Source organism: Terrapene carolina, unplaced genomic scaffold (assembly GCF_002925995.2).
Source record: "Terrapene carolina triunguis isolate 2854851 unplaced genomic scaffold, T_m_triunguis-2.0 Scaffold58, whole genome shotgun sequence".
NCBI lineage: Eukaryota > Metazoa > Chordata > Testudines > Emydidae > Terrapene > Terrapene triunguis.
The window spans coordinates 36,257,181-36,401,359 of NW_020664409.1; positions in this window are offsets into that span (position 1 = coordinate 36,257,181).

A 144,179-nucleotide genomic window follows, 5' to 3' on the forward strand; every position below is an offset into this window, starting at 1 on the left:
CCTTTCTTCTTGGACAAGGATCTGGCCAGGTTGATTCATGTATTTGTCACATTAGTCTATTGTGATTCTCTCTCTCTGGGACTGACGGAGGAAGCAACACAAACACCTGCTGAAGATGATTCTATTACTGCTCACAAATAGATCTTCTAGAATAAATTAGAGATCATTCATGCAAGACTGCTTCCACTGACTGCCTGAACTATGGCATGTATTAATAGACTCGTGCTCACAAAATCTGGTTCAAAGTTGGATTTTAGGCTACATCTAATACTGTGCCCCAGTGCAGGCTATGGGGTGTGTGAACTGCAGCATGCACCAAAGTGAAGTGCCGTAACTCCCCCAGGTGGATGCTGGTAGTGCAAACTGAAAGGTCCCTTGTTTGTGTTAATAAAGCCCTCTTCAAACAGGACTACATTCATGCGAACTAGGTCCCTTTTAGTTCAAACCAGCAGCACCCACCTGGGGGAGTTACAGCACAGCCATTCACATCCCCCTAGTCCAAACTGCAGGGCTGTGTAGACGAGTGAGGCTTTTGCAAGAGCCTTGAGTTTGACTAGTGTTTTCCTATCATTGTTTCAGCAGGCTCCCCCCAGTAGATGTCACTAGCGCTACATGGTATTTTTAAACCTTGCAGATCCACTGGTCTTTCAACAGACAACACCTGCACAATGCCATGTAATATAATGAGACTGATATAATTATGCCAAAAAACCCACCAGATCCTTTACATTTTGTTTTATATTTAGTCTGGTGAAGAAAAAAATGAGTGGGGGACACATTATCCTGGTAAAGAAAGGAAGCATTTAATCATACAGGCAATCATATCCTGATATGGAACTTCTTCATGTGTTCTCCAGTGTGGAAGCTGCCTCGAATTCTGCATTTGAACCCCAAGGCCACCTCTGAGCATTGGGTTTTGAGCCATATGCGGCTGAATACAGAAGTCTGGAATTTGAGCTTGGAAAAACTATATTCTTTTCCTCTTATAACAAGTGTATTTCTCCCAGAGTAGATTTTGCAGGGCAACTCCTTAGGGAGCGAAATCAATAGAGTTACACCAGCTAACACTAGATGAGGATCTGGACTTGTGTGCGTGATTTGCCATTGTGAAGGGATACTCACAGCTACGCATTGGGGGATTGATCCTGCAAGAAGCTGAGCAGCTCCTGAGAAGTACAGAACCATTCTGAACTCCACTAATTTCACTCAGAAGGCCCTTGGGGTTAGGAAAGAACTATATTTAGACATTGAAGATAGGTCTCCACTTGAAGCCAGCTGGGTAATTTTCAGCACGTGGAGACATACCTGCGCTAGCTCTGATGGAGCTAGGGTGCTAAAAATAGAGTGTAGCCATGGGGGCACGAGCAGCAGGAGGGGCTAACTGCCCCCAAGTAGGTGCATAATCAGTGTGGCTAGCCCCTCCTGCTGCTTGTGCCACTGTGGCTGCACTTTATTTTTAGTGCACTAGTGTGGGTATGTCTTCTTGAGCTAGAAATTACACTCCCCAGCATCAAGTGTAGCCATATCCTAATATTGACAAAGAAGCCCTGCAGATACAGTCACCCCCAAATGCTGATTTGGCTTCTGAAATTTGCAAGTAGATTCAAAGCTCCAACAAATGGAAACAAAATATGTCAGCTAAAATATCATAATTACGCTACAGGGGCCAAATTCATCCCTGGAATAATGCCATTGAAATCATGGGATGAATGTGGTCTTTTATGTTTAATCAAATGTCTGCATTATATTTTACCCCTTATTTCCGGTGTATTCAGATCAACACATTTTTTTCAATCTGTTCTACTGTTGCTATTTCAGATAAATTTATTGCATTGCTTTTATAGTTTCACTTTTACATGCACAGTTCTTCCTTTCAATTTTCTACAAATGACTAATTCAAACTGGTTGATCAGATTACACATTAGCTAATCTTATTCTGATTATGCCACAAATGTCCAGTGTCAAATTCTGATTGGGCAACTGTATTTTTGGTCATGTCACAGCAGACTCTAAAAGCACCATCCACATTCTAGTATGATAGCACCAGAGTTAAGCACCAGCTCAGCTCTTTACAAACAGACCTATTTACCTCCCTACCTACATGTTACCCCAAAACCTTAGTATCTTAGACCCAGTTCCTCTAAGTTACTTGTGTGCCTAAATCCCACTAATTTAGTATGGCTGTACTTCCCTTGTCTACAGCCAGGAAGAGGTGAGCAAAAGTGCGATCTCAATACTGTACCCTGGCTTGAAACCTGCCTAGGAAGGATCCAGGATATTGGCAGCTAACTGGGTTAATTGGAAACTGATTTTTCTTTACTAGCTTCTCAACTGACTTGCTTCAAAAAGGGAGATTAGAAACTGGAGTGGCTTATGAGATCACTGGGCTCAAAAGATGGTTTCTTTGGTTTTCAATACATTGGATATGTAAATAAGATGTCCAGAGAAAAAACAGGTAATAAAACCTCCCATCAGTTATTGTTGTACAGTAATGCAGCTTTACAAACGTAGAAGGCTATGCACTTCCCCACCAAGAATGGAGTGGCTTAACGTCTATAGTGGTTTTTTAATTCTAGCCTGGTTCTGTTTATCTCATACAATTAGAGACAGGAAAGGTCCATCTAGGGCATCTCCATTCTCTTTGCTCCCCGGTCACTAGTGCAGGAGTTACTCTGCCCTATGGCAAGTGTTAAATCCAGTCTTGGCTGGAATACATCCAATGATAGTGCCTTGATGACTTCCCTTGGGGGATTATGGTATTGCTCAGCTGATGTTCTGTTAGGATTCCTTTGACCTCTGATTGTCTTTATTCTTGGCTTCAGGCCATTAGCCTTTGTCTTGTCCTCTTTGACCATGATGAATAATTCTTCCTTTTCCATAACAGCTCCCGGTTTAGATTTATTTAAGTGAAAGGCACCCTTCCAAGATGCCTGAGGAGCTGTGGTGAGCCTTCTGGCCAGACAAACAGCCCACAAAGAGAAGGGCTGCATTTCAAACTGTCCCCTTGCCCATTGTCATTATCAGTGCTTTGCAGGCAGTCTGGCCACTTAACATCCAACTTAGCTTTTCTAATAGTTGAAAACTACTGAGTGGCCATGAAGTGATTTTGAAAGCAGTAACCAAGCCCAAGGGAGGAAGGAGAGAGATCTGAAGCAGGTCACATGAAATAAAGTCCATGGTGCAGTTTGAATCCACTGTGTATTAAGGAACTTTGCATCCCAGGCCTTCAGGTATTCTAAAGCTGAATCATTGTTGTATGTAAAACTAGGATTGAGAGCAGGTTTTGCCTAATTTACAACTCTCTTGAGCCTCACGAGTTCAAAGTTGAGTGGTGGACTCATTTATTTTTTTCAGTATCACATCCATTCTAGGTTTATCAAAACAGGTGTTTCCTTATTGGCTGAAAACTCACATTTACTTCCTGGTTCAGAGTGTAAACTAAGGCACTTCCTCCTCTTTAATGCTTTGGGAATAATGCCTGAACTGCTATCTCATGAGGTTTTTCAGGCCATAAACTGTCCACTGGCTGGCTGGGAGCAACTGTGTTCAAGTGGTGTTAAGGGAGAGGGAAGACAAAAAAATAGAAAACCTTTGTCTAAACAGAGCCAGCTCCTTAGCCCTGTCCTACCACCTTTGCACTGCTGCAGTGGCATAAAGCAGCCAGAAGCCTGTCAGATTCTCCCAGCTAAGGAGTCCCCTGGTAGTGGGGAACACTCAGGTAGGTTAGAGGTGGCGTAGCTCAGCTGGCTCTAGGCCACCTCCTCCCACTCCAGTAGAGGGGGCTTTCCCACAACAAAGGTGGGTGGAGCGCCTGTGGGGATATATCTACATTGAAACTGGAGTGTAATTCCCAGCTCAGTTAGACATAGCCACACTAGCTCTGATGGAGTTAGTGAGCTAAAAATAGAGTGTAGCCACAGGTGCATGAGTGGTTAGCTGCCTGAGTACAGTCCTGTCCCAGACCATGGATACATACTCACGGCAACTAGCCCCACCTGCTGCTCATGCCACTGCAGCTACACTTCTATTTTTAACATGCTAGCTCTACTAGAGCTAGCACAGGTATGTCTTCTTGAGCTGGAATTTACACCTTCCAGCTCTAGCACACACATACCACAGTGATTTCCTTGGGCCTGTGGGTAGCCATGCATAACCTAGAGCCATCATGAGGCTGCTTTAAGTTATATTGAGGGCCAGGATGGCCCCAGGGTCAGGAAGCTGCAAAGGTAACGTAAAGCCACCTTTGCTTTTCTCCCTCTCACAGCTATGCTGAGTGTAAGTTTAAGGAATCTTAAAGTGCAGTGGGATTCCTCTAGTATAAATATATCTACAGCCTCCTTTTATGGTGTAAATCATTTGTAAGCAATGGAAGTGTGTGCTAACCCAGTATATATGGAATGTACATAACTTTGGAACTAAAATGACTGACATCCCTCGAGTTTGCCCATTCACATGGAAGTTGGCTGCCTCCATGAAGTCATGTCAAATCCATCCACTCTCATAACAGTATTGCTTATATCAGCATCTCGTTAATAAAATTCAGATTTGACTTTTATTTACATATCTTGTTTCACTAAATATTTTGGGAATTTCCTTAATTCATTCTGAGATCTTAGGTGAGCATAAGAATTTAAGGTTCTTTAAGGATTTAAAGCAATAGAAGATCATGAACTGTTATAAGCCCTTAATGCAATTTAGTAGCAGTCTTGCTGGCCACTAATATGCTATCTTAAAGATTTATGGCACACATAAGCTATTTAGGTTGCCTCAGATCTAAACTGGTTCACAGCATCTCCAGTGTCCTAAATTGATTTATCCTCAAAATGAACTAAGAAATGAGAAAGGCTGTAGTCCATGTTTGCCAAAATTTGATTTTTGTTTAAAAATATATATATGTAGGGATGTTTTAATCAATGTTAATCAAACTAGGACCCTGATCTCAGAATCTCATCCCTGGAAGCAGCTCCTACCTGTGTTTTTCTGGAGCCTTCCCTCCCGACTTCAACGGGATTCTGCATAGAAGCAAGAATCTGCCCACAGGGATTGGACTGCAGGATCAGGGTTCTGGCTTGTATTTTCTTCCTCAGCGAGGAAGCCAACTTGGAAGCCAAACTTTAGCAATGCTTGAGGTTGGTGATCACAAAAATTTCAGTTAGATCATATGGAAAGAGAGCAGTTTCCCCCTCACATGCATAATTTAAATACAATTGAAGTAATTTTGAGCCACTAGTCCTCAAAAAAGAAATCATCTTTGGGCTGGGACTAAGACTGGACAATATAAAGGAATTTGTCGGAGAAAGTTAAGAGCAACTGAAGTGGACACTAGAATTCAACATAGCACACTACTGTGACTAATGTAAGAATACCATGTAAAGGGAATTTAGAGGGGGAAAAACATTGTCCAAATGGAGACCCAAATTGGAGATGTTCTGTAGGCTCATGAGCAATGGGACACTGATTGCTGTGCAGTTATAAGCACGAAAACTTGTCCCTGAAACATCAGATGATACCGTACGTTATGTGTATAATGGATGGGACAGATAGGCTCAATTCTGCAAACACGCATGTGAATAGGCTCATTGAATTCAATGGATCCTCTCATGTGGATATGCTTAAGCATGTGAGTCAGTGTTTGCAGGAATAGGATCCAAAGTTGATGTAAAAAAAATTTTTCTCACACAAACATAAGATATCTTTCATCTGTACAGACACTAATGCTAAGTTTTCACATTTGCAGTTGAATGCACATAAATCCCTAATTTCATGGTTAGGCAGTAACCTTTCAAATACCAGCTCTATAATTTCTAGGCAGCGGTCTTCCAACTACTTCTAAAGTTGATTCAGATGTGAGTCAACTAGAGCTTTTAATTTTTAAGGTATCATAAAATATCAAAAGCCTAAAGTGCATATTTATATGTGTGTGCACGTGTATACTGTGTTACATCCTCTCTCCCACTCCTCTGTCTACTATAGTTCAGTTAACTGAGCCAATGAATAGTAACTAAAGGGCACAGAGCTTATTTCCACAACGCATTATTACTGTCCTAACTATGGTTGGCATTTTACTCGTCAATGACAGTGAGATGATTTAGGCAGGGGAATAGTATCCCTAGGGAAATGGTGGGAACCCCATCCCTTGTGACTTCTACAACTCAACTGGAAAAAATCCTCCAAAATATATGAGTGGGACCAGATACTCTCATTGTCCTTTTCCATCTTTACATTCTTTCAGTGATTATAAGGTTTATTCTGCTAAAAAGTAAAGTGGAATGCTAATTAAAGAAAAGGTTCTTGTAAGATCACTTTTTATTTAAATTCATTAAATCAACATCTTGTTTTTCCTGTTGCTTGATTGTCAGTTCTGACATAATGGTCGTTACCTGGTAACTGGACATTAAAAAGGGGATTTATTTGTATTACAAAACAAAATCCACACAAAAATAATATCACTATCTCTGGGTTTCCTTGTGTGTCCTGTTCTCTCCATTTCCGTCAAACAGATTGTAAACACTTCAGGGCTGAGATTTCCTTCATTTAGAGTCTCACACAGTGCCAAGAACATCTATGTATTCTGAGGAGTTTTCAGTAGCACGCATCCCTATAGTATCTAAGCATTAACAATGTCAGTGTTTAATAAACAATAATAACAATGGATTAGTCCTATAGATCCTGTAATTACAAAGAAAAAAAGCATACAATTCCCCTCAATTAAATTAATAAACATTCAATTATCCCTTTGCCTAAAATCCCATCTCTATGGATATGCTGTCCCTCCACACAGAAAACAATCCCAGGAATTTACCTTATTGCTCCAACATTCCTTTATTATTGAGCCTCTTTAGGTATAATAATTATACATGTATGTAATGTATAATAGTTCTTTGTACCTTCCATCCCAGGAATCCAAAGAACATTAGCTAATATAGTCAAACAACACCCTATGATGTTGGTAAATATTGTTATCCTCAGTTGACAGCTGGGGAAACCGAGGCAAGGAGGGATTTAAGGCTGACTCCTACTCCCATTGCTTTAGATGAGAACTGAATCAGACCCTATGTAACTTGTCCCAGTCACATAGGAAGTCTGTGGCAAATCCAGGAATGCCAGCCACGCTTCCTGCATCCCACTCCTGGGTCTTTGCCACTAGGCTATTTTTCCTTTCACAATATTGTTCATTTAGTCACATTACTATTATTTTCATGATAATATTTGTTGATATGAAAATCTAGGACTTTTTGAATATGAATGATGTAATAACTGAAACTACTCATGACATAGCAGAATTACACTGGGTTGTGGGGAACCTTGATTGTTCTTGCTATTTCATAACATTAATAGCGATGCTAGTTTTGTGTTATATCAGGGTTTTTGGTTTTCTTTTTTAAATTTACCTATTTGAATAGTTTGAGTGGAAAGTGAACTCAGGGCATGTACTTTGTGTAAAACCATAGCAACCATCTTCTGAGAGAAGCCCTGGTTGGTGTAGTTAGTGGTAGAACTACCTGCAAAGTTCAGTTGATCCTTCTAAACTTCAAGGGGAAAATCAGTTGTCTGAGAAAAATAAAGAGGATAAGTACGTTCAGCACAAGAAGAGATCTTATCGGCTCCCTGTATGGTTTAGAAGGATTAGTGAAGCTGAACATATTGTATGAGAGTCTAAGACAAGATTTTCAGTACTCAGTGCTGGCTTTGTTTATTACTTTGATTAGCCATCACACAGTTTAGGGACATGGGGAGATCTTTGGAGAGAAATGATTTCCTAAGGAGTAGCCAGGAAAGCACAACTTTCTTAACAGAAAGAACCTACCAACCGGACTATTTTATAAGCAAATGTGCCAGATCAAGGTAGTCCAGACAACTGCACTTGGACACTACCTGGGGATAATTAAAGTTGCAAAATGGAGAAGCAGTTGAAATATATGCCAGAAAAGTTAGCATTGTATCTTGTTTATCCACATAGTAGAAAGAACCGACAATCACATTAGGCTAGGTTGTATCTATGTGCAGCAAGGCAATGCTGCAGCACCCAAGGGTAAACAAACATAGATGCATAATCCCTCCCTGAGCTTACTGGTGCTCACCCAGGGGTACACTAGACATGCCTCTTCGCCATCCCTCCACCCACATTAGGATTTATGCAGGGCGTGGCCCACCTGTTCCCCTGATCACAAGGTCTGTAATTAGAACAGGAGTACTTGTGGCACCTTAGAGACTAACAAATTTATTAGAGCATAAGCTTTCGTGGGCTACAACCCACTCCCACGAAAGCTTATGCTCTAATAAATTTGTTAGTCTCTAAGGTGCCACAAGTACTCCTGTTCTTTTTGCGGATACAGACTAACACGGCTGCTACTCTGAAAAAGGTCTGTAATTGTAGCTAACCATATACATGGGCTGTGGAAGATGGGGGAGTCTCCTTGAGTCCTGTGCATGGGCCATTCACAGTCTGGCCCATCCTGTAGAGTAGATCAATTGTTCTCAACCTTTTTTAAAGGATGTAATACTTCCTAAGACAGAGACCCTGATCTGATTCAACCCTCTTTTCAATTTGGTTCCTAATTTATTATTTGGAATTAAATTGCAAAAACATATATGTGCTAGACACTGTTTTATGTTCCACTGGTGGAGAAGTCATCAAAAAGCTCCATCAGGCTTAAAATTTGGCCTATTAAGGGAGTGATTTGGTTGAAATAAAATGTGATGTTTAGCTTCAAGAAGAAATTGGAGGGGGAAAAATTAGATTTAGCTACATGGAACTTAACAATCAGTTGGGTAAATGCTAACAAGTTGCTTCATCAAATGTTAAAACTCTCTGTTGAAACAGTATTAGCACAGCGGGGATTGTGAAGAGCCGGGGTAAATAATGACTCAGAGCAAATAGGCCACAGCAGGAACAAGGGCTCTTTCACCTTATTGTGTTCACTAACTGCCCTCATATATGTACAGCATTAAGTCTAGCATCATCATCATTACCTCTGCTCTTTCTAACACTTCCTGTGGCAAGAATGAGTAGAAAAAAGTGGTCTGAGTCATGCTTTGTGTAGCCTGATTTGGGGTAGGTTAGTAGTGTTGATTTAATTTATCCACTTAATTTTATTTTTCTTTAATTAATTAATAATTTTATTAATTTTAATTGTTTTAATAATTATTATGAATATTAATTAGTATGGGTATTTGGCTCGCCAATTTGTTTAATCAGAAGATAGAGTTCGTCCTGAATCAGGCTTCACAGAGTTTATAAAAGGAAATTCGGGGTTGTGACAGGAAGTTTACACAGAAACAGATGTAGTCATTAAGACTTTTTATTAAAATCAATGAAGATAGTAAGTAAATGGTAAAACAGTTAGAATTACAGACTTACACTTGTATCACAGTTCTTTGAGAATATAAGGCTATACACTGCAAAATGGATTAATACTCACACCCTGTTCTTGATAATAATCTGGTGTTGGCAACACCGTGGGCGTTTTTCACACTTCTAGTAAAGGAAGCTACTGCAAAGTGACTTGCTTTCTAAATTAACTCTATATGCCTTATCTAAATAAAATGTAAATGAGATTAAATCCCTTTTTAACTTACAGTCTTGAAAAGAATGAAGAACGACCTATCAATAGTTAATAGTCATGTGGAAGATGAGTAGTATCGATACGTAGTTGAAAGGTGGAGGCAATGAAGAGTAGACAGGAGTAGGTAGATGGGTAGATTGCCTGTCTAATGGCAAGCTGCTTGCCTTTTTATAAGGTATTTAATCGGAAATCCTCCCTCTTATGCCCATATTTCATTCTTCCCCCATGGAAATGTTAGGGTACACTTACCCATAGGCTAGTATGCATGTGCGTATGGATGACAGGTATGTACGCACTTGTGGTAAATACGTTAGAATGTGGGCAAAACCCCTCATTTTCCACCCCATTTTACTATTGGTTTAGGTAAAGGTCTTTAGACATCTGCGTGGGTGTTTTGCCTAATTTTACTTTTTCCTGGGAAGTGTCTCAAAAAGTTGTTAACTACGCATTAGCTTTAACATACAGAGTTTAACCTGTAGGTAGGTCTTTTGCATTACAGCTAAACTTACTTTTAATATAAAATCTATAAATCTAATACATCAAATACTCATTTTATAAGAAAGATATATTTATACAGACAAGCAGATTAATCCTTAGGGCTACATTTGTAATATATTATTATGTTTGATTAGTACTGCAGTAGTGCTCAGACATCCCAATCAGGATCTGGGGCCATTATGCTAGGCAACGTACTAACACATAGGAAGACATGGTTCCTGCCTGAAGGCACTGACAATCTAAGAAGATAAGGAACAAATCAAATATTACTATTATTCATATTGCAGTAAGCCTAGGAGTCCCAGTCTTGGACCAGGCCCCTGTGGTGCTAGGTGCTGTACAAACACAGAGCAAAAAAGTTTACAACACTGACGTTTTAAATACTGACATGGCATACTTTGTGAAAATAATGAATAAAAGAAAACACCTCAGTTGTTCCTGACTCCCCTTCAAACTATCTCATCTTGTAGGTATCATGGAAGAGCTGTGTTTTGTGGCAAGATTAGAAAGAGGACCGGATAGTGGCTCAGATCTATCTTATATATCTGTCTTAGGCTTTTATAGTGCCACCCTTCACCATAGTACCTAAATGTTTTCCATGTAAAATCAACTGCAATAATAAGTTCCTAAGGGACTCAGGGAATCTCTGGCACTTCTCTGAATGTGGGAGTGCACTTGCATTTAACCCTATGCCATGCTCTGTTTCGATGGACTAATCACTCACTGAAGCAGCAAATAAACAACATACTTCTTCAGCTCAAGAGTCTGTCTGTGCACCTGTGCGTTCTGGGTAGTGGGGAAAAGAACACTGGGGTAGTAGGCTGAATAAGATAATAACTCAGTAAATTTCCACTACATGCATCCGACGAAGTGGGTATTCACCCACGAAAGCTCATGCTCCAATACGTCTGTTAGTCTATAAGGTGCCACAGGACTCTTCACTGCTAACTCAGTGAGAAAATTTTCTCCACCAAATGTGCCACCTAGACTCCAAGACCCAGTGAAAAGGGGACTCCAATCACACTCATGTTAATAACTACTGCAGTGAGAGGGGAATAACTCAGATTTCCCCCAGTTAATTCAAAATCTGAATGTCTCTCAAATCTCCCCACACTATCTGCAGCACACATGGTAATGGAGATGTTTGGTTTTGGGTATAAATTAGCACATTATCTCTACAGAAGGAGCCCAAATGATGATTGTTCACTAGCTGGAGAACTGCTGGCTTCTGGGAAGGTGGAAATTCAATGTCAAAAGGCTCAATTTTCCAGGTGAACAACAGGAGCCATGCCCATATGAAACAAAGCTGGTGAAAATCTGAGGTGTAGCAGATATTTGTGCCCAAGGTTACAGAGTAGAGGAAGTAAGCCGGAGATAGAAGCTGATGGAGGAGATCAAAGTTGGCACTTGTAGAGTAAACTGATGAGAGAAAAGGGTGGTATATAGGGAAGTAAGAGGTGCTTGGAAGTTTGACAGGCTGTGGGAGATAGAAAGGGTTATGAGAAACAGCTATGGGAATTTAGAACTAGAAGAGCGGTGGTCATGACAGACGATCCTGAGCTGGCTGAAAAGAGATGAAAGAGGATGACTATGAGCAGATTTTTGAGCCTGTAAGAAAAAAGACAGCATCTCTATATTTTGATCATGGGCCATATATAGACTTGCTCAGACTAGTATGAATCTGGATAACCTGTGCTTCAAAATCACAAGCAATCCTGTTAGCACAATAATCTAAGTTCCTTGCACAAATCTCCAAAGTTGAGGGGGGCACCGCAGGTCTATGAGGAATTACAGGACTGTCAGCGTGATGAGTGGGGGGAATTATGGGATGGTGGACATGACGAGGGATTTGGCAATGAAGCTTCAGTAGAATTCCATCACATTTCCCTCCCTCCACACTTTGATCCCTGACAATAATCATCAGCATCAGTGCAGAGCCAAAACCAGGGAAGGGGGCAGTAATGAATAAAGGAACTACTATTTACCACACCAATATCGCTAGCCCCCCTCCCCCCCTTTGCTGTTTCTTCATCTCCCTTATTTCCTCAGATCAGGTTTGCCCTCTTCTTCCTGCCTTTTCCCACCTCCCATCTTCTTTGTTCTCACCACCCACTTTTTTTCTTTCAGCAAAAGAACTTATTTCCTTTAAAGCTGACACACTCCACATTACTCTACTGCTAGCCTGTTGTGCTGTTCCACAGCATCTGCACTGTCCCGGTAGGATTTATTGTCAGCAATTGACAGGAGATGCTGCTTCTGATGGTGCACATGAAAAGGCAGGCAAAGCTGGAGAGAGGTTGTTAGAAAACTGCAGTTCCTTTCTCCTGGTGGGAGGACATTTCTCCTCAGTGCCTGTGTGACAACATGGCTCTGTCACTTATAGCATGTACTTCAATGTTGGTACCACAATGGTTTCCCCCTGCTCTGCAGTCTTTGGCTCTTCTTCTGTCCACAGCTGTCCTTCTGGGCTGATGATGCATTGGCATAACTTTGGCATACACCTGTCATGCTGACAGCTACAGAACTGTTGCAGGAACATTGCAATCACAGTGTTGACACTGACTGAGGGACCTAATTGTAATTGTAGCTGTTGTGCACTTATCAGTAGCTGCTTCTTCATGGCTTTTGTTCAGTCAAGCATGGGCAGAAAAGAAGTCAGTACCTACTAAGTCAAACTTATTAGAAGTCTATTACTATACAGGCAAAACTGGTACTGTTGTGAGCCATATTCTACGCTGCTTCTGAATGACTCATGGAATAGCTGACATCTTCCTCCTCCTCTCCTTCTGTTGTTCACCAGGCCACTCACAATCACACTGCAGCAGCAGGATGCTGCTGACTAAGACACAGAATGTATATTTCTCCATAGATCAGCTGGGGGAGACAGCAACTGTAACTCCAAAAGCAGCAGCAGCAAAAAGCAATTTTAGTTCTCTCTTCATGAGATCAATGGAATGTATTGCATTGAATTTTTTCTACACATTCATCTTTAAAAGTTTCCACTTGAAATGTTTAAAAAAATGCCACGTGTGCAGAATCTCCTGAGTTATCAGTAGCCCGCTAAGAGTTTTCCATACTCAGTGCAACCCTAATTGCTTATGCTTTAGTAGGATCCTATATCCCACTTACTGTTAGCAACGGAAGACGACTGACTATGAGAAATCTCTTTCCAGGCTTTCTGAAAGGGATAAGTCTAGGAAGGAATAGGATTCTCATAGTATTAGGTTTTAACCTCTACTGTAGGAGGTCTAGCCAAGTGGCTTGTGACACTTGTAATGCTTGCTTCTCAATTAGTTATTCATTTTTTTTCAGCCAGTGGATAACTCTGGATGTCCCTATGGCCACTGGAAAAGCAAGGAGTAAAGATACTAGTGACCCCAATAAACTTGCTAATTTCCTTTCCTGTCAGGAGTTAAGACATCACCTCTTGACACTTGTTTATTATGGATTCTCTTTGTGCCCATTTAATTTTTGTGTGTGTGTTAATGTTAGAGCTATGACATCCAGAGGAAAGCCCAGAAAGTTTAAACTGAGAAACTGGATTATTATGTATTTACCACAATCCTCAAGAGCTTTAACAAGTGTACTGTGGCTCAGATATGTAGCCTTGGGTGCCCTTGCAGCAGTGAAATTGTCCTTTAAGTAGATAAGCCTTTTTACTCTCAGATTTTAGGAAAAGGCCAAAGCAGAGGCCAAGGACCATAACCTTCCATTGGCAAAATATTCCCTTTTCTGGGGAATCCTAGCAATTTTTGGTAAATGGTAAGTTAGGGCTGATTTAGGCCTATTCTACACTAGAAAAGCTTTGCTGGCATAGAAATACTGGCAAACTCTCTTAGTATAGATAGATACAGTTTACAGTGGCAAAAGAATGTTTTTGCCAGTATAGCTTATACCAGTTCCCTGAATAAACTAAGCATTTTTATGCTGGTGTAACTGCATCTACACTAAGGCTTTTGCTGGTAAAACATGTATTTAAAAACTCCCCTACCCTTCTAACTGACATTGCTATACTGGCAAAAATGTCTCTTGTACACTAGGCCTCAGGTCTGTTTTTCCAGGAACTCCTCCTTTTCACAGTCGTTAATGTCTTTTAATCCATGCACAGGGAAAGACTGGGCCTTCAGGGAAAAAAAGAAAAGAAAAAGAGGTTTCTATGTTGCTGACTCTCATGATTTTTTTGTGAGTCTCACAATATTTAGTGTTTTCCTTAAAACCCAGCTCCTGGAATTACCTGATAATATGAGAATCTTGGCTTTCATTTTTTTTAAAAAGTAATTTTATAGCCCTTGTGATTGTGGAGAAAAGCTTGAAAATGTGACCTGACTGTAATCTTAAGGCTCAGAAAACACAAGGCAAAGAAAAAGAACTCAACATTTATTCTTTTTTTAAAAAAACTCACCTGATGGGGCAGCGGGGACATGATTTTGGAGCACTTGGGGTTGGAAAGACTGAGGTTTGGGGCTTACAATGAGACCATACCTCCTCAAAAGATGTGGTTGATCCATCCCCTTGAAATATTTTCAATTGGTACTACTTCGAAAGCTTCTCATTCTTGGCCTTACTCGATTAAACTAAATCTATATATGAGAAATTCAGTACTGTATTATATCGAGGTTTTCCAGTTAAAAAGAGAGGCCCAACTTTTCAGAATTGACTAGTGATTTTGATTTGTCACATACTTATTAGTATTTTAGCTGTTGTCTTTACACAAGAAAGGTAAAGCAGGAGATGCACTTTCCCCTGGGAAACTCCTGTTACATGAAATGCACATTTTGACTTGTCCTAACTGACCACTGGGTGTCACTGTTGTTCCACAGAACTATAGCTGTAAATTACATTAGACACGCAGAGTTTTATTATAGCAACCCATGGCCTATGTGCAGTATAGCATTAGCATCCTTTACAGGATGCTGTTGCATTAAGTAGGTCTGACAAGTCATGCACATGAAAAAGCTCCATGTAGATGTTGTGAGTGTCATATTTTACAAGAGTGGGTGAGGTAATATCTTTTATTGGACCAATTTCTGTTGGTGAGAGAGACAAGCTTTTAAGCCACACCGAGCTCTTCTTCAGGTTTGGGAAAGGATTTCCCAGCATTACAGCAAAATACAAGGTGGAACAGATTGCTTAGCATAAGCAGTTAGCACATATTGTAAGGGACCATTCAAGGTAGAGTGGCCTAACACCCTTTGCAGTCACAGGACTGAAAGAGGAGTTAGTGGGTTACAGATTGTTGTAATAAGCCATAAATCCAGTGTCTCTGTTCAGTCCATGATTTTTGGCATCTAGCAGAGTAATGAATTTAAGCTCCCAGGCTCATCTTTTGAAAGTGTTGTGCACGTTTCTTTTGAGGATGAGGACTGATCGATCACTCTATGTCTGACCTCTTTGTGAAAAGTGTTCACCCACAGGTGACAGGGTGTTTTTGTCTTTTATCATTTTCCTGTGAGAGTTCATTTGAGAGCATAGTGATTGTCTGGTTTCACGCACATAGTACACTGGGTAAGTTACACCACATGTTGTGATAGGCATGTGTAGGATCCATGGATCTTGAAAGGTGTGTTGTGTTGATCATTGTAGCAGTGGGTATATGTCTGCAGGTTTTGCATCAGTTGCTCTCGCAGGGTCTGGGTGGTGTGTCCTAGTCTGTGGGAAACTTACTTCTGATGATGAGCTTGGAGAGGCTGGGGGATTGGTTGAAGGCCAGAAGGGGGGGGGGGTGTTCAGGAAAGATTTCTTTCATGATGGGGTCCCTGTTGAGTATGGGTTGTAGTTAGATGATACCCCCTATGGATTCCAGTGTGGAGAGACAGATAACAATAGGGGTGTGCGGTCAGAAGGTGTTTTATTTCTGTATTGAAGCAGGATCTCTCAGGGTATTTGGGTGGTCCATTCCATGATACAAATCTACTTCTCTGGTGGAGCGTCCTTGTTTGGTGAAGGCCGTTCTGTGTGTGTTAAGGTGTATATCCCAGACTTTCTTCTCAGAGCATATTCTGTGGTATCCAAGTGCCTGGCTGTAGATAACAGATTTCTTGGTGTTTGGGGTGGATACTGGATCTCTGATGGTATTCTGTTGTTTAACAGTGCATTTAAAAGAGTGATTAATCGCAATGAATTTTTTTAATCGTGATTAACTTTTTTGAGTTAATCGTGTGGGTTAACTGTGATTAATCGACAGCCCTACTTATAACCTTGACAAACTTTAAATGTTTGGGTTGAATTTTTCCATCCTGGATGTCTGCTTTAGGCTGAATATTTTTTTTTAATTTCAGTTCCGCCATTTTCTAGAATAAGGCTAGGAGAAAATAAAGGTTCTTAAAAACGTCCAGTGACGGGGATTTCACAACCTCCCTTGGAAGCCTATTCCAGAGTTTAACTCATTAACAACACTGGAAACAAACAATAACTTCAGGTGGGTTACAGTAGGGAAAGGAAGACAAAGTTATGCCCGGGTATGGGAAGGTAAGTTTGTGCTGGGAATTGGTTCAGCTGAGCCATGCAGGTATTTGGCATCCAACCTGTGCATTTTAAACAGACAAAAATAGCTCAGGATCTAGGGACCAGACCTTTGGCCCAGACTGAGTCCCAGCTGTGGCACTCTAAGGGCATGTAATGCTTCACTAAAGGGACAGCTGGGTAATCTTACTATGTAGCCAACTTCGCATCACTTAATCCCTCCCTGCAGGGTGCTGAGGGTGAAAAGGGACTCTGCCCATAGCACAATGAGCTCCAGTAATGCTGGACCAGTGGAGAGGGTCATCAGCTGATGAAAGTTCAAGCAGCCCAGTGGCTACTCGAACTTACTCTGGGCCCCAACCAGCCCCAGGATGGAGGAAGCAGAAAGATGGCTTAGACCCATCTTGGTCTCTTTTACCACCACCCCCATCACCTGTGCTTCACATGCGTTTTGTGCAGAGGAGGATCAATTTCTAACTCTGAGAATCCCATACAATGTTTTCAGGCTTTAGGACTGTGTAGCGTTAGTGAAAGATTTTTCACTTCTAGTTACCAATATGTTTTTATGCTAACACTATAGGGACTGCAAGATTTGGCCTCACGTGGATTTTCATGCCCTTCACAATGCATGAAAGGGGTGTCTGTTGCATACCCACTAAACTTAATTATCCAGTTGATGCAGAAACTTCCAAAAGTGTTGCCTAGCAAAAAGAGGATAGTTAAAATACTGACAAACATTTTTATAAAAGCAGAACTAAAACATGACTCTTCAATAAAATCACAGAATTATTCCACATCTGAAAAAACAAACAAACATTGATCAAAATAATGTCAGCTTGTCTAGGAAAGTGGCTAAAAGTTATCCTAGTCTCAGGAGATAGTCATTCTACCTTTTGTATATAGTCCTACACTCCCCTTTTCTCCTGCACTATGGCTCTGATTCACCAAGGTACTTAAAAACTTGGTTAATTTTAAGCAAACTGAATTAAATTCCTCTGAGTTCTTGCAAAAGAGAAGAGACTTCCCCTGCATGTCAGTAACACTTTGAAGTGACCTTGATTGTACTTGTATGGTAGCTATATTAAGGAGGGAAAAAAGAGGGCCATGGTAGTGTGAGAAGTCAAAAATAGGACTAAATGGATGAAACTAGCTAAAACATAATTAATTTCTGATATCACAAATTAATTTTTACAATATTAATATTTAGAATGCTGGCTGGCACCTTCAGGGGTGCTAGGGGGAGCACTTGGAGGAGTGGATCTTGTCTGGCTGGCTCCTGGTGCCATCTGCACAAGAAGCAAGTCTGGGTGAAAGTAGGCTGATTGCACATTGGCAAGACAGCTCTGGAGCTGCATAGGCAGCAGCTTATAAAAAGGTACAGCAAGTGCCACTCCTCCGAGTGCTCCCCCAAGCACCCCTGAAGGTACCATGATTTTCACAAGCTTGATGTCTCCAGGCACTGCTGCTCAAATGCAGGGCCGGCTTTGGCTTTTTTGCCGCCCCAGGCAAAAAAGCCTCCCAGCGGGGAGCACGGCAGGGGAGGGCGGTGAGCCCGGCTGCGGCCCCGCTCTCCCCGACCGGCCGGCGCACCGGGGGGAGGGCGGCGAGCCCGGCCACGGCCCTGCTCTCCCCGGGTGAGTGCCACCCCCCTCCAGGTGCCGCCCCAAGCACATGCTTGGTAGGCTGGTGCCTGGAGCCGGCCCTGCTCAAATGACACCAGCTACTCCCTGCAACATACAGGAGGTCAGACTGTTAATCTAATGGTTCTTTCTGACCTTATAGTCTATGAATCCACTCCCTTCCCAGTGTACCAGTGTCTCTGGGCCAATGACTTTTCCACTGTGGATAAATACTTAAATAGTCACTGGGAGAGAGACAGAGAGAGAGAAAATGACTCTGTAGCCCAGTGGTTAGGGCACCCACCACTGAGGCTGAAACGTAGGCACCTAGGGAACTTTTACTCTGAAAACTTAGAGAGTGAGTGAAATTAGGTGCCTATGGGGTCTAGTGGGAGTTTTGTGGATGGCAGTGGAGCCAAAACTGGGACTTAGGTGCCTAAACTTGAGATTCAGGTGCCTAAATATCTTTGTGGATCTGGGTCTGGGTCTCATTTCCCCACATATAAAGTTTTCCTCTCCCTTGTCTATTTAGAATGTAAACTCTTTGGGAATGTGTCTTACTCTGCTTTACAGTGGTTAGTCCACTGCGGTCCCTTTCTTGGTTGGGGCCTCTAGATGGGACTGTAATAACAATAATAATAATAATAAACAATGAAAGGCTAGAAAAAATTACTCTCTCTTTTTAAATACAAGTCTAAGGGCCATATGTTCAAAACAGTCTCCAAATTTACATGCTCAAAATTGTGCATCTTTTTAAATCCACAAAAACTCAAATTTAACCACACATGTGACATTTGTAATACCTAACTGGATTGTGCAAGTGACATTCGAGTGCAGAACATATGATTTTTTTCACCGAAAATCTTGGACCTGCAGAATTGGGCAGGCATGGTTAAGAGCCCCAATTGAGAGGACTTTGAAAATTTAACCCTAAATACTGTCAAGATTAAATTGAGACACTAATTAGCAAGTGTGAAGAAATGCAAAATAAAGGCTGATCTTATCCCCTCAGCTCTGCCCTCCCCTTTTTTAAAAGTCAATATGTCTGAACAAAAAAATCACGGCCCCCGCAAGCCACAGGCTCAGTAACTTTGCATTTTCTTGCATCCCGTTGCTCATTTCCCCCCACCCTCCTCTATTCATGGTATATTTTGATTGCACATTATTTGGGACAGGGACCTTGTCTTCTTCCTGTCTGTATAGATGTTCACAGTAGCACAATGTTAGTGCCAGGTGCACAATATGCTTTCCTTAATTCATACCACCGCAAATCCAAAAGTACAAAAAACTTATTTACATGTAAAAATATACACCTCAGTATTTACCTGACAGCCCAATTACTTAAACATTGGGTTAAAATAGTCACTGTTAGGCAAGGACCTTCCATGCCAAACCTCAGCCCTCAGTGCATTAAAATGGCTGAGTGCAGATGCTAACATAACCTTAACTGTAGTGCATGAACACACCACTGTAATAATTCATTTAGAATGATGACACCTGAGACCTAATTTAAAAGTCCTGGATGAATACTGTTCTCACATTCAAACCCCAAGGCTGCTGCAAACATACCTAAGAAATCCTAAGAACTATAGTGAGCCTAATTGAATTGGACTTAAATGGACCATTGAGGTGGCCTCACAGAGCTCCGGGGAATTTATATTGTCTATACTGTATCAGAATCACAGCTTGAACTGAATAACTGGTTACATTCAATCATGTTACTGTAACTCAAGCTTGAGGTAAAGGGAAAACCTTTTGCTGTCAGCAAGGCTGTATGGAAAACAATTTCAAATCACTTTAAACCCAGTTGGCAACTGCTTTGCTAATTATGGAGTCCATTGGGAAAGGTACGCGCTAGGGCTCAGGACTAAATGATTTATGTCAAGCGCCCATGTCCCCTGAGGCACATGCAAGAGCCTGCAGAGGAGGTGCTTGTGGCTAATTATTTCTCTGAAGAATACTTGAGCAAGGTAATTTGTGCTTGCAGATGAGTTGCACTGCACACTGAATAGAAGACAAGCAAAGCAGAGACTTTAGTGATATAGCTTACAGACAGATAAAAGAGAAATGAATGGGCTCATCAATCCTCAATCTCGCATACAAAAATATAACGAGCAAACTCTCGACATTGCGCTGAAAGGAGAACTCTAGAGGCATGTAAAACAGATTCTGATCACAACGTCTAATTACAGAGAGGAGTGTATCTTTTAAGGGTGTGACAAAGGCTCCCTCTCCCTCAGAGATACTGGTGTAAATCCAGTCACTTCAGGGTAGTAACAGTGATGTAAATCCCAAGTAAATGAAGCAGATAGTAGCAAAATATGTTTCTGGATTCCATGTAGACACTCCTGTTTGTGTATCCCCTCCACACACTTTTGCTGTATTTGCTCCTGTTTTCTGAAATCTCTTCCCAGGTTTATTTCTGAGACCCTGTTATAATCGATGAAGCCACAGAGCTTCTGGAACATACATTTGTTTTAAGAATGGCAAGCTACAAACAAGGAAGTGTAACTTCCATTGCTTTTAGTACAACCTCTACCTACCCCTCCACTTTGAATTACTCTTTGGAAAGGGAAGAGCTACTTTCTAATTGGATATGTTTGTAGGGTAAATCTCATTAAAGTCATTCATGAGGGGTAGTCTGACTTCCCTCCTGATGCAAACTTCCCCAAAAATTCAAGGCTGTTCAGATCTAAGGGTTTGGTCAATCCTATTAGCAAGAGGGGCCAATTTCTAACCTGTCTCACAGCTTGGGTGTGTTAGGGGCAAGGGTTTTTGTTTGGGTCCAGCTGTAATTGAAACACTTGTTGGAAGCCTGTATTGGCAGAACACTGGGGCCTGGATTCTCAGCTTGTGTAAATCTATATAGTGCCATTGAAATCCATAGAGCTATTCTAATTTACACCAGCTGAGGATATGACTCTCTGTGACTTCAGGAGTAGTAAGAGTGAACATTTGAGACACATTTATAATTGTTATTTCTGGTAAGGATTTAGCACAGACACTGCCTGCAAAATCAGATCTGACCCTGAAGCATTCAGGCACAATTGCACACCACTCAGACATTATTAGAGGTCGTATAAGCAGTCAGGGCTGCAAAGCAGTCAGGAAAGTTCCACTCAAATATCCCCAGCTCATAAAACAACACAGACAACTCAAACACACATAGCCAAACCCAAGGAGTGCCTAGAAGAGCAGGTTATTCACAAACAACAGTTATGACTTCACAGGGAGGAGGAGTGTGCAGCCAGGAACACAAAATGCAGAAAAAGTCATCAGATGGGTCATTCTGCAACAACCTGGAACAAAAAGGATTACAGCAGCATTCATATTTTCCTCTCAGCCGGTTCAATCATTCATGACAATAATATGGCTGAAGTATGAGGCTAGGGGATGACTGTTACCTCATGGTAAACTGATCAGCTTTGAAACAGAAACAAAACCAAACATATCCATTTGTCCATGACATCCAGGCATTTATACCGTATTCATGCAACAATCGTTATAACTCATTTAAACTGGAATCCGTTAATGTTAACCTGGTTAGCTCAGAAGGAAAACTGGACTGCAAAGGGCAATTGACTGCTGAGAGAATACACAGTGTAGAGGTAATAGGAGAAGGAATGACTCTTTAGCAAGTCTGTCCTGGACTTCCAGAGCACAGAAATTGGGAACAGTAGCAGGAACTACAAAAGACTAATGGAGTCTTGCAATAAAAGGCTCTGTAGTCCCATAGATCAGTGGTTCTCAACCAGGGTTCCGGGGCCCCCTGGGGGGACAATGAGCAGGTTTCAGGGGGGCTGCCAGGCAGGGCTAGCATTAGACTTGCTGAGGCCCAGGGTAGAAAGTTGAAGCCCCACTGCATGTGGCTGAAGCCCGAGGCCCTGAGTAAAGTAGCTTTGTAGATGCCCCTGTAGCATGGGGCCCCAGGTAACTACCCTGCCTTCTGCCCCCTAAAACCGGCCTTGGCTTTTATGTGAAGAAAAGCCGTTATTGTGGCACAAGTGGGCCGTGGAGTTTTTATAGCATGGGGGGTGGAAGCTCAGAAAGAAAAAGGTTGAAAACTCCTGCTATAGATACTTACTGTGGAGGGAGGCAATACATCCTCATTTATGGCATGAGGCAGCTTCTATTTGTAGACTCCACCCCTAGGACTTCCCTTAAGAGAGGACACGTCTGAAGAGCCTGGTTTAAAGGCAGCTAGCTGGAATATGCTCACTGAGCAAAGTAGGACAAGGAGCATGCAGACTCAGCAGGTCAGTGGAAAAAGGTTTTTTCTCATTTTTATTTGTCATTGTGCTGATCCCCCTCCTCACTGATTCTTTTTAGGTATGCCCATCATCAGGCATTACATCAGAAACAAATCCCTGTCACAGCAGCTCTAGGCTAATTCTTCCCACTCTCTTCTGTTGAGAAAACCCCTGTTCTCTGTCACAGCCCACATCCTCCTCCTTTTTCTTCCAAAAAAAGGAAAAACAGAAAACTTCTTCAATGCTTTCCACCTCCCTGCCCCCATAAAAGAAATATATACCTGTATTTTGCAGATCTCTTAAGTATTTCTTTTGATTTTTTTTATTCTTCCCAATCCCTTTTTATCCTCTTTCCCATTGCATGTCCACATCTTGCTGATCACAGGGGTCAAACAGATTGGAAACACATGTGCCAGCAAAGTGAATTGACCTTTGACCTCTAGCTATTCCTCCATGGGAACATTTAATTTTTTCTGATCAAAAGTATTTTTTTTTTAAAGTGGAATGCTCTTTCCCTGGGGCAAATTGCAAGGAAGAACATCAGATGGGTTTTTATTTTACTACTTTGTAGAAAAGTATATTCATCATTTTCGCTTTACATCTGGAATTTTTTAAACACAAGCCTGGGATTTTCTCTTTATCTGCAGCACTAATTTTGGCTCCTGTGCAAAAGCAAAATAAAATAAAATAAAATAAAATGAGCCAAGTGTTGAGCTTGATTGAACTGGTATTAAACACAAAGCTTGACCAATGATTGGGAGGCAGAAAAGTTTTCAACATCCCAGGTCCACCTACTACTACTTCTGTTGGGAAATTAAATGGACCATATAATTCTCCCCTCAAAATGTTACAGGTATGGATCACATGACCCCGTCTAAAAAAAATTGTTTGTAAAGCACTTTGGGATCCATATGGTAAAGTTGATGTGAGCTTTGCATTATTATTGCTATTAATAAAACTGCAGCTATAGTTCTTTACCTTAAACTGGAGTTTCTGCATATTAACTGAAGGCTCCCAGTGCCCGGTGATACAACCCAACAGTTTTAGATTCTGATCATTCTGGAGGTCTCACCCATGAGGTTTCTAAGCAGGTCCCTAGACCTTTTGGAGACATTTTCTTAACTTCCATCATGTCTACTCATGCATATTCCTCATACACGTGGTTGGCCTAATTGTTGTTATAATATCAAAAGAACTGAAAATATATCTGTCACAGGCTGGCTGGTCCTTTAAGGCAAGGTGGGCTCAGCTTTGTCTGTAACCTACTAGCTAGCCCCCATCTGATGGCAACCATAATAATTACTGACCCCAGCTGTGAAAGGGTCAGGGAAAGACCATATAAACAGAGTGGCGCACTTACTGGAAAAGACACAGGCGGGGTTGGAGGTATTTCATAGGAAGGGCCTGGAAGATGAAGATGAAGAGGAGGGGGGGCAGAGATAAGCCATCCAAAGATCATGGAAGCTGCCAGAGTCCCTGGGGAGGGGAGACACTGTTGGTTGGAAGCAGTGTAAAAGAAGCTTTGCAGGGGTCAGGAGAAGGGAGTGAGAACTTGAGTAGAGCCTGAGGGGGCAGAAGAATAATTAATCTAAGTGTTTATTTTTGACTTCTAGTTAGACCTGGAAGGGGGCTAAACTGAAGAGGTGACCTGTCTGGAGGGCCAGGCTGGCAAAGGCTCAGACAGAGACAGGCCATTGCAGGGGCAAGGACATAGTCAGTAGGGGGTGCAAGAGGTAAAGCTCCCCGCAATGCCAGTCCAGGCATGGGGGTGTGTGCTAGAGGGGAGGAGGTGCTATATCAATATCCAAAACTTTACAAATGGTCATGTTTGGCTTATGGGATCTTTGTTGTTAGCTACATCACCATTCAGATCATGCCATCTCTGAGTTTAGTTAGAAGACTGAATTCAACAAAACATGACAACCTAACATGGGAGAGCCAGACTGTATGTCAGAACCTGATAAGCCAACATCACAGATGGTATCTGCATGGGCATCGCCATTCATCTTGTATGGCCCACCCATTCTTCTTAAGATACACACTGCTGGAAAGAACACTGTTCCCTCTGAAGCCTGATATTATGAATCCCTTTATATCTGGGTCTTGGTTCTACTTTTTCACTTTGCTTCCTGCTAATATATGCTGTCAGCACAAATGACTATTCATAAAAAAATTAATTCTGGAAGTGTTAATCATTGTTTGTCAGAAGTTAATCCAGCTCCTTATTTTTCCATTTAAAAAGTTTCAGTCATCCAATCAGGAAGCAGAAATAATACCATGTGACTTAGGTGACCAGTCACACAGCATGAATAACAAATACCTACTAGTCATAGTGAACAGTTGAGCAGCACATACACTGGTATTTTTGCACATGAGCTATTTGGCAAATCCTTATGAATAACCAGTACATTGGTAGGAATCAGAATGAGTTGACTAACAATTCACAAACAGACAAAAAAGGGCTAAATTAGTGAATTACTCGTTCTCCATGAGTAATTTGACCAGTTTTAAATGATGGGGATCAAAGGGGGCAGTGAGCAGCCTCTCTATATGCATGCTTATGTCAAAAAAATAATCACAGAATACCTATCTCTTTGCCATATTAACATATGCTCCACCCCTTGGAGATAGGGGTTTTGTACAGGTGTGTGAGGAGCACAATTTAGGGCATAGAATCATAGAATATTAGGGTTGGAAGAGACCTCAGGAGGTCGTTTAGTCCAATCCCCTGCTCAAAGCAGGACCAACACCAACTAAATCATCCCAGCCAGGGATTTGTCAAGCCAAGCCTTAAAAACCTCTAAGGATGGAGATTCCACCACCTCCCTAGGTAACCCATTCCAGTGCTACCAGAAATTTTTTTTTTGGCATCTGTCAGCACTGCCCAATGTGTATAGATGTTTTTTAGTGAAAACTGCTTCAGGTCTGACTTGTTCATCAATCACTAATTTTTACAGTACACAAACTGGAGGACTTTGCAGCTCTTTCATGAATGCAGTCAGGTTTCAACAACAATGTGTCAATTAGATCCTCTGCACCGGAGCTAGTTAAATACAGTAAAAATGGGGTTCATGGACATTTATGTGAATGCCAAATAACTGTCCAGGTCAGCTATGTTTGTGTCCCTTTTTTTATTCCTATTTGCTAACATTCCAACAAATAGGTTTTTGTCCCCATTGTTTCTGCTTAGGGTGTTATATTACTGCCCATTCCCGTAGTATCTGAGTGTCTTCCATTAGACAAACTGCTCCAGCTTTTTTTCTGCTTTTTTCTATCTTTCCAGAAGATGGTAGTATTGAAATAACATATGCTGAGGGTATGTGTACACTACAATTAAAAACTCGTGGCTGGCCCATGCTAAAATCTCAAACTTTTAGGGTTCACAAACATTTGCATAAATGAACACACCAGTTGTGCAAGTACTTGTGGGCAACACATCACATGACATGTAACAGAGGAACTAACACACCATGTTGATTTGTGAAAATGTCCACAAGCCAAATTCTGTATTTCTCAACTAGCTCTACCATAAACTTCCCTGAAATCTTTCTAGGCCCTTCCTTTGTGGAGTTAGCATGCTCAGAAAAAGGAAACTTGCTATATTTTCTCCTGGGCCTTATACTGCTGCCCATTACCATAGTATCTGAGTGCCTTCCACGTACCATCAATAGCAACAGTAAAGTCCTTAGTACGTTTCATGGAGTCTCTAATACCGCTCCCTTCTTGGAGTCAAAACTTTGCTTGAGGTAGGATTTTTTGTTTTGACATTTTTTTAAAGATTTATTTAGCTGGTAGGGTTTAGCGGTAAAAGAGGTGTCGGTGTCGGGAGCATATTTTTTATGGTGGAAAGGCAAAGAAGGTTTTTCAGAATTTCCTAATGATGGTCAGAATCTGGATACATCAAATCCGTCTTCAAGAAGTCCACTGTGCAGCCAAATGCCCTTGACGAAGAATGTTTTGTACTGTCAGTGTGACTGCATTCCACAGATTTAGGGGTTATGTGCCTTTATTATTTAGGGGCTTATACCCACTTACCATTTGGGCAGCTGGTGGGCTATGATCACTACTTATCATGCTGTTATCATCCCATTGTTACCTGCTGCTCTTCCATCTGTTTGTTATATCTACCTGTTGGTTTTCATTTTATATTTAGACTGCAAGCTCTTTGAGGCACGAACAATCTCTTTGTGATGTGTTTGCTGTGTCTGGCACAATGGGGCCCTGATCCCCAGTTGGAGCTGCTCGGCACTACCACAATACAAATAATAAATAATACGTGACTCTTTTGCTCTTCCCTGTGTTACAGATTGGATGGGAGTATAGGGCCCCCAAGTGTTCCAGACAATAGGATTATGCAGGCACCTTTTTGCTAGAGAACTTTAAAACTACCATACAGTGAAAAATTAGAGGATCTACTGGGAATCAGATTATAATCTATAAACATAATCTAAATCATGACATGGAGACACTGATTAGATATGACCTAACTGGACAAATAATCAATATTGGATTTATTTCAGCTTTCTGTTTACAAAATGGATTGGTGACAATGGATAACTTCCTCTGGGAATACACAGTGGAAAAGATACCAGTGAGCAACTACATAGGCCACTTGAGGTCACTATTGCTTAAAAATGTACAATGCAATAGGAAGACTATAGCAGGGAGGGAGTTTTACAAAAGAAGAATCTTATAAAAGGTTTAGAGATGGCATCTGGCCCTCTCATTTAAACAGAATGAGAAGAATACACTGTTTAGGGATGCACACAACTTCTGCTTCCATGCAGTTAACGCCGCTGGCTAGTGGGTAGCACTGTTGCTTTTTGTACTCACAGTTGAAAGTGAAATAATTCAAAAACACAGCACTACAGAAACTATACATTTGCCCCACATCTCTCATAGCCCTGTGAAAGGTCTAACTGAATTACACAAAGAGAGGGTCAGATCCTGCAGCCCATGCTCACACGATTAATCCCATTATTTTAATGTAAGGCAAGTAGGATTAGGCCCAGAAACGGGGCTAGAAAACAGATTAAGTTATGTCCATATAACATGAGGTTATCTCATTATTCAGGTGACTTTAGGGAACATAGCACTAGATTTCTATATTAAAAGGTTAGGATCTCACCTGCGTAAATAATGAAAGGAATGTTTATATTTGGTTACTGCAGAGATCTCACCATTCAGAGATCTTGTCAGTGGCAGTTGAACAGGTAAATAATTTATCAAAGTCCATGGTGAATAAATATATAATACTCCTACCCACATAACTTCATCCAAGTCCCATGGAGCCCTGCAATGAGTTTCTTCTCCTTTGGAGCGGTCTGAGATTACTAAATAATTCAGTACCTTCTCTCTTGGCTGTGATAGGATGTATAGCTTTTAACTACCTCAAAGAGCTTTTTGTTCCTTATGAAGCTAAGATGGTCACTCTTGTGACTCTGTCTTCTGGAAATCTGGACGTTTAACCTTATCTAAAGGTGGGTGGGGACTGTGATGCATGAAATGCCAATGTCTATCAAAATGCAAGTCTCTCCTATTAAAATGATTTAAAAACACAGGCTATTTTGATGTCTCTCACCCATGTTCTTCCATTTACTGGGAGTTCTGTGAATCTTCCATTGTGTGACTGGAGTTAGAATTATTTTGTGGCTACTTTAGTGAATATGTTTTGTTTTCTGGGTAGCCTTTGTCTTCGTCTTTTAGGTTTAATATTAAATCACTTTGCACTGACTCCTGGCCCTCTTCCCTGTGCAGCCCTGACAGTTCTATCTAAGGAAGTTATAAGACCTCCTTTAGCATAATATCTGAGCACCTCAGTCTAATATCTTTTTCCTCTCTTCACCCTGGTGAGGTCAGAATGTGCTAGTGTCTTCGTTTTACTGATGGGAAACTGAGGCAGAGGATATGTCCACATTGTAATTAAACACCTGCAGCTGGCCCATGTCCGCTGACACGGGCTTGTGGCGCTTGGGCTGTGGGGCTGTTTCATTGCTATCTAGACTTCTGGACTTGGGCTGGAGTCCGAGCTCTGGGACCGCAGGGTCCTAGAGTCCCTGAACCCGGAAGCCTACACAGCAATGAAATAGCCCCACAGCCTGATCCCCATGAGCCCAAGTCAGTTGGTACGGGCCAGCTGCGGGTTTTTCTTTGCTGTGTAGACATACCCTATCCATAAGCCAGTGGCTCTCAAGCTTTCCAGAACTACTGTACCTCTTTCAGGAGTCTGATTTGTCTTAGTATCCCATGTTTCACCTCACTTTAAAAACTACTTGCTTACAAAATCAGACATAAAAATACAAAAGTGTCACAGCCACACTATTACTGAAACATTGCTGACTTTCTCATTTTACCATATAATTATAAAATAAATCAATTGGAATATAAATATTGTACTTACCTTTCAGTGTATAGTATATAGAGCAGTATAAACAAGTCATTTTCTTTATGAAATGTTAGTTTGTACTGACTTCACTAGTGCTTTTTATGTAGCCTGTTGTAAAACTAGGCAAATTTCCAGATGAGTTGATGTATCCACTGTAAGACCTCTGTGCACCCCCCAGGGGTACACATATCCCTGATTGAGAACCACTGCCCTAGGCAGTCAAGAATGGGGAGGATAAAGAATCCCCCGACCCTCCAAACTCCATCTGGGAGGCGGAGGAGGCAGAAGATACTAAGTATGATTGAAGGGGGCTGTTAAGGGATCTGCTCTTGCCCCTCTCACTTTCCTTATGGAAAACCCCATAGAGGTTACTACAGCCCCTAGTGCTCCCTCTGCAGACTGCAAGGAGAGCGAATAAGCTCCTCACTCCCTTGAGCAGCTTTATGCCTTTCTGCCCTTTTAATGAGCAGTGGTGGACCTGTTACAAGTGGAGGAGCTGGTTTATGTGTCCCCTACTTGTGCTTAACAGGCTGACATTTAGCCGTTAGTAAGTATTTCAGCTAGGAAGGTTTATCATTGAACTGGGTGCCAGTGTGCCATAGAATCTGCAGGATGTTTAAAAAATGACTCACTACAACCATGTTTTAACACTAAATCTGGCCCTTTGATTGCAAACCAAGCACTATGTCTTCATATGCCTATGTACAGTAGCCCAGATCCTGATTGGTGCATCTGACTGCTATCGTAATGTAAATCATAAGGACAAGATTGATCCACCCTTACTCATGGTGAGTAGTACCTTACTCTGAAAGCAATCCTATTGCTTTCAATGGAACTGCTCTTGGAGAGTGATACTGTTCAACCCATGTAAGGGTAGTATAATCTGACTATCTCATAAGAATAGTGTGAGTTTCTAATAAAAATATGGCAGGCAATGCAGACAGGCATGAAAAACCCAGTTATGGAATAGTGCTGTACATGTTATAGAGACTATCGCTTCTTTAGAATTTTTAAACCACCCTATTGAATTGTGTAGCATTTTTGATTAAATTCTGCAGATTTAAAAATTCCATAGGAAGGATCGCACTATATTAAACGTAACTGTAGGGTTTTATAGAGTCATTTCTATAGACTCCCTCTTTCATTTTTCTTTTCCATAAGGAAAGTCATAAAACTCAAATTAATGTTACTGATACTCAAGATCAGGCCCTGAGACTTGGCTATGTCGAGACTTGGAGCTGGGGATGTGAGTTTAAATGTACTAGCGCTAGCTCGCATTGAGCTAGCGCACTAAAAGTAGCAATGTAGTTGGGGTAGCCAGGGCATGGGCTAGCCGCCTCAACCTCCTGGGTATGTACTTGGCATGCCTAGTCTGTGCCACTGCCCATGCTATGTCTGCTACACTACCATTTTTAGCATGCTAGCTCAAGGAGAGCTAGGGCAAGTGTGTCTATGTGAGCTGGGAATCACACCCCCAGCTCCAAGTGTGGATGTAGCCTAGTCCTCTCTTACTCATGCTGAGTAAATTGGCCTTCAGTTTGCTCAGTCCTTATTCAGGCAAACTGTAGTAAAGACCCGAGGATATAGCAGTAGAGTTAGTGAGAGACAACTAGAATAAACTTTAATGATCTATAGTCGTGTCTTCAACTTCTCTCCTGGTCTGATATAATTTAAATCAATACTAAGAAACCCTTTTTAGCATTTCTCAAACCAGCTTATCATTTTACCATTAACTTAGGCATTCCTGTGTGGTCACCCATTTCAGCACCATTTTTGGTGACCCTAGAATAAATGGTCAGTGATAAACAGGGATAATAGGTTACAAAACAGGGGTGGCAAGAAGGGGGTATTAATAAGGTAAGATTTTTAATTAATTTTTCAAGTTAATTAAAATGTCCAAAAGCACAATAAAACTGCAGAAAATCTGGCAAGGGAATGGCAGCCTGTCTGATTAATGCAAGTCAGCTGTCTTCTGAGGGTAATAGTAATAATGATGAGATTATGGATATGGAAGAACCTGCTAAAGAGATATGAGATGCATGTGGAATACAAACTGTGTCCTAGTTACTATTTTATGGTGCACAATGGATCTTATTAAGGAGGAGTAGCAGTAAGAATTACCACTGAATTGCTCAATAAAAAGTATTGTGTAATTAACAGTGCTGCACCAGCAGCTGGAGTGCTACCTCCCATTGATATTCCAGAGCCTCCATTTACTTTCAGTTTTTAACTAAAGTATGTGGGCTTCAACTGCTTTTGCAGACAGCTATGCCACATTTCCTTGTTAATGATAACACTCGAGAAAAGGGAGATAAGTACTGTAGCCCCTCACATGGAATATAGAGCTCAGGAGATACTTTAAAAGGCCTACACAAGTGAGAATGATACTTAACATCTTAGTAATTATAATAATAATAAAAATAAAAATAACATCAACAATAATTGTAGGAGATAATACTTCCTTTCTTATATCCTTTGTCTGCCTTGTCTATTTGGGCCCTGGTTTAGCAAGCACCTGCTTAACTCTAAGCAGGTGAGTAGTCCCATTGAGTCAATGGGAATGGTCACATGCCTACAAACCTTGCTGATTAGGGGACATTGAAGGTAAGTTCTTCAAGGCAAAGACTCTCTTACTGTGTGTGTGTGTGTGTGTGTGTGTAGTGCCTGGCACAATGGGGTCCCCATCTTGGTTAGTGTTTTTGGGCACTACCATAATGTACATACGTGATATTATAGTATCCAGCTAGAAACAGAAGGGCTGAAATAATGCAAGAAAGGGTGCTCCTATAGTATTTCTGGCCTGACTGGAAGTAGGAAGGACTGGAAATCTCACAAAAAGCCAGTTATAATAATTCCAGCCCAGTTTTGCAGACCAAAGAGCTTTGGGCAGTTCAGTTATGTTTCAGAGAGGCATCCAGACTGTTGGAGGATGGTTTAAACCAAACGTTCAAATCCTTTGAGGGTCATCCTTCACTGCTTACGAGAGTGAGTCAAAGGTTCGATGTAAATCCGTACTCCTCAATATTTAGATCCAGAGCTTTGGTTCAACCCATTATATGGATAAGGGCAGAACAAAATTCAGATTTGAACTTTGTCACAGTTTTTGAGTGTATGGAGCCAGAGTTTTAGTTGGGGCCTGCTGGTAATGAATTCCTTGCTTTTATTAGCTTATTTTCTGTGCTCCTGGCTAGGTTATACTACGTCCCAAGTTCATTTTATTCAAGTTTCTTTGAGTCAAGAGTGACATTCTTAATTCCAACTTCACTGTTTACCCGGGCTGCTCTTAAAACTGAAAATAGTACCTTGAGGATTTTAGTCTCGGTGAAATAATAAAATAAAGGCATTCTGTCTTGAATTTTGAGTAGGCTGCAACAGCATACACATGAGAAATCCCTACTGGAGATTGCCTTGTTTTATTAAAAGGGGTGGGGATGATGGCCAGGAAAAATGTGAAGCCTGTTGATGTAAAACAGAACCAGTTTATAGGGGGCTCACTGCAGATTGAAGGTTTATAAGGTGCTCTTTCAATAAGCATGCAGCGTATTAAAAATATCATAAAACCATAGCTTCCAGCCATGCGCTTCAGAAAATGCTAAGTGGCAAAAAGAGAAAAAGGTGAAAATTAAAGAGAGGTGGAGGAAGCTGATACCCAAAGCAGAGGCACACTTGGGACTGGGGTTCTGTTTCAGGCCCAGTGACATTGCCAAAATACATAGTAATCAATTTGCAATGCTCATCGCCCTAATGGCAAAATTACCCATAAAATACCATGACTGGGGAACCTCAAAGTGTTTGGTATTTGTGACTGGCTTGCGTAAGGATCAAACAGCTCAGCTGCTTTTATGAACCTAAAGAGGCCCCACAGCCACCCCAAAGAGACCCTGGCTCTCCTCTGCTTTTTTGTTTTCTGGGGAGGCAGGGTCTCTTTGGGGTGGTTGTGGGGCCTATGTGGGTTCACAGAGGCACCTGAGCTGTTTGATGCTTATCCATACAGTTACCTCTTTGCTACCATATCATCAGAAGATACTTTGGGGGAGGCAATGACAGGACCATCCCCCTCTGGTGTCGTATGGGGGGGAGGGTGTCATTTCTCCTCTCCTGAGCTTGCCCATGTCTCCCTGATCTCTCTGAATTTCTTCTGCCTGTCCCTCTGATTCTCTTCTCTTCCCTTTGCTATCCCCTTATCTCTCTTCCTCTCCTCAGTGAGGTGTCTCTGCCCCTCACTCATTCCTCTCCTTCCCCTTCTGTCTCTCTTCAAGCTCCCCTAATACGTAAGGGGATGGGATGCCACCCTAGTGCTCTTTCATGACCCGGGCTGATGGAGAGCTGCTGTTCCTGACCTGCAGCTCAGTGCTCCACATCCAGCTCCTCCATCACATTGAGCACCTCCTGTCCAAGACAGCAGAACAGGAGAGGCATAGAGAGAAGTGCACTGAGCTTACATTTACACGGCAATTAAAAACGCTAAAGGAAAATGCATCCAGCCAGACTTTGCCTGAGGAAGCCTAGAGAGCAAGGGGCAATACATTGGGGGAGGGGCGGAAGAATGGGAGCATCTAGGTGGATTACCTCAAAGGTCATTCCCTTCCCCCCTTCCCTCTCTAGTTCCTCTTATGAATGGTCCTTGCTCTTACAGCAAACAGACCCATTCTAGGAATGCGCTAGAATTCTGAGTACAGGATGGGGAACTGGGAGCAACTCTTGCCATTGACTTCCTCTGTGATCTTGACAAGTCACTCAGCCTCTCTGACCTCTGTTTCCCCATCTTCAGTAAGGGTTGTGAGAAAAACTAATTTTTTGTCTATAAAACGATATGGGGTAGCTTGTGCTTTTTGACTCCGCTCTGAGTAAGGGACAGTGCATAAGCAGCAGCACCACCCCAAAAATAGCCCCAGGAGGCACAATATTCTCCTGCCTCCCCCTTGCTTGGGTAGTGGGGAGGGTAGTGACCTATACCAGAAGCAAATACAGCACTCTACCTCAGTCCAGCTGTGCAGGCTGGTGCACTGGTCAAAGCCCAGGCTCCACCCATCCCCCATCCCATCCATCTCAGTCCACAGCTACCTACTAATGGGGCTGGTGTATGGCTCCGTGTCCAGGTAGCCTGTGCAGGGGGTAGTTCTAGTCAGTCAAGCCAGTACACAGGTGCTGGAACTAGAGGTGCTGCAGCACCCCCAGCTTGAAGTGGATTCCATCATACACAGGGTTTACAGTTTGGTTCAATGGCTCTCAGCACCCCCACTGTACAAATTGTTCCAGCACCCCTGAGCCGGTATGTGATAAATATTATTAACAACTCACCCCATGGATGCTGTCATGGTGTAAACAAAATGTTACGGAAATCAGAACTGGAGTATTTTTTGAAAAGACACTAAAAATCTATTTTTTAAGCCTCTCCTCTCATCCTGAGCCCACAATACTGTGAGTCAAATTCTGTCAGTCTTGCTGACACTGAGTAGTATCATACTCCATGAACACTGCCATTAAAGAAAAAGTTTGAGTGGTAGCCGTGTTAGTCTGTATCAGCAAAAACAATGAGTACTTGTGGCACCTTAGAGACTAACACATTTATTTGGGCATAAGCTTTCGTGGGCTAAAATCTGATGAAGTGGGTTATAGCCCACGAAATCTTATGCCCAAATAAATGTGTTAGTCTCTAAGGTGCCACAAGTACTCCTCGTTGTTTTTATTAAAGAAAAAGGGACTGCTCGCAGCATCAGGTCTCCCTGTGTATGAGGAAGGGTGGTCCTGTGTTTGCAAACCATGGCAAGACACTGAACTTCCTAGTTGTCCTCCCAATTCAGGTCGTTAGATAGCTAACCGCCGTCACTTGCAACCACAAGCTATAGCAAGCACAAAACAGGAGGCCATTAACAAAATAGTCCCTAAACTTAAAATGGGGTGGTATAAATCATTCATGCAACAGATTGCATTTATTTGTTACTTTTATTCATAGTACAAAAATCTGTTAGATGCACCTTGTGGAATTCCCAGATTTAAAAAAGTCTCTCTTAGACATGGGTTTTGTTCCAAAATGCAGTATTTTCTTGTTAAATTCTAGACACATCTTTGGGAAGATTTTGGGACACTGCTGTCTAGTTCTCCTTCATAGCTCTGGGATTTCTATCCAATCATAGCAATCCATTACCAGTTCTGAGCTCAAGCTGCCCCTGACTCTTCTGCTCCCAGTGGCAGTCTGTGGCCCATCTCCTCTCTGGTGGATCAGCAGCACACCCCCATGCTGCTAGAAGATACTGCTGCAGTATAGCACAGCATGAGGAGGGGAAAGTGACCTGGAGTCTACTGCTGGGACTACAAATAGAGGACAAAAGGTCATAGTTAAAAAGTTAAGTGGGGCAATCCTTAGAAAACAGAGTCACCTCTGAAAAGTGGGACATCTGGTGACATTAGCTGAAATTCCACAAAAGCTCCCTATGGCCTTTTCAGAAATGCAGCAGATTTTTTATAAAGAAAATAAAGTGCATTAGATTTTGGTGTTGATTTATCTCAATATTTTGATGTACGGTGTTGCTTAGACAGCAAATTATCTTAACTTGAAGGCTTCTTTGCTGGAAGAGGAGGGATGGATGGCGATGGACTTATTTTATTTACAAAGAAATGGCTTTGTCCTGCTTTCTTTATTTCATTATTTATTGAGTAAGATAATAGCTCATGGTACTTACACAGAGCCAGCTGTTTGCAGGATGCCAAGAGCAGGTGGTCTGGGAGGCCTCTGATGAATTGCAAAAGACACTTACCAGCTGCTATCACTGTGTGAAATGAGCAAACCTGCAAAATCTTTATTTTCAATTGGATTGTACTTTTAAGTAAGCAAGGGAGACAGCCAGTATAACTACAGACCATGACCAACAACCCACATAAACAGTGTGCAAACACAAGTGATTAATGTACCAGTATTTCAAAACATTTAAAACTAACGAGTCAGATTTAACAGTGTACAAGAGAGAAAGGGGTGCGGGAAGAGGATTGGAGGGGCAGGGGGGCTAAATGGGAAGAGGGATAAGGCAAGAGGGAACTATTTGATGGGCCTTAATGGCCTTTATTTGGTTCCTAACAATTCCCATGTCTTCATTCCATCAGCCATCCAAACTAGTAAACAACTATGCTGGTCTTTGAACTTTTTTTTTTTTGTATTTATGTAGGGCACTCTTGTGTGCTACATCACCAGGGTGCAATCCTTTGGTGCTCACCACATCCTCAAATGGTCACTGATGAGATGCACGGATAATGGGTTACAAAGACAGACATTAATAAGGTAAGATAAGAGAGGGGAGGTTTATTAATTTTTCAAGTAAAGTTAGGATGCCCAAGGGCACAGTAAAACTGTAAAGAATCTAGTGAGGGATGAGAGAGGCCTAGCTGATTAATGCAAGTCAGCTGTCCTCAGAGGGTGATAGCAATAATGATGAGATTATGGAAGAACCTGCTGAAGACAAATGAGATGCATGTGGAATAAAAACTAAGTGTCCTAGTTACTCTTTTGGAGTGCACGATGGATTTTATTAAGGAGGAACAGCAATATAAATTACTGCTGACTGAGATGCCAAAGCAAGGAGCTGAGTTTGCTTTGCTAGAGCTTCACCTGAAATCTAGCATGGAAGCGGGCTCCTGTCCTGAAAACAGTCCAAAATACATCGTAAAGTTAAACTGGGACATCCTGACTTCTCATAAAGAGAACGACATCTCCCATTTCTCTCCATTTTCCCTTTTCTTCCCCTCGCTTATATTTGCACTTGAATTCCATTTCCTCCTTTGCTTTTTTATGGTTAACTCAGGGCTCCCCAATTCCTCCTGTGAGTCTCACCAGAGCTTGAAATGACTCTTCTCAAGGCAGCATAAGCTCTTAGTAGATGAGTCGAGGTACTGTTCCCAGGGGAAGAAATTCTTCTGCCTTTCTCCTCTTTCTTTTCCTGCCCCCCTTCTCTCATCTCAGTTTCCTGTCTTCCATTTCCTTCTCCTTCCTTCAAGCTTTTCTCTCTTCCCTCTCCATATTGTCTTGTTTATCCTCCTCTTCCTGCTGTTTTTCTCCCATCTTCCGAACTTTCTCTGTTCAATCCCTGCTACCACCTTCTATCTCTTCATTCTCATTGTCTTTCTTCTCCCCATTTTGCTTTAGTCTCTCCCTTCTCCTTGATACCGCTCACTCATTTCAGTAACCCTCTCAGCCCGAGAGGAAAACGTGCTCTCTGCTGTTGCATGTTCCTACGATTCACACCCTTCGTATTGACTGACCCTCCCTTCCCAGCCATGCCAGCCACCACTACTATCTCACAGCACCTTCTGTGTCTATGATAACGGGAGATAAAAGTCACAGCTGAGACACAATTAGTATCAATGTGGTGCATGTCTGGGAGTCGATCAGCATGCAGAAACCTTAGTGGGATAGCATGTCCTTTGCTGCTGCTAAAATATGAGATTAACTTTCCAAAGCAGGAGATGGCCTCCAGGACACCAGAAAGTCTGTGCTGAATTGCTCAATAAAAAATAAAGTGTAATTAACAGCATGGTAGCAGCTGGAATAATACAGTCCCTCATATTGATTTTCCATGTCCTATTTACTTTGAGTTTATTAACTGTCCACAGTGACAGGAAATCAAAGAATTATAACATTTTCTGCTCATGCTACTGTGCTAAATCAGCATTTCCATAAGAAATTCTGGGTTTAATGAGTTTATACAATGCAATCATAAACTTTCACTTCAGGATTAAATTTGGCATTCAAAAGTCTCAGCCAGAGTGCAACCCCCCCCCTCATATTTTAATAAATCAATGTGAGCATTATAAGATCATATACCATCCCCCCACTCCCTGAGCCTTACTGATTTTCAAGACACTTTCATCCCACCTGAACTATCCTCAGATTTGGTTAGTAAGTTTGTGGTATGATTGTCAAATCACTTTTGTTTTGATAAATTAGATCATCTGAATTTTTTCCCCCACAAAAGGCCCTTATGCAATGACTCAAAAAGCTTCAAAAAGCTTTTTCCACCCATGTTCTAAATCTGCAATCTCTGCATTATTAAAATGGTGTAAATACATATTTATGCAACAGACAATAATGGCTTCATTTTAACAGCTCCCCATATATATATTTACATGACAGACCATAATGTTCTATCATGTCAATCCCCATAAACCTCATTTGTGACACACATGCAGCCTTCACTCTGAATTTCCTGACCTTTGTGTCGTCTGCTACCGAAACATAGGAGTTTTGTGTGTGTGTGAGTGTGAGAGAGAGAACCTCTTGTTAAGGATATTAACACTTCTAGTAAAAAATAGGAAGATACATTATAGAGACAAAACACATTTTCTAAGGGAAAAAACCCAAAGAAAACAATAACAGCCCTAAACCACTGTGTGAATATTGTGTCTCTGATTCCCAATAGCAGATGTTTCGGGTGTTGGAACTCCCATCAGAACAGCTGCAGAAATGTAGAATCACATCTGGGTTTGTGACACGGCTGCATCATTACCCACTGACAGCAAAACAGCCAGATGCTTCCAATTCATTTTAGGGACTGAACTTAAAGTTTGAGCCTCCGAACATCCCCACTTTACAACCAGCTACTTATCATTTACTGCAGCAGTTCATGAAAATGTAGCAGAGGTGGTCATTGCAAGTCAGGAGCTTCCCCTGCTCCTGCGCTGCAAGGGAGTTGCAGCTGCAGTTCCTCATGATCCATTCTGCTGCTTGGCTGATAAATAGGCACTGCAGCAGAGTTGGACTGGGAAGAAAAGGGATGCTAGGACAGAATGGTCTGTGCAGCGGTGGCTCATGCTGTGCTTACTCACTACTCAGAGAGATGAATTCAGTGGGATGGGGATGGTCTTTCCTCCCTCAGATAAGGGCACTGGAAACACTGCTGCGGTCACTTCTTGTGATGATTCTCTGGTGGACCCAGCTGTTTCAGTACCCTCTTCCCATTGGCTGCCCCTTGTGATTGGCTTTAGCATGTTCCTACATAATGCATTATGGGGTTTCTCAGATCGTACCTCGTAATGCATAACATGGTGGTGTACTAAATTCAAACACAAGAGACAACAGAGAGCAGCCAGCCAACCCCCAACTCTCCAATTTCTGCGTCTCCTGGGTCGACTCTTCGCCAGCAATCGACCCCCTCCTCAGATTGATCTGTCGATCTAAATTCTCTTCGGCCCTAGGTTTCCTGCCAGCAGGTGGCAGGAATGGATCTATGCTTGATCTTCCACTGCTTGTAAGGAATTTGGGGGGTTTGACTGTGGCCCTGTGGTCCAGGCCTGGACTCTGGAACACTTACTCAGAAGACATTATCACCTATCTATGGCTTTGTTTTCTTTGTCTGTGGTGCCTAAACTGTGAATTATCAGGCTTCCCCCCATTTACCACTCCCCTCCCCACACCAAAAAGCAGGATCTCTAAGATATGAAGGCTCCTGGTACCAGGTGACTCCTTTTTTAAAGAGAAGTGAAGATCTACTACACTCACATTTCAAGACTGGCTGATGCTCAGCAACATTTAGCCTTTCTGGCCCAGTGAGACACCAAACAGTAGCGTGTTATTTTTGTCTCAGTGTGGTTATAGAGCAGGCAAAGAAAACTATGTACTGCAGTATGACAAGGAAAGCAGATATGGCCTCAAGTGACAATATTAGATTTTGTACGGTTCAAAGTAAAAGTATGTTCAGCTATACGGCCTGCGCTCTGGCGATTAGGACAATTCAGACATGAATTTACATTGGAGTTTGAAGGTATTCAGAGCATATGTGAAGGTGAGAGCATAGTGTACAATATTAGCCTTGCTAGACCATGCTTCATAATATAATCCTCAGTCCAAACACAAAGATAACGGAGTGTGATAAGCTGCAAGATTTCTTTTGAAATAATGATCAAAACCCATTTGAATCAATGGCATTTGCTTTACTGTACAGCCACGACGTTAGGTCAGAGGTAGTGTGCTAAACAATCAAAACGGACTATCTAGAAAAAATAAAATCACTGAGCAAATATTTATTATAATTTCTTCGTCTGACACTAACAGGGCTGACACATTCCCCACAATTGGCAGGTCATATTCGGTCAGTGATAATTGCCAGCCAGCAGCAGATTGAGAGAAAGATCAGCTCACGTAAGATAAGTCCTAAAATACACTGAGAATCACAAGATGTGTTACAAATGGTAAATGGGGTCACTATTTTGTTTAGCCAACCTTAGAGATGATCCGATGAATTCTCCTTTCAAAGTGCACGCATAATTGTCAGTGAGGTTAATGGCACTCATGCCCTTGTATAAGGAGAACATCCAAGGAGAGAATCTTATCATGTTGGATCATTTTTCATAGGAATCAGTGCCAGTCTTTGGCTTTTCTAATGTATTTCTACAGTTGTGAATCTACAAATCAAAACATCCCTCTCTTCATTGTCTATACAGTCTGATGTAGTTTTGGATTGTAAAACCAAGTTTAAATTATAAGTGGAGCAATAAGGTTTGGATAAACTTGTTTGTGTGAATTGCTCCACCAAATTAATCCGCTGAACCACAAGTGGTTCTTCCACCACCATCTGAGACGCAGCAAACCATCTGAATGGGAAAACTTTTGAAACCAAAATTGGTGATATGGTGAAATCAACCCATAGTGCAGAGAACCACTACAGTAGTTTCTCCACAGTATGTGAGTTGTGTGGAGACTCTGCAAGCAGAGCAGCTGCACAGGGACCCTATGCCCCTTATGTACTGTGGAAAGTGTTTCCATGCCAGCTCCACATAATCCAGTGTAAAAGTTCACAAGGGGTGGGCTGGAGCAGTACAAGGGCCAGAGCTGCAAATCCACCTTTATACATATCCAGTGGTCCCAGCGTATTGTATAACTGGTGCAGAGGGGATATGGCCACTATTCCGCCTGTATTTTGCAGGGTAGCTCACTACACCAGGCCCCTTTTGGGTCTTAGTTAACCCTTCCTTTAATAGCTTTACTCACTATGAACATAGATTTGAGGAATTCCAAAACCTCTTTGAAGACTGTGGGTGTGAATGATCTTGATGCAGTAGAACCTTTTGAGATTCAAGCCCCGTGCAGCAGAGAAAGGGAAGTGATTTGTTCATAGTTGCTTGAACCCATTATTCTAGGAACAATACTCCGATCCTCAAATGCAGAAGAACTATTTTTTAAAATTGGAAGGGGTTGGGGAGTGGAAGCCACAAAAATGAAGGGTTCATGAGTACCTTTCAAATAAATCATAGAGCATAAACTCCCAACAGCCCAAGGCTATTGTTGAAGTGGTAACAATGGATAGAGCAGACCTTGTTTAAAAATACCCACAGCGTTCTTATGAATTCATCTAGGGATGAAAATCTCTTCCTTGCTTGCACGATTCATTTATGTCATCATCAGCTTGGGTGGAAGTGAAATGGCAATGTAGAGCACGTAACAAAAACCAAGTGTAAGTGTCATTTTACTGCTTCCCAAAAGGACGAGGATTTTCCAAGAAATAAGTTTCTATTGATGATTGAGAAAATATGCAGGATTCTTCTCCCCCTCGATAAAATGTTATTCAAAACTTGAGCATAATGAAGAGGAACATGTTAAAATAGCACCTATGTGCAACAGATTAAGCTACTTGAGAATAGAGGACATAAGAAAAATCAATAGCTTTGTATAAGCATGAGGTCTGTAATCATACCGCAGACATACCCCAGAGACTATGTGGACTTTAACTATATTTGTATTAATAAAGCCTTCTAAGAACTGAATGTAATAATAATGAATTTATAAAGTGCACAGTATCCCCCACTCTCCTGCTGAGGCAGTCGGGGTGCTGAACAACATAAAATATGACTATAATAAAAATCTCTCATTAAAATGAAGAGAAAAAAGAAATAAGGGAAGTTAATAAATATGGAGACCACAGTGGCGACACAGCAGGAGGAGAAAAGATTTGCAACAGAGCATGAGTAAGCAAAATGATAGGCTGAGACTGAACCTATCTCTGCTGTCACCAAAACTGCTACTGACTTCAGTGGGGAGCAGAGATAGGGCAGTGCTGAGGGCTTTGGAAAATCCCACCTGTAGTACTCTTCGAAGGTGGGGAAGAATGGACTGTGATGGATATTAAGGGGAGAGCAAGTTCCACACTCTAGGTCCCACTAGAACAAGGGCATGATTGCCAGATACCCTGAGGCTCAGGGTGAAACCTGTAAATGGTGGGCAGTGTCAGAACTCAAGTAGTCCTTAACATGAACTTCAGGAGGAGAGTTTGAATGCATCCAGGACCAACTCCACTTAACAAAGCAGGTGGAATGTTTTGTTAGAAAAAGTTATTGTTTCTTGACCTGTTTTACCATGCAGGGCTTTGAACAATAACAGTGCCTATCACAGTGGGGCCCTGATTTCCACTAGACCTTATGTGCTAGCACAATATAAGAAATAATAGTTAATAACAAAAGCAGTCTGTCACTCTATACGCAGGCAATGCAGAGAACACAGAGTGGGCTTAATATGATTGTGGAAGCTCAAGCCAGTGAGTACGTGCACTGTTGCATTCTGAATAAACAGTGAGCAACGGAGAAGTCACGCTTTGAGGCCTGAGAAAAGGGAATTACAATAACTGAGCCCCGTGCATGTTGCTTCTGCAAAGTCAGTGCAGAATAAAGAGCACAGCCTGTGTAAATGGAGCAAAACCTTTCCTCCAACATACGTTTTTATTTGGAATGGCAAGTGACCCCAAGTTTCTTAACATTATTCAACACCTTGAGATGTGTCCCCACAATACCTGGAGACAAGAAGGAAGATGGTGCTCACCTCATAACCAGCACAACTAGGATAGTTCATTCCCTCTCAGGTGCTGGGTTGAAAGAGTGAGTCTACGTTTTCAAGGGGGAGGAACACCTCCTCTCTTGCTGTTTTTTCCCCCTCCTCACATCTTCCTTGTGGCTCTCTCTAGCCTGCGTTTGTGGTTCTCAGGTGTTGGTGTGCATGCTGTCTTGCATGTATGTTCCTGGAATCTTTATCTCATGCTGTCCCCTGCCACCATGCCTGTTTCCTCAGTGCCTGATCTAGCAGAGAACCGTACTGTAAATCCTGTTTCAGATAGACCTTGGTAAACTGAACAAAGCGCCAATCAGATCACTTCCTTAGCAGACCTAGGAGCATCTTAAACAGTACTCTCACACTGCCGGGCAGTGGCTCTGGTTGAGGGGAAATGTCAGCACATACTGACCCAATTCAAACCCTGGACCTTTAAGGGAAAAATTGAGGAAATGTGGTTTGATTCCTAAGATATACTTCATGGCATTTTGAAGGGTAACAGATGAAGTGGTACAACCAACCATTTTTTGCTAGTATTTAAAAGGGTAGCATACTTCTGTACTTCATCTGTGTTAAAATGATGCCCTACTGATACACAGAGTGAAGTCAGAATTTGAGAGTGTTATGGAGAAAATGTTAAATCTTTATAAATAAATGTTGTTATTGCAACAGTGCTGCAGACAATAGTGCTTTCTGAATACTACATTCACTTCAAGTTGGGTTAGGGGACTGTGTTGATTTATCCATTATGGTTACTCAAAAGACTATTTGACTGAGAAACATATGCAGCCTTTTCAATATTCTTACACAATTGTATAATTCCAGACCCTGCAGTGTTGCTATCCCTTAAGAAAACGGCTTTCTGTTTGAAAACCACCCTCTCTGAATGTTAAATTGAAAGGAAATAAAGGAATATCTAGTCACAGTGGTAAAAGCTGCACATTCCCCCACCCCCCTTCATTATACAACAAGCTGATTCAGTATTTGCTTCTTTACATTTTTATGCAGAGAAAAAGGGTACTTTGGGAAATCTATGACTACTGGTAAATGCCACTGGTACAGGGCTGGATGTAGTGATAGTCACCTTCAAACGGTTTTGTTCAATTTGCATTAGGTCCCACTTTCCTTCCCCACAAATCTTCAAATTCTTACTTTAGATTACCTCAGGGGTTCTCAAACTTTGTTGCGCCTTGAGCCCCTTCTGACAACAAAAATTACTACATGACCCCCAGGAAAGTGGAGTAAAGCCTGAGCCCACCTGAGCCCCTCCACCCCAGGTGTGGGGGGGCCAAAGACAAACCCCCTGTCCCAGGAGGGAGAGGGAGAGCAAAGCCAAAGCCCAAGGGCTTCAGCCCCAGGTGGAAGGCCTGTAACCTAAGCCCCACCACCCAGGGCTGAACCCTCAGGCTTTGGCCCTGGGCAGTGGGGCTCGGGCTTCAGCTTTGGCTTCAGGCCCCAGAAAATCTAAGCCCCACTTTGGGGTCCCGACCCACAGTTTGAGAACTGCTGGATCTGAATCTCCTGTGTCTGCAAAATTGAACTGTACTTCTTGGATCTGGTCTAAAAGCACATTCAAGTCAATGTGAGTCCCTCCACTTACTTCAGCGGGCTTTGGATCAAGGCCTTTACGAGAACAGGTTCTTTCATGAGATCTCTAATATTTCCTGTTTCTGGTTAGGCAGAAATACCTCCAGAACCAGTTATCTTCAGAGTATTCAGGCAGCTTTTCTCTTCTCAACCAAAACAGAGATGTGGGAAAAATGAACACTAGGGAACTAATGCCGAGAGTGAGCCTAGCACTTAAGCATATGCTAAAGTTCCATTAACTTAAATGGGAGTTAAGTACATGCTTAAGTGCTCTTCTGAATTGAGGCCTCCATGATTAAGTTCAGGGTGAGTCATAGAAAAGTTAGAACAAATTTTAATTTGATCTAAACTTGTAGATTCATCTATAGTTGGAACATGCAGTTTCCTTATTAATAAATCTACTGTATACAGTACTTAAGATTTTGGGCTCTCCAATACCATCTTTTTCCTTGGTGTAATCCCATCAGATGGGTCCTTTCTCTCCACAGCACTCTGTTCAATGCCTTATCCTCTATCACAACAAATGGTAACATGTCTTCCTTTATGACATCCCTCCATTTCTTCTTTGGTCGGTTTCTCTGTCTTTTCCCTTCAATCTAAATCTGTTGGACTCTCTTACCCTAATAGGTCTCAGGACTGCACTTTACATACCCAAGCCATCTGAGTCTGCACTCTCTCATTTTTTTTGTTTACGGGTGTTACTTTGAGCATATCTGGATGCATTATAGATTTTCCCTTTTACTCTTACTAGTATCTTCCTGTCCCATTCTATACCACTTATCTCAAATACAGTACGGTCTGAAAATCATCTTGAATACCAACAGGTGTTTGAAGTAGACACCTGATGATACTTCCATGCCATCTAAAATGGTGGCTTCCCAATCAAATAATACCATAATGTTAAAGTGCCATCTAGCATATTGCTGACTGAGAAAATGATGGGAAAAGAAATTTCATTTTAACTAGTGATGGGCCCAGATCTGAACTCCTATGAACTCTGGGAAAGTTTGGGTTTGGATCTGGATGTTAAGGCATCCCATGGCCCTTAGAAAGGGGACCTGGTTCACCATTGTGAATAACTTCAGTGTTATGCTGATGCAAAATTGAAGTAGCACAGCAGTGAACCTTGCCCAAGTGCTACATCACTTTTAATAACTAAATGTATGTAATGATCAATATAGTCTGTCTGCCCAATCCACATCATCGTAAAAAACCTATTTGAGACTTATAATTAGTTATATTTACAGTTATATGTTGTCTTCTGCTTTTGAGCAATAAATTATATCAAACGAATAATGTGTAAAAACCCTACGACAACCTAGTAATACAGATTTGGTGATATCAAGTAAAAGAGAATCAAGTGCACTGCACTATTTAGTACAGCTCAACTACAATGAGTATTTCCAGAACCACTGAGCTGAAAAGTACAATCCCACCAGTCTGGTACCATGAAAATGAATGTTGATGGCTGCCTGGATCAATTCTATCATGAAAATAATGGCATCACTCTGGGCACAAGATTTAGAGCCTTAAAGGCTTTGGGGAAGATGCACTCAAGTAACCTACATAGGAAAGTAGATTGATTGAGAGTGGCTGGAACACACATAAAGCTGACATTTCTACACATCTGGGCCTTTATCAAGACTGATGGGTTGAAACATTGTCTTTCTGTGCATTCCTGCCACTTTCATATGTAAGCTCCTGGGTCTGCATTTCTCTTGAGACTTTGCTTATTTGTGCGTACAGTAAGTCTGTTTTTCTATTGGCTGTTTCTTGATGGTCTAAGGAAAAGGACTTGAATTCATCCTCTGTTTGGAGGTCCCCAGAAAGGAGAAATGATTTTCAATCTTTAATTTCTTTTTCTAAACAAACTAGCCTAGACACCAACAAGTGGAAGTTCGGAGAACAAAGACTTTTTCATACAAACACAATCTTTGGGCCCACTGCTGCAACCTTTGGGCCCACTTACTACCAGGGAGGGGACATGCTTTTTTTTGTCAGGTGTCCTATTGCAGTCTGATCACAGTAAGCACTACACCTGGTGTATAAATTTAAAGAGTTGAGTCCTCTGGTTGTGCAGCAATTAGATGCTATTCAGTAGAAGAAATACATTTAGCTTTAAAATCAATCAGTCCAGTTGTAACTAAAAATGTAAAGGAAACTTCAGGAAGTGTGGCCAAGGACTAAGGTTTTTTTTAGGATGTAAACCAAAGCTAATGGAAACACTCAAATGGGCAAAAACTTAATATGTTGTTATGAAAACATATAGTAATTATGAGCATTAGCAGCATCAGAGACTGGTGCAAAGAGAGTTGCTTGATTTTTCCCTACAGATGAAAAGCCATCTGCATGCTTCAGGAATTGTCGTTTTCCCACTCTCCAAGGTAGAGAACACACTCAATTGCTAATCTTTCATTTACTATATATAAATGTTACACTGCACAACAGTAGCAATAGGAAAGTGTTCAACATATAAAGGCGTTTATTTGCTTGTTGCCATCAATCTAATGACACCGTTCAGATTCATTTGTTACTGGCTAGACCCAAGGACCATGATTGACTTCTACTAATTCAGAAAATTGTTGGGAGGGAATTCTATAGATCAAACTATTTTTCAGCATCCTACTCACCTTTTTCTCTAAAAAAAAAAAGCCAGTGGGTTGGCCACACTGGGGAGGGGGCATGTTGTACATTGCTAAGGAATGGGGAAGACAGGGTATTCCCCTTCCCACTGGGGAGGAATTGTGAAAGTGCGCATGGGGTCACCCCCCAGCAGAGGCTGACACTAAATGACACATTTTAACCCTAAGTCTAGGAATATACCGGGGTCAGGAGTATTCCTATTACGAGTGATCTTGTACACAATTTTACCTCTAGTTTACTTTAATTACCTACTACATATTCTAGCTCTGATCTATTTGCGTATAATCTGTTGTTTAGTTTTCTAGTTGCTTTGTGTTACTTTAGCCCTCTGGGGGCCCCAACCAAAAATCAGATGCTAGCCAGAGTACAAACACATAGGGAGAACGAGTCCTTGCCCCAAACACTTACCGTCTAAATAAACAAGTCAGACAAAATATGGGAGGGGAAAGATAGGCAGCATAACTTGCCTAAGATCACATAGTAGGTCTGTGGCCAAGCTGGGAACACAACCCTGGTATCCTGATTCCTAGTCTAGGGCCCTATCCACCAGCCCTCCTAAACATAAAATAAAAAATAGCATTTTATTAGTACTCTTTTGATCCCCCTACATTTTAGGGTATTGAAGCAGGTAAAAAACTTCATCTACCATGAATTCTACCAAACTTCTGTGGAGAGAAACTGAAATAACAATTAATAGCTGCCTGTGCTCAAAACTTCTGTTGAACAAACACATTACCCAAAGAAGACAGGTTTGCAACAAACACCAGATCAAAAGAAGTCTGGAGATTCAGCTGTTTACCCACTATATTATATGTTAGGCAGACCATCAAGGAATGACGTGAAGTTCCATTGAAGTCAATGGGACGTAACTATATGCTGAAGTGCTTTGCAGAACCAGGGTCTAAGGCCCAGATCCTCAATGGCATTTGGGTGCCTAACGTCCATTGAAAACAATGGGAGTTAAGCACCTAAACCTCTTTGAGCATCTGGGCCTAAAAGCTTATTAATGGATTAGAATACAAGATGCTGGGTTCGAGTCCACACATTGCTCTCTCAGTGAGGATTTAGCCCATTCCAGAAGTCCAACCTCAGATGCTCAGAAACCAGGGCACTATATTAGTTTCCTCCCCAGTGATCTCTCCACACCCTCCCTTATGGAATTGTTGTTCCATGCTGTCTCTTGTAAGTGCTAGATTTTGAGCTCTCTGGGGTGGGGGCCATGACTTGCTCTCTTTTTAGTAAAGTGCCAGGTACATAATAATATACGGGGGTTTATAAATGCTTATTAATGATAATACATTTTGAAATAGATATTCATTTTTATACACAAAAAATGTTTTAGCTGTGAAAACCATTTATTTGGTACAACAAAATCAGCACTGTTCCAGTATGATTTTCTACTCTATGTCATATCTTCACCATGAGTAACCCATAACCAGCATCACCTTATTTGAAGAATCTCCACTTTCAAGCCACTACAGACAACTATGTAAACAGTCAGGCGATTTTGCAAATATATATTTGTTTTCCCAGTAGTTATAGCTATGTTAGAATTGTTAGAGGCTTGTGTTAAATCCATATTTAGGGACCATTTTTGAAAGGCAGATTTCTGACCTGTTAACCTCTAGCAATATTAATTGCTAGACAAGTGGTCTGTCAGTGATTCATTAAGGTCTTGTTCACCTAAGATATTTAAAAATAAAATAAAATTACAATGGCTATACTTCCCAGATATAGGTAACCTTGTGTGCCTATGGCTGCCACACTTCCCCATCTGTGTTCTATGCTAACAGCACATAATGGCACTGCCCCAGGAGTAGCCTGGAACAGATTAGGACACAGAGCTCAAAACTGGCCCTTGGTTCCCTGCTTGTTCCAAGAGGGAAATAATCTAAACCTTACACCTGACTCACATCATATGTCCCTATGCTCTAGCTCAGTTGCACTGACTGGAGTGTTGGTGGGATGGAGCTCCTGCTCAGCCACTGCACGCCCACCTGCTCAGGATGAAGACTCATGACCCAATGGAGGCTGCTTTCCCTTCCCAGTGTTGACTAGTGATGCAGATAGCCCACACAGGAGATGAAGGGGGGATTTTATTGCCCCTAACTATCTTTCATAAGTGTGTAAGGCTTCTCATAATTGAGCCCCTGGATCGTAAGCTCTTTGGGGCAGGGGCTATTTTCTATATTATGCTCATACATTACCTGTTCACTGGACCTGATCTTGATTGGGGCATATGAGTTCTGGTAGAGGGTAAACAGTAAACTATAACAATACTATTATTAATAATAATGGATCTATCATGTACATGTTTTACAAGTTTTCAACAAGATAAGGACTTCATCCAATCACAATCCAGAAAGATCAACTATTTATTCATAAATTACATGGAAATCCTTATTGCCATTATGCCACATTTTCAACCTGGCTTGCAAATTTCCACAAGCAAATTTTGCATGCACACTCATTTGAACAGACAAGCAAATATTTGTGCTTGCAAATAAAATGGTCAGATTCACAATTAATTGATTTCCATGCACATTCAAGTTTAGAGTCTAGTTTGAAAATCCAGTACAATTTTATCACCTGTGTTTCTCATGGGGCACTCCCTCAAAACCCCCCAAAAACTGTTTATTACTTTGTACGCTCCCTCTGGATGTACAATCATGTCACTCACTATTGATGGAGTTGTCTGAGTTTCTGTCAAACTGTGGTTTTTGCCAGCAAAATTTTGCATCTGTATCTGGATTTGATATCGTGGAGTTCCTGTCAAACCAATATTTTTTTCATTCCGTTGTTTTGTCAGAAAAATCTATATGGCTGTTATCCCAAAGGAGAGTTAGCAAGTCACTATGTAGCTGATGATTAGTAAATAGTGAAAGGGACAAAGTAGCTCTTATAGCATAAAAGTAAGTTTGAACCGCCTCTCTTTTTCTGAACTGATCTGGATTGTGGACCCCTTCCTTTAAGCTTCAGGACCTGATCAGTTAATTGCTTCTCTGCTGGTCCATGCTCAATGGGCAAAATATCCTCATAGGGCATCTTGTTGCTTCCCCTCAGCTTCCCCAGTAGCCCTGGCCTCACCTGCAGCCACAGGGGTCCTCAGGGATCTCCTTGTCTCCAGGGGCTTCTCAGAGAGCTCTTGCAGGATGCAGGCGACGGTCTTGCAGAAGCTCTGGAGGGAGAGCTCCATGTATGTCTCTCGGATGCAGCTCTCCACGGCTGCACGAAGTGGCAGGTGTGTCACCTTTGAAGTGCCAACATTTCATGCCATGCTGGTACCGCATAGAAACTCTCTTGGGTCCAGTCACAGCACGAACTAGTATCACAAGTGTAAAGGAGACCTTTCCAACCATCCGCACACCTCTCTTCCTCCTCATAATACCTCTCTCTTCCTCTTCCTCCAGCCCTAGGAGATGTGATAGTGATGAGTGAAATCTGCTGGTTAGGTTCAGTTAATGATACCAAAGTTTGGAGGTGTACGGGAAAATTATTTATGGATTTTAAATTCAGTGCTTGTGAAATGTTACAGATTTAAAGCCCTGGAGCTAGAACTCCTTTACGCAGGGAACCAGTACAGTGCAGAATTGACATGGCATCCTTGGCATGAATATATCCTTTTACCTGACCCATGTAAAATAACTCCCCCAAAATGAAAACTCCTTTTCCAGTTTTGGGGTTTTTGTCCCAAAATTGGAAAATTTCAATTAAAAAAACCCAAACATTTTCAGGGAGCATTTTTCATTTTGATAAAAAGGCCATTTTTAGGGTTTTTTTTTTTTTAAAGTTTTGATGGCAAAATTTCAACCAGCTCTGCTCAATAGCTTCAGAAATTTGATTCATGTTAACCTGCGAACGGCGGATCAGAACCAAATCTATGAAAGTTTGGAAGCTGGCCCAGTACTAAGTACTTGATTTGGAATATCATCAATTCCCGCTTGAGTCCCCAATAGTGAGTGGCAAGGAAGGATTAGGGTGTTAGTCTGGGACTTGGGAGATCCAGGTTCAAATTCCTGTTGTACCACAGACTTCCTATGTGACTTTGGGAAAGTCATTTAGGGCTAGATTCTCAAAAGGATTTCAGCACCTGACTGCCAATTTAGGTGCCATTGAGATCCTTAAAATCCCCCCTCAGCTGCTGCCAAGCTGGAGCCGCCTAACATCTTTAGGCACTGAGATTTTACCATTAATGTTCCCTAGGCATCCAAGTTTCTGCTAGTGAGCATGTGCACAGCTACCTCAGTCTAGGTGCCTAAGTGTCTGTTTCAGGCTTAAATCCCCAGTGGGATGCTCAAACTAGGTGTTCCCCCACCTATCTCACCTTTGGACTTGCACATAATGGCTGGAGTGAGGTCTCCCTTATAACCTTTAGCCCAGTGGTCAGGGCACTCCTTATATGTGGGAGACCTGGGTGCCATTATCACTGGACTAGGGGCTAGTCTGGTGTGAATTTCTCTAAAGCTTTCCTGTTGAAGCTATTCTATTGTGTATAAATAATCAAAAATGCATTGGGCCAGAGAGAGAGCAAGAATGACTCTATAGTCCAGTGGTTCAGGCCCTCCTCTGGGAGGAAACCCAAGTTCAAATCCCTTCTCCATATCAGGCAGAGTGGGTCCGAATCCGATCAAGGGTCTTATCTACCCCTAGATGGCCCCCGAACAGATGGCTGTGGGCCAGATCCATTACGGCCCTCTGATGCTTCCGTGGGACCAAGAGTTGTTCTATGACTTGCTCTTGGACCCAGACTACTCTGTATAGCAGATCGTTCTTAATCATATAATATGGCCCCGGGCCCTTAACTCTCCCCTCCATGGGGACCCCATTTACCTCAACTACTTCTTTACAAATATTGTGGTATATGAGATCATTGGCTTGATCCTGACCAAAATTCCCGAGTGCGGTCCCCATTTGTCCAAACTCGGGGGGGGGGGGTCTACCTCCGTCTCCCCATTGGGGAAAGCCCCTGGGGAACCAGGTCCGGCGATAGGGTTGTTGATTGCTGACCCAGTCCCGCTGTCAGTTGAGCCCCTTCTTTCTCCTACAAGCATAGACTTCTGGTACTGTGTCAGGATCCTCATCCCCCTCCTTTTATCCGCCCTCCGTTCCCTCCAAGTCTTCCTGGACTTCCCCGGCGGGGAGAACAAATCCTGGCTAAATTCATGGAAGGCCGGGAGAGGGTTAACCATCTGGACCACACCCTGGGTCCCAGGGTCATTATTTTCTTCTACCTCCTCCCCGAGGAGTAGGCTATCAAACCCCAGGAAGTCTTGTCCGATAAGGACAGGGTAGGGGAGTTTCAGAACTACTCCCACCGTCAACTTAGTGGGGTTTCCAAGAACTTCTATTTTTACAGGGATGGTTGGATAATAGTTGACATCCCCATGCACACAGGAAATTCCCGAGCGTTTGGCTAGGGATAGTTGGTCCTGCCTGACCAGCTTCCCCGAGACTAACGTGATTGCACTTCCCGAGTCTACTAATGCTGTGGTCTTTATACCATTCATCTTAGCGGGCCTAGTTTATCTATGAGGGACCATCGCAACCCCGACTAGACTTATTAGATCACATGGTCCCCCTATATCTCCCAGTTTGCAGTGCATAGGCTCTCCTAGATTCGGGCATTGGGAAGCGATATGCCCCAATTCGCCACAGGCATAACATCGGTACCCCGCTCGGGGCAGCCCCCTATTTTTCGGGCTGCAGGGCTTTATCTCCTGAGTTTTTCTCCCCCAGTCCTCGAGTCTCTCCGGGACCACCGGCTGCTCTTCTGCCTCCTTCCTCCCCCATATTGTCCGGCCTGGCTCTAGGGCAAACCGGGGCCTCGGCGCAGAGACTGGTCTCCGACTCTGACGCCTTCCTTCCCTGGTAGTTCGAGAAAGTTCTTGGGCTGCTAAGTGTCTCTCTACGAGGGCAACTAGTTCATCATAAGAGGAGGGATCATTTTGGCGGACCCACCCTCGTATGTCCGGCGGCAACCCCCTCATGTACCTGTCCAACACCAGGAGTTCCACTACCTTCTCCGGCCCATGGGTCTCGGGGCGGAGTCACATCCGGGTGAGGTGGATCAAGTCAAATAGCTGGGACCTCGGCGCTTTGTCGTCCCGGTACTTCCACTCGTGGAAGCGCTGGGCCCTTATGGCCGGCATCACGCCTGACCTCGCAGGATTTCTGCCTTCAGCTGGGGGTAATCCATAGCCACTTCTGTGGTCATGTTGAAATAGGCCTTCTGAGCCTCCCCACACAGAAATGGAGCCAGGATGCCTGCCCACTGGTCTTGGGGCCAGGCCTCCCGCAGGGCCGTACTCTCGAATGCAAGGAGATATGCCTCTATATCATCATCCGTTGTCATCTTCTGTAAATAGTTGCTTGCCCGTAGCGGCCGGGTCCCCTGGGGCCCGTGTGTCAGCGTGGTCAGGGCTTTCAACTGGTTCACTACTTCATTCAGGGTGGCTCGATCTTGGGCCGCCTGGTTCATCAGCAATTGGTTTGTCTCCTGTTGGACATGTACTGACTCTTGCTGGGCTGCCATCTGTACTCTGGTAGCCTCTTGCTGGGCCGCAGTGGCCTGTATCAACGCCTTCAGTGCGTCCTCCATTTTTGTGTGTGTGTGATTTACCTTGCCCTGAGATGGCTTGCCACAGAGCCTCACTTATTATCCCACCCCTGACACCACGTGTGGCAAAGTACCTTCTTCTCCTCAGTAGGCTCAGTCCTTTTTAGCCTTGGAGACTCAGGCTTGGGCAAAGGAAATCCTTGTAGGTAGCACAGGGTCTGGCTATTCCTTCCCTCAGTCAGTCCCTTGTGCTTGTTTTTCTTCCCTTCTGGGGACAGAGTGCAGCCTTCCTTCCTGGAAGGGTTCAGAGCCTTGCTGCACCTAGCTTACTGGCAGCTTCCCTCCTTCTCTCACTCTCTTTCTCCCCCCTTCCATGCTGGGGAGGGTTTAAAAAGGTCTCAAGCAGTTGGAGCCAGCTGAACCTAATTAGTTCCCTGGTAACCCCTTTTCCAGCTGCACCTTATTTCCCCATGATTATCTCTCCTCAGTGGATTGGGAGAGGCCTTTTAACCCCCTGGGACTAATTACTACACCCCCCCTCCCTTTGTAGCTGTTTGTCCTGGGTTTGCCACAGTACCTAAAATGAGTGGAAGAGCACTCAGACTGCAAAGAATCCAATAGTCACATCATGGTGTGATGTGAACATTGCTGCAGTCTGGTTGCAATGGGAGTTGGCTTTATTTAATTATCTTAGGTTCCAGGGATCAGATTTTACTTTCCAAAATCCAGCTGCCGTAGATGCTAGAGCAGTGGTGGACAACCTGCAGCCCGCAGGCCACACGTGGCCCATCAGGGTAATCCTCTGATGGGCCACGAGACAGTTTGTTCACGTTGACCATCCGCAGGCACGACCGTCCGCAGCTCCCAATGGCTGTGGTTTGCCGTTCCCGATCAATGGGAGCTGTGGGAAGCAGTGGCCAGCACGTCCCTGTGGCCTGCGCCATTTCCTGCAGCTCCAATTGGCCAGAAACGGTGGACCGTGGCCACTAGGAACTGCGGGCGGCCATGCCTGCGGACGGTCAATGTAAACAAACTGTCTCGCGGCCTGCCAGCGGATTACCCTGATGGGCCGCAGGGTGCCTACCACTGTGCTAGACTGTTTGTCCTTCATTCTAATGATCAGTGACTGGAGCTTCTGACTGTAAAGATCAGTTTAGAAATAATTTTATTTTAAATTTTCATAAAGCAGAAAAGATTTTTGTACTTATTTTTAATATAACACTGCTGCAGGGGAAGAATCTAGCATCTGGCTGCATGGGAAGAATTTAACAGTGCTAATTAGAATAAATTACAATGTGATTGACCTGCCTTGACAATAAAATATCCTGGAATATTTAAATTGCCTCACAGAACTCATGTTGGGCTTGTCTTAAATAAGGAGTTTTGCCCCACTATAGCTATACTGATGTAACCTACTAGTGTTGATACATTGTGCCAGCGTGAGTCACTTTTTACACTGCTACAGCACATCTATAATAGGGGTTGTGCTAGTGGAGTCACATCAGTGTAGCTACTACACTGGTGCAAAATCCCCAGTGTGGACTAGCTCTTTGGGCTTGTCTACACTGCAAAGTTAATTAGGATTAAGGTAGGGTGTGAATTTAAACTAGAACAGCTATTCCTGAATAACTCTATTCATAGATGAGCCCTTGACCCTTAACAGCTGCTGCTGCCCTGTGTGACAGTTTAAAAAAAAAAAGCCACTGTTTTCTCAGACTTAGCTATTATGTGACAACACATTAGGTGTGTAATTTGTAATCATGTGCCTGGTGCACAATACAGCAAAGTGGATGAAACAAATATTAACACATCATAAAGAGAGGGCACTTTTCCATGTAATAAATATCTGTTTTTAAAATGGAAGACTTTGGTAGATTAGATATGTTATAGTTCTTGATTATTTTTTGCATCATTCCTGAAATATCCATACTAGAAAACACATGTGCCAAACAAGTCGTTAATAAAAGTAAATCAATGTTTGCAAGGCATGGCATTCCCAATACAGTCACGAGTGATGATGGACCTCAATTTCACCATCAAGAGTTTAAAAAATTTGCCATAACATATGATTTCAAAGATATTACATCAAATCCAGGTTACTCACAATCTAATGGACCAGTTGAAAATGATGTTAACATAGTAATCTTTTTACTATGTTAAAGCCATTTTCAACTAGCCTACTAGATTGTCAGATATAGATATGGTAGATATATGAAGCTCAAACCACAAGATTTAGATCCAGATTTAGAATCTAAACACTCTAAAATATCCTCTTTTGAATTGTACTAAGAATTTAGTCTCAATTATATAGAATATTAGGGTTGGAAGAGACCTCAGGAAGTCATCTAGTCCAATCCCCTGCTCAAAGCAGGACCAACACCAACTAAATCATTTGTCAAGCTGGGCCTTAAAAACCTCTAAGGATGGAGATTCCACCACCTCCTTAGGTAACCCATTCCAGTACTGCACCACCCTCTAATATCCAACCTAGACCTCCCCCACTACAACTTGAGACCATTGCTTCTTGTTCTGTCATCTGCCACCACTGAGAACAGCCTAGATCCATCCTCTTTGGACCCCCCTTCAGGTAGTTGAAGGCTGCTATCAAATCCCCCCCACTCTTCTCTTCTGCAGACTAAATAACCCCAGTTCCCTCAGCTTCTCCTTGTCATGTGCCCCAGCCCCCTAATCATTTTCGTTACCTCCACTGGACTCTCTCCAATTTGTTCACATCCCTTCTGTAGTGGGGAGACCAAAACTGGACGCAATACTCCAGGTGTGGCCTCACCAGTGCCAAATAGAGGGGAATAATCACTTCCCTAGATCTGCTCCTACTAATACAGCCCAATATGCCGTTGGCCTTCTTGGCAACAAGGGCACACTGCTGACTCATATCCAGCTTCTCGACCACTATAATCCCCAGGTCCTTTTCTGCAGAACTGCTGCTTAGCCATTTGGTCCCCAGCCTTTAGCAGTGCATGGGATTCTTCCTTCCTAAATGCAGGACTCTGCACTTGTCCTTGTTGAACCTCATCAGATTTCTTTTGGCCCAATCCTCCAATTTGTCTAGGTCACTCTGGACCCTATCCTTACCCTTCAGTGTATCTACCACTCCTCCCAGTTTAGTGTCATCTGCAAACTTGCTGAGGGTGCAATCCATCCCGTCATCCAGAATATTAATAAAGATATTTTGTTACCATAAAGTTAATTACATGATATCTTTAAAAAAAAAAGTATTTCCTCTTATCAGTATTAAATGTATTGCCTTTAAAAATGATTGAATGCTCTCTTGTTCTTGTTTTATCACAAAGGATAAATAAGAGCACCCAATTATATTATATTATTTTATATTATTATATTATTTTTAATACACCTATCACGTCCAGTCTTCATTTCCTTTTGGTTCCAAACCATCTTTTGATTCCCTCTCATACCTCCACTCATGCTTCTCATATAGCCTCTGCTATATCCTTTTTGAACTGAACACAGTACTCCACGTGAATACTGCATACAGATGTGGTCCCCTCATCTCAAAAAAGATATACTGGCACTAGAAAAGGTTCAGAGAAGGGCAACTAAAATGATTAGGGGTTTGGAGAGGGCCCCATATGAGGAGAGATTAAAGAGGCTAGGACTTTTCAGCTTGGAAAAGAGGAGACTAAGGGGGGATATGATAGAGGTATATAAAATTATGAGTGATGTAGAGAAAGTAGATAAGGAAAAGTTATTTACTTATTCCCATAATACAAGAACTAGGGGTCACCAAATGAAATTAATAGGCAGCAGGTTTAAAACAAATAAAAGGAAGTTCTTCTTCACACAGCGCACAGTCAACTTGTGGAACTCCTTACCTGAGGAGGTTGTGAAGGCTAGGACTATAACAGCGTTTAAAAGAGAACTGGATAAATTCATGGAGGTTAAGTCCATTAATGGCTATTAGCCACGATGGGTAAGGAATGGTGTCCCTAGACTCTGTTTGTCAGATGGTGGAGATGGATGGCAGGAGAGAGATCACTTGATCATTACCTGTTAGGTTCACTCCCTCTGGGGCACCTGGCATTGGCCACTGTCGGTAGACAGGATACTGGGCTAGATGGACCTTTGGTCTGATCCAGTATGGCCATTCTTAGGTAACATATCATTGATTTCTATAATGGCATTACATGTTCAGTATTTTCTATTCCATTCTTTAAAAACCCTAAGAGGTTTTTTTTGGGGGGGGAGGGAGGGAGGTGTTTGACTGCCACTAGACACTGAGCAGAGGTTTGCACTGACTCTTCAGCAATAATGCCTGGATATTTCTTCTAAGCAGTTACAGTCGCATCCGATGAAGTTGGTTCTAGCCCACAAAAGCTTATGCCCAAATAAATTTGTTAATCTCTAAGGTGCCACAAGGACTCCTCGTTGCTTCGACACTTGTGAATAATACAGCCATCTCAATAAAAAAGGTACACCACACCACAACATCATGCATTCTCTGCTGATACATGTTAGTATTTGAATTTTGACAATTGATGAAGGCTTTTTGTAACTGACTGCAATTTCCCCTCTCATCCTAGTCATCATGACAGTATGTAGGAATGCAGCGGGACAGTGCTTGTGATTTAGCCCAGGGTAGCAACAAGGACTGAATGGGTCAGGGAAACATAAGCAGAAAAGCAGCTAGGGATCCTTTAAAGGCTAGCAGATGTAACTACAAGCATCAGTTTCCCTAAGCACAGAAAAGTCATAGTTAGAGTTTAATTCGGTGTGATACAAATCTAGATAGCACTTAAACACTATTAGCATAAGTCTGCAATATTTAACCACGCTTTGCTGCTGGTGAATGCAGAAAGACGTATGTGGGGTCCCATGCGGAGCGGATAAAGCACACGACCAAAGTGGTTGCAAGCTGAATCCGAATCCTGTTTATTACAAGCTTTCTTTTATAGTCTTTCTCAACATTACATAACACAATTAGGCTATAATCACACATCTACGGATTGGACAAGAAGGAGAATCATGTGTTTATCACATGTATAGCCCCACACCGATTGGTTCAACCGTTCCTTACATAAGGCCATGATTTATTGCCTTGTTTACCTCATCTTATATAATCCCTAGACCACCAGGGGGCCTTACATAAGGCCATGATTTATTACCTTGTTTACCACCAGGGGGCGCCTTTGTCTTACAAGGCCATGAGCCATTGGCAGGCAAGTGTCCCATCGTGACCCTTACCTTCTCATGGAACTTTCCATTAGGTTGGCGTAAGGATGATACATCCCCACAGACGTACATAACCTTCCAGTACATTTCCTTTCTATCTGGCCTAGATCTATGCAATTGACCCAATCACAAGTTTAAATTCTATTATGAATTTATTTACCTATATTACACATATTATTCACTCAAAGCACATTCTATGAAAACATATTACACGAGCCAAGGAAAAATACACTAGTTAGAACTCTGAAGGGCTTTTGTGTTGCATAAGTGAGCTTCATTCCCCGTCGTATAATATAAAAATGGCAAAGGCAGTATGGAATGAGCACTGTAATAACTCTAAGTGTTCTCTTAACAACTGTGTATCACACAAAAGGGATGCAGACACTACAGAAGCATTTTCAGTTGCTGTATAAAAATAATCTAAAGTGTACAAGTACTATCAGATCCACACAAAGCATCTTTCCAGTTAGGTTTCTGTTCAATCTCCTTTTTTCTAGGAAAATAGGGTGAGAAGTTTGTGGTGAGACAGCTCTGGAAATATCCTTGACCCTATTCAATCTGGTTTCAAGCCTGACTATAGCTAACTGTGCTAGCTGCATTTTTGAAGATCTCCTCCTGATGCAGGGTGAAAATCAGTTGTCCATGCTGACTCTCTGAGATCTTATCTATCTAGGTTTTTATACTATGCCTATCAGTGTGGTGTCTGAGTTCCTTCATCTTCAGAATCTGAGATCTGTGAGCTGCCTTTAAGTCTCTTGATCATGAGGCTTTTGGGGAGACATCCGCAGTCCCTAGCAGGGATTGGTGGATCTGTCTTGGAGTGGATTTTATGGAAAGGGATAGAGATAAAAATAGAAAATGCTTATGAAGCTAGTTGGAGAGAGCTGCAGCATTTGTGGTACATCAAGTGCATATCATTAAAGTGAAAGGTCTGGCAGTCACCTGCTGCTGTCTGTGCCCTCCTGCCAGGTGGCAGTGCTAGGGCAGAGATTGGAGCACACAGAAAAATAAAAAGCAGCGGTGTGACATGCTTTTACGTCAACTAAGTGCATGCCATACACCACAAAATATTGCAGTCATTAATGTTTCCTACTTTCTAAAATCTTGGGGATGGTATTTATCTATATCGGTATATGGCTCCCATCACTATGGTACTTGAGTGCCTACCAAGATTATGATGTGTATATAAAATATATATTTCTTTCTTTTTCTTTTCTGTGTATTTGTAGGAAAGCTAGGTCAAGGAAATGGATTTACTCAAAAGGTGCTCAAGTTCATGATCATCCTGATCCCTTTTAGAAGAGTCACAGGAGAGCCCAATGAATGAATTACATTATATTTGTCCTACTTTTGATTATATATTTGGAAAATATTGTCCAGGGCTGTGTTAGATTTTCTACTGGGTATCTGGCCTTTCAGTTAAAGGCTAAACACGATACAGAAAATGCTGTGCCAAATTAGAAGGATCTTAATTTAAGTACCAATATGACTGAAGAAGCAGTTTTGTATTTTGCCTCCAGAACAAGGAATCATGAACAAGCAGAACATGCTTTTATGTAGCCCCAGAAGCAGGGATCCATATTGGTTACACTGGCTGTATATTTCTGAAGGATCTATTAACCTTTTCCAAAGGTGGATCTGAGAAGGAGGCATACAAGTTTTAGATAGGGAGGAATTTTTAGAAGTTGCACCTCCCCGCTTAAATGCTGACATCCACTGAATGTTGTAAATTAAATGTAAATATATCCCTGACAGTAGAATTTGACACTAAGAAAGTGAGCTAGAGGATTCTTGAAATGCATCATTGATCATAATAGACAGTGCCCTGGTGCAACTAGTGAAGTGGAAAACATAAGGATAGGGTACCATCTAGTGGATAAATAGTAAAGGAAGCCAAAGAAAATCTATTAAGACACTACATGACGAAGTGTCAGCTGAAAGCATTCTGAATGTTTATGCGTTCAAAAATAATTTCTAAAAATACTCGCTGTGCTTTCTGCTTTCTAAAGGCAACTCAGTTAGTACTTAAGCTAATGGAGACTAAGCAGGTCACAATATATTGGTCAGGTGCTCTTCTTCCTCTCTGGGTTCTGTACCAGGAGACAGGTGGTTTGCTATTAATTAATATCTGAAAGGTGTTTAACATCTAAAGCACTAAATTCAGCATTAACTGTATTGCTTTTATAAATCAGAGAAGGGTCCTGATGTCAGATTGCTATGTAAATATAGGAGCTAAAAATAAAATGTTAGGGATATGTGCAATGCTTTGGGTTGGATAGCCTTCAGTCATCTATTGCCACCCTATCAGCCTGGGCCTGTTGACTGATTAGGTTTAATTTAAAATGGATGAATAGCTTTATGCAGGTCTTCCTACTTCTTTCCTAACCTTGTGCCTCTCCAGCACTCAGATAATCACACACACAATTTCTCTACCAGTGCCCTTTGCTTCTGATTGTTGAGTGCTCACTTATTGGTTTAGCCCCCAGATCAGCAAGGTACAGAAGTACCTGCAGAAGTTTAAGAACAGGAGCAGTCCCACTGACTTCAGTGGAATCACTCACTTGTGTAAGTATCTTGCTGAATGGGGTCCTCGGAGAGAGAGGTGGAATATGAGGGAAGGTGGAGGCATGTGACACCAAGGGAGCACTACAGAGGTGGAAGTGTCTATAGAGCTATTTAATTTTGGAATGCACGATAGGTATTCCATCCTTGAGAAAATAGAAGGATGAGACTCAGGAAGCAGTTTGCTGGAAGAACAGCAGTTGAACCAGTGACAAAGAAGCAAGCACTGAAAGGAAGCAAAGAGAAAGAAAGAAGAGGGAAGTCATTCTGATTAAGGACTATAATGAAAAATATTGTCCTAGACACCTGGGGTCCAATGAAAAACCAAATCAGGTATATATGGTACTTCTCAGAAGCCCCAAAGAGGCTAACAGATATCTTGAAGAATGCTAGGGATTTCCTGTAGGCTGTAGTTCATGTAAGAACAAATGAAAGCCATGAAGGCAGTTTTGATATATAACAATCCCTTCAAGGTATACTGCAAAGAACTTTTTTAAACACTGGGTGTGTGACCTTTTTTGTTCCTTTGTGGTATTAAAGAAGTTTGAAGTTCTGCTTACCTCTCTCATTTTTCTGGTTTTGCTGGAGGACTTGTTGGGTATCTCAGAGGATTTATGTTGTTAGCTCTTCCACTTTAATTGACTCTTTAACAAATACTACTTTCTCCAAAATGTTAATTAGAAATTGTAGTTAAATACGATACAATACAATAACTAAAAACAATGTGCTTAGAAATCCCTTCCCCTAAACTGTTCAGCTTTCCTATCCTTGGCTTTTGTGACGCATCATTTCGTTAGTTCTTCAATTTTTGAGTTCTCCACATTTCTGATGTTAAAAACATGCCCCCCGCCCAAACAAAAACAAAACCCCCAATCCAATTGGGCTTTCTTGGTACAAAAAGAATAACAAGGAAAAAAAGTAATTAGCCCATTTTTTTTCTTCTGCATTTTCCCTTTAAGAGACTTGGGAAGTGAGCTGAAGGTGGGAGCAGTGCTAATCCTTCTAGTGCCAAGCATGAGTTAAGGAACAATAATATTGGAGATCTAAGGTGGGATCCACAAAGGAACTTGGACGTTGCAGTGCAGTGCAGTTCCCTCCTTCCTACTGAGTGCCCTAACCTTTGGATTACAGAATTATTCTTGCTCTCTGTCTCTGACCCAATGACTAAGCATATATCCGCAGTGCATCAGTGATTAGGTCAGAGAGAGAGACTGTAGCCCAGTGAGTAGGGCACCCACATGGGAGACTGAGGGTCCAGTTCCCCTGCTCCAACCACTCTTTCATTATTTATCCAGAGCAGAGGTGCCTCCAGAAATTTTTGACATGTTATTATGCACCATCAACCCCTGTGGAGCCATGCAGCTGGCCCCAGTGCCTTGCCAACCGCGCAGCCTCCACCTTCCTTTCCGTCCTGCCCAGATGCAGTGTCACGCCCAGGCTCCCATTTGGGGCTCGGGGCTTCTGCCCTGTGGGTTTGAAAAATATTTACCAGAGCTCCGCTCCAGACACCTCTGGCTGAATTTAAACCCTGGTCACTCTCCATCCCTGAGAGGGGACACAGGCTGTTGGAAGTGGGGCAAGGCCAAGCAGGCTCCTTTGGGGAGCCCTGGCACAGAAGCCAGCCCCCATGGCAGCAGCAAGGAGGAGCAATGCTGGCTGCTCCCTGCCCACTCAGGTTTGGCTCCACAGCCCCCCTGTTGTGACCTGAGCTGCACTTTGACCCCCTATGCAAGGGGATTACAATGTCAATCACTCAAATTTGGACCTGCCACCCGCTCGTCATGACAGACGGCCGGCAGGGCCAAACCTGAGCTGCTGCTCCTAGCCACTACCAATGTATATGGCCACAGGTGCCACTGAACCACTGTACAACAACTTGGACAGAAGAGACTGAGGGAGCCTAGCATCAGAATATCTGAAAGCCCAGTGGTTAAAGCATTCACCTGAGAGGTCAGAGACCCCTGTTAAAATTCTTTCTCTATCTGCCAGAGAGTGGGGAATTGAACCTGGGTCTCCCACACCACAGGTGAGTGCTCTAACTGCCAGTCTAAAAGTTATAAGGGGTAGCACCACTATCTCCTGCTGGATTTTGAATGGGACCCGATCTGGTAGGCAGCCTCCGAGCATGCCTCCTGGATTGGACCCCACATGCAACGTAGGCAGCCAAATGCCTGTCTTCCACTGGTTCATGACTCGCACAGGGGCAAAGGTGGGAGATAGGCATCTGGACACAGTGTGGAGCAGCAGTGCACATGCCCGGAGTCAGAAACATAGGTGCCTAGGAACCTTTTACTGCAAAAACATAGGGCACAAGTTTAGGTGAGTTTAGGTGCCTACAGGTTTGTTGGGATTTTTTGTGAATCGCAGTGAGGTCAAAACTGGGATTCAGGCATCACCACAACCTGAGACTTAGGCACTGAAGTATCTTTGGGGATCCCACCCCTAGTGCATTGGTACAGAAGGAGAACTTGGATTTTAAGGAATGTTGGGTTGCCTTCTGCAAAGAGAGAGAACTGTTTGGGTTAGACAGAATCTACTGAAGTGGACGGGAGCCATTTGATTTTCTTCAAAATTTACAGGGCTTGTTAGGCAGGCTTTGCATTAGATACTACAGTGATAGGTACTAACTACGTAGATAAAATAGGAAGGAAGAGAAGGGGCTACCTTTTACTTTACTCAGATTATATGGCATGTGTGTTTAACGTATAAAATAAAGTGGAAGGTGCAGGGGAGGCTCTATGTATGAAGGTGGCATTGTTATGACACAGCAGAAGGGTGGGAGGTCCAACTCTGATTTTACTTCCACCAGTTTCACTGTCATAACTATAAAGGGAAGGGTAACAGCCCTCCTGTGTACAATACTATAAAATCTCTCCTGGCCAGAGACTCCAAAATCCTTTTACCTGTAAAGGGTTAAGAAGCTCAGGTACCCTGGCTGACACCTGACCCAAAGGACCAATAAGGGGACAAGATACTTTCAAATCTTGGTGGTGGGGTTTTTGTTTGTGCTCTTTGTTTTGGTGGGAGTTCGCTCTTGGGATTAAGAGGGACCAGACATCAATCCAGGCTCTCCAAATCTTTCTGAACAAGTCTCTCATATTTCAAACTTGTAAGTAAACAGCCAGGCAAGGCGTGTTAGTTTTATCTTTGTTTTCTCAACTTGTAAATGTACCTTTTACTAGGGTGTTTACCTCTGTTTGCTGTAACTTTGAACCTAAGGCTAGAGGGGATTCCTCTGGGCTCTTTAAGTTTGATTACCCTGTAAAGTTATTTCCCATCCTGATTTTACAGAGATGATTTTTACCTTTTTCTTTAATTAAAAGCCTTCTTTTTAAGAACCTGATTGATTTTTCCTTGTTTTTAGATCCAAGGGGGTTAGATCTTGATCCACCAGGAGTTGGTGGGAGAAAGGAGGGGGGATGGTTAATTTCCCCTTGTTTTAAGATCCAAGGGGATCTGTATTCACCAGGGAATTGGTGAAGAGTCTCTCAAGGCTACCCAGGGAAGGGAATTAGCACATTGGGAGTGGTGGCAGCGGACCAGATCTAAGCTGGTAGTTAAGCTTAGAAGTTTTCATGCAGGCCCCCATCTTTGTACCTTAAAGTTCAGAGTGGGGAAGCAGCCTTGACATTCACACTGGTGAAACTCCATTGGTTTCAGTGGAGCTATTCCGGATTTACACTGATAAAAGTGATTCAGGGAGGATGAGGCCTGAGAAGTGTATTGACGCACTAGTGTGTGTGTGTTTACAAGGGCAAGGTTTATGGGAAGCAAATGAGAAGCACAAGAAGTGTTAGTAATTCATGGAAATGATGACTACTGAGCCTTGTTGAAACTTGGTGGGATAATTCTTGTAACTGGACAGATGGAAGAAAGTGGAGTGGTCTTCTGTGTCCAAAGAGTTAATATTGCCAGGGATTCAACAATGAGGATGATGGTGAGGAACATGAATTTTTTAAGATAAACATCTTTGGACTGAGACTCTTTGGACAGAGACTCCAGATACAGAAAGTTACTTGGATAAAGGAAGTGTGACAGGGCATGCCTGCCCTGTTGTGCCCCCTTCTGGCCAAGTGTGACTCTGCTGAGGCCTGCCTCAGTTTCCCTCTTAACACAGGCTCTCTTAAAAAGTCTACACAGTCTTTTTTCTCCAATAATGCCCCTTCTGCCAGGGTCTAATTTATTAGCATAAAACAATAATCAGTTGGGGGGCAACTCTTCTCTCTCTCTCTCTCTCTCTCTCTCTCACACACACACACACACACACACACCCCCCAGCCTGTTGTTCTTGGCCCTCAGCCTTCTTCAACCTCTCTGGCTGGAGTCTTTTATACTCACAGGGAGTCTGCTCTCCCTGGTCCCCTCAGCCTTTAGCAGCCCTCTGGCTCTGGGTTTCAGGCCAACCCTGGTCCAGGTTCTTGCAGGAGACACATATAAACTCCAGCTCACAGCAGCTCTTCTAAAGTCTCTGCTACAGCTTCCTTTAGTTATCTCTCCCTAAGCCTCCCTACAGCTTCCTGTAGCTCTTATAGAGGAATCTCCTGATCCCCACTCAGGTTTGCCTGCTTAGTAACTAGGCTGGCTGGCTTCAGGCCTCTAACCCTTAAAGGGGCAAGCCAGCCCATTGCAGGGATGGAAAACAAAAGAGAAATGACAGTGGGCATCTGCCTCAGAGAACTGTCATGGCTTAAGGATTAAATAGCTGGTATTTTTGTGCTTCCTATGGTTAGTTGGATACAGACTTCAGGGTCCTTTGTTCATTGTCAAAGGTTAACTCCTTCATAACGCCACATGCGATGTAAATCCATTTTACTAATGGTGCAGGAATACAACTGGTCAGGAATTTCTTTCTTTATAAGTGATTGGAAATATTAACTGATTGCAACTAAGTATTTTCAGCCTACACACTAAGGGCAAGATTGTCCCTGCCCCACATGCATGGCAAATTCCAGAATGGAATTGGGGGAAGCAGCCTCCATGGGACTGCTGCTACCGCTCCCATGCAGGTGGGTGGGGAGTGGGTGAGCCTTGACTTTACCCTCCTCCCCAGTATGTGGAACTGGCATAGAGGGGGAAGTTAATTGCTCCCAATATAGACCAGTAGCCAATGGCTTCATCCCCAGAACACGGGGGCATAGAGGGAGACAACTGTGATTCAGGGGATGTCTACACTGGAACTAGAGGTGTAATTTCCACTCAGATAGACATACCCATGCTAGCTCTGATTGAGCCAGCGTGCTGAAAATAGAAGTGCAGGCACCCCAACATGAGCAGCAGGATGGGCTACTTACCTGAGTACAATCCTGTCAGAAAACTATGTACCTACTCAGGCAGTTAGCCCATCCCATTGCACTGCCCATGACTATGTGCCTATTTTTAGTATTCAAGCTCAATCAGAGCTAGCATGGGTATGTCAACCCAAGTTGGGAATTACACCTCCTGCTCCAGTAGACATACCCCACAATTTCCTCTCTGGTCATCTCCTGGGGCAATGCAGCTATTATGTGTTGCCTCTTAAGGCAAATTGTGAAGTCTTGCCTGCAGCTGTGAGTTTTGTCAAGTAAATTTCCCTGACCAAACACAGACAAGACAGAAGAGGTGGGAAAGGAAAAGGAAGCTCAATTATGATCAAAGGCAGGTGGGTAATTGTGATGCTGTTAGCTTAGGCCATGAGGCCATAAGCTTCTTTTAACAGTCTTTTCCATTTATAGGCCAGTTGATCCTTTACTTCTATTGCCATGGCAGCAACAGCACTGGAGGAGAGAGAACAAAAATTAATTCACCTGCACGACCCCCGGAGGTACTTGAAACCACAGGACACCATTTTCTTCAGGGATTTTAGTGCATCTACTAATCTACTGGTTAACAGATAACGCTAAATACGCATAGAAAAGGTTCCTAAATTATAAAGATGACAACCCCTTTGTGATCTTGACAATAAAGAATTCAACCAGTGGGGAAGCCATCCTGGATCTTCTACTTACCCATAAGGAGGCACTGATTAAGAACACAGTAATATTTGCACTTCTGTAGTGCTTTCCATCAGAGCCTCTCCAATCTCTTGGCAAGCATTAATGCATTCAGCCTCACAGCACCCATGTGAGAAAGGTAATAGGGTACCAGTGACCATGAGCCTTTTGAATTTAGCATAGTAAAGAATAAGTTCACAGGAGGCAGCAGTGCAAGGATAATAGATTTCAGGAAGGCATAGTTTGGGGAATTAAGAAATCTAGTGAGTGAGTGAGATGAGATGGTGGGAATGTTAAAATTTACTAGTGTGGAAGAAAGATGGAGAATCCTGGAAGACATCAGAATTAAGGCATAACAGACCATAAATCCTCAAAAAAAGAAGAGGAAGGGATATAGAATGGGTTCAGCAGAGACAGGCAGAGGAGAATTTTCAGGGAAAAGCAAGGTTCCCTTACCCTGGCTCTGAGGGTGGATTCCCCAGGTCAGAGAAGTATGCTTTTTACTCTTTTTGCTTATTATGTTACCTTGTTTTGATATGTATTTATGAAGATTCTCCCATGCTAAACAGACATTCTTGCCTGTTGCTGTACTGTTTGGCTTTTGCTCAGCCCCAGTTTACAGTCACATGCTTACTCTTTTTTCTGAGGCTGCAATATTGTAAATGGAAAAATTAAATTAAAAAATGCTTTTCTCTCTTCAGTTTGTGTGACCCTACATTGAGCAGAACTAGGCAAAACATTCAGAATAAACCTACCACTTAAACCCATTGCTTAAATCAGCTTCTCTACCAGGTGACTGGAGGATAGCTAAGGTAATGCCAATTTTTTAAAAAAGCTCCAGAGGTCATCCTGGCAATTACTGGCCAGTAAGTCTAACTTCAGTACCAGACAAATTGATTGAAACTATAGTTAAGACCAGAATATTCAGACACCCAGATGAACAGGATTTGCTGGGGGAAGAGCCAACATGGCTTTCGTAAAGGGAAATGATGCCTCCCCAATCTATTAGGATTCTTTGAAGCGGTCAACAAATGTGGATAAGGGTAATCGAGTGGACATAGTGTACTTGGACTGTCAAAAAGCCTTTGACAAGGTCCCTTAAGCAAAGTAAGCAGTCATGGGATAAGAGGGAAGGTCCTCTCGTAGATCAGTAACTGGTTAAAAGGCAGAAAACAAAGAGTGGGAATAAATGGTCAGTTTTCAGAATGGAGAGAGGTAAATAGAGGTGTCTGCCAGGGATCTGTACTGGAACCAGTACTGTTCAACATATTTATAAATGATCTGGAAAATGGGGTAAACTATGATGTGCAAAGTTTGCTGATGATAAAAAATTACTCGAGATAGTTAAGTCCAAAGGAGACTGCAAAGAGTTACAAAGTAACAAAACTGGGTGATTGGGCAACAAAATGGCAGATTACATTCCATGGTAATAAATGCAAAGCAGTGCACATTGAAAAACATAATCCCAGCTATACGTACAAAATGATGGAGTCTAAATTAACTGTTACCACTCAAGAAAGAGATCTTGGAGTCTTCGTAGATAGTTCTCTGAAAACATCTGCTCAATGTGCAGCAGCAGTCAAAAAAGCTAACACAGTCTTAGGAACCATTAGGAAAGGAATAGATAATAAGACAAAAAAAATCATAATGCCACTTATAAATCTATGATACTCCCACATCTTGAGTACGGTGTGCAGGTCTGATCACCTCACCTCAAAAAAGATATACTAGAAATCTAAAAGGTACAGAGAAGAGCAACAAAAATGATTAAGAGTATGAATCAGGTTCCATATGAGGAGAGATTAAAAAGACTGGGACTATTCATCTTGGAAAAGAGATGACTAAGGAGGGATATGATAGAGGTCTATAAAATCATGAATGGTGTGGAGAAAGTGAATAACAAAGTGCTATTTGCCCCTTCACATAACACAAAAATCAGGGGTCACCCAATGAAATTAATAGGCAGCAGATTAAGAACAAACAAAAGGAAGCACTTCGTCATACAAGGTACAGTTAACCTGGGGAACTCATTGCCAGGGGATGTAGTGAAGGCCAAAAGTTTAACTGGATTAAAAAAAGAATTAAGGAAATTCTTGGAAGACAAGTCCATCAATGGCAATTAGCCAAGACGGTCAGGGATGCAACTATATGCTCTGGGTGTCCCCATGCCTCCGACTGCCAGATGTGGGACTGCATGACAGGGGATAGATCACTTGATGATTGCCCTGTTTATTCCCTTTGAAGCATCTGGCATTGGCCATTGCCAGAAGACAGGATACTGGGCTAGAGGGACCATTTGTCTGATCCAGTATGGCCGTTCTTAAGTAAATCCAAAACATGAATCTGTAGCCTGCCTTTGGGTTTTGCTACAAACTTGAAACTCTATTTTGCCACATGGTTTATAAATCTGAGTTGAGTTTGAAGGGACCTGGGCTGATCTGATGTTGTATATGGGAACTATTTGATACTCAGAGGCTTTCCATAACTTTGACCCGAAACAACAACATACTTGGCTGAGTCCAGTGATATCCCCAAGGGTTGTGTGAACCCAGACAAAAATCCTCACATTAACCCTGTCAACCAAATTTCTATGAATTCTGCACAGCTCTAGTGAATAGGGCTATGGCTTTTGGAAACGAATATCTAAGTGTCTGTCCTGAAATTCCATACTGAAAGTTGAGAAAATCAGACACTGCCCTTCTATAAACAAACATCTCGTTTACTGTATGTGTGTGGAGTAATAGTGACATCCTGTGGCCAGTTTTGATTAGTCCTAGGAATGGACAATCTGCAAATAAAGAAAGCTACTCCTGTACTGTTAGCTGCAAGGATTAACTAAAAGATGGAATGAAGAGAGAAAAAGAGGGGAAGCTCCATCCTTCCTTAATCTAGTTCTAAATTTCAAAGCAAAAGAAATTAGTTATGACACAGTTGTTTTTAGTCATAAACTAAACATTCTGGCCCCTTTGCTCATTTAAATGTAAAGTGCATTAAACCTGCTTTAGGAAGCCAAGCATAGAAATTAATACTGATAGGAGCTGCTGGGTATAATGATGGTAATAGGGAAACAGGGGAAGGAGAAGCCATTGGTGAGTGGGGAGGAAGGAGTGTATGAGATCATTCTCCTAAGCCTTCTGAGATGATCCAAATAAGCCAGCTATAGATGCAGCACTGAAATGGAAAAGCAGTTTCATTTCCCAAGAACATTATATTTTGATGTTAACAGGCACAGCTGTTAACAATGAAGCAGGTTTAGGGAGGAAGAGATTCTTATCCATTGACCTATTTCTGCTGAAGTACAGCAGAATTATACTGTCAGGTGAGTCAGATATAAGGCTTGCCCAGAGGGGATACAATTCTTAATATACAGAAGAATTTAAGAGAAAAAAATAAAATAGGTGTAGGTAGCCAATAAATTGCCAATGAAGAAAAATGCAGCAGAGCAGAACAGCTGGCTGGAGCCCAGCGGAGAAAATGCTACACCTGAGAGATCACCCTTCTGTGATACAGTATTTCAAAAAAACAAGGAGCCATTGGAGTTCAAGGAGAGGCTGATGAGAATCAAGGTGATTTTTACTGTTATTTATTGCCTACATTGTGGTAGCACCCATGATGTGGTAGGCACTCCCCCAACACTGAGGAAGACATGGTTTCAGCCCTGAGGAGTGTCCAGTGATATTTTAGGTGACAGAGGGAGGAAGATGGAGTTTGGTGTGGGATTGTGGGCTGGGTTGGGAAGTGGGAAGAAAAGGCTGATAGGTATAGAAGGGACTTGGAGGGAGAAGGATTTCCTATATATATATATAGAGAGATTTCCTATATATATATATATAGAGAGAGAGAGAAGTGTTGGATCAGGGAGAAAGTGAGGTTGTGCTGTTTTTTAGTGACTTCAGTATTCCTGTAGAAGAGAATGCTTCCAGACTAATTCAAGATTGTATGGGTGTCATGACAAGCATGGCACTGCCCAAGAAGCATATGGCTCAACATCTAGCTGGTCACACTGTAACCTGGTATTCTGGTGGGGACTGGAGTTTGTGGAGGGTGTAAAGGTTACTCCTTTATCATTGGCTGTTAGTTGGGGATCACAGTACATCTTTACTATTAGGGTATGGGGCCTGTTTTAATGGTGTATCCTCAGAATCCAATGGAACTTGTGAGCTTCCAAAGGGCTGTGGGGGAGAATACCGTTTTGACAGACCATCATGCTTTTGATGCGGTGGCAGAAAATGATAGTGATTTTTTTTGTCCAACTATTGATTCTACAGCCTGTAGGCATCTGGGGTTAACACAGGGGAGATCCACAAGATCCAGAGGAGTTCCTGGTCACGATGGCTTATAATTCCTGAATGAAATCGAGGCACGGATGGTTCTTCAGTCAGATAACTCAATTTCCAATTTTGCACGACAAAGCCCACACCCTATGTTTGTTAGGCCTTGTTAGCACCAAAAGGTGAAATTAAATTAAAAATAAATTGTGGGGAGGTTGGGATTTCTTGGGTTGATTGTTAACTTTCCTTGTTGTTCTTGGTGCTTTTCACCATGGCTTACTATTGCCCTCCTTCCCCACATGTACTGCTGTTCCTGAGATCAGAACCAGAAGTCTTTTCATCTGCTTTTGGGGCTCCTCTAACCTCAACAGAGCTTGTTTTACAAAAGAGTTTGGGGGATTTGTAGTACTGTATTGGCCGCTGCAACAAAGTGACATGCTAGCTCACCACTGATATTTGTTCCTACCCCCTTCTAGGCTTTTTCCTTTGTTTGTTCGCTTAGGTATGTGATGTCTTCCTGATTCAAAATTGGTTTGTAGGCAAAAACATATCCACTTGAATCCTAAGTATTTTGATCTGTTGATTCTTGATCTCCAAATATTAATATTAGACAATTAATGGTGTAAACATATCAGATTTAGAACTATATACCTCAGTATACAACAAATGTGCATAAATTGTCATGAAGATGGAAGAAAAGCATACTGGGATGGACAGAGGCTACGGGAGGCTCTTAGAGATCAGCTGTTCTACACTTAGGGTATGTCTGCACTTCTAACTGGAGATATAATTTCCAGCTCAAGGAGACATACCTGCTCTAGCTCTGACTGAGCTAGCATGCTAAAAATAGAGTGTAGCCACATCAGTGTGAGGGGCTAGCTGCCCCAAGTTCCTTCCTCGTGGGTTGAATGGGTACATACCCATGGTGTCTAGCCCCTCTCGTTGCTTATGCTGCGGCGGCTACACTGTACTTTTAGCATTCTATTTTGATCAAAACTAGCATGAATATGTCTCCTCCAGCTGGGAATTACACCCTCATCTTGAAGTACAGACATGCCCTAAATGAATCTACCTGCAGCGCCTTGTGCACTCTCTCTTGCTCCCACTCCATCCCCAGGTTCCAGTGTCATGGGAAAAGCAAGGAAATAGCAGCCATTATAAGTATAGAGAGGATGATCTTATTATATTGCATGCAGGTTGGAAGGGATTTGAGAATTTCTTACGGAGATCAGCATTTTACCTGTTTGCTCTGAGATATATATTTCTTCACTAAAGCATGGCCTAGAGTCCCTGAGGTCCAAAATGGAGTTGTCATCAGGAAACAATGGGCTCATCAGGGTAAATAATATTTCACCCCCAGGACAATCGGAGATGAGAAGAGGTGGAAGTATAACCCACTGGTGAGCGTATGTTACATGTCCCTCTCTGTGCCTGATCCACAGAGGATAAGAGTTTGTTATGGCCCCCAGCTACAGAGCCTGGCTCTCTAGCTCAAGCTGTTGAGACTTATGCATTGAGCTCTGGTGGTTCCCAGTTAAATCCTTGGTGTTAACCAAGATGGAGGCTATCACACATGCTTTTAAAGTCCCCCAGCCAAAAGCATTGTTTCACAGGCATCTTTCTCTCTCACCTCACCTGTAGCTCTAGAACTACAATAGCCTCCTTTAATCCTGTCTGGGGGAGACAGAAGGACAGAATCCTCCAAGGACAAGCTGGAGATCTATATTCCCCAACCAGTCCTGCAGCTCCACAGCACTGGTTCACAGAGCATCCAAAGCAGTGGTGGGCAACCTGCGGCCTGCGAGCCACATGCGGCCCATCAGGGTAATCCAGGTAATCAGGTTCCTGTGGCCCGTGCCGCTTCCCGCAGCTCCCATTGGCCAGGAACAGAAAACCGCGGCCACTGGGAGCTGCGGGTGGCTGTGCAAATGTAAACAAACAGTCTGGCGGTACGCTAGTGGATTACCTGGATGGGCCGCAGGTTGTCCACCATTGGTCTGAAAGTTTTTAATTGCCTATTGGTGCAAAAACTTAAAATGATAAAAATCAAACAAAACAGAGAGTATTATCCATCAAAATAAACAACATAAAAATCAAATCTTTTCAGGTTTAAGTCTGTAGCCTGTTGGGCTACTGATGATTGATTCAATCACCAACATATCCAATATAATCAATTACACAAAATATGGAGTGCCAAATATCTACCTGGAGTTACACTAGGAGGAATTTGGCCTATAGTGTGGTAGATTTCAGGATTTGCAAAAGATCATGCTCCAGGAAAGACCACAGAAGAAATGCAGCAGCAGCAGCATGGTGCCTAGCTTACTTTCAGTCTATTAGCCAAGTTTCCCCTTTGTCATGAAAGATGGTAGCAGCCCTAGTAAATAGATACCTGACATTGCTTTCTGCTTAAGTTGGTTCATCATTTACTGCCCGTGTGATAACCAGAGCGCTGGAAATGTATGTATTAGGGTAGGATGTGAAATCTAGCGATTCAGTGAAGGTTAGAAAAATCCTGATTGAGTTGTAGCAAGAAAACAGCTTGTTAAATGCCAGCTGAGGCAGAAGGTTTCGTCTCATTGGAACTCTACTTATTCTGTGCTTGAACAGCTCTTGGAACAGCAGGATCCTGAGTACACCTATGTATACAAAAGACAGGCCTGGTAGATGTTAAACTGGCATTAATTTATTGGAATCCATTTTGGCTACTCTTCTTATTTCTCTCCTGGGAAGTCATTGTTGGTGGCATCTGGGAGTTAGATACAGTCCCGTTTCTGATACCTGCACCTCTTGCTTAAAGGCCAGCTTGAAAATAAAGGGGACACTTTTGTCTAGCATTAACAAAAGACACGTTTGCAAGAACATGGATTTCTTTATTATTATTATTACACCGAAAAATACCACTGTGTTTGATCTGTATTTCACAGGATAAAGTGAAACCATGGAATGAATGCATCAGTCCCTGGAAGGCGAGTCCTGTAAACAAATTAATACAACCCAGGTCTACCTCCTCTACACTTTGATTCTCTTCTTGTGCAGCTTATTGATTGATATACCTCCGGGAAGAGATTCCTCTGACTCAGACACTAAGCAAGTTCCTAAGGAAAATATCAGCTTTAAAAAGGGAGCAGAGGAAAAAGCAGCAGTAGCAAAAATAGCTAATCTCTCATTTACAGGAGCCACTGAACATCTGGATAGTGTGAGGCACCTTTAATCCCTGGAGTGCAGGAAGAAATCAGCACCAAAGAGCAGCCCATGCTAATGCAGTGCCATTAATTTGCATACACTAGAAGGATGTATGTTATACATCCATATGGGTACTATTTTGCACTTTGTACCTCCAGAGGACACTGAAGGAATTAATCTACTGAGACTGAACTGCTATAGGGGCTAACACAATCAGTACAATAATATTAAAATATGTATGCTGTCTATTTAACAATACACATTGGTTTAAAAAGATCAAGTGGCCTATATAAAATATCACACAAATGCCTGATGTCTGTTATGCTGCTGCCTAGAAGCAGCCCTTCTTAGGCTCATTGTATATAGTAGACAATCTACAGATGTTTAGATCCAGCACTACTATATACATATGAGGGGAAGAGTAAATCTTGTGCCTAATATAATGGTGCAGTATTTATATGACAGGAAACCCGTCTGTAAAACTTTTATTTAGGCAAAACCCTTTTTATTTATTCTAAAGGGACACCACCAACAGAGGGGGGAAAAGCAAAGCTCCATCTGGCTCTGCAATACAGGTTTGAGGCTCTCCCCATTTATTACCACTGCTTTAGTTCTCACTCTCTCAAGGGTCTCTGCCACAAAGACCATCTTTCTGAATGAGGAAGACTGAACAAGGGTCTGTTCCCAAGGCCAACACCGTTATTGCTTATTATTAATAATAATAATACTTAACACTTCCATAGTGATTTTCAAGGACGAGATCGGAACATGTTTTATAAAGGTGGGGAAGGATTAATATCCCTGTTTTATCGATGGGGAAACTGAAGCACAGTGAAGTTAAGACTGACATTTTCAAACTTGGGTGCCTAAAACAAGGCATCTAAATCCATATTTAGGTACTGAAGTAAGTGGCCTTGATTGCTACAGGGGCTGAGACACAGCAGCTCCTTTGCTATGAACTGTTACTCATGGCCCCCATGATGTTATTCCTCATTTGCACTGGTATTATTTAGATCAGAATATGTCCCAGTGATTCTCTGTCTGAATGAGATAGATCAATCTATACTATATAGCCATAACAAGTATGTCTGCTCTAGAAATAGAGATGATAAACCAGAACGGAACACTAATACAGAAGAAAAAACACTTGCATATATAGAAAATTACTACAAAACTGAACTGTATTAAACAAAACCCAGTAGTTTTTTCTTTTCCTATTGCTATAGGAAGGCTCATCACTGAGATGTACGTCACATAGGAGGCAATCTCTGGTTAACACTCCCGAAACTTGGGGAAATTGCCAACAGTCAGCCTTTTTAGTCCCAAAGGGAGGAGAGAATTGTTAAGGACTCCAAGCTTGGATTAAACTATTCAAAACATTGTAATTTTCTCTTCTACATCAGTGAGTCAGATCACCCAGAAATCCTTTGGCTTAGAGATTCAAGTTTCCACCAGTGAGCAACCACTCACCCTTTGAGTATGGTTTCCAGCACCAGGATAAACTGTTGAAGCAGTCAGACTCTGGCCAAAAGATGTCTGGAATGAGCATCCCTGGGTTTCCTTGAGAAGCCATGTGGATATCTCAGATACTGCACCCTGCAGAACCCCCTCACAAGAGATGAGGCTTATGCAAGTCCCCTATAGCTCACTGTTCTTCTGACCTTGTCATGGTGGATGTTTGTATGTTTTAATAAACTGAGAAAATTTACATAGAGGCACCAGAAAGTGATAAAATGACCACATTGTGACACAGGGACTCTCAAACACCTTCACTGCTTGGAAATGTCACTAGGAAAAAACAACTCAATGCAACACAAGAATACCTAATTCAGTGGGAAACCCAAAGACTTGCAGAACAAAGAGCTACAAAGTCCCAGCGTAGGGAAAACACACACACTGCTCTGACAATGGGAAATGAGCCCAAAAGCTGCAACTCTCACTCCTTGCAACCTGATTTCCCTGGACAAAAGGAACGTGTAATGTTTGACTCGCCATACTTGCATTTGTAGGTCCCAAAAGACACATTGGAAGTTACAGCACACAGCAATGCCTCCCTTGATGATGAAAGAGGCACTCCTAAGCCACCATGAAAAGGCAAAACAAATTGTGGGCCAAGACACACCTTACTCCTCTGGCGGAAGAGCAAATTCAAGCTGAGGTAGATAAAATGGCCAACTCATGCATAATGTGCATTAAAACCTATATTGAATGACCTCTCTCCCTTCCTGAACTGAAATGTATATGTTAGAATAACAATAAGTGATATTTATAGAGGCCTACATTTTCCAAAGTGATTTTGTGGTGCCCAGCGCGAGACACCTCAAAGAAGCCTGATTGTCAGAAAGCGCTGAGTAACCATCCTCTGAAAATCAGGCCCTTTTAATGTATCCCAATCTGGGCATCCAAAAATCACTAGTCACTTTGGAAAATTTAAGTCATAATACCCTTCATGGAAAGATCCGGAAGCACTCTTCACAAATTGTGAATGATGATGATGATATGAGAGCTATTTGATCGCAGAGTCTTTGTTTCAAGCCATGGTGTGTCCTGGATGTCAGAATCCTGTTCTAGAGTATTCAATTCCATAGAAATTTCTTTACTGGGTAGAAGCACATGGACAAGAGAGCATTGCCTCAATTTAACCACTCATTCCCCTGGTTTTAGTACACAGACCAAGTACTTTTGTGTCCACGGACACATAGAACTTAGTGATTCCTTTAATAGCCAAGGAGAGTGGATTTGTAAAGCCCAATGGGTTTCTTTTTTGACTGAATACCCCAATGGACTTAATCAGACTCTAGGTTTGGCCATAACAAGTTCAATAGTTGCTATTTGCTCTTAGATCTTCAACTTCATTAAATATAAAAGTTTCAGCTTTTGTTAGCAGTTAGTTGTATCTAGATCTATAATGGCTGTTATATCTGTCTAAGAAGAGACACGAAACTGAGGGCCTGACCGCTTGTGGTCATTAAGGATCCCATGGCATATTTCATAAGGGTAGAGTGTTAGCTCTAGTCACGACCAAATTACAGTTTGAGTAGCTATATTCTCCCCCACCTACAATGCATCCCACAGTTTCAACACTGGATACAGTATGTTTCTTCTTTTCCCTGTTTATAATGTAACCCTTCTGCCAGGTGGAGCCAGGGGTTCCTTTCCATTGATACAACACAGAACCGTCTTGAGCCCCCACCCAGTAACCTGGGAAATTTATACACGACCCCTGGGCGCCTCTGAGAGACAATATTTCCCCACTCACAAGCACAGAGTCTGAGTGGAGAAAAGAAACTTTTAATAAAAGGAGGGAAGTAACTCAGAGATAATTTGGGAAAACGCCGCAAACAGGGTTCATAAACATAAACCATGAGTAAAAGACCACCCCCAAGTAGGTTGGGCCGTGTCCTTTTCCCCTCAGGTTCTTAAGTTCAGCAACCCAAAAGTCCCTTTCACATGCCCGACCCTTCTCTGCACCCCACTCACAGTTGCTGTCCTTGGTCAGTGCAGACACAGAGTCCACAGGTGCATCTGCAGAGTTCACCTTCCCCCCGGGTGGGGTGAAGAGGTACCTTGCTTATGCCACACCTCTCTGTCAGCCACCCTGTTGGCCACTCATCAAGCCTCTCAACCAGCCGCCTTGCTGGCCACTCATCGCGCCTCTCCGACGCAACAGTCACTTGTTCACTAGCTGTCAGTCACCTTCTGCTGCCACCTGCCTCTCTGCTGTGACCTCTGCACATCAGTCTCTTAGTAATTTTCAGCTCTTCGCAGGCAGGGCCGAAACACAGTCCTACCACAACCGATTTGAGCTCTGATCAGGTATTTAACATAACAAAGAGGCTCCTAAGGAAGCTTATTTAGCTCTATTCTTTGAACAGTCTAGGAAGGACCCTTGATGAGGGTATGTAGCCTCCTGGCTGAGATCTGTCCCCACCCCTCTTACTTTCACAGGGCGCTGACATTCGAGTCCCTGGCTTAACGAGGCTCTTTCAACTGAGGGTAGCCCCCTCCTTTGGGACAGGTTAAGCACGGTCCTGCTTTCCTGTATTCCTACAATAATTACAACACTGGTAACCATATTTCACTATCCCTGCATTCAGTACTAAGGTGATTTGTACTCAACACCAGCCAAAGTTGATCACTTTGATATTGCTGTATCTGCTGAATATGTAAGCAGAGCAGGAGCAAACTGTATTTATATAAACACACCCAATGTCTCTTCCCCACCCAGCTAGCTGTCAGGGAAGCATTCATTCAGACCCTGCTTACAACATATTGTGGTGGGGTGCTATCTAGTTGCCACATTCTACCCCAGATGTGGCCAGATTAAATGAACTTTGCATCTGAGTGCTCACATGCAGTGTGTTGACTTTATCATGACACAGACTGGCCCTGCCTTTGAACAAATATAAATGGCCAGATCAGAATTCTAAAGTTTTTGTGCTCCTCTGATAATACAGAATTCCCCTTTATTTTTATCTTGCCAGAAGTTCTCCATCTGGCCCTTTGCCTTCAGCTCATAGTTTCCATTGGGAAGGAGAGGAGCTAGTTCTACCCTCTTTTATGTTGGTTCCTTAGGGAAGGCCATTCCCTCCATGTCTGGAAGCTAATGCAGTTTCTAGGGGCGGAACAAGTTCTCTTCCCTTACCTCAGAGAAGTAGTTTTAATTTACTCCCTGTCCTGCTGAATGAGGCTATATTCTACTCATCACAAATATGGGCCATATTCTGGCACTGAGAAGCTTTCTGACTGTGACCCTAACAGCCCCCCAGTACAAGAGGGCAAGGACTTCACTGGTATCTGGTAGTGAGTTTCAGTTGGCTGACCAGTTCAGTATACCCCAACTCACTGATGCCATAACCTGTATCTAAAAGGTGTCATATAAGATATCAATAGAAAGCTAACATCATACTGATCATTAATATTATTGCATGGTGTATGTGTGGAGGACAAATGCAAAATTACAAACAAAATTACAAAAATATTGGAAACTCTGTTCTTAATGTGTGTCTGCCCTCGCCAAAGGGATGTGGTTCTGCCACTTTGAAGGTACTTCCAAGAAGCATTAAGAGACAATGGGAACGCATTTACATTAAAAGTAAACTAAACTAAAAAGGAGAGAAGCTAACCACTGAGCATCATGGCAGGGGGAGGAGATTGCAGGAACCAGTCAGTTTGCATTTTAGCAAACACCAGAAGGGGGAGAAACCAGCATGAAACTTCCTTCACGTGAGACTCCATGTATCCTTCCTTACAGCTTGAATGAGCTTTACTTTGGGGGAGGGATAACCTTCAGAAGAATCCATTTCAAAGGTCACTGGACTATAAAAGAGAGGGCCGACGAACCCCGAGTTATCTTTCACCTATAAAGACAAAGAAACCAAGTACTTTGGACTTTGTGGGAGATCCTGACCAGGGGGGTGGTCAGCCATTTTGCTGGAAAGTAGTGTGGTAAGAATCTTACCTTGAACCTTTTGTTAAGTCTTAGTCTCTAGAAAGTGTTTTTCACGTTTATTTGCTTGTAACTGTTGGGTGTGTTTTGTTATAGTGTTATAGTCTGTTAAAATATGTATATATTAAATCCAATATGTAGTTTGTAAATATATAGCAGCAATCCAAGATGGAGTTTGAACTGCCATCTTGTGACCGCCATCTTGTTGTTTACTGTCATCATGGCCCAGTCATAACTGGATCCAACTGGTTTCTCTCGCCACTGGCAACTCCAAGGACAATTTTACCTCAGACTGTTTCTTGCATTTGCTGGGACTGTACCATATTTTCCCGCCACTAAAGGCATAAAGGGACTGAACCCACTGATAAGTGGCGCAGTCCATCCCAGTGACAGTCCGTGCGTGGTTCAGGCCTTCACAGCACCAGTCCATTGTTGAAGGGCACCACCGTTCCTGAAGAGAAGAGAAAGGGAAGAAGACGTTCCATCTACCTGCTCCTGTTCCTGGATACAACATTACCAGAGGATTGCGGTTCACTTCTTCCTCCCTGAGACATCGAGGGACTCTCTAGTGCTCCTCCTGTGCGGGTTCCAATTACCCAACGAGTGTAGGTCCTGGATTTCACCGCCGCCATAGACGTGCTGACAACATAGTGAGATAAATAGGGTTTTCTCAGTTGCGGGTTTATGTGTGTTATTGCCAGGGTGATTTGTATTTTGAGCCTGAGCTTCATGCTCCTGTTTTAAGGCTGCTGTTTCACTGTTTTTGTATTGGTTATCTAGTTACTGTTCATTTACATTTACCCCTTTCCCTGATTTTGTAAATTTATCCCCCCCAATACACTTACCTGTTGTTTTTACCTTTACCTATTGCCAGTTTTTATTATTTGCACTACACATAGGGAAGAGGGAGGGAGACCGGGTACACCAGTCCACCGGTGACAGACATGGCAGAGGGCGGGTCTGCTCTTCTGAGTAAAAGGGGCTTGTTTTACATCTTGATACCTACATTATTATACATCTAGAGTTACCTTGGCTCCCCTTTGAGCTAACATAACCATTTCTATTTCTAGCCTTTATACCGGAATTCACTTAAAATCCTAACTCCTTTTGTTAATGAACTTGTTTTACTTTTAAACTGAACCACACCAATGCTGAGCTTGAACTGAAGTGATTGTTAATGCCAGTTAAAGTGATAAACTGTGTATTTTGTCTCTTTAGAGGAGCAAATGAAAATTTCAATTCCTCTGAAGGGCCCTGTAGTAGGTTCGTGCCGGGGCTCGACCCTCCTGGGCGGAGGGGAGCCACACCGATTCACTACAAGCACAGATAGTCAACGCCCAGGCCCTTTGGTACAGGGCTGAGTGGCCCACAGTTCAGGGAGCTCAGGCCCTCAGGCAGGGCTGAGCAAGCAATAGCTAGTTCAGGGCTCAGGCCCTCAGGTAGGGGCTGAGCAAATAAACAGTTACTTCAGGGCTCAGGCCCTCAGGCAGGAGCTGAGCAAACAATCAGTTAGGTGGGCCCAGGCCCTGGATCAGGGTGGGGCACAAACAGTCACAGCTCAGGCCCTTGGGTGCAGGGACTGAGCAACACTCAGTTAGGGGGCTCAGGCCCTCTGGTGCAGGGGCTGAGCAAACAATCAGTTAAGTGGGCCCAGGCCCTGGATCAGGGCGGGGCACAAACAGTCACAGCTCAGGCCCTCTGGTACACGGGCTGAGCAACACACAGTTTAGAGTGCAAAGAGCTCAGGCCTTTTGGCGCAGGGCGGAGCAACACTCAGTGAAGTAGGTAGACTCAGGTTCCTACACCTGAGTGTTGGGTGAGGGGGAAACCTGCCACCCGAGAGCGGGGTGGCAGGGGGGGACGCAGGCCCACCCACTCCACTGCGTCCCAGCCCGGGGCCCTAGCAGCAGCTCGTGTTGCTGCTGGTCAGTGGGGTGTCCTGACCGAAACACACTGACATCGGCTCACATGTGTCTACAGCCTGACCGGGGTCGGCTACCCCCAGGCTACTTCCGTGTTCCCCCTCAGGGCCTACCTCATTGGTGACGCCGGGTTCGGGCCATTCCAGCAGCATCGGTTCCTCTGGTCCGGGGCTTGGGGGCAGGTCTGGCAGCTCTTCGGGGAAATCCGGCCACTGGGGCTCGGGCAGCTCCTCCGGATAACAGCAGGGATCGGAGGGGCTCTGGGGGCTCCTCGCCTTCGTAGTTGGCGCAGGGCAGGCCCGACGGCTCCTCCCAATAACGGGTGCAGGGGGGCTCCTGCGGCTCCTCCTCGTAGTGGGCTCGGGGCAGGTCCGGCCAGTTAGGGCAACGATCTCGGGTCTCAGAGGTCTCCCGGCCGCGAGCTCCTGGCGGCGGCTGGGCCCTGACTGAGCTCCGGCGGCCGGCTTTTATACTTCCTGTCCCGCCCCTTGACTTCCGGGGGGCAGGAACAGGCGGCGGTGGCTCCGCCCACTCGGGTGCCTGCAAGGGTGCTCCCTCTGCTGGGCAGGAGGGGAGCCACACTGACTCACTACAGGCCCTGAAAAGGGCTGGGCACTGCAGAGCACACGGTTCTGGGAAAATTCAGGACAGGAGGGGTGTTCGGGTCATCTTGCTAGATGTAACCAAGGCTAGTGGAGGCCAGAACATAGCTGTGGTGTAACAAGCAGGCTGCTGGAGTCAGAGTTGCTGGTCCAGAGCTACTTATTACATGTACATTCAGTGCATGTTGGTATGCTGGCAGGGAGCACCCAGATAAGGAAGCTATACCAGCACAGCATATTAAGGCACCCAGGGTTACAAGGCAGGTGATGACAGAACCCCTCACTGGTATGAATTGCACCCCAGACTGTGACACTGACAATTTACATTTCAGTTGGATAATACATGTTGAATATCCTACTATAAGCTTTCATGGAGTCTCTTGAACACCGTTGAGAATTAGCATGTTTCACCCCAGAGGTGGCTGCCTTTCTGTGATGGATGAAGTGAGCCATCTGTGTAGCTTGTATATTAGCTTTAGGGCCTGGTCCTGGTCCTGAGATATGCACTTGCAATGCTCATTAACTTCATTGAGAGTTTCAGGTGCTTAGCACCTTTTCTGATCAGTCCTTAAGCTGTACTTTGAGATGGAAGGTGCTATATAAAATGTATTAAGCTGTGTGTGGAACAAATCCACTGAAATAAAGGAAAAGCCTGTGTAAAAATCTGTGGCAGGATATAGACCAAAGTTTGTAAAGCACCTTGAGAGTTTCCTCTCTGAAGAGTGATATTTAATTGCAAAGTATTATTTCTTTTAGATGCTAAAAACGTAAACATTAAGATGAGCTACATGTAACTGTGGTGTAGAAGAAATCCAGCAATCTTCAATGTGTGGGTCAGGAGTCTGGACTCAAACAATAAACTGCTGCTACTGATGCCCCAAATCAAACCAGAGAAAAGCTTTGTGGAAGTGATCTGCAGCTGTGGGGGACCTGCAGATGTCCTCCCTGTTATCTGCACTTTATAGTGCTTATTTTTGGGGTGTTCTATACCCCACACAGCCTGGAATCATTCCCCTATGTAGCACCATGTAGAGGGGATGGAGGCTTCTGGCTTAGATTTTAAACAAAATAATGCTTAGAGTTGGTCAATTTTTTTTTTGACAGAACAGTTTTCCATTTGAAAATGAAGTTTTGTTGAAAACAGAACATTTCACATGACCCTGTTAATTTCAATGAAGTTTTAGACAGGAAAAAGTTGAAACAAATTCTTTTGATTTTCTTGTTTTGTTATGATAATGTTGAAACACTTCATTTCAGAAAGACACAAATACTTCAATTCATTTTGTTTCAACTTTGATCTAATATTTTAACATTGTATTACATAATATATTATGTTTTGACATTATCAAAATAACTTCACAATATCAAAATGTTTCAATGTTTCTGAATCAACATATTTTTGAATTTTCATTACATGAGAATTTTCAAAAATTGACTTTTTGTTGCAACTTGGAATGATTCCCCCCCCCCCCCAAATGTCATATTCCCAGAGAATGGAAATTCCATCTCCCAACCAGCTCTCATAACAATTAAAAGCTCAATAACCCATAAATGCAATAGAGCAAGTCTTCTCACGATCACTGGGGAAGTGCAGAGAAGATCTCTCTCCCACTACCATCGTGTTGGTTTTGCTTGGGCTCCCCAGCCTTTCCCTCTAATTTGCACATTTTAGACAGGTTGGATTTTAAGCTTTGGACCGTAGAGCCCTTTGCTACTTTTCCGTGGCTGAACTTTGGAACAGAGCTGCCAACCTAAGGGAAAGGTCAATAAACTCAGGCTGTAGAACCTAAATAATGCATCCACTGCCTTTGGATATTGGGGTTTTCCTGATCAAGATAATCTGAGTCCCTGATAACATTCTCAAGAGCTGGATTTGCAGAGATGATGATCATGCTGGGCAGAGTAATGGACTGGGCTATGGTGCCCCAGAAAGGGGGAGTCTGTGGAATGATTATGCTAGAGATGCTACTTACTCCTCAAAATCAAGAAATAGCCTCCCTAGCTGTGGAGCCCAGATAGTTCCCAGAGCTTCTATAAACTGCAGTCATAAGGCTCCATTTGGCTGGCTTGTGCTCTTTGTTGTGAAGATATGATGGACTCTAGCTGGCTGGGCTTGTCTCTATCTAATAAAATCCCACGTGGTTAAGATTAAAGCAAAAATCCCATTAACATTTCAAAAACTGTATTCATTCTACCTAAACAAAACCCTTTACTTCAAAAAAATCCGATAGGCAATGATACATTTTCATGAAATCTATACAAATCATTAAATGGTTTATTACATCATCAACCCAAGCCTTGTTCTGAAGGAATTTATTCCTTTTTAATGTCTGGTGACAGGAGTTTACATATATCTACGGCTTCACATGAATGGGGGGAGAATGGGAGGTTTGCACATGAGGGGAATCTAAACAGACTCATTTATAGAAAAGGATTCCTTTTTATGTATACATATATAATAGAGGTAGGTGTTTCTGGTTAGGGAACATATGTTTTTTAACAATCTGAATGAAAGAAAAACCAATGCACTTCTAAATGGTATGCACTGTTATGGTACAGGCTCTTTTGTAGTTTGGGAAGATGTGTAGAGATGTCCAAATAAAAAATTATTATTCTTCTGGCACACAATTCCACTATTCTGATCCTGTCTGGACAGCGCTGATTCTACTAGATGTTGACGTCTGAAGAAAGTGTAAACAACTGAATGTGAAGCACTGGAGCGGGTTATCTAGGGAGGTGGTGGAATCTCCACCCTTAGAGGTTTTTAAGGCCCGGCTTGACAAAGCCCTGGCTGGGATGATTTAGTTGGTGTTGGTCCTGCTTTGAGCAGGGGATTGGACTAGATGACCTCCTGAGGTCTCTTCCAACCCTAATATTCTATGAATGTGCTTGGTTGGAGCAACCTCACAGCAGAGTAACTTATAAAGGGATTGTCATTTTAATTAATCTGTCATTAACATTTAATATTCTGGGGCCAGCTTCGTGGTTATCACTACGCTGTGCACTTAGGCCACACAGGACGTCATAGCAGTAATCAGGACAGAACTCAAATTCTTCCTCTCCAGAAGTTCAAGTCCTTACCCATTGAGGACACGACAAATTTTCTTTGGCTGCTGCACTACTTGGGTTTATGACACACAGTCAAGTAATTTTGATTTCACCCAGTAATATGCAGTAATTACGTCAATTAAACCACTAGATGAAAATATAGCAGTGACACTGCGCTATTCCACTATAAGTTGGGAGGACAACTGGGTGGCCTTCTTTGAGGTCATCCTCAAGATTGCTCCCTAACTAGTCCGGCTGGAGCTGCAGTAAGTCACCATCCCTTCAGCTCACCTTCTTCCATTCAGTTTTGTCACCTCTGCAATTCATCCAAGCCCTGAAGCAGCTCCTGAACCTGAGAGTCTGTCATCCTACAATATGCCGTGCAACTGCCAAAATATCAGGCCAGCTGGTTTATTCATTTTATACAGTGCAAATGATATTAAACTGCACCGTACAGATAAGTATTCAAAAAATTGCCTGGTTATTTTCTTCACATAAAATTAGCCAATTTGCCAGTGTATGTGATTGCAAAGAATGCAAAGCAACCCATTCCAGTGATTAACCTCTTAGTTAATAAAAGCAACATTTTCTTGTGTATAAATAATATAATAAAAGGAACATTCATATGAAAGTAATATAGCATACACTATTCTCTGCTCTTCTCCTTAATTAGTAAATAATTCATCAACCTCTGAAATGAATTGGGCTTCCACCCACATTTCTTCATCCAATTATCATGAAATAGGAAAGCAGGATTCTTCTCCCTTTGAAAAGGATGACATAATGAAATTGTTCAATAGCTTCTCTCAGCCCTGTGCCTGGCTAGATTAGTACTTCATTGGCATACTTTTTGCAAGCTATTTCATGATTTCCCTTTTCAGGTTGCATGGATTTGTGTTCATCATTTTCTGTTTTTTCCCCCCTTGTCTCTTAAATTCCCCATATTTTTCTTTCATTGTGATGCTTGTAGATATCACCTGTATTAAGGTTGCCTTATATTGACATAACTTTAGAAGTATGTTCATTGCATTTGAATATGTTTTCAGTAGAAATGGGATGGCACAACTTTTACAGGACTGATGAACTGCACTTGGATACAGAAATTGCCTTTTGCATTCTAGATCCTTTCTCTCCCCCACCCCCACAACATACAGCACATTACTGAAGTACACAGACACACATATTAAAAGACCATTATTAAAGATGCAGAGTCAAGCACTCAAAAGATAGGAAATGCCAGTTAAAGCACCTGTGCAACCTAAACTTGTCCCTACTTCTGTGTATACATTATGAAACAGTCTGTAATTACATGATTACGGTTATTTTTCCACAGGACCCTAGGGTCATTCAGTGCACAGAATGTACCGTGCTCTATGACTGAGCAGCTATTCTATATTTTGTTTTCTCCTTGTTGTTCGGTGTGTGGCCCCATATTTTATTTACTGCACACTATTTAAATCTTGCTCTGAAGACAGAATTTATTTACTCCTGGGCTTTTCTATTGTACTTATCATTACAGTAGCTGAGTGCTTCACAGATATTAATTAATTTATCTTCCCAACACCCCGGCGAGGTTGGGAAGGGGGGGATGGTATTATCCCCATTTTACAGAGGGGCAACTGAGGCACAGAAAGATAGCATTTTATATGTTCAAAGCACAGCTCCCATTGACTTCAGATGCAGGTGTGTGCGCTTGGGATCTCAAATTGGCCCCCAGAAAATGAGGAACACACAATCAGTTACCACCTGTGAAAAGTCTGGTGTTAAGTGACTTGCCCAACATCAAATAGAACTCTCTGGCAGAGGCAGGGATAGAATCTAATTTTCCAGAGCAGCATTCAATTGTCATAACCATGAGATTCTCCCTTCTCTTCCTTCAGTCCCTTGCCTCATTCACTACATGCTTTCCCATTTCAGCAACAAATAAAGTAGGGGGTCCTACAGAGCACAGCCTTTTTTCACTACACAACCCCGATTCATTCCCAGAGCAGGTGCATCCTGTGCACTGAATCAGGAAGGGGTCCTGTGGGAAAATAGAATGTGATCATGTAATTAAACAGTTTATCATAATGCTCACACACAACCTTAATTCTGGTGTTTCCTAATTTTTGGATGCTTGACTTCGCAACCTTAATAACATTCTTTTAACATAGTTTGTGTGTGTGGAAAAAAAGAAAAAATATAAATTTCATCATGTGTCATCATATTGACATCCACATGGGTCATCAGTAGGCTTGGGACCATTAGATCCACCACCCAGATGTCTGGTACAGCTAACCGAGTAACTGATAGCAGTAGTAGGTTGTCATACTTTATGTGGACACACTAGAGGGGGATGGGACACTTTGCCAGTGGGTTTCACAAATATTTATTGATAGCAGGGGAATGGTGAGACTCAGGAATCTTGGTCTCCATTCTAGGCTCTGGAGGGGTGTGTGCGCTAGTGGGCACAGATTCTCCTGTCCATTCCCTACAAGCATGACCCCTTCTGCCCATTCTTCTCCAACCTGCCCTGTCCCAGTCCTGCCTCTTCCCCACTCCTTGCCCTTTGTCTCAGTCCCATTCTCCTCACTTAGTCAGTCCCAGTGTCCATTCCTCAGGGTTTCCATCACAGTGTCTGTGCCTACAATTTCTACTCTAAGCCCTCTGAACCCCCATCCCAGTCCCAGTGTCCCCCCAATCCTACTTCCAGTCTCCTTGCTCAGCCAGTCCCAGTTGTTCCCCTCCTATTTCCTCATCTGATCTGCCACTCTCTCCCACCCAGCCTCCATTTGCAATTCCTGCCCCCCACACATTCTCCATCCCCACTTAGTCTCAGTCCCAATTTCCCGCCGAAGGATCATTGTCCAGTCTACTTGTCCCAGGCTCTTTTTTCAGACAGTCCTAGTTCTACCCCTGCGCCTCGGCTCCTTGTCAGGTATGTTTCCCCTTCTCCCCTCTGCCAAATTTCAAGTCCCTGCTCCAAAGCAGGGAGGCTCTTGAGTTTTTCATAGAAAAAGTCACAAGATTGTTTTACTTGGGCAAAACAATTTATTTTCTCCTAGCCTTATTCTAGAAAATGGCGGAACTGAAATTCAAAAAAAATATTCAGCCTAAAGCAGACATCCAGCATGGAAAAATTCAACCCAAACATTTAAAGTTTGTCAAGGTTATAAGTAGGGCTGTCGATTAATCACAGTTAACCCACACGATTAACTCAAAAAAGTTAATCACGGTTAAAAAAATTCATTGCGATTAGTCACTCTTTTAAATGCACTGTTAAACAACAGAATACCATCAGAGATCCAGTAACCACCCCAAACATACCAAGAAATCTGTCATCAATAGCCAGGCACTCAGAAACCACAGAATATGCTCTGAGGAGAAAGTCAGGGATACACATCTTAACACTTAAAACGCCTTCACCAAACAAGGACACTTAATCAGAGAAGTAGATCTCATCATGGAATGGGCCACCCAAATACTCCAAGAGAACCTGCTTCAATATAGAGGGAAAAAAGCCTTTGACTGCACACCCCTAGTTGTCACCTGCCACCCTACACTGGAACCCACAGGAGGTTTCTTTAAACAATTATTTCTTTCAGGATGTAGTTGCCATCATCTTTTCTGAACTCCCTCTTCCGGACTTCAAACAATCCACCAACGTCACCAAGCTCATCATCGGAAGCAAGCTCCCCACAGACCAGGACACACCAACTCAAAGCAGCACCAGATCCTGCCAGAGCAACTGATGCAAAACCTGTAGACATCTCTCTGCTGCTATGATGATCAATATCCCCCACAACATGGGTCCTACACATGCTTATCACAACATGTGGTGTACCTTGTCCAGTGCACTAAATGCCCAGTAACAACTATGTGGGTGAAACCAGACAATCACTATGCTCTCAGATGAACTCATATACAAAAATGATAAAAGATAAAAACACCCTATCACCTGTGGGCAAACACTTTTCACAAAACAATCAGTCCATATCTGACCTCGCAGTCCTTGTCCTCAAAGGAAACTGCACAACATCTTCAAAAGACAAGCCTTGGAGCTTAAATTCATAACTTTGCTAGACACTAAAAATCATGGTCTTAATAAAGACACTCCATTTGTGGCTTATAACAGCAATCTGTAACCCACTAACCCCCCCTTTTTTGTCCTATGACAGGAGAGATGTTAACTGCCACGTCACCTTTCTTACAATATGTGTTAACTACTTATGCTAAACAATCTGTTCCACCTTGTATTTAGCTGTGACACTCTGAGTACCTTTTCCAGGCCTGAAGAAGAGCTCGGTGTAGCTGGAAAGCTTGTCTGTTTCACAAACAGAAGCTGGTCCAATAAAAGATATTACCTCACCATCAGGTAGCAAATTTGCAAGAGAATGACACAACACTCATAACATTTTTGCTGGCTATAATACCACTTTAGGGAACTTCAATGGTCCTATATCAGCGCAAGTCTGCACATTTCAAGAGATCTAGTAAAAACCCTATGTTGTCAGAACCAGTCAATGGAGCCTCTGGAATATCTAGTTGCAAATTCCCTTGATTTTGAGACTCTACAGGCAACAAGACTGATCTCAGCTTTCACTTTTTTTTTTTTAATGATATGTCTAGTCCTTTTTGTTGTCAAGATCCTTGTCAGTGTAAATGGAGCATTGGGACTGAAGGTTTGTGGCTGTGATTTCTCCTAAAAATAATGGATTATTAATGGGTACCCACAAGAGCCTAGAACTGGCCTTGGGCATCCAAGAAAATCCACAGGCATGGTTTTCTTGATTTGGGGGATGAGAGATTCAAGGCAAATTCTCATTTGTGGATGGGGTGCACAGGAACAATTTCCTTTTAAAAAAAAAAAATGAAAACCTGAAATTCTCACTTAATAACATGATTCCAGGAGCAGGGCTTTAAGAAAGACACCAAATATTGCAAGACTCAGCGGAGTTAGCAACACGTGAGGAGTCAGTTTAGTCTGGGGGAAAATTATTTTGCAAGCCCAGCATCACATGTGAAGGCCAGCTCTGGACTGGGTCCAAGAAAACAAATTGTAGAAGGTGTCATATAGTCACTCAGATTAGGAATAATTAAACCAAGTTGTACACTGGGTGGCAAGATGCACTTTTTCTATGTATTAAAAAGGGAAAGGGGACATTATCTTTCAGTGCTACCTGTGATAGGACATCATTCTTAAAGAGTCAGATTTTCAATTGCCAAATGCTGTAAACAGCCACTGAAGAATTGGTCTCAGCCCTCCATTCAGCAATTATGGGGATGCAGAATAAGGTAAGCATGATATAAAATTTTATATTTGCTCTGTCAATAGTTAATTGCAGTAATCATTTTGATCCCACAGCACACAACATCAGTTTCCAATCTCACTCATTAGGCAAGACAGCCTTGTTTGTTATGGTTCCATATATTTAATGTGAGTAGAACCAGACGGTGTGCTGAAGGAAGGGTCTTTCTGAGTCTTTAGTTATCTCCTCTTTTCCCACATAAAAGGATAGTGGCATCATTAATATCAAAGCACAAATAAAATGATTATTTTCAAAATAAAAAATGACATTGTGAGAGATTATTTACCCTGAACCCTTAATAGGAGAGAAAAACGGATATTAAAAGCTACATTGTTAATGGATATGTGGCCCCCCCAAAATACTTGGACCTAAAGCTCGATGAATCAAAGTTATATACCCAGCACACAAGCAAAATCTTTGGTCAAAAAATTTATCGGTATTAATTAGCTAACAGAGGGAGTCCATGCAGGCTCATGAATGTAATAGGAGAAATCTCTGAAAACCAAGAAACAGAAATTAATTGAAAAATATTATATAAGTGCTACAGAATTCATACAAAGTATATCCTGTTTGATATCAAAATCCAAGTATAAGCAAATTCCTGGGCCAGAAGTCTAAATTGCATTCTGTTTTGATGATTAATCATGGAAAGGAGAAGAATTTCCCAATATGCTTTTCCTGTAATTAACTCACCTGCCAAAATAATTGGAATCTCCTAACATGTAGTGGACATAGTACAAAAAAAGGGGGGGGGGGGTCGGGAGCTACTGGATGAAGCTTAAATGATGGCTCACTTTGTTCAGACAAGCATGTGAGATAATCTCTTCTGAACTGGATTTCTCTTTATTGGGTTCCTAACTGGGACAAGAGAGACAGTTTCAGAGAACACCAACAGATAGCATTTTATTTAAACAGCTTATTCTTAAAAAGGCCCTACTTGTAGCTAAAGGAAACACCTCAGGCTCTCGCTCTCTCTCCTTAATTCACACACCAACTGCCTGGTCTTGCTCTCTTTTCCTCTGCAGTGATTTATGCAAAAATAGTCTTATTAGTTAAGGAAGAGGATGTCATTCTGAAGATGCTTCATCTAGATGAATGTGCAGGGGACTGCAAATCAGGAACTCCTGCATTCTAATTCCAGCTCTGTCACTTGATCACTGTGTTGCCCTGAGCAAGTCACTTAGCATCTCTGCCTCAGTTTCCTCATCTGTAAAATGCAGATACTAACTCCTGCTTGTCTCACAAAGACACTAAGAGGGTTTGTTGGCATAGTGTGCAATGCTTTGAAGATGTTAGGTGTTAGCAGTAGACACTAAACATTTGGGATGCTTTTCTGATGAACTTCTACTGAGATTTATTTCCCAACAGTTTCCTAGTTACTGTAATTCCTTCTCCACACACAATCTCCTAACACACAGCAGCCCTCTCTGCTGCAATAGTGTTTCTAGCTCTGGAATGATTGAACACACTCACACTGGGGAGCTTGTTTTCAGTATCTGTTTTAATAACATTAATAAGAGTCCTGGAGTCACATGGTTTTTTCCTGACACTATAATTTTGCCACAAAGGCAAATATGGATTCTCCCACTACCTAGGCTGCCCATCTGAATGTGACTTTCTTTTTGTGCTGGAAGTACTCACTCCATATGACCATGGTTGTGTCCTAGTCACCATGGTCCCCTGGCCCAATCTTCTGCAGTTTCATAAATGTCCTGCACTGCAGACCAAACCAAATTTAAGAGAGACTCACTGATGTCTTAGGTTTGTCCACTCAAGTGACTGCAACATTAAATTGGAAGCATTTTCTCCATTTTCGCAAGCACTGAGTGACGCTGGTTTGGTCTCCTGACAAATCAAATGGTTGAATGATACTTAAACCCAATCCTTATTACCAGTGCAGTAAGTAGAGATGAAGTCCATGAACCAGGAGAGTAAAACTGGCTGTACACCATTATGCACCCCCTAGACTCTGGGCTAGGCTAGGCATTGGCATAGCCCTTGGTGTAAGTTAGAGCAGCCCTGGAGCTGCTCTAAATACACCTGTTGCCATCAGCTCCTTATGGAGCCATTCTTCATCCCAGAGTAGCCAGAAGTTAGAGCCATCCATCCATACACCAGTCTCACCTCAGCCATCCCCCTATGCTGCAAGGGGACATGGTTTAGGGCTAGGCTGTTCTTTTGGACCTATGCTGCCCAGGAAACCCCCTGAATTAACTAGGGGAATTCCCATTTGGGGGTCATCTAGCTGAGTTATAGCCCCAGTATGATGCTCACACAGCATAAATGGGCTGGAACATAGCGCAGGATCAGGGCTGTAGTGTCCATAGCTCAGGAAAGACTTGATGAGCATGCATAGAGCCCTGGGCTTTTTCAGCGTCTGCTGCATTGTCTTTGTCTGATTGCAGCCTTTAGTGCAAACTGAGTGTGGCTGAGGCAGGGAGGAAAATAGTTGCTCAGTTAGGGATCGGGTTACAAGAGCAATACTCTGTAGCTGCAGACTGCTCCCTTACCTTATCAGATTTTCAGCAGCTGCTTTGCTGTGCCCTGGTGCTCACGGAGAGTTGATAACAATACTTTTAAAAACCACAAACATTCTTAGGACCACCCTCTTGCAAGAAAGTTGTCTCCTTGCTGTCTCTTCTCCAGTTGGCCACCCCTTCTGCCCCTTCCTTTCTCTGTCAGGTCCAGAGTACACTGTATGGCAGAGTACGCAATATATATTGAGAGTTTTCAGGTCCCAAATGAGAGGCTACTGGTCCTCCAGTACTAATAACTAACAGCTAAACACAGGGAGATTTTGGGAGAAGACAACTTTTCTTGGAACCGATTCAAACTTTTGAAAAAAGTACCAGGCATGGTTTTGGTTCAGATCAAGGATCCATTTGACCATCAGAGAGTGGGAGGAGCTAGAGTACAATACAGTCACAGATTTATCATTTTCAGTGGCAAGTTGTATTGGCATCTCCTTTTATGTCCTGCCAAATTTAGCCAAATTAAAAAGTTGACACAGCAATTATTAATTTGTATATGTGCATTAATTACAGCAATGAAACCTTTAGTCATTTCAGCTGCTAAAATCCTTCTGGGAATGGATTTGGATTAGAAGAAAGAGGATCCATGAAAAGATGAAACAGAAATAGGGCCATAGGGAAAATTCATAGAGGAATACTAATTCCTTTTTGGACCACACACTGGAAGAAAGTTTACCTAAAGATCCAACAAACAGACCACTAGAGCTCAGGGAGGGGATGGGAAAATGAAACACATCATATGCGCCATGCTTTACTTGCAATGGTAACAAAATATCCACTACTGCATTCCAAGGAGTAAAAGGGCATAGTCCCACAGTTCTTCGGGCAATGTCCCCCTGAATTCAATAGGAATTTTGCCTGAATAAGGGCTGCAAAACTGCAATCCTTCCTCCTCCACATATTGGTTTTCCTTTAGATATACCACTTCAACTGCATGAATCTGATGAAACCTAATGAATTTCCTATCAGTCTTCAGAAGCAGAGATTTTACTCCTCTGTTGTAGATAAGGGCAGTGGGTCTCAAACTTTTGTGCTGGTGACCCTTTTCACACAAGTCTCTGAGTGCAACCCCCGTTATAAATTAAAACCACTATTTTTTATATTAAACACCATTATAAATGCTGGATGCGCAGCGGAGTTTGGGGGTGGAGTCTGACAGCTTGTGACCCCCATGTAATAACATTGTGATCCCCCTGAGGTGTCATGAACAGGGGTTATCGAACTGGGGGAGTAGGAGATTCAGAACTGGTTCTTGGCATCATGGTATCACAACCAATAAAGGCCAAAAAGCCAAAGGGAACTTGTTTTTGAGGGACTAGACAACAATATTTAATAAAAAAAACATATTGTATCTTTTCTTCAGTTATTGTTCTGATTATCTTTTATGATGGCAGTGCCTAGAAGACACTCCAAGTGAGATCACCGCATGGCACTAGGCACTGTACAAAAATTCTGAGAGACGGTCCTTGCCTCAAAGAGCTCACAGTCTACTCTAAACCGACAAGACAGACAAAACAGGCGTGAGGGACAAGAGGCACTGACAGGTGAAATGACTTGTCCAAGGTCATGGATATGGTTCATCCGGGCTGAGGTGGAAATAGAGCTCAAGTCTCCTGAGGCCCAGTCCAGCACCACTAGGGCGCTTTTTTTAGGAGAGCCTCTCCTGAAAGAAACCTGTCTTTCAAACTTAATATTTCTCTGTCACTCTAACCAGACACCTCTTCTGCCACTGGCTGTTGTCAGCTCCTCTTCTGGTGACACCCTGCTCTCACCTTTGCCACTTCTCTCCTTGTCCTCAAGGAGTTAACTATGAGAAATACAATTTAGTACTTCTAAAATTTCCTAGTGTGGTACTTGCTTTACTCGTAGGACAGGGGTTCTCAAACTGGGGGTCGGGTCCCCTCAGGGGGTCACGAGATTATTACATGGGGGTTCACGAACTGTCAGCCTCCACCCCAATTCCCGCTTTGCCTCCAGCATTTATAATGCTGTTAAATATATAAAAAAGTGTTTTTAATGTATAAGGGGGGGGGGTCGCACTCAGAGGCTTTCTGTGTGAAAGGGGTCACCAGTACAAACGTCTGAGAACCCTGTCATAGGAACATGAAAATGAACAGACCACTAACAGTAGATGGTTGCTGATTATACCAACCTCTAGGTGGATTATACCAAACTCTGTATTTTAGGGAACATTTGGAGATATGTGGCATAATCAGAAATAAACAATCGCTTTTTGAGCTATTGCACAGCCTTAGAACCTATGCTCACAGGAGAGCTGGTTTACTAAAATCAGACAACCATAATATGAAAAATATATACAGTATATAATTAAAAACAAAGGCACATGACTTTGGGTTAGATAAACATGTAGACATAGTGGGGTTCAGAATAATTAATGGGACCAGCCCCTGCTACTCCTCTCATAGCTTCAGTGCCAGTCTACGGATGGAATAGTACCACAAGTTCTTCCACACTAGGGGTGCAAGAGATTTGAAGCCACTGGATCAGCAGAAGTGCAGATCTGTTGCCCTTCCCCATACTCAGTTCCTTTGTGGTCTTCCATGGCCGATTATACAAGCATAGAAAGTTAATAATTGCTTAGAACATCTCTAGGAAAGGGTTAAAAGTGATTTACTGACTATTATGCACTTCAAATATAGACCATTCTAGGAAAATGGGGAAAAGGTTTCATTTCTTGGACAGGTAGAATAGTGAGGATTAAAATGAACCTCCCCTTAAGGCTGTTTCTCCTACTTCACTCAATTCCAACCAGTTTCCAGTTAGTGAGACAGATTTGTTGTAGGTATAGTCTAGATAGCATGTCCTTTAAGAGATTAAGTAAAACTTGCCTATGGAGGTGTAGATGATACCCTTCTGTGCAAGCAAAGCCCCACTGTGATGCATGGGGATTTACTCCAAGAAAAGACAGGCACTGTCCTCTCTCTGTTTCCCTCTGACCAGCGGAGCTCCACTAGCAGAAGACACAGATGGAAAGTGCTGAAGCAATAAACTGCAATTTTGTACAAACGCCTTGTAATAAGGAGCTTCTCTGATTCTTGTAATCCACTGCTGTGTGATTCCTGCAACCTAAAAAGAATATGCACTATGTATATATAGACAATAACATTATATCTCTGCCATTCTCTCCATAGGCTGCAATATGTGTGTGTGTATAGCATCTTGTTAGTCTTCTTTTGGTTACTATATATGTAAGTTTTTAAAAGATGGGTTGATTGCTAATTAGACACCTAGTATTGTATAATTCCTGCATTGAGGATATGCAGAGGCTTTGGAGGAATAATCAAATACTTAAATCAGGTGCATCTGATTACTACCCTGATTTAAAGTTAAAAGAAGACTAAAACAACAATAGAACATCCAGCTGCAAAGGCATGGTTTAATGGCAAAGAAGGATTTGGACATCATTTGCCTCCCTTAACTGCTGGTAGCATGGCTATTGAGTCAGAAGCAGGTAGCAGTTATCTGATGCCAGTACATCTTTATGCACTGTTCACATTCCATTGCATCATGTCACATTTGATATGGTATAATGCAATGTGACTAATTTAATCAGACGTGAAGTGCACGACAGCAACATGCCAAGGCAGAAAATTTGAAGAAAAAAGCTTTTTGCCAAACCATGGCTGGATTATTTTTCTCAGCTGGAGGGCTCCAGTTTCAGAACTTGGGTTTTTCTGTGCTGACCTTCCAGCCAAGGGCATGTGTCAAGGGGGCTCTTAATTCCCAAAGGCAGTGACACAGTATATTAGGTCATAGGAGCTAGAGAGGGCTGCCAACATTATATTTCAAAAATAAGGGACTGTTTTTTAGCAACCCCACCCCACCCTTCCTCCCAATATTATTAATAAATAAAATAACAATTAATAAGCAGTACTCACCTACATTCACCAGGGGTATTTCTTGCTGCATTTTGCAGCACTCAGACACTCCTGATCTCATTGTACAGAGATGAAAAAATAAGGAATGCCTCATGTAGTAAGGGACTGTTGGCAACCCTAGGATCATCAGACATTCACCCACCCTGAGTTCTGGGCCACTATCCTGCACCCACTCCCTCCTCCTCCTCCTCAAGCAGTAACTCCTGGTATGATGCCCTGGTCTCTCACAGAAAAGGAAGTGCAAGAAGCATTTTGCTGCTGAACACATACATAGCTGAAGTCAAACAACCAAGCAAGCTAGCTGTGGTCTAACATTATTCATTTAATAGGTCTGCGTTCAATTAGCTGCTTGTGAAATATCACGAGAAGGAACAAACACAAGATTTGCCAGGACAGATGCATTTCTAGCTCAGAGCTTTTTGTTGGTGATTATTAGTGCATGTATCAAAATAACCAGTCTATACCAAAAAGTTTGGCCATATGAGCCAGTAAGTGTGAAAAAATAAACCACACACACATTTTGGATTCTCTCTCAACCTGTGGGTCTGTGTATAACACACCCACACTACTATCTAACACAAAGTGATACTTGTTTAAAAAACACACAAGTCTTTCTTCTGTTTTGGCCTTTGTTTGAACTTCATCAAGGCAGGGCCTGCGCCTTCTTTTCTGCTTCTACAGTGCCTAGCACATTGGGGCACGATGGAAAACCACATGCACACTCTCCCATTCACTCTAGGAGGACGTGAAGAGAACAACTGCTCCAGTCTATGTAGTAGCGTCTTGAACTTGAACAAATGTATTAGATCAATGTAAAATTATATAATAAAACATTTTTTCCATAGAGAAGTGAGAAAGCACAAAGGTGATTTAAAGCCACATTTGTGCATCCCCGCCCCTTGAGTTCCTACACTAAGTGTAAGCGAGGGAATGGTCCCACTATTGTGGGGACCTTTCCTGGCTTATACACTACCCCAGTGAAATGGGCTTGCAAAAGGATCTGAGTCCTCGCTCCCATTTCCTTTACCTAGAGGCCTGCCTGATCTCAGGGGCTCCCCTTCCACTCTCCTGTGTGGCAGAATCCTTGTAATCCCAACAAGGCTGGGCCCAGGATTCCTGGGGGACTCGACCCCCAACCTTGTCGTGGTCACTTAGGGCAGGGGCTAGGGTGTCTTTACTCTGGGGTGCTCTCTCTGCACTGGATGCTTCCCTGACCCACTGATCATTACGTACAGTTCAAAGCAAATACAATTTATTAAACAACAATCAATTTTAAAACATAAGGAAAAATGGGAAAAGTTAAAGGAAAACACATAACCCCGCTCTGGCACAGGGACATCACAACCAGCGTCTCTGGAATGTCAGGGCAGTCCAGTCTGTTCCTCACAAGTCCCAAGCCCCCTTCTCAGATCCTGTCTGTGCTGCAGGGATGCTGCGGGTCGAACACTTGCTCTGGCCACATGCCCTCAGGCTTTAGATGGCAGGACCCTGTCAGGGTTACGATCTCCTTCCAAGTCTGGCCTGCAAGGCCTCTTGGCTGGGGGCATCTCCCTGTGCTGGGCCCGCGGCCCAGGGTCCTCCTCGCTCTCCCCAACTGCTCACTGCACCCGGCTCCAGACTGCCCCAGCTCCAGCTCCACTCTGTGTCAGCACTGCTGCTGCTCTGCCTCCAGCTCCCTGGGCTGCTTCTCTGGCCCCTCTGGCTCTGGTTGCTGCAGCTCTGCTCCCAGCATACATCTGCTCTTTGGGCTGCTTCTGTGACTCTGCTCCCAGCACTGACCTGCTTCTTGGGCTGCTTCTCTGGCTAGCACGGCTCTGCTCCCCAGCCCAGCATAGGCCCCTGCTTTCTCCTTAGCTCGGCCCCACTCTGTCTGACCCAGGCAATTCCAGGTCATACAGAGGACAGGACCCCCCTGGCCTCCTGACTCCCTGATTAGCCTGCCCGTCCTGTCAATCAGGCTGACCTGGAGCATTGGCCTCTCCCCATTGTTCCTGGGGACTGTCAGTCTCAGGGTCCTGATTTCCCATCGACCCTTCCCCTTTCTTTTGGTTCTGGAAGCTAGCCAACCAAAATACCCCCACTGAGTTTTAATAAGGGGACAACAGTCCCCTTACATAAGCATAACTCAGCTGGTACAAAAATTCAGATTCAGGTCCACTGTCTCTTTAAGAACCAAACAGCCTTTTTTTTTTTTTTTTTTTTTTTTTTTTTTTTTAACCTCTCTTTTTTTTTTTTTTTTTTTTTTTTGCTGTGCCTTCTTTAAGACCTAACTTTTTGATCTAACCAACCATGTGATTCAGCCTTACCGGCTGGGCCCACTCCTAATCCCCAGGGACTGCCAGCAGCCCTAGCGAGCAGCCTAGTGGATTGTATGCTGCTGGTGTTAATTGCTCACTCAATGATCCAGCTGCAGTGCTAGCTCCTTTCCTGCCCAGCTGCTCCTGGCTGCAGTAGTTGTGGATGGATTATCTCATTCTTCTGGCTCATCCTAGCCCTGAACTGTCTGAAAGGGCTAGGCAGCCCCTTTATTCTTTCCTAAAACAAAGGGAGGGTTGCAGGGAGATTGACCTTTTAGTCACCCCGTCTCACTGGCAGGACTTAAGGTGACTCCTTAAAATGCCCAGAAAGTGCCGTTCCAAGCTTCGGGCTCCGTTAGCATTGCAGCCTGCAACTCCTTTCTTCCCAATAAGTTCAACTGCTGGAGGAAATGTGTTACCTTTGCTACAATTGGATGGGGCTTCTCATGCAGCTTCTGGAGCAAGGCCTCCACCCTCACGTGGGAGACATAGCCCTCCTAAAGGGCTTACTGCTGCCACAGCCAGTATTGCCCCTATGCTGTGTGCCCAGGCTGGGCCTCAGCCAAATGCTAAGGTGGTTCCAAATCCTGAGGCTGCCCCTGTGGCCACAGTGTGGCATCACATGAGCTTTCCAAAGTTATTTCCCTCTGATCAGGGAAGTGGGGCACCAGGAGGTCAGATCAAGCAGGTCCCAAGACCCCAGCTAGCAGTGGAGGAGCCAGAGTCAGTGACGGAGGATTCAGAGAGGAATGCAGACAACCAACTGCCCTCTGCAGAGGAGGAAGCAGAGCCAGGGCCTTCTAAGAGGCCCACCACCAAGAGGAAGGTGGCAGTATCACCAGGTGATGGTGAGTTGGGTGTTTGTCCTAGTGAAGTGGTCATAAGCCTGCTGGCAGTCTATAAGAAAGGAAGTCTGGGGCTCTTTCCTGGGTAGGGTCGTTGTCTTGTTCCTCCAACTTCTTCCCCTACCCTTCCCCCCTCCCTGCACTGAGTGTTGTGGGGTGGGGAGATGGTATGGGCTATATAAAGCAGTGGTTCTCAAACTTTTGTACTGGTGACCCCTTTCACATAGCAAGCCTCTGAGTGTGACCCATCTTATAAATTAAAAACACTTTTTTATATATTTAACACCATTATAAATGCTGGAGGCAAAGTGGGGTTTGGGGTGGAGGCTGACAGCTCGCAACCCCCCATGTAATAACCTTGTGAGCCCCTGAGGGGTCCCAACCCCCAGTTTGAGAATCCCTGATATAAAGTTTGCTGCCTTGTAGACAGTAGGGGATACTGTACAAGCAGGATCACAAGTGAAAGCTGAAGTTCCTGGTTCTTTGTTCTTGAATCAGAATTCAAATCTTTCCCAATTTCACCTATAGAAAAGGGATTGACTTGTTATATAATTACAATCATGGTTTTAAGAATACTCTTTTCTGAGACCCTGGCAAAGTTCCCATTCCACGCTATGTATGACACCCTTAATTTGAACTAGTAACTGGGGTTTGAGGATGTGTAAATGACATATTCCTGCTTGGGTCACCCCAAGTTACACTACACTCCCCTTCCTGTGGCTGTTAGTTCTGAAGAGCTCGGGATGCATCACTCCTTCACCTTTATTTTTGCACAAAATGCTGCTCCATGTCACCCTCCTTACTTCCCTGCATCCCCATCACTGCACACCGTGGCATAGGAATATGCATAGGAAAATGTATTTTTAAACATAACAAATGCTGTTACAATTCATAGAACTGGAAGGGACTTTGAGAGGTCATCTAGTCCAGTTCCCTGCATTTGTGGCAGGACTAATTATCTAGACCATTCCTGACAGGTGTTTGTCTAACCTTAAAAGTCTCCAATGATGGAGATTCCACAACCTCCCTAGGCAATTTATTCCAGTGCTTAACCACCCTGACAGTTAGGAAGTTTTTCCTAATATCCAACTTAAACCTCCCTTGCTGCAATTTAAGCCCATTGCTTCTTGTCCTATCCTCAGAGGTTAAGAAAAACAATTTTTCTTCCTCCTCCTTGTAACAACCTTTTACATACTTGAAAACTGTTATCATGTCCCTTCTCAGTCTTCTCTTTTTCAGACTAAACAAACCCAATTTTTTCAATCTTCCCTCATAGATCATGTTTTCTAGACCTTTAATCATTTTTGTTGCTCTTCTGTGGACTCTCTCCCATTTGTCCACATTCCTCCTGAAATGTGGCGCCCAGAACTGGACATACTACTCCAGTTGAGGTCTAATCAGTGCGGAGTAGAGCGGAAGAATTACTTCTCGTCTTGCTTACAACACTCCTGATAATACATCCCAGAATGATGTTTGCTTTTTTTTGCAACAGCGTTGCACTGTTGATTCATATTTAGCTTGTGATCCACTATGACCCCCAGATCCCTTTCTGCAGTACTCCTTCCTAGGCAGTCATTTCCCATTTTGTAGGTGTGCAACTGATTGTTCCTTCCTAAATGGAGTACTTTGCATTTGTCCTTATTGAATTTCATCCTATTTACTTCAGACCATTTCTCCAGTTTGTCCAGATCATTTTGAATGTTAATCCTATCCTCCGAAGCACTTGCAATTCAGTCTCAGTTCCCTGGCTGAAATATGTGCAAATGTAAAACTAGAATCATGAGACTTTTAAAACAACTTTTGCCCTTGAGTAAGGAACTGGGAACCCATTGCAGCCTCTCTGAGAGGAATCACAAGAGGCAGCCACTGAGGTAGGGGAGTTATCATTGGCAGTGACAGTACAGGAAAGGGCTGGATGTCATCCCGCCCAGCAGGTGCACAAGACCTGTTAGGTTTGCATCTGTCCAGTGCTATTAAAGAAAAGATATGGAAGGAAGTGTGTATTGATTCCTCATGTTTAAGGGTTCTCCTCTCATGGAGCCCCAGGGTTGCTGTGTAGGAGGAGACTGCAGGAAGCCTTCCATCCCCATGCCTCATCTCCTGCAGGTTGTAAGCCTGTTGAGAGCACAAGAGCAACATAGGCACAAGGCAACTGGTGCACTGTATGACCTTGCTGAAATATGCACATATTTTACAAGGGCATCCAGAACAAATTCATGGCTCAGCTATGTTGAGCACTTTTGACACAGGTGGTGGTAGTGCTGCTTAAACTATGGGAGATTCTCGCAACATCACTATGGTTGCTACATATGACTCCCATCCAGTCAGCCTTCTAGAAGCCTTCCGGCACCAGCAGTGCAGAGTCTGCTGGGGAGGATAGACTGAGTTGCTGGGCATTCTGAAGCCTCCATGCACAAATCAGTGAAGGATCCCAGTTCACAGGTCAGCACAGGAGCCACAACTACCAACAACGGAAGAACTCCCGGGGGAAGAAGGGGGAGGAAATAAATGCAGAGAAAGATAGTTGAATTGCAAAGTGAGAATTCTGAAAGAAGTAAATAAATATGAGACACCACTGCCCCCACCTGTGAGGCTGCTGAACTCAAGTGTGAAATGAAGCATTGAGTCTGGCTCAGGTGTTTTTGGGTTAAATTTTATTCCTCTCAAACTTTCATGCCTCTGCTCTTCCACTTTCAGCCCCAGTCAAAACCAGTATGCACTTTAATGCTGCAAGGAAAGCTCCTGTAATATGTGTGATTAGATGGGGTCAGGGAATAGCAGAAATCTCTTGAGTCTGTTCTCACTAGACTTCCAGCTCTAGTTCTAGGCCAATCATTTCAAATCAACTGATCTCTGTATTGTTATGAGAGAGGCAGGAAGGATTGCCTAGTGGGTAGGGTAAGAGACCGGGATTCAGGAAACCTGAGTTGAATTTCTGGCTCAGCCACAGATTGCCTATGGGAAAACTACTTTACTGTCTCAAAGGACTGTGAAGAGAATAAAATTAATCAATGATTCTGCGATGTTCAAATACCATGGAGGTAAGGGCCATATACATTGAGAAACAAATTTGCTTTTAAAGAAAAAAAAAAGTATGGGTTATGCATCTGACTCTATGTCTTTAGTTTGCAGATTTAGAAACAAGTTGTATCCTGTGCTGGAATTGCCAAGTTACACCACAGTTACTCTCAGAGACAACAGTGATGAAGACTTTGAGGGACCCTCTAGAACTCCTTTGTCTGTTGAGACTGGAAACGTTGTGAAAATGCTGGCAGATTCTACCAATTTTTCACCACTACTTAAACCCAGATGTGGAGCCAGGGGCAGTACTAGGCCATGCATGTCTACAAAAGAAGACCACATCCCCTTACAGCTCACACTTGGTCGGAAAGGAGCAAAAGTCTCAGATCAAGAAGAGAGTTCAAGCCCCTTGAAGGGAGAGGAATGTCTTCCCCGGGACATAGATTGTGACAGCAGTGTCCCAGATACTAGGGCTACCAGCTTCTTGGCATCTGTTGCCAATGAGTGGGTTCCAAGTGGGCTTGCATTGGAGTATTTACTGACTCCATTAAATACTCTAAAGAAATATTCCTCTCAGAATTTCAACCAGCAGGTAGAAAACTATTTTAAGAGGGTATAAGAGTCCTGATAGACTCAATGAAACCAAACCTGTTAGAAATGCAAACTCCAGTTTGCATGTTTACAACTTGTAACAAAACAGACTTCTGTTTATAGTAGAGCAAGAATGGTTCAGATAACTTCAAGCCAGTAAATATCAAGTACAAAACTTACTCTTGGACTGGCAAGCAGTTCTAGGAACAGGAAACAATAGGCTTGCTGCATTCTTGAGAGGTTGAACATTCGTAGCACTGATATTGCATTAAAAATTGGAGAAAGGGTGTTTCAGTCCAATTTGGGGTGACTATAATCCCTTTTGAAAGCCTAGAGATGTACTAAGATAGGACTCCTACAGAAAAATATGAGAAAATGTGTCATAGAAGCTAGTGGTTTCTAATACCCACTACTTGTTAGATCAGCTAAACTCAAAACCTGTTTACATATCAGTAATTCTCTTTGCTGGCTGCTGATTTTGGTTTTTGGATCCAGGTTTCTAAGTTCTATTCCCAGTGTTACAGATATTTGGCTAGCTCACAATGATGTCTTTATATATGCAGCCACAGATTGTTATGTGCACAACATGAGACAGCTAGAGCACCTTGTCTACTTAATCCCTTCAACAGTATTAAAAAAGCTCCCAGTCACCGGTAAAAACTGCAGTGCAATTGAGAGTGTTCACGTTGCCTTTTTTACAGAATACTTTTTTCAATTCTCTCATCCTGTTTTTGCGACGTTGTGTGTGGTAGAATGCAAATCAAAATGTGAATGCCTCAGACTGGAACGTTTCCTTTACTTAGCCACTGGCAAACCATTTTTTAAAAAAAAGGATTAGGATTCCTGGATTTTGGATTCAGATATAGCCCAGCCTGATCATGTGAACACAATTTCTGAAAATAAATTCCTGGAGAGCGGGATCTTCAGGAGACAGATTAATCATCTTTTCTATGCCTCTTGGTATTTGGAAATGGCTCTTGTTGGCATGATGTCAGGCACTCTCTAGCCTATTTTGGCTATGTCCTCTTAGTGAAGCTAAATAAATGAGCTATTACCAGTGGAACAGATTTTCAGTTTCCAAGATAATATTGGAGATATTTAAAAGAAACAAGGTGGAATTTGGAAATAAAAAGGGGAAAAAACCCTTAGTATTTTGAAGTAAAGTTTTGCTTAGTGCTGGATTTCCCTCTGACCCTACAGCTAGAGAATTGTGTGTATTCCTATACAGTTATTATTGACTATCTGATTTGAGTAGCACCTGTTGTAAACCTCCATTTGTGTAATGATTTCACATGTTTGTGTTACATTATTTGACAAGTTACATAAAAAGTTAACAATCTTTACAAGCAAATGAAGTAGTTTTGCAGCTTCGTTTCTTAGAAGAATATTTTGGTCTTGCTCCTATTATTATTATTTATTACTGTAGTGCCTAGGAGTTCCAATCAGGGTCAAGGCTCCACTGTTTTAGGCACCCTACAGACAGAAAAAGAGACAAACTATGCCCCAAAGAGCTTATATTTCCAGTTATTTGTTTTGTTTCGAGGCCTTTGCACAATGACTGAACACTAATGCCCTGATGCAGTAAGCGCTTAAGCACATGCTTAACTTTAAGCACCAGAATAGGCTCCTTGACCTAAACTGAACAACTTGTGCTTAAAATAAAGCATGTACTTAAGTGCCTTACTGAATCAGGGCTTTAGCCTCTAGTCCTGCAGAGATTTATACACGTGCTGAACTGAGTAGTTCTACTGAAGTCAGTGTGTTAAGCTCAGCACGTATGTAAGCCTTTGCTGGACTGCTGCCTTAGTGAGACTGTATGGAGTCTTCAAGCTGAGGTCTTTATAGAGAACTGCTAAATGGGTCAAATCACTGTCACTTTGATCTATTTATTTTTCAGGAATGGTGAACACTATTGGCTCCTAGTTTTGTCTCCTTGTTTCAAACTACTACTACTTCTTTCCAGTGGTTCTTTCTAGCTGAGCATTCATAAAAAGCACAAGAGCAAGGAATGGTGTCCCTAGCCTCTGTCTGTCAGAGGATGGAGATGGATGGCGGGAGAGAGATCACTTGATCATTGCCTGTTAGGTTCACTCCCTCTGGGGCACCTGGCATTGGCCACTGTCGGTAGACAGGATACTGGGCTAGATGGACCTTTGGTCTGACCCGGTACGGCCTTTCTTATGTTCTTATGTTATGTTCATTGGCATATTCGTAAACACAGTGGATAACTCTCCTACTGCTTCCCTTATGCTAACGTGGACTTTGTCTTGTGAGTCCCTGCTGCATTGCAATTCATAACCCCAGGTGATGGTTGGTTTGTTTTTTGTTTTTGTGGTGGTGGGATTCCTCTTTCTGTCCCTTTTTAGTGTCCTCTTTACCCTTCCTTCCAAGCATTTCTGTACTCCCCCTACCCTTGTTTCTGCTTTCCTCCAATGTCTCTGCTGTCCTCTCTCTCACTGTTTCACTATCAGAAGGGAAAGTGATGCTTGGAGAAGGAAGAGAACCTCAAGTTACTTGTCCTCTGCAGCTACGGGCTTAAGTGCTGCATAGGTCAGCGGGGCCAATTAACTGCTGTTTACTTTTGCTTAACAGTCCCATTTTTCCAGAAATGGTGGTGGGAGACATTTTATTCTGGAGCAAACTACAAAACTGGACTCTCCAGAACACACTTCAGTTTGTGTATGCATATACACAACAAAGAGTGCTGGTAAATTAAGGGGAGTGGTTCCAGTTGAATTTATGCCTATTTATGACATAGTGCCCTGGCTGCTCAAGCATACCAATCCAGCCCTGGGCTAGTGCAGGGTTGTAATAGCAACCTCTGCAGTCAATGGATACGGACTCCAGCCCGTCGACAGGGAACAGCCCTTGGAACTTTGTTCCATTTTATGTGACTGAGGTTTGCAAAAAGGACCATTCTCCTATGAGCACTCTACAGTGCTGCCAACTCACATATTAGAAGTTTTACTGGCCCTGGCTCATGGAGTCATGTGATTATGTGAGAATCCCAACTTTCATAGAATATCAGGGTTGGAAGGGACCTCGGGAGGTCATCTAGTCCAACCCCCTACTTAAAGCAGGACCAATCCCCAGACTGATTTTTGCCCCAGATCCCTAAATGGCCCCTTCAAGGATTGAACTCACAACCCTGGGTTTAACAGGCCAATGCTCAAACCACTGAGCTATCCCTCCCCCCCATCACCTCCCTAGGTGATGGGGGGGATTGAGGTGAGGCTGACTGGCCTGTACTTCCCCAGATCCTCCTCCTTCCCCTTTTTAAATATGGGCACTACATTAGCCTTTTTCCAGTCATCCGGGACCTCCCCCGATCACCATGTGTTTTCAAAGATAATGGCCAATGGCTCTGCAATCACATCCACCAACTCCTTTAGCACTCTCAGATGCAGCGCATCCGGCCCCATGGACTTGTGCTCGTCCAGCTTTTCTAAATAGTCCTGAACCACTTTTTTCTCCACAGAGGGCTGGTCACCTCCTCCCATACTGTGCTGCTCAGTGCAGTAGTCTGGGAGCTGACCTTGTTCGTGAAGACAGAGGCAAAAAAAGCATTGACTACATTAGCTTTTTCCACATCCTCTGTCACTAGGTTGTCTCCCCCATTCAGTAAGGGGCCCACACTTTCCTTGACCTTCTTCTTGTTGCTCTTAACATCCCTTGTTAGCTGCAACTCCAAGTGTGATTTGGCCTTCCTGATTTCACTCCTGCATGCCTGAGCAATATTTTTATACTCCATGGTCATTTGTCCAATCTTCCACTTCTTGTAAACTTCTTTTTTGTGTGTAAGATCAGCAAGGATTTCACTGTTAAGCCTAGCTGATCGCCTGCCATATTTACTATTCTTTCTACATATTAGGATGGTTTGTTCCTGCATCCTCAATAAGGATTCTTTAAAATACAGCCAGCTCTCCTGGACTCCTTTTTCCCCCTCATGTTATTCTCTCAGGGGATCCTGCCCATCAGTTCCCTGAGGGAGTCAGTCTGCTTTCTGAAGTCCAGGGTCCGTATTCTGCTGCTGTCCTTTCTTCCTTGTGTTAGGATCCTGAACTCAACCATCTCATGGTCACTGCCTGCCAGGTTCCCATCCACTTTTGCTTCCCCTACTAATTCTTCCCTGTTTGTGAGCCACAGGTCAAGAAGCTCTGCCCCTAGTTGGTTCCTCCAGCACTTGCACCAGGAAATTGTCCCCTACACTTTCCAAAAACTTCCTGGATTGTCTGTGCACTGCTGTATTGCTCTCCCAGCAGATATCCGGGTGATTGAAGTCCCCCATGAGAACCAGGGCCTGTTTCCTTTGGCTCTTCCAGTTTCCCGTCCCATAGAACTGTTCTGAGCAGCTTTGGAATCTGCTGCTCTTCTCCTACTAGAGCAGTGATTGGCCGAAGCACAAAGAAGGGGTGAAGAGGAGGACCCCACTCAGCCTGGTCTCCTTATGCCCAGGATTCTCCCTTTTGGGGAACACAGAAAATAAGGGTAGCACTGAGATTTTTCTACAGACCCTGTAGAAACTTTAGGGCTTAATCTTATATGGTGCTGGGCACGCCTGTGATGTGCTGAGTGCCTTCAATTGCATCAGGAGTTGAGGCTGCTCATTTTGGATCTGTTTTCTACCATCAGTGATACTGCTGTTGCCTGTTGTAGTAGACCAGGCTTAGGTTTTTCACCCCTATGTCTAAAGGTCTGGTCTGAAATCTTGCTCGCAGTGGAGTTTCATCGCTCTCTCATATCTATGTATTTATAAAGTCTCCATCATCCTGGTATCATGAAACAGTGCTGAATATGCTGGAGCCCAGTCTACACTAGTGCTTACACCAGTGCTAGCAGTTCTCTGTGGAAAATAGCTACAAAATGTTGTAGCATAGATAAAGCCATATTGATTCTCTCAGGCTGTGCCATGTTGCATCATCACATAGGTTCTACCAAAGTTGTGGCCTGGCCTAAGCATTCCTGTCAATAACTGCTGAATGGGGGACAAAGAAAGAGGTAGCATGTGAGAATGAGCCTCCTGGCTGGAGGAGCAATGGTAAAAAGGACAGTGTGTGTTAGGCGGTATTACATTTTTAAGATATTTTCAGCCCATCTCTACTAAAAGTGAGCAACGGAGAGCCTCAAAAACTTTGTTTTGGATGTTTCACTGAACATTGACCAAATGATCCCAGCTTCTCTGCTAGGTAAAAATGGATTGTCGACTTCTTCAGAACAGAATCTCTTCCATGGGAGTTCTAGAATTTCCTTCTTTTGGTCAGACTGAAGATTCCATGAAAACAGCCTCCCTTACGCAAACCCAGCAGTTCTCCTTCTCGTCCTGCCATAGCTTAGATATGCAGAGGTATGTCTGTGGTTTATTTTATTTATTTTTTAAATGAGGATAGGGAGAATGGAGAGAGTTAGCCCAAGCCAGTGAAACTCTGATGTTAGCAGAGCCGTTCCTTGGGTATGGCAAATCGGGGCAACCGCACCGGGTCCCGTGCTTCAGTGTGCATGTGTCATGTGGCGGGCGCTAGGCCGGCCCGGGGGGAGCCTGGGGGGCCAGGCTGGCCCGGGGGGGTGGGGTGGGGTTAACGGTTGGGAGGGCCAGGGCGGCTTGGGGGGTTATCAGGGGGCCTGGCACCGGCACCGGGGGTCAGGCCCGCATTCACCAGCGGGAAGTGTGTGTTGTATTTCTTTTTCTTGCGCAACATTGTGGGGCTCGGACTCAGTCTCTGGCAGCGACCACAGCCCTCCCTGCTCCGCCCCGCTGGCTCCCAGCATCACCTGCCGCCACACCGGTCACCAGCGTCCTAGCGCCGTTGGAACATGCCAGCGCCAGGCTGACTCCATCCATTGTCCTTCTGCCCCAGACCCCTCCCTTTCCCGGGACCCCCCAGCACAGGTGCCAACCTGTGACTCTCCATCATCCCTTGACCACCCAGCACTGCTGTCCCCTCCCCACACCAGATTTCACCTGTATAAAAAATGTTAAGGGGGGTCCATACAGGCTGATTTGTCCCAGGCCCCGCAGCCCCCCTAGGGATGGCCCTGGATGTTAGATTGCAATCTGTTTAGGAGAGGGGCTGTCTTTTTTTTGTTCTGATTGTAGAGTGCCTAGCACAAAGGGGCCCTGATCTGCGCTTGGGGCCCTAAGGCACCACAGCAATACAAATGATAAATAATATTCAGATCCAGATTTCCCATCTCAGAAAAAAGTATGGTTCAACCTTTTAGGGAAAGGTTCAAGAAAGTTTTATCCAAACCAGCTTGTTCATCCCTACTAAAAGCAAATGTGAAGAGCCTGTGGCAAAGTGATAGTTGAAGTGCTACAAATAGCATTGTACTCTCTTCTCCCCAAAATAATTCTATTGTTCTTACAAATCTGCAGCATTCCAGCTGTGAGATGACAAGAGCCCTGACAACTGCAAGAGCCGAATCATAACAGAAATGTTCTTGTTCTCTGAATTATCTTACACAGCTAAATTTAATACTTTTTTTTGTTTTTCATTCTGGCAGACGTTTAAGTTGCAAATTAGAAATGTATTGCATTAGCCTTCAAGCCTTGCAAATGCTGTCAAAGGCTGACTGTAATGATGTGACTTTGATATCAAACAGATTATTGCTTATGTACAGCGGCACTTACAAACATGTGCATACTTGTAAGTCTTGGCCTTTGTGCAGCTATGCAGCCAGCAGGTCATTAATGTACAGTACAAACAGGACAGAACCCGGTGGAACTCAGAATAGAAGTGGCTGAAAGGAAGAGTCAGAGTTTCCAATAACCACTTTCAGTTGGCAGAATTGTGATTGGAACCATGTGACAGTTTCAGGCAATGGACCACAGGCAGCCAATTTATTACATATGGCAATATGATTAATGGTATCAAATGCTTAAAAAAATTCAAGAATATGACAGCAGCCAATTGCACAGCGTCCAAGGCAGTGCAAATCTGTTCCATGAATTTAAAGTCAGGCAGATGAGGTTAAATGAAAGAGGGACAGAAGCCAAGACAATGATTACAAAGTAAGTTGTTTCAAAAAGCCGAATGTTTTAAATGTGTTCATGAGCAACAGTCTCCTTTCTCTTCAATGTTACAGCCCTAATGAATACAGTCTGGAGAAAGTTTCTGCCTTTTACTCTGTTCAAACCCTGTTCTGCATTACAAAGAGCAGTGAATGGTTTCCAACAAAGCCTCCAGGCCCAGAGCAAGCAGCAGGTTTAAGGGATAGAGTAGAGTAGAACTGGTCGGGTTTTTCCATCTGGAAAAATGTCAATTTGCCAAAACCAAAACTTTTCACTGGAATGTAGCAGTTTTGAAAAAGGTTTCATAGATCCAGCATGGCATTTCTGAGAGAGAAAGAACAGGCAACAACTCAACAGTTATGGATGTGGGAGACCCAAATTCAAGTCTCTGCTGTGCCCGTTTCCCAACCAGCCCTAGAATGAAGCATCATTTTGATGCAGGCTGTTTCTTTCCTTACAGCTAGCCATATAACAACACCCCCACCCCATCCATGCACACTCACATTAATATTCATGTGCCAACGACTACATTAATACAGGGTTAACGCTGAACAGCTAAAACACAAACATTCAGTAAATGCAAAAATTAAGGTTCCAACAATACCATTAACTTGCATTGGAGGTCTTGTAATTTTTATGTGCATATCATGCACTGAGCTCCATTATTAGCCTGGAAAATGTTAGAGGATACTATCTATGTGCAATGCTGCCAAGCTACTATAGCTGTTGGAATTGATAATTTAGAGGTCATTAAACATCTTGTTTTGAATTTATTTCCCTTATTTTGCTAAAAGTAAAAGAAGGGCGGAGGTGGGAAGGGAAAGACTGCCTGTGCTTAATAAAGTTAGAATTATAATAATATCCATATTATTTTTGATGTTATTTACACTTCATTATTATTAATTATAATACAGTAGCACTTAGAAGCACCAGAGAGCAGGGCCCTATTGTACAGATACATAGTAAGAGATGGTCCCTCCTCTAAAGAGCTAACAAGCCAAATAGACAAGACAGACAAAGGGTGGGAAGTATTATTATTCTCATTGAAATCAATCAGTTACACACCTAACTACCTTTGAAGATCTCAGGCTAAGTGACTTGCCCAAGATCATACAAGATGACTGTGAGAGAGCTGGAAACTGAGTCCACATCTTGAGTCCCAACTTTGTCTTTCTTCTTATTTCATCGAGGAAAATTGTGATGGAGAGGGTATGGGTTTCCTGCTGCTGCTATTGTTAAACTAGAATCTGTTTTCCCTAAGATGGGTAATAGCACACGTATGTACATTAGGCCAAATCCCAAGAGCTACCAAACTCCTGAAGCTTCTGTCGAAGTCAATGGGAATTGCAGCTGTTCATCACCTCTCAGAGTTGACCCAATTGTGCTTATGATAGCTTCACGATGGAAGAAGGCAGGAACTTCCTTTAAAACAAACAAACAAACAAAACCCTTAATTTGCAGATTATTGCAAAATACAGTAAAAATGAAAGAGAAACCTTAAGCATCTAACCCAAAAACCACTGAAGTCAACAGAAAGGACCCCCATTAACTTCAGGGTCCTTTGGATCAAGCCCTAAAATAATAAAATCTGCAATGTTTTGCATGCACGTAGCTTTATCCTAGTTCTGTTAAGGCAGGGGCTTTTGCAGGGAAACTCTTGCCTTGAACAAGACATTTACAAACTCCCTTGTGTAAACTGTTTGAGCAGCAGCCTCTCTTACCGGTCAAGGTTGGGCAGGAGAATCTTCAGTGACAGCAAGAAGGAACAGGTCTTCTTTAGGCTGTGCTTCTAAATAAAATAGCAGGTGCCTAGAAATTACTTTTCTGATTGCTTCATTTTTAAAATCTCACTCTCTTGCCATACCAACCACAAGGCTGTATTGCCACAGCCCTTACTGATCCATGCAAGGAAGTAAAAGGGAATAAGTTCCTTTTTTCTCCCTTTTTTGGCCTGGACAGATTGCAACTCTACCCAAGGTGGAGAGAGCAGAGAGTCATTTGATACTCCTTGCTATGAGAAAATGGGTTATGGGGAGGTGCTGAGAGGTGGAAAGTGGGAGGAGTCCTGGCTCTACTCTCCTGTTCCTATTTGATGGCCAGTATAGCTGGTCTGGCACACAAGGGGAGCAAGCTGCTCCATGAAGAGGGTAAGCTAACTTCTCCTCAAAGGAAGGGGGACTCTGAGTCACAATCATTCTCTGCTCTGCTTGGGTGGTGCAGATGCTAGAGCTAGCTGAAAGTAGTTTGATGGAACAGTTTTCCATCAAAATGCAGTTTTATCAAAATTGAAACATTCTTATGCAGGAAAAGGCCAAAGAGTTCGTTTCATTTTGTCAGTGTCAGCAGGCAGATGTGGAGTTTTATATTATTTTAACTTACATGAATATTTTAATAAGTCAAAATGAAACATTTGGTGGTTCTATATTAAAAATAATTCTGCTTTTCATTCTGATTCAGAACATTCTCCTCCTCCCCCCCCAACCCCCAAACCCATGAGTTTCCCACAGAATGGGAATTCCAGTTCCTGAACAGTTCTAACAGCTACACACTGCCCCTTACTTAGCACAGCTTGTAAAGTAACAATCAGTCCAAAGGTGCTAGTCCTCAACAAGCATGATGGACATCATTTTCAAACTTGGGGGCCAACTGTTAGGCATCTAAATAAAAATGGCCATATTTTCAGAGGCACAAGGCTCCCATTGACTTCAAATATGGAGTACTCAAGTTGGATGAAAACTTGTTCTCTTTTATTTATAGAAAGTTAAAATTAAATGCACATATTTTGAGCACCGCAGTACTATTGACAATGGTGCAGGCTGGTTGTTAATACCTGAGACGACTCTGATAGAGTGTTGTTATGCACTGAAGATGCAGAACTGGTTGTCATAAGTAGAGATGTTTTTATATACATCAGTCTGCATACTTCCATTGACTTTCAGCACTTCTGATTAAGTACAATGGCACACCTTATATGTGCGAGTATTTTTTAACAGTATATAGCAACCTCTGTTCAAATTACCACAAAACTCTTGGCTATTAATAATGTCGGCTGCACTAGGTGACCCTCATACAGACAGAACAAAATGTAGCACAAAGACAGAACAAAATAGAAGAGCTGGCTTGGAACTCTGATCCTTATGCACTCTTCGTGTGTTACAGTAACAAAGAGTGTGACTTGTGAGGATCACGGACCTACTGGTGTACTCCAAAATTCCAGCAATAATTTCTACTGAACCCTACAGCATGTGGAGTCCTTTTGCTTTTCAGGTCATACAAGTGATATATGGAGTACAGACTCTAGAAAAAAATGGAATTTTAAAGAACTCCAGTGATTCAGCCCTTCCAAGATTATGACTGATATATCGCCTGTGTAAAATGATCATGTTTTACACAAAAGGGTCTTTGTTATACATTCATTAGCAACACGTGAGCCAGTTTAGGGAACAAACCTTTTCTTCTATAAAAAACAAAAAACATGACACAGTGGTTGCCAATACTAATGACTTACCTCAGCCTACCACCTTCAGTCCAGTAGCTAAGCATGTGAGTTTCCAGTATTACTCTCTTCTCGAGCAATTTAATGTCTGTGTTTGCATAGTGTGCTCCTGGCCGTGTGCACTCACCCACTGCCCAAGGGTTAACAAGAAGATGCGGATCATAAATATATTAAAATAATGAGGAGGGTTTGATTTTAATTCTCAAGGACCAGGATGTGCAGAATTAAGGATTCCCACTTCATTTTTAGGGCACCATTGACTTCAGGAGGTTTTGGAGCAGGCAGTGTATATCTAGAAAAATGGTGTCAATTAATCATCAGCCCACTCAGACCTAAAGCTGTGGTAGGAAAAGAAAAAAAAATCAGAATTTTTCTATTTTTCTTCAATTATTTTTGTTAAAATGAAAAACAACAACACCTACATGACTGGTTGAAAAACTGAAAAAGCATTTTTCATTATTATTATTTAAATATTTCCTGTTTTGGACAATATTTAATTTTGACACATTTTATGATCAACTGTAGTATTGAAGGCAGCAAGAATAATCTAGTATTGCATCTCAGATTCAATGTTTTAAGCAACATCTTTAAAAAAAATTCTTTTCAGGTCCTTGGTAACTAAACAACATGCATTGAGGAACCAAGTATTTTGCTAAACAGATTCTCAAAGGAAGCTACATGGGATTCACATATTTGAGGCACACTTAACTCTTGCAATGTCTTTTAACGAGTTATTACTTGTACTGTCTAATGCCACAGTTGATTCTGTTGCCTTCTATAAGGCGTTTGGTACCACACAACATTTTGATTAAAAAATTAGAACGATATAAAATTAACATGGCACACATCAAATGGATTAAAAACGGGCCAACTGTTAGATCTCAAAATGTCATTGTAAACAGAGAACTGTCATTAAGGCGGTGTGTTTCCAGTGGAGTTCGACAGGGATCAGTTCTTGGCCCTACATTATTTAACATTTTTATCAATGACCTGGAAGAAATAATAAAATCATTACTGATAAAGTTTGCAGATGACACAAAAATTGGGGGACTGGTAAATAATGAAGAGGACAAGTCACTGATTCAGAGCAATCTGGATTGCTTGGGAAACTGGGTGCAAGCAAACAATGTGTGTTTTAATACAACTAAATGTAAATGTATACATCTAGGAACTAAGAACATAGGCCAGACTCACAGGATGAGGGACTTTTATCCTGGGAAGCAGCGACTCTGAAAAATATTTGCGGGTTGTGGTGGATAATCTGATGAATGTGAGCTCTCAATGTGACACTATAGCCAAAAAAGTAGCTCATAAAATCCTGGGATTCATAAACTGGGAATCTCAAGTAGGAGAGGTTATTTTATCTGTATTTGGCATTGGTGTGACCACCACTAGACTGCTGTATCCAGTTCTGTTGCCCAAAAGTCAGGAAGGATGTTGATAAAATGGAGAGGGTTCAGAGAAGAGCCATGAGAATGATTAAAGGATTAGAAAACATGGCTCATAGTGATTGATCTCCTTGAGTCTATCTATTTAGCATAACAAAGAGACAGTTAAGGAGTGACTTGATTACAGTCTATAATTATCTATCTGGGGAACAAATATTCAGTAATGGGCTCTTTAGTCTAGCAGAAAAAGGTATAACATGATCCAATGGCTGGAAGTTGAAGGTAGACAAATTCAGACTGGGAATAAGGTGTAAATTTTTACCAGTGAGAGTAATTAAACACTGGAACAACTTATCAAGGGTCATGGTAGGTTCTCTATCACTGACAATTTTTAAATCAAGTGTGGTTGGTTTTTGTTAAAATATGCTCTAGAATTATTTTATGGAAGGTCTATGGCCTGCGTTATACAGTCAAACTAGATGATCACAATGGTCCCTTCTGACTTTGGAATCTATGAATATGAATTCCAAACAAATTTTAAAAGACAAGGGGTAAAATTTCAAAGGTAACTGAGGCACTCAAGTCCCATTTTCAGTGACTTTCCAGTGATTTTCAGTGAAACATATTTCCCTAAGTCACTTAGGTGCTTTTGAAAATTTAACACAAGATCCATGACCCAACATGTTTAGACTGTCTGTAAAGTTTAGACCTAAGGCAAAGCAATCCGATGGCCACACCTGGAGAGCTGTGACTAGGACAGCAGAAAATAAGAGAGGGGGGGACAGCCCCAGGGGCATAATTGCCCCGAGTGAATAAGAGGCAGAAACTGGTGGCAAATTTAATTTCATATTAGTTTTAAAATTTTAATTTAATGTATGAGGAAATGAATTACACAAGAATGGAAAATTAGTTGGTAAACCTGGCAGAATAAATAGTTTTTAAAGGTTTGAGATTTGAACAGACAGAATAGAGATGGCTTAATGTTTAAATGTGGATACAAGAGTACTCACTGTGCCCTCAAAAAAACCCTGGGTTTGTCTGGACAAAGTGGGTAATAGCGTATGCAAACAATAGTTAGGTGAACAGCTAACTGAATTACATGTGTAAATGCTGGTCTGCTTCTTGCACACACAAGATTATCTCAATATGAGCAGCCATAGCACTGAATATCTGGGTTCTGAAAGTTTAAGTAAAACCCTATAAATGATTCTGTAATGGAAATTGTTTGTTTTACAGTAGAGGGTTTTTAATTTACAAACATTATCACAGCAAATGACTTTATCATTAACAAGGGGGAAAGTAAGTAATGAGACAATGTATACAAGATGAAAAATTTCATACCGTGGCAAGTTGCCTAGGAAATTCTTTCATGAATGCTCTCTGTGTGATATTTCTATAGTATAATAGATTCTAGCTGTTCTTTCTAATAATTCTGAGTTTCAGGGTGAGATGTTATTTCTCTTTTGAAAGTAATATAATCACTGGTGCTAGCACAAAATTTCTGGTGTGTTTTTGTGCATCTTTAACACTTCTTTGGATGAAAGTGAAACTTATATTATTTAGAGCAGTTCAGAGAACTACGTTCCTTGTTCAGTGGTGCTTCTTGCTAGAAGGCCTCATGGAAAAACTAGCCAATCTAACGGCACAAAATATACTAAATATTTTATGTTTGAAGAAGGGATGGGTCAGAAAACCTTACAAATATTAGTGTCTTTGCTCAAAGGTGTATTTTAAATGTCCAAGGTCAACTTGGGTACATGCCTACCCAGGACCCATATTTATAACTTAACTGGATGTCCAAAGTGAGAAGTCGAGGTGCTTGTGGGGAGCAGTGGCAAGGTGGGGCCAGTTTAGTGCAATAACAAACAATAATAATAAGGCAGGTGTTTTGACTGGGTTCAGTCTTTACTTTTTAACCTTGTTTTCACAGGGCTGTAGATTCACCGAACAACTGAGAGATCATATGGCTTTTCAGTGCTCCCTTCATTCCCTCTGCTTTCCAAAAGGGAGAATCCTGCACCAGCTCAGGAGGAGTTTCACCCCTACTGCTCAGCGCTTCAGCCAACTGCAACCCTCTTAAAGTTCTGAGGGAGGGAGGGGAGCAGTAAGCCCTGCCTTCCACATGGCTGCTACACCTGCTGCGTGGAGTGATACTGTACCTACTCATTTTTGGTCTGAGTTTGCCAATCTCCAGTAACAATTAAACTCATACTGACATAAGGAAAAAGGAAGGTGGTAGTTAACTCAAACCAGTTCCTGATCCCTTCCTTCCATATCCTCTGAAGTCCATTACTTTTACCCGGGATGTTTCTGTGTCCCCTTCACTATAGGGCTAGCCCTTGTATATGCCAAGTTGGACCCTGCACTTCTGGAATCAGCTCCCCTCTGTCAGTTTTTCCTTTGAACACACACCTAAGAGCGCCTTTCCCCATCTGTTGGCATATGATACCTGGCTATCTGCCCCCCAACTTGCCACCTATCACTTAATACACAGCCACAACCACACATACACAAGTCTCAGCAGTGACAGATATCCCAATTCAACTGCCTTCTACCAGCTGTTGAAGGCTCCCCAGGAAAAAGCACCCTTATCTGTCTCCAAAATGACAAAGATCTATGTGCCCTTACCTCAGAAACACAGACCTTTTCTTACACCCCAGCAGCCAAATTTCTAGCTTCCTTTCTTCTAGTGTACCCTGCTATTTGTAGATGTGTCCCTAAGGCCTCCGATCATCTTACTTTGCACATTCTAAGGCTGGCCTGTCTCACTTTAACATATGGTTGCCTCTGATATATTAGACATTGGTTTCCAGCTGAAGAGTATTCATAACCCACAGTAGCTTCTGCGTTTTTTTTTTTTTGTTTCAGCAAACTTTATCTAGGTCCTACTACATTATTAGCCAAATCACAAAACTGGGAGTTCATTACTGTATAGTAGTTCATCACCTTATGATTTTATCCGTTCATTTGAACTTATTTTCAGCTGTTCCTGGCAATACACCATACCTTGATAAGTATGAAAAAAAACCCACCAAGCCCCCCTACTATTATGAGCACTCATTAAGAAGCAAAACAATCTCTGATAAATTGTGCCAGGGATTTTAAGGAATAGATGATTACCTGCTTCAACACCATTAAAGCTACCAGTAAAAAAAAAAATAAAAAAATTCACCCCTCCCCCCAGAACAAATACATTTAATTACATAGTAGATGAACAGGTGCACCTTGGGAGAAATGTATTTAAAAACAGAGTTACGGTCAGATTCCTCAGGAGTGGCGGGTTTTGTGGTCTAAGGAACAAGTCTGAAATACTTAGATTCAGTTCCCAGAAGGATCAACTTAGGCCTTCATCACCCTTAGGTAAATAAATCAAGGTTCATTAATTTTGTTCCGTGTGTGAGAATTACAGGTGAGACCTAAAATGACAAGGCTCTGTCTACTCCATGGGTGAAACCCTGGCCCCATTTTAAACCAATGGGAGCTTTGCCATTGGCCATCGGCCAGATTTTACCCTGTGTGGGCATTAAGGATCCCACAACAGATTAAGAGTCAGGATTACCCTGGTGTTCTTGATCAATACACTTTCCTCCACATTCAGCCATGCAGAAAGCCATATGCTGCTGGTTGTCATTCCACCCCAGATGTGGCTGCATTTCAGTGGTGGTCTGTACCTTTCAAATGAAGCCTGTCTGAAGCCACTGTTCAAGAGACCAGCAAAAATCAGTTGCTGAGGAAAGGTTGGATTTTTTTTAAACAAAATTATAATGAAAAAAAAATTAGGGATAATTTAAAATGGGTTTAAATATAAAAATCAACACTGAAGCACAGTTTAAATCTAATTAAACACTTAAGACTGGGGATGGAGTACTGGAAGTTGCCCTTAGTGAAGGCCATGCTGCAGTTTGTAAAGTACTCTGGGATGAAAGGCACTACATAAAAGCAAGATATTACTGTAAAAATCTCCATTAAACCTATTCATTGAAATATGCCTGTGGATTGCTGGCACAGAAGGTTTTTTATTTGAGTCATTCTGCTGTGAGAAAAGCATCAGTAGCCTCTATCTTGCAGGGGTTTGTCCCCATTTTAAATTATATAAATGCATTGCAAAAAGGCAGCAAAGGTTTACAGTACTTCACAAGTAGCAGATAGGAGGAATAAGGCCATGAGCCAGTGTCCCTACACTACACAGATCATGCTGTGACCCAAAGTGCCACCTTTGTGTTGTTAATGAATACATCAGCTCAGATGTGTTAAGAACACCTCCTTGAACTTTTGCTTACAAAGCTCAAACTAAACTGAACTTTCATGAAGATCAAAACAATTCCATTCACTTTTTCCCCATATTCTGTTTTTCATTGGACTAATCCTACTCCTATTGTAGTCAATGGGAGTTTTGCCACTGTCTTCAACAGAGCACAACTTGCTCGATTAGTTGTAGTTTTTGCATGTTGCTGCAATTCCTTGCTCTACCCAGAACAAGAAAATACTCCGAAAAAGACTGTTCTTACTGTAATTCCAGCCCAATAGGAGCAGGAGTACTTGGAATCCCAAGAGACAGACTATTATGGTAAAATGTCCATCCTAATTTTCAGGTCCATGAGATTCCAATAAGGTGAGGCACTTTTTGGTGCCTAACTCAAACTTGCAGAAGCCTCAAACATTTCTACGCCAACGGAAAATGAACATTTCTAGGTTAAGGCCACTGATGAGTAATACCAAATTCATGCTTTATTCCATACCACACCATTATTAAATAATGTGAATTAAATACTGATGTCTAGCTGTAAACAATTTAAACATTACAGTAGCGTTATAGTGTTCTGTAACTTGTATTTGTGCATTATAGAAATGAAAAGTATTATTATAATTATATGTGACTCCAGCTCAGAAACTACAGATGTGGATAAGTTTTGGATTCTCAACTCCTTAGCCCAAGGTTTGGTCGATCTCTGATTATTGTACAGCTAAAGAAGTCTGTTGTGTGTTAATAAATTATGCAAACTTTGAGCATGAGCCAGAGACCTTTGAAGTCAATGATAAGACTCTTTCCATGAACATCCATGGTTTTTGAATCAGACCTTTTCCCAGTAATGGTGCTCTAGGATGTATGTAAGCTCACCCTCCCCTTTTTTTCTGGAAAAGAAGATTTTCTAATATTGATCCACTTGCAATGACCAGTGTAGCATAATCACAGTGATAACATTTCCAAATCACTCCTCTTCACAAAGTACTTTGGAAGCTGACACAAATATATATATATATCTATCTCCTTTCTAGGGCTAGTTACTACTAGCTCAATCTTCTTTTTCCCTTTTCTGTTACCTCCGACACTAGCAACAACAAATAATCACGTAGAGAGACAATTTCCCTGTAGACTGGCAGCATGTCTAAAATATGAAACATTAAGACATAGAAAATAGCACTAATAAAACAAAGTTGCTTTGGCTTTCCTTAAAAATGTCAGTAACTTACATCGGTAACAACGTGCTAAGGAAAGCTCTTTTCTGCTAATAGAGTTTATATGTACGTGGCAGGGTTGGAGAGAGGGACAGGAAGGTTGTACAACATTCTTTCACTTATTTTCATGATCTGTTACTAACAGACTGTTAGACTGGGCAACAACTAACCGCTGCTTCTACTAGGGAGTAGACATCGAGTCTGTGGTAGAACAAAAAGGAAGAGCTAAAAAATATGAAGCTTTATTTTGGCACAACCACACCACTCCTTGCAACGTCCCTGCTGTTTTCTTCTCAAAGACAACTGCTAGATCAACATTAGACAGGGCCCAAGATCAGTACTGAAGGCCGGGGTGTCAACTCCCACCAGATTCCCCCCTCTTCTTCCAAACTAAGAAAGTTGATGGAACATCTGCTTAGATTATGTATTGTGGCAGAGCTATTGGGAAAGCTTCAGCCTGGTTCTAAGGATTGCAGCATTATGACACTGCAGAGCAGTTTTGCTTTGGGTTAATAAAAAATGTCACTTTTTGTAATGATTTATAGTCAATGTAAAACTTGCATCATAACTGTAATAGGCTAATCAGAATTGAACAGTTTAATGTTCTTCACCTGTCTATGTAAAATTTTTTATAACTACAGAACATTTAACGGAGGGCTAAAAACTCCACATGAAGTAAAAAGGAGGATGGTTCAGCAGTCAGTCAGAATCCCAGTTGATGCATAGAGAAGGTATAAAGAATTCAGATTCTGGGATTTAGAAGTGCTGGAAGAGTCAGTAACTGAAGAATTTTAGGACTGCAGGAGACAGGAAGAATTTGAGGAATTGGACTGGAAGATTCAAACACAGACTTCCCTGGTCCATAGGTACTGGAATGAAGGATGCTTGCGGTGCTGGTGCACCCCCTGGCTTGAAGTGGTTTCCATCATATACAGGGTTTACAGTTTGGTTCAATGGCTCTTAGCACTCCCACTATAAAAATTGTTCCAGAGCCCCTGCCCTAGTCCTGCAATAGGGTCCATGCAGGTGAACCCTTGCACCTGTGTGGAATTAATTGAGCTCAGTGAGGATAGGTGTAGGCAGACCTGATATCAGAATGGTTAGGGAGGAGGGTCAGCCATTTCAAATAAACTAATGCAGGACCTCCATACAGCTGCAAAACCTTTGCTGATTATCAGCCGGTAAGTAATGAGTGATCAGACTGACCACTTCAACCTGCAGAACCCTTGTACTCCACCTCCTAGATGTGTAGGATACAGAATTCTGTCTAGCACTCTCTGCAACTGACTTTGCGCATGGCCTGGAAAACCCTAAGATCACCAGGAGTAGAGTGGAAATGCGAACAAAGTGTGACAGGACACAAATGAGATCATGGATAGAGCAGAAGATGAGCTGGCGCTGCCTCATCCCATAATTGCTATGCACATTATAGTCAATTTTCCCCTTTAGATTTTTTTTAAAAATCCAAAATAAGTAATTAATCAATAACATCAATAGTGAATGGAAAAGTGCACAGTGAAGCTAAACATGTAAAGTCTTCTGTTACGCTTCTGCCAGGTGTTGGTACAAAAAGGGCCAGGTTCAATTTTCTAGATATTCCTTTTCAACAACTTAGCACCACCAGCTCAAGCCTCCACCTAGAAACCAGGGAAAATTAACTTACCCTCTGGGTGCCCTTGATAGGTAATACTTCCCCCAACACAAGCACTGGAAGCATTGTACAAGACAAAGGAAATATTATCTGGAGAGAAAGGGGACTGTCGCAGGGCAAGTAAACCCCATCACCCTGGGGGTGGGGTAAGGGCGTGGCAGCCCCATGGTTAAGTCAATATGACTGGGCTCAACCTCAGGGCTGCATAGCCCAATGGCCGGCGTCACTAGGGCTCCCCTTATCTGTGGGGAAGTGTGGCCTGATGCCCAGAGTCACAAGGGCTCCCCTGGACTTCAGGGAAGCATGGCCTACTGGCCAAAGTCAGCGGGACTCCCCTTGGTGACAGGGAAGTGTAGCCCAATGGCCAAAGACAATGGGATTCCCCTGGGCTGCAGGGAAGTACAGTCCAATGGCCAAAGTCAACAGAGCTCCCCTGTTAAAGAGCCTTAAAATGCTGATCTGACAATCAAGTCAATAGGGCTCCCCTGGACTGCAGGGAAGCACGGCCTAATGGCCAGAGTCAGTGGGACTCCCCTTGGCTGCAGGAAAGTGCAGCGGAATGGCCAAAGTCAATAGAAGGGGGTTTGGTGGGGCAGCTGGGTAGGGGGACCTGGGCCCTTCCTACTCCACCGGGTCCCAGCCCAGGGCCCTGGTAGTAGCAAAGCCACGAAGTCGGCGGGGAATCCGCCCGTAACACACCAACTGCTGCAGGACATTGGCTAGTCCCTCCCTGGGCTACTTCCTACCTTGACTCCTGCAGTTGAAGTTGGGATGTCCCCAGAGTCTCGCAGGGTGGTGCAGTCCTAGGTAGCAGCAATGTCTCTGGGGTGTCTGCCGGTGCCTGTCTGGATCTCTGCATCCCCCACTCTCGTGGCCTGGGCTTCCGGCTGCTCCTCGGCTGGAGCCAGAGAGGTGCATCCTTCCTCCTCAGCAGCCAGCCCAGACTAAGCTAGGCTTCTCCCTTTTATACTGCAGCAACAGTTGGAGCATTCCCAGCAGAGTCGGGGTGTGTGGCTTCTGCTGCTAAGAGCGCTGCATAAACCCCTTCCACTTCAGTGTGGGGCAAGTAAACCCCATCACAGGGACACAGAATAAACTTGAGAAAGGCAGTAATAATCAATAATATCTGTATAGATCTATTAAGTGAAAGTCTCCTCTCCCCAGGGTGTTTTGGCAATAGTCTTAAACTCAGTCCTATTCTCATAGCATGGGTTTCAATAGGGCAGTTTGTTCTTGCAATAGTACTCTTTTCCCTACTCCCCTGCACCCCCATGCACTGTTTATTGTTCAGGATTCGCAGAGAGTCCAGCTCCAGCTCCTAAGGGAAGTAACCCAGCTGTTCTGATTACAGCTTTATTGATTGGTGGGGAGGTGGGCCTTCACCAGAGTTCCTCCCACTATGTTGCTGTTCTCTGTGCTGTCACACACCTCAAAACCACTTCTTCACAAACTCTTCAGTGAGGCATCAGTGGCGTATAGGAACCTGACCAGAGACCTTACTATTTGGGATGCTCTCCCACCAGGGTTGGAGGAAGCAAGCTTTCTTCTTTCTTTCTCATCTCTGGCTTGTGACCCAGCTCCACAGCCCATCAGTGGAAGACTAAGCCTTTGATCAGGGTGATCTCTCACCTCAGGGCATATTTGGTGCAGTTCTTGGGTACTTTCATTTCCCAACAGGGATAACTACATTTCATTACCTCATACTTAAAAAAACAACTGAACTTTGACCAAAATACCCCAAAGGGTCACATAACAGAAATGCAAATGAGGCTTGACCCATTAGGTCATTTCCCCCTTGTTCACCAACAGATGCCGGCAGAGACCTCTCTCCTGGATGGAACTTCTGTCTAGCTGGAGTTGTCGAGCAACTCTGGGCTTCTCTTCGGTCATTCACCAACAGGTGTCAATACAAGCCCCCCACATTCTAGGGCTTCAGACTATAGGGCTTAAACTTCAAGGATAGAGTTATTTAAAAAGGTTCAGAGCAGACTGTTAGAGGAGGAGAGAAGAGGAGGACAGGGAATGTGAGTAAAGAAAAGGCAGCAGGCAGTTCCAACTTGCCTTTTTTCTCCCCTTCAAAACATTTTTTTCTTATCCAAATTTGTGCAGATTTTAGGGTACTCATTAATCTGAAAAACAAGTACCACTTCCAGATCATTAGTGCCAGAGTGGACTGAAATACCAGCCAACTTGGGCTAATAGTGCCAGGGTCATTCAAAATACCAAGTGCCACATGCTATTAAGTGCCAGGGTGATTTGACAGAACATCCTGTCCAGGCTATTAATTCCAAATTGCAAATACCTCCTCAGCAGTAGATGTATAAATCAGCCAGCTATTTTAATTTTACAAAAGAAGTGTGATTATTGTTGCTCATGTGAAGGGGTGGTACTGGTAAAGAAAGAGACTTCTGATAATTTGATTGCATTTAAGTGCTATTGTTCCTGATTCCAAGTGGGATTATGGTTGATTATCGGTGAAACAGTCATATTGTGCACCCTGACAGCCTTTGAAAAGTCTTGAATTTCTGCGAATTTCATAAGATCCACCTCTACTGCAGGAGGAAACATACTATAGTGCACATTTCCTACAGACTCTTCAGTGGAGTAGAGCACTATTCAGCAGTCTCCCCAGGAGCCCTACAAAACCTATCTCAATGTCCAGCCACTGCTTAGGCATGGAAAGGGCAGGAAGGTCGTACATGGTTTGCAAAATCAACTTATGTAACACCATGCCCCTGGATGGGTCATCGGCAGTGTAAATTGAATATGGGACCTCAGGATCTCCAAGCGTGAGCCTCTACTGCCTGAGCTAAAAGACTCACCCTTGTTAGGCAAGGCAGTAGCAGGTTCATCAACTCGCCATGTGGCCCAGCAACAAGTAGAGGCAGACAGAGCGCCACATTGAGTGGCTGTGGGTTACACTTGCAAAAGCAAATGAGGATGTTAACTCAGCCATCGTTTGGTCTCCACACAGAGTTGTGTTGTCCTGTAAAGTTGTGATACAAGCATTGAATGTAGAGAAGAAAAGTTGTTGTCCAGGGATGAATGAACTGATTCATGTAACATAAGAACTGGCCTGAATATTCATCCAAAACACCTATCCTATCACACCCAACTGTTTTGAGGTTTTAAAATATTAGGTTTACTTTTAAAAAAACATTTTTTCATTGTTATACTCTTCTGACCTTCCTAGTTCTGCAAGAAGCAGACACAAAAGTGCTAGACTACAAAAAGGGAGGTTGGTTCCTGTGGAATTTCAAGCCTTGCTCCAAAAAAGCAGTACCACCAATTTCGAGAGAGAATTTGTCCCTTTTTAGATTTCTCATCCAGTTTTGCAGAGAGTACAGATATCTCAGAGAAGGTTCTGATAAACATCTGAACCTTAAAGTGCTTTTTCTGGGCTGAACCTGTGAACCATCTGAGGTTAGCTCATCACCATCACTGAAAAATGTCATAGACCTGAGCCTGGAGCTGTCCCATGTGGCCAGGAGACCTCTGGGCACTGTAAAGAAAGATTCAAGTATACAGAGTAACAGGATAGATGAAAATACAGAGCCCCATTAGTGGACTCCGAATGGATTCAGCAGTTAATAGGCAGACAACTGGCCTGGAAGCATCATGGAATGCTACTTTAGTTTTGGTGGATTGAGACTTAATGGTGCCAGATCCAATCTAACTAGAGGGCCCAAAACTAGTCAAAGACTGTCACAATAAGTGCTCATAACTCTTATACATTTCTATCTGATTCTGATACATAAACTTTCTCCAGTATACAGGCTCAACATAGCACAAACACACAAAACAGGCAAGCCCTCATATAAAGTAGAAACACACTAATCAACACATTTTCCTACAACAAAAAATTGTAGCCACTTCCCACTTTTTAACAAAGATGTAATGCCAGACAGTGTTGTATGTAATGCACTTATATTACTAAGAATTTAGTTTTACAAAATAGGCAACAAGTCCACTTAGCATTTTATGTATTATCAAGTAATTAAAACTGAACTACAATTATCTTCTCAAAATACACAGAATATATTTTGAGAGATATTATCCTTGCTTGTGTATTTGTTTACATATCTGCCAAGCTCTATAATATGCAATGGTGCTCCCAGTTATTAGTGAGGTTCTGTTGTGCCACATGCCAGAACCCACTTTCAAATACTTAGATGTAATAAACACATTTCCAAAAACACAGAATCACCACTGCAAACAGCCAAATAACTCCAGCAGTGCTATTCAAAAAAGAAAAAAGAAACACACAACACGCCAAAAGCAAATAGAATGTATGAAAAAACAGCATCAATGTTCCCAAACAAAAATTCTCACACAACAGGTGTAAAAAACCAGCATCGATTTCCTCTTCAAAAACCCATCATGGAAGTTTTGAATATCTTAGTTACATTTTGTACTGTGGTAGCTTTCACAAGCCCCATAGGGATAGATACCATACCAACACATAAGTACACATAGTCCCTAACCCAAAGAGCTTAAAATCTAAGGTCCCAATCCTGCACTTGATTTTGCATGGACTCAGTTACAAGACTGCGGCCTAGTTTAAGAAAAGATGCAAGTTACTAATAAGTTCATGTATTTATATGGGTTAGCTAATTGTGACTGAGATCTAATCTCACTCATGGTTGAAAATGGTTTGGTCCTGTACACACAAGGAGATAAAATATTTTCAATATCAGTTGAGAGGGAGTAAAAACAATGGTCAGTTTCCTAGGGTAGATGGTCCCTGAGAGAACAAACTTCAAAACTGATGCTTGCTATTTTTCTTATGTGATCTCCATAAGAAGTAATGCATTTGTTTTAAGGGAACATAAGAAAACTCATGTATTCTGACTGATACTAAGAAGTGTTCTACGTTTACAAATTTGAGGCTCTCAGAACTGAGATGGTACACTGTGACCTTCAAAAGCTTCTGATAGAACCAGAAGGAATACAGGTAGCAAACCTTTGTAGCATGAGCCAAAGTCACTGTTACTAATCCTTAAAATGCTGATCTGACATCAGCTTAAAACATCAGAGGAACTATGACACGTCTTCATAGTAACACGTGAGATTGTGTTGGTTTCAGTTATGAAATTCAAATATAGCATGATGAGGCTATGCTTCTTGGGAGTTACACGTATGTGTACGCGCACACACAGACTCACACAGCTTATTAATAGAATAGAGGGAGAATAGTAACTTAAAGGCTAATCCAGGCAAACTTGCTGAATTCATTTAAAGTAGAGGATATGTTTACCTGCCTTTTTGAATAGCAGAAGGAGACCTGGGGAAAGTGAATCTCCCTTGATCTAGAAGAGGTGAGGCACCAAACATAGCCCTCAGGCTTGCTGCACAGAAAGAGAAGTCTCAGCCTCTTCAAGAGCATTCTCCTTGCATCCTTTCTAGGACTCCCTCAGGGTCCCCACAGAGGAAGGTGACAGAAGATGGGCATGCTGGGTGCAGACATGGGGCAGCTCCACATTAAGGGGGTAGGGCAGGAAGGACACATCTTTCCCCCTCTAGACCATAAATGAAAATGCTAATACAGGTAGGGGCTATTTGTTTTGTTGAGCCCTCTCCATGGTAGGATACCCGCTTAAGGGAGAATGTGACGGGGTGCACTCGCCCTGCACTGGATGGGGGAGGCTTAACCCTATACGGTGGGCTGAGGAAGCCATGCCCCCTCAGCTCTACTGGGCATAATCCAAATGCACTAGTATAAAAGGGAGCAGCTCAGCTGGGACTGAGTGACAGAGGGGAAGGACACTCAATGCAGGCTCCAGACGAGGAGCAGCCGAAGACCAAGGCCATGGGAGCCGGAGATGCCGCAACCCAGGCAAATGCCAGGATACCCATGGAGGCCCTGCAGAGTCCGGAGTTGCTGGGGACAGTGCAGACCAGGTAACCTGGAGACGCTCCAACTGCAGCAGCAGGAGCCACAGTAGGAAGCAGCCCAGGGGCTTTAGGTAGTAGCCCGGTTAGGGAACCAGAACTTTGAGTCTGCGTGTTTTGGTCAGACTGCCCCCGCTGACTCAGTGGCATGCGCTCTTGCCACTACCACGGCCCTGAGCTGGGCCTGGTGGAGAGGGAGGGCCTAGGCCACCCTCCCCCCCACTTTTATGAGTGGTGGCTCCTTCCCTGCCAACAGTGGGCTGTGGCCACTAGGCCATACCGCCCTGTTGACTGGGGCAAATACATTGACTTTGGCTACAGAGACATAAGTGCAGGTATACTCATGCTGCACTGGACAGGGCACACTTGCCCTGTGACAGACACCTTTGGGCTGCCACTGACTGAGGAACTAAAGAGCCGGCACTATGCACACAGAGCTAGTGCAGATCCACAAACGTTCAGTGGATCATAGATTCAATGACCCATTATGGCCTCCTTGAGTTTCACCAAGTGATTATCACATGAAGCATATAATACACCTCTACCCTGATATAACGCTGTCCTCGGGAGCCAAAAAATCTTACTGCATTATAGGTGAAACCGCGTTATATCGAACTTGCTTTGATCTGCCAGAGTGTGCATCCCCGCCCCCCCCGCCCCTCCCTGGAGCACTGCTTTACCGCATTATATCCGAATTCGTGTTATATCGGGTCGCGTTATATTGGGGTAGAGATGTATATGGATGAGCTAGAGATTATTGTTTAGAATACTGGGAAATCTTTCTTGTTTGGAAGCAATCTGCAGGGACTTTACTAGAGCTTTGGGTAAATGTGGCTCCTAGCACCTGGAAAGGTGAAGGAAGAGAATGAGTGTTTCTGATTTCCATTGCATGCAGGCAATTTTTCTGGCATGGCACTTTTTTTGGAAGGTCTGTAGATGCTTTTAGTAACGTGTAGGGGTTAATACTGCTGCATAGATGAATACTGTACAAGTTGAGGTTTTATAGTGGCTTATGTTTATTAACAAATGTGGATGGTATTTTATACCCCCAGAGAGAATTTTCATCTGATGATTAGACACTCAGCAATTATTGGCACCAATGAAAACAGCACAAAGTGCCCTGGCTGGTGAGAAAAATCAATATACAGTATTTTTAGCCTAACGTATCAAAACAAAACTAACAATCAATCAAACAAATATGTATAATTCAAGGGATAAATCATACATATAAACCTGAGGGCAGAATTTGGCGTTTAGATTTGAAATAATTTAAGCCCAAAATGGGAGAAATCCCTGCAGCAGAGGGTGCATAACAAGCACTCTTAGTAGTAAAAAGGTTGTAAATGCTTTTTCCTAACTGTTTACATATAGAATTGGGCTTCTCGCAACCTCCTTGGAATTGCGCTTGGGCACACTAAGGGCCAAATTCATGCAGTCCTTGACTCCGTCCTTATTTAAAGCAAATGCTCAATGAAGTACACCTCTACCCCAATATAACGTGACCCGATATAACACGAATTTGGATATAACACAGTAAAGCAGTGCTCCGGGGGGGGCGGGGCTGCGCACTCCGGCGGATCAAAGCAAGTTCGATATAACGCGGTTTCACCTATAATGCGGTAAGAATTTTTGGCTCCCGAGGACAGCGTTATATCGGGGTAGAGGTGTAATTTCTTACCAAAGTCTCTTAGAAAGTTGGATTGAGTAATGTCTGAAGAATCTGGCTTTCAGTTGATGCATTTGTCAATAAAAATAAACGAGGCCAGTAGCATATACATTTAAGAAATAAACTTCACTTATTGTTCTGGGGTTTAATTGAAAAAAAAAAAAGTCTTTTGCAAAAAACTTTACTTTCATATGTGAAACAACCTCTAAGGCTCATCAGATGGCAACATTCTTTGCCATCCTCCTGTCTCTCACTTTGCATCCATCTCTGGTGACATGGTGAGTTTTTTATCCCCTGGGCTAGCTTGTTAGCTGGACGCATGGCTGTTCATCATAGCCCACTAACAAATCCTGTAGGGCTACTCTAGACCCAATATGAGATATTTATGTTGTGGCTTGCATGTTGTATAAAACACTATGCACTTCTGAAAGCATAAAGTAGAGTTAAAAAAAGAAGCAAATTTCATACAGCACTAAATAAAATAAATTATAGGCCCCAGATGATCTCATAAATCCTAAGGCAGAGTTCAGATGCAGTAATTAATTATCCCAACATGGAATTCATAATGATCAACTATTAACATGTGCATGGGGGACTGGCTGTCTCAGGATTTGGTAATGGGATAGGAGACTTTCACCTCTAGGTTGCTGATTTGAATCTGACCCAGATCTCTTGAGACTGAAGGCTGCTAGCATGTGTTGTTTGTTCTGTAGCGTATGTGAAATGAGATGAGGTTCTAAGCCTGGTTCCTAGTAGATATACATCTCCACTCCACAGACACCATAACTAACACAAGTTACCTTCCCTTTCCTATTGGTCATCTCAGCTTAGAGGCCAAAGAGTGATAGACTGTACTATCTTCTCACCCCTAGAGGTGGTCTTCCCAGGACAAGTACCCATCAGAAAATACCGCTAGCAATGCAGTGGCAATTAAAATAAACTGGGGAAGCCTATGACTGATTGATTGGCGATCCCTTGATTCGAGGATGACCTGTACCACGGATTTACATATGGATCCTGAGATGAGTCAGGAGTCCGATCCTGGAACCGCAAATCTGCCCGCAGTAGGTGCAGACATTTTGTGGCAGGCCAGCAGCCTGCTGGGAGAAAGTTATTTCTTTTTCCTTCCTCCTCTCTCTCTTTTCAGCTTCGAGGGCAAGGCACTTCTCCTCGAAGTGGGCTACTGCCTGATGGAGGATATGGTGCCATTGGGGTCGGTTGGTGGCTTGCTCTTCCCAGCTTGTGATGTCCACATCAGTTTTCTTAAGATACGCTTTCAGTGTGTCTTTGTAGCATTTCCTCTGTCCACCACGGGATCTCTGACCATGGGTGAGCTGAGAGTAGAGGACTTCTTTTGGGAGGCGAGAGTCTGGCATCCGCACACAATGTGCAGTCAAGCGAAGTTGGTGCATGAGGATCATTGCTGGTGACGTTGGCTTCAGTGAGGATGCTGGCATTAGTGCAGTGATCTTGCCACTTGACATGAAGGATCTTCCGGAGGCATTGTTGGTGGTACCTCTCCAAACTCTTGAGGTGCTGTCGATAGGTCAGCCAGGTTTTGCATCCATAGAGGAGTGTAGGAACAGTTGTTTTATAGACCTGGATCTTGGTGTCCTGCCGTAGGCCACGGTTCGTGAAAATGCATTGGAGCAATTTTCTAAAGGAAGCACTTGCACACTGGATCCTGTGCTGGATCTCGCTGTCGATGTTTGCATTTTGAGAAAGTTGGCTACCGAGGTAGCAAAGTGCTAAACTGCCTCCAAAGTCTGACCCTTGATGGTGATTTGTGGTGAGTCATGTGCAAGGCCTCAAGCAGGTTGATAGAGCACTTTAGTCTTCTCAATATTGAGTGAGAGTCCTAGGCTTTGGTAAACTTGTGCAAGAAAATCCAGTGTGGACTGCAGGTCATTCTCAGTGTGTGCAAGGAGGATGACACAATCATCAGCATACTGAAGATTAATGGATGCCCTGAAGACTTTAGGCTTCGAGTGGAGATGTCGAAGAGTAAAGAGCTGCCCATCCATTCTCTATTGAATACCAACTCCACTAGGGAGGTGATCTTTAACGAGGACCAAAATGACTGCTAAATAGATGGAAACCAGGGTTGGGGCAATAACGTATCCTTGCTTAATCCCAGTTTTGATGATGAAAGGTTCTGTCTCAAGGCCATTACAGAGAACCATGGCAGTCATCTGATCATGGAGAAGCCTTAGGACCTTAATAAATTTTGGAGGGTAGCCAAATCTGGCCAACATCTTCCACAAGGCTTTGCAACTGACAAAGTCAAAGGCCTTTGTCAAACTGATGAAAGCCATATACAGGTCCTGATTTTGCTCCCCAGACTTTTCCTGGATTTGGCAGGCAACAAATATCATGTTAGTTGTCCCGCAGGATGGTCTAAACTGCACTGAGATTCTGGCAATATTTCCTCAGCAAGGAGAAGTAATTGATTTAAGAGGATACGGGCAAGAATTTTCCCTGCTGTAGATAGCAAGGCAATGCCTCGATAATTTCCACACTCTGACTTATTGCCTTTATTAAAGATTGTAAAAATGTTAGCATTTCTCAAGTCTTCTGGAATCTTCTCATTATACCAGATATGAAGAAAAAGTTTGTGGAGCTTCCCTACCAGTTCTTCACCTCCAAACTTGTAGGTTGTTTAGGGGAAGCTTATATCTCCAGCTGTTTATGCTGTATATAATTACTAAATTCATTTAAAGGAACACATAATAAATTATATAAAAAATGGGAGGCTGAGGAAGTGCTTACATTCAAGTGTGTAAATGTTGACTGATCCAAACCCTTCAGAGGGTTCTCCAAATCTGAACAACTCCAGTTTGCTCAACCCCTAGTGTCAAGCAGAAGTAGCGGAAGACAAATTGCTATGGGACATTTTCTCTAGTACGAATAAAACATGGCCAAATATGTATAGTTGGGGATAATCCTGCACTGTCAGGAAGAGGAACTAGGTGATTTAATAGGTTTTTCCTTCATTAACTTCTATGACTTAGGTTGTATGGCTCCTGTTTGTTTTCACAAAGGAGTGAAAAATCAGATATGCTAGTAGCTTGCACAACTCTTAACACAGTACCCTCCCATTTATCCAAAAGGCCTCGGGGACATCCCAAACTTTTGGATAACTGGGCATTTGGATAAATGGAGGTATTCTTTTGAGCTGCAGTTTCACACTGATATAGAAATACAGGAAATAAGGGGAGTAATACTGATATTTCCTTAATACTGTACTTGATACTTTATTAAAAAGTAAAAACACCCAACTTTACTTAGTTTAATAAAACACCAAAATTGTATTAAAAGCACCGTGGGCATAATTTAATTCTGAATATTATATCTTCTTTAAAAAACTGAATAATCACAGTCTGTTGTGATTGAGATCTCTTTTTTTGCACAGCCTTCTGAGGCAGTTGATGCAACAGAACTGCTATACAAATACAAAACCATTGATTAGCACTAATACTGACATTACCCTGCCAGACATTTGTTGCTGCTGAAACAGGATTAGGTCCAGTAACTGCAGATAACCACTCAGAACCGCTATACAAATACACAACCATTGATAGTGTTAACAGGTGCTAAGAGACTAATTGAGACCTTATTAGCAGGTGATTATTTAACATGAGGAACACACTGTGGATTCAGATAACTAGGGTTTTTGGATAAAGAAAATTCGGATAACTAGAATTATACTGTATTTGTTTACACTTCATTGTATTCCAGAGAAAGGTTTTAATTATACTGAGAGATTGAAACAGGGACTTGACAGGAAAACTCTATTGTAATACACAGAACACAAAAAAACTGCACTTTTCAGCACACCCCCAAGTCAACATGTTTATAAAAGCAATAAAGCAGTGGAGTATTATGATCGGATTAAGCAGAATGGTTAATCTAGATCACATGGTCTGAAGAAATCCCTTAATTTCTGGGAAATGGGGATTTTGAACCAAATTCCACACAGTATTTGATCATCATTAAATCCATCCATTTCAAGACTTTGGCATTACGTACTGTATCTAATTCATCCTTGTGAATGAGAAAGATGTTTGACTATAATTTACAAGACATCTTTATGCATTATAATTTTGGCCATAGATGTCAATACATATGGAGTACAGTATTCTTAACTATTAGTGACTTTTCAGAATTCAATGCAAAATTTTTATGGCAAGAAACAAATATAAGGCTATATTTTGTGGTTTATGGCAATCTAACATAGAGAATAATAAAAATGAGGATAACCCCACAACCTATTTTCAGTTATATCCAATGGTTTGTTCCCCCCAAAAATAAGTATATCAACTGTTTAACAATTACACAAACAATTGTAAAGTATTTAAAATGTAAATATATTCTTAAAATTTTTCTTTATTTTTTCAGTTTTAACTAAAAGAAAACCAGGAAGTAATTAATTATTCCCAATCAAATTTTTAACCTTTCACTGCTCTTCTGGGTGTGTTTTTTAAATCCAAATGAATTTTCCATTTATAACTATAAGAATGAATGTGAGAGTATACTGGACATTTATGCAAACTTTTTAAGGGGTGCTTCCCCATGTCCAAGGTATACATATGCACACTGCCTCTTTAATATTAAGAGTTTCTCTACTTTCTTCCAATTACATTTACATCTTAAGCAGTTGATAACAAAAACCTTCATGTATATAGCTCTTTTCATCCCAAGGATCCCAAATGCAATATGAATTCTAAATGCAGCCCCCTCTCTTCTGGTGGAACGGGACAACCTTTTAACAATTCACAGCAGCACTACCCAACAGAATGGGACAGAAAGTTAAGAAGAGGATGAAGTGATTTCAGGAGGAATTTAAATAATCATACTATAATTGGAAGTCTAACACCCTTATCTTTGTGGAAAATGTGATGGGATCTTTAATGACTACATGGGTGCAGAAGAATCTCGTGTCATCATCACTTGGGATATTAAAAAACAACAACAACAACAATTAAAAAAAACTAAGCTGACATAGGACCAGAGGGAATCTGCACCAACAGGGGGATAGATTAGACACTCTAATATGTCTTTTCCATTTCTAATTTCTATAATGGAGTAATCTTGATTTTTACATTGATCTGAAAGACTTCACCTTCAACAACACAGTGCTCTCAGTGGTTCTGATTGTTCATGAAGAGAGCCACCTGAGGAATCATCAGTCCCATTCCATGTAGCATCCCTGCTTTGCTTAGAGGTCTCCAAGTACTGACCAGGCCAGACATGTCTTAGTTTGTGAAAGCTAATGAGATCACACAGCCCAAGAGGGTAAGGATTCAAGTCCCATCCACAATGTCAGATTACTTCCCAAAATTCCTTGGATTTCTGCTTTGTGCTCTTGTCTTCTATTTCTTTCTCTCTTGTGGGAAGAGAAATACACATTGCTTCCTCTACATCATACATTTGTGTGGTAGTAATGAATTCCTCATTATTCCCCGAGGGTACTGACTCACTCACTTGCATCTGAAGCGATGTAAACTGGAATTTGTATCTTTGTGAAGGTCAGCTGCAGTGCACACGAACAGGTCAGAATGCTAATGAATATCAGAGATATGCTGGCAGTACAAATGTGAATGCAGAATCAGAATACTTTGTGGCTGTCAGGATATTGTATTGCTTGCTAGACTGGACAACAGGAGGATAGCGGATACCCATTTAAAAGGTTCCAATCAATGAGAAGAAGCTTGCCTATATAACGGAAAATCCTCAATGTCTGTCAGAGGGAAGTGTATAGCTATTTAAAAAAAATCTTTGCTTGCCAATTCCCAGAAAATTCCTTGTCACCTTTCATATTTCACAAATCCACTGAAGAAACAGAGATAATGTACTGGTGTTTAACAAGTCATAGAATCACAGAAATTAGAGACATTCACAACCTATTAGGTCATTTCGTCCGGCTGCTGGATTATCCTCTGGGCAAAGCATACAAGGCTACAATCTAGTTGTAAACAGCTTCTACCCCTTCTTTTTGGGAGATTAATCCACAGTCTAGTGTAATTCTCCATCCATGATTAATCTGGGACCTGCTATATTCAGCCCCGGGAGCATGAGCAAAAGTATTTGTAGATGAGGAACGAGTAACAGATTTAAGGTTTAACAGCTGTCTTGCAAACCATTGCTTCCTAACTGTACACAGCATTCATTTCTAGTTCTAGTAACTTGTGAGATCAGACCTTTAAAGTCATATCATTCTAAATAGCATCTTTCTTTTTTCCCCTGTTTGAATTCTCATGCTAGTTTAGAAGTTAGTCTATTGTAATGAGCATTCTAGAAATCAGTGCTTTATACCAAAAAAACTATAAACATTAACCTCTTTCACAAGCTTTCAGCTGCTAAAATCATGTAGCAATTGAAATGGAGAAAAGATAGCAAATTGGCAGAGTGATTTAGTTTTAAGGTCCAATATCTGACAAAATTCTAGAATTAGAAAAACTTTGGCTGTCCAGTACAAAATACTTTCACTGTTATTAGTAAAGAACCAGTAAAGAACAAAACTGCACAACCCTAATACACACTAAAATCTCCCCAAAACATACTGTAGCCTTATAGATGGATGGGTATATTTTGATTAATCTTTTACACTGCTCTGGTTAAGGATTTGGTCTCCTGAGGGCTACAGAATCAGGAATATTATTAGTATTAAGAGACCCTAGAAGCACACAAGAAACAATTCCAGTTTATTACAAATTACTTTAACAAATTCAGTAAGCAGAGAAACAGTCTCACAAATACTAAAATACAATAGCAGACAGAGAATGCAGAGAGTTTAGTCCTATGACCAGCATCACTCACATTTCCTGCTGGGGGACCCTGGAGAGTCAATCATTTTTGCCCTCCTCCTCGTTACCCATGGTGGTTGTTCTGCCTTCTCCCTGTGCCTTTCTTCCCCCAGCACATACACTGGGCAACAACTTTTATCTGAGTTATGCTTATACCTCCTAAGGCTCATACATATACATAGGGAAAAAGGGGTTGACATCCTTATTTGCACTTCCACACCCCATAAACTTTGAGGTGCTCCACTTTTCATAGGTTATCCTCTTAGTTCCCCTTAGCATCTATGAAGACAAGTCCCAGTGGTAACCTGCAGTTACTGCAGAATTTCTCATGACGATACAATCTGGTGTCTTGCAATCTAGACAAGTACATTCTGACATTTTCACAAACATCACCCATTGGCACATTCTTTACAATAAATTGTAACTTTACTGGTACAGGGTTATTCCTGGGTAACCTACTTCTGTCAACAATCCTTAGGCCTAAAACCTAGTATTGCTAAACTGAAATATTACAGGCCTCAATCTGTAGGTCTTGCATTATAGCCTTACTTTGCTTATATACCTAATACACACTCATCACTCATAAATGCTGTTAACCTTACACTCTGAAGATACTATCCTACTTAAATCTATCCATCACACATGAATTAATTTACTTAACCATAACAATAAATCCTCTATTCGATGATTAAATGAAATAATTGGCTACAATCCATCCCCTCCCTCCCAACCGCATACACAACACAAAACTAAACAGCAAAAGCAAGATCACAAGACAACCATGCCAATACCACTGCACCAAAACAAAATATCAGAGAAAATAAGGATTTTGATCGCTGCTAATATCTTTTCTTTTCAGGACAACTTCTTTACACTGATTTTTCTTGGCTCAGTTTCATCCCTCTACTCCTATTTATAAGCTATTGGGCCATATTTCACATTTCCTCTCCCATACTCCCAAATATCTATTGACAGTTGTCACATCCCCTGCTTAGTCACCTTCCTCTCCTTTATTTTTCCTGTTAGAGACCAGTATTAAAACAGCAGTTAATGAACTCAGCCTTTTTTGAATAATCATTAATTAAACTCCCTCCCTATTTCTTACTCTCTAGTATTTCATTCTCTTTCCCCTCACCTGGTATATTTGTGGGGAAGCTGTTTTTATTCCTTTTGGACCCACTGGACCAGATTCTGATCTTCACTGCACTGATGTAAATTGGAAATGTCATTCCTATGCTGTTGTACGATCCATGGAGTTTGCAATACTGACAATTCTCACTCACCTCCCTACAAAAAAAGAGTTTAAAATTAAAACATTTGGTTTTGAACAGTTTATATTCTGAAATATGAGCAAAGTTACAAATGTAGCCAGTGGTCATGAAACTGCCCTTTTATAAATTTTGCCAGAGGATTTAATTCAATGACCTGTGAATTCTGTACATTACTATTTCGTTTTGTTTTTATTTTACTGCCCCTTAATTCCACCAAGTGTCCTTTTGTTCTAATAAAAGAAGACAGGATCAAAAACGAGAAACTGAACCCTATTCATTATACCCTTTATAATTTTGAATATCTCAGTCAAATTCCCTCCTATTCTTCCAGACTCATGGCTAAATAATCCTAGTTTATGTAGACTCTTGGGTATACATCATGCTGTACCTTGGTATCTCCAACCATCTTCATTCTCTTGACCTATTTCTTTCTCCATTATACCTTTTTGAAGGTGAAGTGGCCAAAATTAAAAAGAGTGCTTCAAATCCTGGTTTATCATTTTTTCATAGAACAGTTCCGACTCTCTGTTTTTGGCAGTGAAAACCAGTAGTAACCACAGTGAAGTCAATAAAGTTACACTGGTGTGTGAAAGGCTGGTGTAAAGAACAGGGCCAGCTCCAGGCACCAGCTTACCAAGCAGGTGCTTGGGGTGGCCACTTCGGAGAGGGGCGGCACGTCCAGCTGTTCGGCGGCAATTCAGCGGACGGTCCCTCACTCCTGCTCGGAGCAAAGGACCTCCCACCGAATTGCTGCCGCAGATCGAGACTTTTTTTTTTTTGGCTTGGGGCGACCAAAACCCTGGAGCCGGCCCTGGTAAAGAAGCAGAGAGGCAGACTTAACGTCATTCTAAAATATTTTTATGTACTGTTTTCTTTTCCTTTTTTTAAATGTGCAAAACATGTTTGTGTGTGTAAATCAGGCTGCACACTGAATAGATATCTTAATTGAACGATCCACAATGGGTCCTTATTGTTATCAGCAATCCACACCAACTTGCTGTCTAATTTTGTCTTTCCTAACTACTTCTAAGGTGCCTTGGGATCCAAGTGTATCCATTTGCCTCAAAACAATTTTTAAATATCAGCAGTTCTAATACCAGTTCCAATACCTGGGGTCCCCCAATACTAATTAAGGCCCAAATGGATCATGTAAACATATACATAATTTTACTCACATGAGTAGCCTCAAAATCAGAGGGGCAATTCACACAAGTACAATTATGCATATGCCTAAGTGTTAGTAGAATAGGGGTCTAATTTACTAATACCCCCCACTCTTTGGCTTACTGAGATCACCAGAAAGAACAAGATCCTCTAACGTGAATTGTAGTCTGGGCTCCATTTTTGGGGCAAGAGAGCATAGAGTGGTTGATCCTGCAGCCCCTACTACACACATGAGTAAGGCAGAACTGGTGCCTAAATCTTTGATGAAGTGTTTGCTGCTGCTGCTCTAATATTAAAAGAGAGAGTGCTTTTTCCTGATGCTGTTGTTGCTGTGAGACTGTGACTTTCCGCCTGCAAACAAACACAGGGGCAATGTGACTGTGTACAATGAAGTGTTTCCCTTTGTATACCTGCAGAACATGCTATTTTGAAACACTATTTTAGAATTAAGAAAAACACAAGTTACACAGTCCTACCCTCTTTCAGAGCATTAAAAATGCAACATCTTCAGAGGCTTTCCCATCCTCTGTTATCTTTCCTCAATGGTCTTGTTAGTAGTTTCTTCTCTTGTCCAGAAGTCTTCTAAAGCAGGAAGAGAAATATTCTCCTCACAAATAGGCGCAAGAGGAATATAAACAGAGCAGTGCATGTTATATAAAACTAGGGGAAGAAAAAAGCATCTTAGGTAAATACCAAGCTACTTATTTTATGATTTTTAAATGTCATTCTTTTGTCCAATATTGACTTTTTTATATGGAAGATAAATTATAGATCCTGCAGCACTTGTGAGACTATGGCTCTCTTGCTTTGACACAGCTGGTCAAGTTAAGAATTGAAGTCATAGTAATTAGTTATGAGTTTCTTAGTACCGAGGAGCCAGACCAGGACGAGAAAACTTTGTGAGGTTACCGCTCAGGGGGGAAGACAAAACTCCTGGGAAAGAACCAGACTGTCCTGTAAAGGAGTACCCTACAGCATCTGGATCTTGTTGCTACAAATAGATGTTTCTTAGGGCACCTGCTTGCAAGACAGAAATACAATATACAACCTCTGGCTCTCATCCTCTCAAACAACTTATTTTGAGGTAAAAATATTTGAAAATACATGGTATAGTGAAGGGAGGCTCTTCAACAGAATCTCAGTCATAGTACTTTCAACTATAACCTTGGAAATCAGTGGTGTGTGTGTACAGTCACTGGACTAATAGGTGGAGGATAATAAGAGGAAGCAATAGTATCAGAAAGTGAGTCACAGGGAAGGAATTAACTGATAGAACTTTGCTGTGTGGTTATAGGAATCGTGTAGAAGAGCAAGTGTTGGAAGGCAAGGGAAGAACGAGAAGAGAAGCTTCGGGGAGGATGTGGTGGGTAGCAAGAAAGGGCTTGTCTATATAGTCCATTAATCTGCACTGGAGGGGAAGTAAATTCTAGCGTGTTGCATACTAACTGGCCCATGTGGACCCAGCAAACACTATTGTGCACTAGAATTCATGCCCCTCTAATGCAGAGTAATGCACCATGTAGACAGCCCAGAGAATCAATGGACCTAATTGTTTCAGAACCCAATTGTCTCAGACATTCAGGTTCCCAGTAGTATAATACATTCTCTTTGAACATGTAATTATGTTCCTATCGTTATGCCATTTGGTAATTCTGTGATACACAAATCCTTAGTCCTCTCTTTAGAAATCCCCTGTAATTTTGATTTTGCCACCATAAATGGAAGCTGGAAACCAAATTTCAAGAATAATTCAATTGAAGAAGCTTTGTAATCTTGAGGTTAAGACACTAGTCTAAGGGCTGGTCCACCCTAAGCCCCCAGTTCGAACTAAGATACGCAACTTCAGCTACGGGAATAATGTAGCTGAAGTCGAAGTATCTTAGTTCGAACTTAAAGGTACTTACTGCGGGTCCACACGCGGCAGGCAGGCTCCCCCGTCGACTCCGCCTACTCCTCTCGCGGAGCAGGATTACCGGCGTCGACGGTGAGCACTTCCGGGATTGATTTATCGCGTCTAGACAAGACATGATAAATCAATCCCAGAAGATCGATTGCTTGCCGCCGAACCAGCGGGTAAGTATAGACGTACCCTAAGACTCACAAGATCTGGGTTTCATTCCCCTTCTCTGCCTTGGGCAAGTCATTTATCTCAGTGTCTCAGTTTCCCACTTGTAAAATGGGGAAAACATTACTTTCTTTCTCTGTTTTGTCTATTTAGACTGTAATCTCCATGATGCTGGGACTTTTTCTTGCTATGTGTATGAACAGCACCTAGCAGGTAAGGCCCCAATGTTGGCCAGAGCCTCTAGTTGCTACTGTAAATCGAAATAAATAGAAGTCGAATGTTTTAAATTGATAGTTAGACCTAAACAAATTAAGTTGGATTGGGTTTGGAGAGGCACTCCAAATTTTGGTTCCTTATCCAAACACTATCCAAAATATTCACATTTTCTGAGTATGCCATACTGGTTAGAATTCTTTTGAGGAATCCAATATTTCTATTTTTGGTCCTGAATTGTACCAGGATATTCAAAGGCATGTGAAAAAAGATTAATAATGTGGGAAAAACTTAGGTGAACTTTGCCCACAAGTAAGGTTTGGTTCAGATTAAGCTTTGCTGAAGTTTTGGGATGATGCTTTTTAAAAATGGAATCAATTTAGCCCTTCCTGTTAGTACTGTAGTTAAGAAAAGAAAAGAAAAAGCTTAACAGTTATTATTAAAACACTTCCCCTATAGTTTTTTTTTCAATTTATCACTAAATAATGCCACCCCTTCTCTAACAATAGCTATATTTAATAATAACTTTGTTTCACTATTAAGTTCAGGTAGAGCTCATTGAAAAGTTTTGGGGGTGGCAATCCTGAAAACACGGTTGATTATTTTCTCTTTTTCAACAAAATTTGAAATGTTAAGGGAAAAATTATTTTAAAAATGAAAATTTGGAAACTTTTGACTAACTCTAATTTTGGGATAGTTTTAAAGTATTTACTTGTTTTATTACCTAGCTGATATTTTAAAAAATGAGACAATGCTCAGCTAGAAGCTGTGTTCTACTGTCCTGCAGATCAGATAAACAGTGCCCTTAAAAAGGCTGCACATTGCACAGTAGTATTTATTTATTTCAATTATCAGGATAGTCTCTGTATTGGGGAAGCTATGGACGATAAGGAGATTGTCAGAATAGGAGGAAACCCTCTCAATATGAGCCGTGTCCAGTGAGGTCCCTCTCATAACACATTGTGTCTGGGATGGAAGTCTTTCTCCCTCAACTTCCTAAATGCCCTTCTCCACAGCACAGGATGAATGGACGGGAAAGGACATAGCTTCAAGAGCAATTCTTAAGCATGATGCTGTTACCATACCAGGGCATGTGAATAGAAACTACCAGGTTGTGTCAACAATCCCTTCTCTTCTGCATGTTAAAGTGGAGGATGACAAATCTAGAAACACGTTTGACTTTGAGGTTTCTAAGGTGTTGTTACTACAGCTGGTCAAAAAATAGAAAAAAAGGTTCTGAAAAATTTCAAAAACTTTGAAGTCATTTTCCAGGGTTTGAAAAGGAACAACATTTCTGGGCATATGAAATATTTCAAAATTCGAACATTATCAAATATGAAATGTTTTCAGTTTTTGATTTTCCTTCTTCCATTTTCCTCTTTCTGTTTTGTCACTAAAAAGGGGAGAAAAAGGGGGGAAAAAGGAGGGAAGCCAGGCAACACCATAATCTGAAAATCATGCTACAGTTTTCATTTTCTAATTTAATCAAAACAGAAAAAGACCCAAATCCCAGAAAATTTCAGAAAAAAACTTTTTCAAGAAAACTTCCAAATTACAAGAAATGGCCACTTTTCAAAGGAAAAAAAAAAAACGGTTTGAAACATTTTGGCCAGCTCTAGTTGTTAATAAATGGGGAAAAAGTATTTTTGAAATGTGGGTTTTGAGCTGAGTGTCTGTTTAGTTTAGTATAGCTACCAGCTTACTTGGTAGTTACACATTCTTTTCAAATTCAAGATTTTCAGAGCCTCTGGGCAGCCACAATTCCAAGTGATATCCATGGGAGCTGGGAGTACTCAGCACCCCTGAAAATCAGAAGAAATACATTAGGCATATATTGCCTGTGAGGTTTTCAATTAGTTTAATGTGTTTTACATTTATCTCCAAACTTTAGTAATTCACCCCTCCTATAATCTATTGATGTTTCCTAGATAGTGACTTTCCCTTTTCCATCAAGATGCTTATTTGGATTGGTATGTGCATGTATAGAACATGCTACTCTCCCGATGTAATCTGTACCTCTGTGTGTAGAGCGTAAGTAGCTA